This window comes from Lithobates pipiens, unplaced genomic scaffold (genome assembly GCF_037356315.1).
Source record: "Lithobates pipiens isolate NorthernLeopardFrog02 unplaced genomic scaffold, aLitPip1_a1.2 Scaffold_27, whole genome shotgun sequence".
Taxonomy (NCBI): domain Eukaryota; kingdom Metazoa; phylum Chordata; class Amphibia; order Anura; family Ranidae; genus Lithobates; species Lithobates pipiens.
In genome coordinates this window covers 186,948,132-187,092,310 of record NW_027507788.1, presented here as the reverse complement: position 1 = coordinate 187,092,310, position 144,179 = coordinate 186,948,132, and the positions used below count along the sequence as shown (strand labels likewise).

Below are 144,179 nucleotides of genomic sequence, written 5' to 3'. Positions count from 1 at the left end.
AGTTGCAGAAGGTGCGTTCAATTACTTTAAAGGATGCACCAGACTTGGTTGAGTGGCTCGCTCAGCCTTACTCTTCTGCACCCTCCTCATCCTCTCGATCTGCACCCTCTTCTTCACTCTCTGCTATGTGCACCCCCAAAGACACTACCACCAACAACACGACCACCACCACCACCACCACATACCTTCCGCTTGAGTCACTGGAATTATTTTCCGATCCATATCAAGAGGACATTTCTGATGCGCAGCCACTCTTGGTATTGGATCAGGAAGAGGAGGTAGCAACAAGCGCTACTCAGCAGTCTGACGCCAGTACCCAGATCAGCCCAAGGAGGAGGTTGGTCCCCGGTGTTGCTGCCTACTCTACTTATAGCGGTGGGGAAGGTGACGTTGATGATGACGTGTCTAGTGATGTCACGTGGGTGCCCACAAGAGAGGAAGAGGAGGGGAGTTCAGAGGGAGATATGGACCAGCAGATAGGGAGGAGAAGCAGCAATGACTTACATTGCACAGCAGGGACAAAGCAGACTGCAAATGTATCAGGAGCGAGTCATCGACCATGTACGGTCACATCTGGCGCTCCCAGGACACCGGCACATGGCTCCGCAGTGTGGGCTTTTTTTAACGTGTCCGCTGCTGACAATAGCGTTGCCATCTGCAATCTTTGCAGTCAACGCGTTAGTCGCGGTAAGCCCAATACTCACCTAGGGACGACCGCCTTAAGAAGGCACATGAGCAGCCATCACCGAGCCCAGTGGGAGCAACGGAACACACAAAGCCACACTGCAGGCTCTCACCGTCCAGCCTCGTCTTCTACTTCTCCTTCTCCTCTCTCCTCACAATTGTCCTCCACTCCACCTTCCATCACGCCAAGCTCACATTTTTCTGCAAAAAGGCAGGCTTCCGTGGGCCTAATGTTTGAGCGTAAAAAAATGATGACGCCGGATAACCCTCTTGCCCAACGGTTGGCGGCTGGCTTGTCAGAACTCATAGCCCGCCAACTACTGCCATATAAACTGGTGGACTCGGAGGCCTTTCGCAAATTTGTGGCCATTGGAACACCACAATGGAAGGTCCCAGGAAGGAAGTATTTCTCAGAGAAGGGCATCCCAGAGCTATATGGCCATGTTCAGCGGCAAGTGAATGTATCTCTGGCACACAGTGTCGGTGCCAAGATACATCTGACCACAGACACGTGGTCTAGCAAACACGGGCAGGGAAGGTATATCAGTTTTACTGCCCACTGGGTGAACCTTCTGACGGCCGTCAAGCATGTAACCCGTGGCACCCGTGTAGATTTGGTTTTACCGCCACGGATTGCATGCAGGCCTGACTCTTCTTCTCCTCCTCCTACTCCATCCTCCTCCCTCTCCTCCTCAGCTGCCTCCTCCTTTTCCGCTGCTAGCGTCTCTTCCACTGCACCGCCCAAGCTCCCCAGAACCTATTCCACATGCCAGGTGAGACGTTGCCATGCCGTGCTGCGTCTGTTGTGCCTGGAAGCAAAGAGCCACACTGGCCCGGCACTCCTTTCAGCTTTGCGTTCACAGGCAGATGAGTGGCTAACACCGCTCAATTTGACAGTTGGTAAAGTGGTGTGTGACAACGGTGCCAATCTGCTTAGCGCATTGAAACAGGGCAAAATCACGCACGTGCCGTGCATGGCACACGTCTTAAACTTGGTCGTGCAGCGATTCCTTGTCAAATACCCTGGGGTCCAGGACATCTTGCGGCAGGCAAGGAAAATCTCGGCCCATTTCAGAAGATCTTACACGGCCATGGCTCGCCTTGCTGACATTCAGCGGCGACACCATCTGCCGGTCAGACGTCTTATTTGCGATTGCCCGACGCGATGGAACTCAACCTTCTATATGCTTGATAGGCTGCTCCAGCAGAAACGTGCAGTTAACGTCTACCTGTATGAACTCTGCGAAAGAAACGGTTCTGGGGAGCTGGGTTTTTTTTCACCGCGCCAGTGGCTGCTCATGCGCGACACATGCAGACTTCTGCGGCCATTTGAGGAGATCACCAAACTGGTCAGTCGCAGCCATGGCGCCATCAGTGACATGGTACCTTATGCCTTCTTTCTGGAGCGTGCATTGCGTCGTGTCATTGATCAGGCTGTGGAGGAGCAGGAGCGGGAAGATGAGGAAGTCGCAATGCTGGATGAATTCCCAGGGGGGGCTACTCTATCTGAGACAAGTCAACAACAGGAGTCTGATGAGGAGTCAGAGGAGGATGGTGCCGGGGCGGATGAGCAGGAGCAAGAAGAGCATGCTTTAAACCTTTCTGGGATCCCTGTTGTGCGAGGATGGGGAGAGGAGAATGAAGAGGACGACATTATCCTGGATGATGAGCAGGAGCCAGGCCACCACACCGCTTCCACTTTAGTGCAAATGGGGGCCTTCATGCTCCAGTGTTTTAATAGGGACCCCCGTATAAAAAGCATGAGGGTCAAGGACCAGTACTGGGTGGCAACGTACTTAGACCCCCGGTACAAACACAAAATGGCGGAAATGTTACCGCCGTCGCAGAGGGCTGTCAGAATGCAGCACTTCCAGGCCTTGCTTCGAGAAATGCTGCATTCTGCTTTTGCGTGCGCTGGCAGAGGAGCAATTCCCACTCCCAGAGAAGGATTTGCGGGTACCAATCCAACAGCGCCTGCAAGAAGAGGCCGGTTTGAAGATGTGTTGGTGACTTCGGATATGAGGTCATTCTTTCAGCCGACCCATCGACAGGTGTCATCCGGATCCAGCATCAGGGAACGCCTAGACCGTCAGGTGTCCGACTACATTGGGTTAACGGCCGATGTGGACGCTCTGAGGAGTGATGAACCCCTAGACTACTGGGTGGGCAGGCTTGACCTCTGGCCAGAGCTTGCCCAATTTGCAATCGAACTGTTGGCTTGCCCCTCATCCAGTGTCCTGTCCGAAAGGACGTTCAGCGCAGCAGGGGGGATTGTGACCGATAAGCGTACTCGCCTAGCTCACCACAGTGTTAACTACCTCACATTTCTAAAAATGAATGAGGCATGGATCTCGGAGGAATTCAACACATGTGATCAGTAGACCATGTATATGTCTATAAACAATTTTTGGAATCAAGCACACAGACCTTCTTAATTCATTTGGCTCACTTCCCTGACCCAAAAAAGCACACCGTACTATATGCCCCTACCCTCCTCTTTGAAGAGGTTGAGCGGTGTCATATTTCTACTGGGGCTGCTTATTATGAGGGGTTCCCACCATCCCTGTGCTGTGCTGACTTCCTCCTGGGTGTTCTTATTATGAGGGGCTCCCACCATCCCTGTGCTGTGCTGACTTCCTCCTGGGGGTTCTTATTATGAGGGGATCACACCATCCCTGTGCTGTGCTGACTTCCTCCTGGGGCTGCTTACGGTGCTGCTGTCAGCGCTGTATGTCACGGAGCTGCTGTCAGCGCTGTATGTCACGGAGCTGCTGTCAGCGCTGTATGTCACGGAGCTGCTGTCAGCGCTGTATGTCACGGAGCTGCTGTCAGCGCTGTATGTCACGGAGCTGCTGTCAGCGCTGTATGTCACGGAGCTGCTGTCAGCGCTGTATGTCACGGAGCTGCTGTCAGCGCTGTATGTCACGGAGCTGCTGTCAGCGCTGTATGTCACGGAGCTGCTGTCAGCGCTGTATGTCACGGAGCTGCTGTCAGCGCTGTATGTCACGGAGCTGCTGTCAGCGCTGTATGTCACGGAGCTGCTGTCAGCGCTGTATGTCACGGTGCTGCTGTCAGCGCTGTATGTCACGGAGCTGCTGTCAGCGCTGTATGTCACGGAGCTGCTGTCAGTGCTGTATGTCACGGAGCTGCTGTCAGCGCTGTATGTCACGGAGCTGCTGTCAGCGCTGTATGTCACGGAGCTGCTGTCAGCGCTGTATGTCACGGTGCTGCTGTCAGCGCTGTATGTCACGGAGCTGCTGTCAGCGCTGTATGTCACGGAGCTGCTGTCAGCGCTGTATGTCACGGAGCTGCTGTCAGCGCTGTATGTCACGGAGCTGCTGTCAGCGCTGTATGTCACGGAGCTGCTGTCAGCGCTGTATGTCACGGTGCTGCTGTCAGCGCTGTATGTCACGGAGCTGCTGTCAGCGCTGTATGTCACGGAGCTGCTGTCAGTGCTGTATGTCACGGAGCTGCTGTCAGCGCTGTATGTCACGGAGCTGCTGTCAGCGCTGTATGTCACGGAGCTGCTGTCAGCGCTGTATGTCACGGTGCTGCTGTCAGCGCTGTATGTCACGGAGCTGCTGTCAGCGCTGTATGTCACGGAGCTGCTGTCAGCGCTGTATGTCACGGAGCTGCTGTCAGCGCTGTATGTCACGGAGCTGCTGTCAGCGCTGTATGTCACGGAGCTGCTGTCAGCGCTGTATGTCACGGTGCTGATGTCAGTGCTCTGTATTACGGTGCTGCTGTCAGTGCTCTGTATCTCCTGCACCCTCTTGTTTGCCTACCCTGGTCCCTGACCTTCCCTCTCCTCCATTGCCTTCATTAGCTCCATAGTCCTGAATTGTCAGAACAATTTCCCAAATAAAAAAAAAATGCTTGTAGTTATCGATCCCAAATTCACCTCATACATGTATTATGCTATTGTCCAGGTGGTGGGACTACGTGCTACCCCCTAATAATTACCCCGTGGCCGCAAATTCGACCTAAAGGTTTGCGAAATTCGCCTCCCATTGAAGTCAATGGAGCCCGCGGCGAACGGTCGTTTTCGCGAACGTTTGTGTCCGTTCGCGTTTCGCGTTCGCGAAACGTCCCGTCGGAAGTTCGTCCATCACTAATTGTGACTGCAACATTATGGCGGACACATCGGACATTTTTGACACATTTTTGGGACCATTGTCATTTATACATTAATTATACATTATTTATACATCAATCAGTGCTATTTAACCACTTGACCACTGGGCACTTAAACACCCTTAATAACCAGACCAATGCTCTCACATTTTGAATAACAATTACTCAGTCATGCAACACTGTACCCATATGAAATTTTTGTCCTTTTTTTTCACACAAATGGAGCTTTCTTTTGGTGGTATTTAATCACCTCTCAGTTTTTTATTTTTTGTGCTATAAAAGAAAAAAGACCAAAAGGTCTGTGAAAAAATGAATTTTTCTTCGTTTCTGTTATAAAATTTAGCAGATTAGTAATTTTTTCTTCATAAATTTTGGCCAGAATTTATACCACTACATATCTTTGGTAAAAATAAGTACAAATTGGTGGATATTATTTGGTCTTTGTGAAAGTTATAGAGTCCACAAGCTATGGGGCCAATATCTGAAAATTGATCACACCTGAAGTACTGACGGCCTATTTCAATTCTCGAGACCCTAACATGCCAGAAAAGTACAAATACCCCCCAAATGACCCCTTTTTGGAAAGAAGACATTCCAAGGTATTTAGTAAGAGGCATGATGAGTTTATTGAAGTTGTCATTTTTCCCCACAATTCTTTGCAAAATATAATTTTTTTTCCTTTTTTTTTTCCCACAAAATTGTCATATTATCAGGTTATTTCTCACACACAGCATATGCATACCACAAATTACACCCCAAAACACATTCTGCTATTACTCCCGAGTACGGCGATACCACATGTGTGAGATTTTTACACAGTGTGACCACATACAGAGGCGCAACATGCAGGGAGCACCATCAGACGTTCTGGAGCACCCAGGCCAATTCTGACATTTCTCTCCTACATGTAAAAATCATCATTTATTTGCTACAAAATTACATAGAATCCCAAAACATTATATATATATATATTTTTTTAGCAAAGACCCTGGAGAATACAATGGTGGCCGTTGCAAATTTTTATCTCACACGGTATTTGCGCAGCAATTTTTCAAACGCGTTTTTTTGGGGGAAAAAACTGTTTTGTGCTTAAAAAACAAAAAACAAAACAGTAAAGTTAGCCCAATTTTTGCATAAAGTGAAAGATGAAGTTATGCTGAGTAAATAGATATCGAACATGTCACTCTTTAAAATTGCACATGCCCGTGGAATGGCGCCAAAGGTTGCTACTAAAAAATCCCCATAGGCGACGCTTTAATTTTTTATACTGGTTACATGTTTTGAGTTACAGAGGAGGTCTAGGGCTAGAATTATTGCTCTCGCTCTAACGTTCACGGCGATACCTCACATGTGTGGTTTGAACACCGTTTTCATATGTGGGCGGGGCTTACGCATGCGTTCGCTTCTGCATGCGAGCATATGGGGACAGGGGCGCTTTAAATTTTTTTTTTTTTATTGTTCATTTTACTTTATTTTAGTTTGACATTTTTTTCCCCAAAAATAAATTTTTGATCACTTTTATTCCTATTACAAGGAATGTAAACATCCCTTGTAATAGGAATATGGGGTGACAGGTCCTCTTTACAGTGAAATCTGGGGGTCAATAAGACCCCACATCTCACCTCTAGGCTGGGAAGCCTGAAATAAAAAAATAAAAAAAGATTCTGGCTTTGATCGTATTGGCGAGTTGGTAGAAGCACCGGAGGGCGGTGAGGGGGCGTCTATGGCTGGGTATTGCAGGGTATCACCGAGTATGGCTGGGTTTGGCAATTTATGGCAGGGTATTGCAGAGTATTGGCGGGGTATTGGGGGGTATTGCAGAGTATTGGGGAGTATTGGGGGGTATTGCAGAGTATTGGCGGGTATTGGGGGGTATTGCAGAGTATTGGCGGGTATTGGGGGGTATTGCAGAGTATTGGCGGGTATTGCAGAGTATTGGGGGTATCGCAGAGTATTGGGGGGTATCGCAGAGTATTGGGGGGTATTGGGGGTATTGGCGAGTATTGGGGGGTTTTGCAGAGTAATGGCAGGGTACTGCAGAGTAATGGCAGGGTACTGCAGAGTAATGGCAGGGTACTGCAGAGTAATGGCAGGGTACTGCAGAGTAATGGCAGGGTACTGCAGAGTATTGGGGGGTACTGCAGAGTAATGGCAGGGTACTGCAGAGTATTGCAGGGTATTGCAGAGTAATGGCAGGGAATTGAGGGGTTAAATTTCGGCGAGCAGCGATGTGGGCACTGCAGATGCAGCCCACAGTGCTGCTGACACCGATCTCTTTCCCCTCCGCTGTACCGATCGGTACATAACATGACGCCGGTTTGTTTACAAGTGATCACTCCGTCATTTGACGGAGCGATCACGTGGTAAACGGCCGCGACGAGCGGCTGTTTACCGTGATCCGTGATGCGCCGGGTCCACTGGACCCGGCGGTCACGGATGCTCTCGTGTGCGCGCCCCAGGGGGTGCGCGTGAGCAGAATTCTGGGAGGCCGTTAATTAACGGCCTCTCAGAGTTAAACAACCGCCCTGAAGCCGTTAATCGGCTATGGGCGATTGTTAAGTGGTTAAATGCACTGATTCCTGTGTAAATGACACTGGGAGTGAAGGAGTTAACCACTAGGGGGCAGTGTAGGTGTTATGTATGACATTATGTTTTTTTTTTATTGTACGGGGAGTGGCCTGGCATGTGACGTCACTGATCATCCTTCCCTATAAAAGGGTAGAGACGATCGGTGACAGCCACACTAGGAAGCACGGGGAGAGGTTTGTTTACACAGACCTCTCCTCGTTCTTCAGCTCTGTGACCCGATCGCAGGACACCAGCGGCGATCGGGTCCGCTGGTCCCGCCGCCACGGAGCTCAGGACTGGGTCAGGAGCGAGCCACCGGTGGTACGCTCCCGACCCACGGCTGGGCACTTAAAGAATCCCATACCGGTACATGATTGTGCCCAGCCGTGCCATTCTGCTGACGTATATCGGCGTGAGGCGGTCCTTAAGCAGATAAAGTACACTACAAATAGTGAAGGCATATTATACACATACAAACAAAAAAAAAAAAAAAATTACATATAATATATATATATATATATATATATATATATATATATAAATATTATACAGTATCTCACAAAAGTGAGTACAGGCCTCTCACATTTTTGTAAATATTTTGAGTGTCCAGCTTGTATAACAATATAAATTTGCTGTCCCCTCAAAATAACTCAACACACAGCCATTAATGTCTAAACCGCTGGCAACAAAAGTGAGTACATTCCTAAGTGAAAATGTCCAAATTGGGCCCAAAGTGCCAATATTTTGTGTGGCCACCATTATTTTCCAGCACTGCCTTAACCCTCTTGGGCATGGAGTTCACCAGAGCTTCACAGGTTGCCACTGGAGTCCTCTTCCACTCCTCCATGACAACATCACAGAGCTGGTGGATGTTAGAGACCTTGTGCTCCTCCACCTTCCGTTTGAGGATATCCTACAGATGCTCAATAGGGTTTAGGTCTGGAGACATGCTTGGCCAGTCCATCACCGTCACCCTCAGCTTCTTTAGCAAGGCAGTGGTTGTCTTGGTTTGTTTGGGGTCGTTATGTTGGAATATTGCCCTGGGCGCAATAATATAATCTCCGAAGGGAGGGGGTCATGCTCTGCTTCAATATGTCACAGTACATGTTGGCATTCATGGTTCCCTCAATGAGCTGTAGCTCCCCAGTGGCGGCAGCACTCATGCAGCCCCAGACCACGACACTCCCACCACCATCCTTCACTGTAGGTAAGGCGCACTTGTCTTTGTACTCTTCACCTGGTTGCTGCCGCACACGCTTGACACCATCTGAACCAAATACGTTTCTCTTGGTCTCATCAGACCGCAGGAAATGGTTCCATTAATCCATGTCCTTAGTCTGACAGACTGACCCCCCAACCCCTTCAACCTCTACAGCAATGATACGTTTATTTCTCAAAGAAAACCTCTGGATATGACGCTGAGTATGTGCACTCAACTTCTTTGGTGGATGATGGCGAGGCCTGTTCTGAGTGGAACCTGTCCTGTTAAACCGCTGTATGGTCTTGGCCACCCTGCTGCAGCTCAATTTTAGGGTCTTGGCAATCTTCTTTTAGCCTAGGCCATCTTTATGTAGAGCAACAATTCTTTTTTTCAGATCCTCAGAGAATTCTTTGCCATGAGGTGCCATGAACTTCCAGTGACCAGTATGAGAGAGATAACACCAAATAATTGACCACATCTGCTCACCATTCACTCCTGAGACCTTGTAACACTAACGAGTCACATGACACCGGGGAGGGAAAATGGCTAATTGGGCCCAATTTGGACATTTTCACTTAGGGGTGTACTCACTTTTGTTTCCAGTGGTTTAGACATTAATGGCTGTGTGTTGAGTTATTTTGAGGGGACAGCAAATTTACACTGTTATACAAGCTGTACACTCACTACTTTACATTGTAGCAAAGAGTAATTTCTTCAGCGTTGTCACATGAAAAGATAGAATAAAATATTTACAAAAATGTGAGATACTGTGTGTGTGTGCGTATATAAAATGTATTTATTACACACACACACTTTTTTGAAAATGTTATTTACCTAAACTGTTAAGGGAAAACTGGGAAAACAGATAGCTGCCATACCTCGCTTTAGTTTGGAAAATTGTAAACCGTCTGATTTCAAAACTTCCGGCATATATCATGTAGTAGGTAGCAAGTGAAGTCATTACTGATCTGCATACTTGTTCCAGGCCACTGAACAAGGAAATAAATAGAAAGAAAAACATGACAATTAGGAAGTTTGTATTTTCGAGAAGCAGAGGATCCGCTGCATATTTTAGCAAACATTTCTTTCGATCCAGCATACCATTGGGGGTCCTACCTTCTCTTCTGTAAACCATCTCTAGCAGGTGCGAGAAATACATAAATATAGGAAACCTTGCATCCTTTTTTTCACCCTTCCAACATGAGTGGGTGGTATTTCTCCTTTCAACCAACAGATAATGGTGCTGGTCACAGTATATGAAGTAGGAGAAGTCCTTTAATAGAGAAGTGTATTTATTTTTTTTACATAGTATTTAGTTCCCAATGGGACAAAGGACAGTACTAAAACTCTACCTGTGATGTTGGACAAGGTGCCCCCTCAGTGCCCTGTAACAATAACTGTGATGTTGTATAGGGTGCTCCCCTTAAGAACATGGCTGCCCAACACCAGAGCTAGCATGGAGATTGCTGCTTTTCTAGCAAATGCCGGTCTCCGGCTCCCGGCACTCGCCTGAGGCAAACACCAGCACAAGGAACGCAGAGGGAGGTGTGGCATGTGAGCCAAGAGGAACCCTGGGGGAAACAATGTGTGTCAACCTCACATTCTTCTGCACTCCTTTGTGCCAGTGTTTTCCACAGGCAAATGCCGGAAGCCTCTAGACAGGCGCTTGCTAGCGAAGCAGAGATCTCCTTGCTATCTGTGGTGTCAAGCAACCATAGACAGAGAGGGAGCACCCTGTCTGACACTGCAGCTACGCTTGTAGGACATCTAGGAATGACTAAGCGCTAACAATTGCGTGAAACGCGTCTACCTTTTTGTCCCCTGCTCCATCTGTCAATAACTTGTCATTATAAAGCTTCAATAAAAGAATTAATTTCCTGATGTTTCACACAAGCAGGGATAGCATCTGACTAGTGTATGTGGAGATTAACCCAAGACTCACTCACTGGAGCAGCTTTTCTTATTTCATTGAGGACATCTAGGAAAATGGGGAAAGTACTACAGGTTCCTTTTCCCATTGGTAACTGGCTACTGTTAAAAAAAATATATACTTCTTTAAGGAAGTGGCTAAGGATATCATAGTTCACATAACTGCATTCTTTACTCTTATTCTAGGAGACAGCAGTTAGTTATATAATGAAAATGAATTACTGTGCTACCCATGACTAGTGTATAACATATATGCATTTGCTACCAACCTATACTCCCCATTATATGATAAATAAGACTCTACCACTTTTGGAGTAAAATAGGTCGTAGCAGCCATTACTTTATTAATCAAACTGTATAAATATCCAAAAATATATAACTCTTTAACCGCTTCCTGCCCGCCCTATAGCCGAATGCCGGCCTTAGGGCGGGCGGCTTCCCGTGCCTGGCCGTCCCTGGACGGCCTGGTGTTTACTTCCGCAATGCGCGCCGCCGCGGGCGCGCATCGCGGAAGTTCTGTGTTTGCCGTGTCCCCCGGGGACAGGCAAACACAGATCGCTGTAAACGGCCAATCACAGCGGCCGTTTACAGCGTGATCGGCGTGTCCAATGGGAGATGATCTCATATGTAAACATATGAGATCATCTCTCAGCGCCGCTCTCCCTCCTCACACAGACAGCGTGTGAGAGGGGAGAGAAGAACGGCTGCAGCAGCCGTCAGTGTAAAAAAGAAAAAAAAAAAAAAAAAAAGTAAAAAAAAAGTTTAATAAAAAGTGCCATCCTCCCCCAGAGCCATCCTCCCCCAGTGCCACCCCCCCCCCAGTGCCATGCCCCCCCCCAGTGCCATCCTGCCCCAGTGCCATCCTGCCCCAGTGCCATCCTGCCCCAGTGCCATCCTGCCCCAGTGCCATCCGCCCCAGTGCCATCCTGCCCCAGTGCCATCCGCCCCAGTGCCATCCGCCCCAGTGCCATCCACCCCAGTGCAATCCACCCCACCCCAGTGCCACCTGCCCGCAGTGCTATCTGTCCCCAGTGCCACCTGTTGTCAGTGCCATTTGTCCCCAGTGCCATCTGTCATCAGTGCCACGTATAAGTGGCATCTGTCATCAGTGCCACGTGTTATTAGTGCCACATAGTGCCATCTGTCATCAGTGCCACGTATTAGTGCCATCTGTCATCAGTGCCACGTATCAGTGCCATTTGTCATCAGTGCCACCTGTCAGTGTCACGTGCCATCTGTTGTCAGTGTCACGTGTCATCAATGCCACTTATCAGTGCCATCTGTCATCAGTGTCACGTGTCATTGGTGCCACGTATTAGTGCCATCTGTCACCGGTGGCACGTATTAGTGCCACGTATTAGTGCCACATGTCATCAGTGCCACGTATTAGTGCCACGTGTCATCAGTGCCACATATTAGTGCCACGTGTCATCAGTGCCACGTATTAGTGCCACGTGTCATCAGTGCCACGTATTAGTGCCACGTGTCATCAGTGCCACGTATTAGTGCCACGTGTCATCAGTGCCACATATTAGTGTCATCTGTCATCAGTGCCACGTGTCATCAGTGCCACGTATAAGTGTCATCATTGCCACGTATCAGTGCCATCTGTCATCAGTGTCACGTGTCATTGTCCTGGTATTTCAAAAGTGTAATAAGTAGTCAACAAGTTAGATGTGTAATTTATGCTCCTAGAACACGTGATGGCGCTCCCTGCATGTTGGGCCTCTCTATGTGGCCAGGCTGCGAAAAAGTCCCACACATGTGGTATTGTAATACTCAGGAGGAGTAGCAGAATTTTTTGGGGGGTGTCATTTGTGGTATACACATGCCACGTGAGAGAAATAACCTATTACAATGACAATTTTGTGGAGAAAAATAAAGAAAATGAAAAATCTTCATTTTGCAAAGAATTGTGGGAAAAAAATGACAACATCAAAAAGCTCACCATGCCTCTTACTAAATACCTTGGAATGTCTACTTTCCAAAAAGGGGTCATTTGGGGGGTATTTGTACTTTCCTGACTTGTTTGGGTCACAAGAAGCGAGATAGGCCACCAGTACATCAGATGTGATCAATTTTGTGCGATTCGCACCACAGCTTGTAGACTCTCTAACTTTCACAAAGACCAAATAATATCCACTAATTTGGGTTATTTTTACCAAAGATATGTAGCAGTATAAATTGTGGCCAAAATTTATGAAGAAAAATTAATAATTTGCATAATTCTGTCACAGAAACAAAGAAATATGCGTTTTTTTTCAAAATTTTCGGTCTTTTTTCATTTATAGCGCAAAAAATAAAAACCCCAGAGGTGATCAAATACCACCAAAAGAAAGCTCTATTTGTGGGAAAAAAAGGACACAAAATTCATTTGGGTACAGTGTTGCATGACTGAGTAATTGTCATTCAAAGTGTGAGAGCACCGAAAGCTGAAAATTGGTCTGGGCAGGAAGGGTGTTTAAGTGCCCAGTAAGCAAGTGGTTAAATAACGCAAATAATAAAAACGGTAACAAAAACAATAACAACATCAGTTATGACAAAACATCAGCTCCCCCTAGTGTTGGTCTTTGCAGATCCACCGATAACACTCAGTTATATCCAAAAATGATGACACTGCGGTCCCCCTGACGTGGGTTATTAGGCCTCATCCCGACAGGCTGACTCAGAGACACCCACCTACCGCAATGCCCCCATAACCAACTACCAGATAACCTCCGTTAACTGGGGTACCACCGTCAGGACCCTTGCCACAGACAGATCCTGACTCTTCATTCAGAACTTTCTTCCTCACCCACAAAGACCAAACGCCAGCCACTGCCACGACATTCCATGTTCTTGTCCTGAAAAGAAAATACACACACGCACACACACACACACAACACAACACAACACAGAAAAAATACCACTCGACATATACAACCCAATCTTAGGGAGGGAGGGTGGGAAACTTTCCTCTGTAATGCTGCCTCGTGGAGGTGGCAGGATCAGCTTCCCTGCACTGAAGAACCCGCTCCCTTCCCTCTTGGCCAATCACCTGCCCCCTATCACGCAGGGCTGACATGCACTGTTTACACAGTCATGCCAGCCCTCTGTCTATGGGTTTTTTGTTAACCCCTGTGGCGCCGGCTTTTCTTGACTAGTGTAGAACATATATGCATTTGCTACCAACCTATACTCCACTTACCCCCCATTATATAATAAATAAGACCATACCACTTTTGGAGTAAAATAGGCCATAGCAGCCATTACTTTATTAATCAAACTGTATAAATATCCAAAAATATATAAATTTAAATAAACGTAAACAATTATAAAAACAGTAACAAAAACTTTGGTCTTTGCAGGTCCACCAATAACACTCAGTTATATGACACTGCGGTCCCTCTGACGTGGGTTATTAGGCTTCAAGCCGACAGGCTGACTCAGACACCCACCTACTGCAATGCCCCCATAACCAATTACCAGATAGCCTCCGTTAACTTGGTTACCACCCTCAGGACCCGTACCACCAACAGATCCTGACTCTTCATTCAGAACTCTCTTCCTTCACCCACAAAGACCAAACACCAGCCACAGCTAACAAGGGTAACCCCTCACCCTTGGGAGCCCCTCCACACATGCAATGCTTGCTGCACAGATCAGTCCCCACATCATTGAGGTGCACTCCATCCTTCTTCCAGTATCGCCATGTCTCAACTTCCAATTACAGATGTCTTATCCCCAAACCTCCATTCTTTACCACAAACCTGCTGTTGTCCCTGTTTATTTTACGTCTGGCCCTGTTCACTCCCTCCACTGATCTGGCCATCCTCCAAGATTGACGAGCCACCATGTCGGACCACACTATGATAGTGTCCGGATAAGACATACACAGCCGCAGTATGTCGAACTTCATATCCTGTGTGATATCCAACATGGACCTGACTCCTAGGTCATTTCCCCTCACATGTAAAATCAAAACATCGGGAGGCCTGTCCCGCCGTGCAAAACGGTGAACCTCCGATACCATTCTGTTCCATAACATACCAGGAAACCCCAACCAACGGACACAGGCTTCTCGCTTGGAAAACCCCAGCTGTCGCCCGTTAGACCGGCCATCCGCCCTTCTGGCCCCCCAGTAAACATGTGAATGGCCCAACATCCAAATCAGGCACTGCACCGCACCTGGAATAAAAGAAAGACAAACGTGCCACCATGACCATTCAAAAACAACTTTAACCCCAACTCAACAGATCCTTATCCCCCAAAACCAACTGCCATCACAACATGAGGTTTAGACTATATGTCCGCCCTCACGATTCCCACCGCCCAATGCGTTTTACTGCTTCCTTGTCCAAACCCGACCTAGCCGATTTGGTTGCTGCCTCTATCCTGAACGAATGAGAAGAGAAACATTTGTCCTCCAAACCCAAACCCCCCCAGACCAGCTGAAGCTGATAAGACTGACACAGGCAAACAGATAATTGGCAGAAGTAAATACTATGAAATAAAACAAGTCAGCTATGAACAGGGAGGCAGGGTTGCCATAGAACGTTGGATTTAGAAGGAGGCTTGGTTAACAGTACAGGAAGAGTTTAATGTAAGGGCGGAAATACACTCCACTGTGGACTCAGAAAACAATAATTAAGATGGCGCTGCCTAACCGCTGGAAATACGTTTTTTCTAAAGTTTCTTTAAACAGTGAGTAATATGCGATGTAGGCTGGATTAGAGTGGCTATAGTTTGATAATTAGTTATTATAATGGACTAAATGAAAAGAATCATCAGCATGTTACTTCCTCTTGAACATCTATACAGTTTGATACTCATGATCAGTTTCTGCGTGTTTGGCAGCCCTGCCCAGCCTATAGCGATCCTTAGGAATTTCCTTTGTATCCTTAACCCCCTTCTACCAATTACGGGAGGTTTTCTTCATTGTATACCGCCGTCGATGGACATTTATCCAGTTCAATGACCGAGAACATGTCATAGATCAGAGGCCTTCTCCTCTGTTCCTGAGGTTCGGCCAACTTAAATTTTTCTTTTAATTTTTTGTTACTGCCGATAACTAATGTTCTACCTTTCAGGAACATTTGAGCATTGCATTTATAATGTGGACCGGTTTAATTATTCCATATTTCACTTATTGTAACTTTCTTTTATCCTACTGTATTTTGGAGCTATACTCCAAGTTATGTTGTGCACTCCAGATAACTGTCTCAGTCAGTTGGCTCTGTATGTCTTTACAATCTGTTAATAAAATCCTTTGTAAAAGAAAAATAAATGACTGTGGTGACTGTGTTTGCTAGATCTCAATTGCATATCCAAAATTTGGGAAGATCTCAGCAGGTAATATTATTATTAATTGCAATATCTTTGTGCATATACATACCTCCCAACTTTTTGAGATGGGAACGAGGGAAACCTATTAGCAAAGTATGTTGGCATAGGACACACCCCCTGTCCTGCCCCTTTAACCACTACCATACAGGGCACTTTCGCCCCCTTCATCCCCAGCCCAATTTTCAGATTTCATCGCTCTAGCGTTTTCAGTGACAATTGCGCGGTCATGCTACACTGTACCCAAATGAAATTTTTATCATTTTGTTCGCACAAATAGAGCTTTATTTTGGTGGTATTTATTCAGGACTCCGTTTTTTATTTTTTGCGATATAAGCGCAAAAAACGCTGAAATTTGGAAAAAAAACGATATTTTCTTTTTTCTATCTTAAAAGAAATCCAATAAAATCAAATTTTGTCATAAATTTAAGCCAAAATGTATTCTGCTACATGTTTTTGGTAAAAAAAATTCCGTTAAGTGTATAATAATTGGTTTGTGTGATCACGGACATATGTACGCAAATGATCATGTACATATGTGTGCAGGTGATCACGTACATATGTGTGCAGATAATCATTGGGACATGTGATTTTAGTGGGACATATGTGGGGGACATGTTTTTATTATTAGGGACAAGTGTTTTTATTATTTGGGGACATGTATGTTTTGGGTACATGTGTGTTTTGGGGACATTGTGTTTGTACTGTGTGTTGACACTAGACTGGTGATCAGTGAGTAAAAAGCTGTAAAAAAACAGCTCATACTCACTGATCACCAGCCGGCTGCAGCGATCTGCTCTTCTCTCCTCAGTGATGACTTCTGTGTGAGGAGAAGAGGAGCCGATTGCCTAGCAACCGGCTGTTTGTTTACATCACATGACGGCTGTGATTGGACACGGCCGTCACTGAAAATCACCACGTCCGTCATGTGATCAGGAGGGCCAATCACAGAGCCCTCCTGCCGATCTGAGATGTGCCGTGTCCAGGTGACACGAGCACATCGGGATCGCGCCGCTGCGTGGGCACGCGCGATCATGCTCCTTCTGAACGTCCTATCAGAAGTGGACGGCTCCCACCCGGTCGTATATGTGCATTGGCCGGGTGGGAAGTGGTTAAAGAAGAATTATACAAAATGATAACTATATAAAAATGGATTAGTTAAACCCACAAATGTTTTTTGTTTTACCAATACTATTAAGCCGGCTTTTGAAATTTACAGATACAGAAATTTAGAAATTGGATGAAAAGGTTTAGCACTGGGAAACACTTTTTGAAAGATAACGTTCATTTTATATACAACTGTATAGATCAGACTAAAACAAGGGACAGATGAGGAGGAGAGGAGAGACAGAGGGACTTTGTTCCAAATCAGGAACAGTTGGGAGCTATGCATATATACAGCATGACCATGCAAATCTTAAATGACCTCTCTTATTTATAAATATATATACAGTTGTGCTCATAAGTTTACATACCCTGACAGAATGAGATTTCTTGGCCATTTTTCAGTGAACATGAATGATAACACAAACTTTTCTTTCGCTCATGGTTAGTGTTTGGCTAAAACCATTTATTATCAGTCAACTGTGTTTACTCTTTTTAAATCATAATGACAACAGAAACTACCCAAATTACCCTGAAAGAGTTTACATACCCTGGTGATTTTGGCCTGATGACACACACAAGTTGACACAAAGGGGTTTGAATGGCTATTAAAGGTAACCATGCTCACCTGTGATCGGTTTGCTTGTAATTAGTGTGTGTATAAGGCCAGGTTCACACTAGTGTGACAAACGCTTCCACATTGGAAGCTCATGTCGCATGACGTATGAAAATCAATGTTTCCATATGGGAGCCGTCTTAACTGGTCTGACACAAGTCGGTCCCACTTTGCAAATGCTCCCTGCACTACTTTAGTCTGACTTTGATCCTACTTCAGCCCATTGAATATCAATTGAAGTTGGATCAAAGTCGGATCGCCGTCTTGCCTGATCTAACTTTGGCATTCGACTTGTGCTCTGATGATCTTGAGGGGAACTCCACGCCAAATTTTAAATAAAAAACTGGCATGGGTTCCCCCTCCAAAAGCATACCATCGGTCCGATAGGGATTTTAAGTGGAACCCCCTACTCTGAAAAAAATGGTGTGGAGGTCCCCCCAAGATCCATACCAGACCCTTATCCGAGCACACAGCCTGGCCAGTCAGGAAAGGGGGTGGGGACGAGCGAGCGCCCCCCTCCCTCCTGAACCGTACCAGGCCACATGCCCTCAACATGGGGGGGGGGGTGGGTGCTTTGGGGCGGGGGCCTTGCGGACCACCACCCCAAAGCACCTTTTGCCCATGTTGATGAGGACAAGTGCCTCATCCCGACAACCCTGGCCGTTGGTTGTAGGGTCTGCGGGCGGTGGGCTTATCGGAATCCGGGAGCCGCCTTTAATAAGGGGGTTCCAGATCCTGGCCCCCCCGCCCTATATGAATATGGAGTACATTGTACCCCTACCCATTCACCGGGGGGGGGGGAAGTGTCAATTAAAAAAAACACACTAGACAGGTTTTTAAAGTATTTTATTAGGCAGCTCTGGGGGTCTGGGCATCAATGAGTTTCTGGACTCCTGACAGACCCTTGCATTTTTCATCCAGTTTTGCACTGACGTTTCTGGATTCTGAGTCATGGGGAAAGCAAAAGAATTGTCAAATGATCTGTGGGAAAAGGTAGTTGAACTGTAGAAAAACAGGAAAGGGATATAAAAAGATATCCAAGGAATTGAGAATGGCAATCAGCAATGTTCAAACTCTAATCAAGAAGTGGAAAATGAGGGGTTCTATTGAAACCAAACCATGGTCAGGTAGACCAACTAAAATTTCAGCCACAACTGCCAGGAAAGTTGTTTGAAAACCCACATATAACTTCAGGTGAAATACAGGACTCTTTGAAAACATGTGGTGTAGCTGTTTCAAGATGCACCATAAGGAGGCACTTGAAGAAAGATGGCCTGCATGGTCAAGTTGCCAGAAGAAAGCCATTACTACAAAAATGCCACAAAGTATCCCGCTTACAATAGGCCAAACAGCACAGAGACAAGCCTCAAACCTTCTGGCACAAAGTCATTTGGAGTGATGAGACCAAAATTGAGCTTTTTGGCCACAACCATAAACACTTCTGTAGCCCTAACCCCCCAAGGAGCGGCTGGTTTTGCTGGGCTTACCGTTTACCTTCTGCACCTTGTTCTTGTCTAGGGGTTCCCGAGGTTGATGGCCCTATAACTGCAGAGACCGTAGCCACCATCTTCCACTGATTCTGTCCAGCAGGACTTGGAGGCCAAATCTGTAGGCCTCACAGCCAGAGCGTAGACTATAGACTCCTCGGAAGCCACGCCCGTGGCCCAGTCCATATAGTAGGCCTGAGGCAATTCTGTAGGCTGCTCCACCTTGAAAATGTAATCTTCACATCTCCGGCACCGGAAAAATGGCAGAGGACTTGGGATCAGTCCCTCACATCCTCCGCAAAGCATGCTGAGGGCCTCCATGTCCCCGGTGGTGTAGAGGATAAACCTCCCCTGTGGCAGAAGGCGGATCCCTGTGTCAGTCAATACGGTAACCAGGCATCTGCACACTCGTGGGACCCCTCACCGATGGCATCCTGGGTCCTGGAACAGATGATGTGCCCGGAACATGGAACATCTTTACTTCCAAAACTTTTTTCTCTCCACACAGCAAACACAACTGGCTTCACTCTCCTCCTACGACACACTCACGCGGTGCCTCGTTTAGGAAGACGAAACAGCTGCAGACTCCTCCCACTGGTTCCCCTGGAACTTTTTTCCAGGGCTCCTCCCATGCTTACACGCCAACAGTGAATGTCTTGTGCCTTTTCTCAAAATGGCGCAGTCCAAAAAAAACATCCACCCTCTATTCCATAAACTCACACGTACATTTATTTCCACTGCGAGAGGTAACGGTAAATCCTGCATGAGCCCCCACGTGTAGCACTAACCCCCGAAGGAGCAGCTGGTTTTGCTGGGCTTACCATTTACCTTCTGCACCTTGTTCTTGTCTAGGGGTTCCAGAGGTTGATGGGCCATTAACTGCAGAGACCGACACTTGAATCCGTTTTTAGGAATTTTTATTTGCATAAAATGTTGAACAGAACACAGTCTCTCAGTTAGGAATAGAGGGTATGGGTAGTAAAGCTCAGGTACTTTTTTGGAAACTGCTAACACTTGAAATGTCTCTCTCTAGATGATCCAGGGAATAGCCATTCACAACTGGATAAATCCCTATTTGTGAATTTAGCAGCCGACAGGTGATTTAAGATGAACAAAGCCTCTGCCACAGACTTGATTGTAGAACTTTAAGTTAGCACAGAAACTTAGATGTAACCGAAGGATGAAATTAGGAACTTTCTTACAGTACCAGTATCTTTCAGCCGGTCCGGCGATACCGTAAGAATGCGCATTTACTTGGTGTCCTTTCAGCTCAGCTTCCAGGCTCTTACCGAGCAGCCAGCCTCCTGTGTAGCCCTCTTCTGAAGAGTCCTTCCAGTTACTGTGCCTTGGATTTGCCAGTCCCGAGACTCGGAAACGGATGGACCTGAACCCCAGGCCATGAGGGCCTCTGGGGACTGGTCAGGAGGACCAGGACCCCTGGAGTCAGAACATACTTCTTGACCGGAACTCAGAACCACGTGACCTCCACTTTAAGTACCCTCTCCCGGAATACACAGGGAGACAACACACCCACTGTTTGGCTCCGAGAGAAAGATTGGTACCCAATGTGTCCAACCAGACTGCGTTCCAATACCTGTCAGAGATGACACATACACCTATGACCAGGCAGAACACAGTACAGTCCAGCCAAACTGATGCCAGAATCACAATTTACATACTTTAACCCTAAGACCCAACTATGGTCTTAGAAAAACTAAATTTACAAAACAGTGCGTGCTCTTCAAGATTACCGGTGCTACACTTCATTTGGAGAGGAGTCAACAAGACCTATGATGAGAGGTACGCCATTCCTACTATGAAACACAGAGGTGGATCACTGATGTTTTGGGGATGTGTGAGCTACAAAGGCACAGGAAATTTCTTCAAAGTTGATGGCAAGATGAATGCAGTACGTTATAAAAAAATACTGGAGGAATATTTGCATTCATCAGCCAGGAAGCTGCACATGGGACGTACTTGGACATTCCAACATGTTAATGATCCAAAACACAAGGCCGAGTCGACCTGTCATTGGCTACAGTAGAATAAAGTGAAGGTTCTGGAGTGGCCATCTCAGTCTCCTGACCTCAATATCATTGAGCCACTCAAACGTGCAGTTCGTGCAAGATGGGCCAAGAATTTACAGGAACTGGAGGAATTTTGCCAAGAGGAATGGGCAGCCTTACCATCTGAGAAGATAAAGAGCCTCATCCACAAATACCACAAAAGACTTCAAGCTGTCATTGATGTTAAAGGGGCAATACACGGTATTAAGAACTGGGGTATGTAAACTTTTGATCAGGGTAATTTGGGTAGTTTCTGTTATTATGATTCAAAAAGAGTAAACACAGTTGATTTATCATAAATGGCTCCAGCCAAGAGCTAATCATGAGTGAAAGAAACGTTTTTGTGTTATTCATATTCTCAGAAAAATGGTCAAGAAATCATAAATTCTGCCAGGGTATGTAAACTTATATACAAAACTGTATATGTGGTGGGAGATTAGCTCTGGGAATCACCTTTTCTGGAAATTAAATGTCAGCGTGCAGGCGGTTATTTTAAAATCTGGCGGGTTTCCAGCTTTATATAGAAGACAAAGAAGAAAAAGAAAAAGTCTGGGACATACACACAAAGTCGGTCTGTGAAGAGAGTAAGGATTTTTTATATGAGATTGGATCTACCCATCACCTTTGGTTTTTGCCGGAGTTGAGTTTTCCTTACATCCATTCCATCGGGACCTTGGAGAAATAAGAATCCTGTGGACGTCACGGATCATTCCTCCTTGGATTAAGAAGGTTTACAGTAACTTCAATGGCTGATAGCTCCGTGGAGATCCATTCATCTTTATATGCATGCTTAACCTTATGGTTCCGGTAAGAGTAACCGCCTTGTTTGCTTTTATTTAGAATCCACTGCTTTTGAATGTCTTCAAGATCACCTTCCAGCCTCCACATTTTGTGTATAATCACATCCTATGTCCTTTAAGGATTCGAAGGACTTCTTCTATTCACTTAATATTTGGACTTTGTTTCTTTATTTGTCACATATGTTTTTCACAGTATATTTTAGCGCTACATTATATTGTGTTAGGCTTATGTAGAAGAGGTTAGCAAAGTCATGAAAACAAACAAAAAATAGTAAATCCTTGCTGTCTGGCGCTAAGTAGACTGCTCTCTATACGATGTGGGGCTGGTCCCCGTCACCCACAAAACATGTGGTAAAGAAAACCTTCTTTTATAAATCCAAACAGAGCTCCTCTCTCTCAGATTCCCTTCTGAGTCTCAAGCCAGAGCTCTGCTGTGCTCTCTTCCTGCTCATTTAAAGTCCACCTGAGCATGGACTCAAAGTGGACCACAACATCAGGACCAGAACCAAGCCTGCCACAGAGGCTGGAAAAACCCAGGCCAGTTTCCGGTCCAGTCTCTTACAATCGAACGCATGCGAGGTGAAATATACCGATTATCCATTACCTCATATAGCATACCGTCACAATATGCGTTTGTATATATCATATATATATATATATATATATATATATATATATATATATATATATAACAAGTAATACAGAAATCAATCAATGCGAACTCTGAAAATTTCAGTATTAAAACAGCGCTCTAAATAAAGTCCAAGAAATAACCATATAAAGTTAAACAGGAAAAGTCCTTAATGTGCAGAAAAGGTGACTGTAGTGATTTATTCAACGTTGCAAGGTGATAACGGTGGTTGTTTCAAAGTGCTGTTAGTATCACTTCCACCAGATAATGGCAGGATTTCACCGCGCGTAACACGTCCCCCTTAGGGGGTTGAACTCACCAGACAAAGTTGAGCAAAAAGCCTTAAGGAGGTATTCCCTCTCTAGGTATCCAAAAATTCATACGTCATCCACTAGGGTCCAGCTTTCAATATTGCTCCACAAATATAATAAAACAAAGCAGAATTTGCACATAGCGTAATCCCGTTTATTTTAAAGTAAATTGCACAAGCTAGTAAGTAACCCCATATGATAATCTGCGTACATTGTTAAAATTAAAAAACAGCATTAAAAGTAGTGTGTTCACCATGTCTCCTAACGCCAGGGTCATCAGCATGTGTTCATCTGCAGACACTATGGGTGACTTCCTGGATCTTGGTTAGCGGTGGAACGCACTCGTCACTTCCGGGAACGTCGTGTAGGCCACGAGCTGACGCGTTTCGTCACTTCTGACTTCAACAGAGGGCATATATATATATATAAAAACACATTATTAGTGACTTTTTTACTCACTGTCACTGACACTTCTGTTTCTGACATTTCCAGAAGGCATGTTACATTTTTAGTTCTCCCTGTACAGAAAAGTATTACTGCGTCATTTTTTCAGATATATTCTCAAATGACCCGTCCAGACCACGGCCACAGTTCAAATTATCTAAAAAAGAGATGAAACAATTCTAAATGCATTCATCTGTGAAACCTGTGAACAATGATATGAATGTTCTCCTTGAGGTTATGATCAGTATTACTACCAAGGGATTAAATTCAGCACCAGGTATAATCAGATCGGCAGCAGAAAATAATATAATATTTAATTGGTGCCAATAAACACCTAAGGTACCAAAGCAGAGTTTACATGGCAAGCTTCTTGGGTAATACTGTTAATAAGCACAGTATAAGTGTCCTAAATTACATTTAAATCTGTTGTAACAATGTAACAGTGCCAAGTTAAGGTTTATGTGGTGTTTGCTACACTTGCAGAACTTGACACATGACCTTTGCTCTATATTCCTATTGCATTAGAGTCTTCCTGTGATGGTTTTCTTGTTGTGTAGTGCTGGAGGACTCTAATGCCTTGTACACACAGTCGGACATTCCGACCACAAAATCCATAGGATTTTTTCTGACGGATTTTGTCCTAAACTGGTGTTGCATACACACAGTCGGACAAAGTTGTCGGAAAATCCGATCGTTCTGAACGTGATGATGTTCATTACAACGGGACTACGTTGAGGCTAGTAGCCAATAGCTTTGGTCTCATAATTAGATCTGAGCATGCGTGGCACTTTGTCCGATCGGAATTCTCTACAAACCATCGGAAAAAGTCTGATCAGATTTTTTGTCGGAATATTTGAGATCCTGCTCTCAAATTTTTTCTGACGGAAAAAGTCCGATAGAGCCCACACACACGATCGGATTTTCCGTCAATATAATCCGATCGGACCTTTTCGGTTGGAATTTCCGGCCGTGTGTACAAGGCATAAGGCCAGGCTCGCAATGCTCCGACATGGAAGTCAGACAATTTCTGATCCGACTTTGCCCTACAACTTCATGTCCGATGTCAATGAACAAGATCCGACCATACCAAGCCCTTTGAGTCTGGTATGAATATTAAAGGGGAACCCCAATGCCCATCAAAAAAAATGGCATGAGGCCCCCAAAAAATCCATACCAGACCCTTATATGGGCATGCAGCCTCCTCCATACCAGGCCACATGCCCTCAACATGGAGGGGGGGGGGGTGCACAAAACTACAATCAGCTGGTTGACAAACTTTTAACAGCATACAAGACCATGAAGTGCAACATGTCACTGAAGATTTATGGATCCATGATCTACATTCACACTTCAACTTCTTACCCGAAAATCTAGGTGCAGTCAGTGATGAACACAGCAAAAGGAAAAACGGAAATCCATCAGAGCTGGCTGCCTATTGTTGGACACTGCGTTGAGTAATACCCGACTCTAGGTTCCAGGCCACATGCCCACAATGGGGGGGGCTTTGGGGCAGGGGGTGCTCTGCGCCCACCGAAGGGCCTGTTATAGTCTTGGGGGGGGGCCAAATGTCTTTTTTTTTTACTTTTTTTTTGGCGTGGGGTTCCAATTCAAGATTCTCAGAGCGCAAGTCGCAAGCCACAAGTTGGATTAGTTCAGATGCAACTTACTGTACATTAAAATTAATGTGCTGAAATTGTGCCCAAGTCGGACCAGACTAATGCACAAGTTGGACTAGTGAAGACGGCTCTCATAGGGAACCATTGATTTAGGATTAGGCTCTCTTTTTCCTTGTCCACCTTGCCCCTGTGACTGGAGGATATGAACATTTGCTTATGCTTAACGGACCTCATTGGAAATTGGCAATGGCACTGCCACTGAAGATTTGTCCTTCCATCACCACCTGATAAGAGAACTCTCTTTCAAATTGGGACTATATGCTTTAATCCATGTATGGTCTCCCATGGACCAAGATTGTCAATTTACATGCACAATCTGGATATCAAATTATGGTTTGGAACAGTGAGAGGGTGGTTACAGGACATTGCTTTGCAGTCAAATCTTAGGTGATCCATGCTGCACACATACTGTGACTGCATCTTTCAACTCCATATACAGTATCTCACAAACGTAAGTACACCCCTCACATTTTTGTAAATATTTTATTCTATCTTTTCATGTGACAACACTGAAGAAATGACACTTTGCTACAATGTAAAGTAGTGGGTGTACAGCTTGTATAAGGGTGTCAATTTTCTGTCCCCTCAAAATAACTCAACACACAGCCATTAAAGTGGTTGTAAACCCTTACAAACCACTTTGACCTACAGGTAATGCGTGGGAGTAACGTAATCGCTGCTCCGGTGCGGTGAGTGGCCGGAGCAGCGACACCCGGAAGAAGAGGGACGCTCCGAACTACAGGGGACAGCGGTGACATCGCTGGCTCCTGTGTCAGGTAAGTGACACATAATGGGTTACTATGCGATGCATAGTAGTCCATTATGCTTTACCTTTGCAGGGAGACAAAGAGGAAGTAAACCCATCAGGGTTGACTTCCTCTTTAATGTCTAAACCGCTGTTAACAAAAGTGAGTACACCCCTAAGTGAAAATTTCCTGCATATTTCCTTTCCTCTTTTATGTTATTGGAGTCAGTTGAGCCCAAGCAGGGATTTTATTATTAGTTTTTAACCAGTGATTTATGCACGTCATGAGACATGTGCTCCCAAAGTCGGAGCGTATATCACACCAGTGTGAGGGAGAGATTTAAGGGGAAGATTTGGGGTCCTTTCACACAGGCAGTCCACTAAGCTGAGCTCAGGGGGGGGATCGTTCCGCTGATCCCCACTGAGCAGGCGGATGACAGGTCCGTATCTGCACACTGTGTTGAGATGGACCTGTCAGAGTCCTACTCTCCTCTATGGGGAGATTGGATGAAAACAGACCGCCTGTCCGTTTTCATCCAATCCGATTCGCCCTACGGATGGAAAATAGGACCACCATCTGCATGAATTTGGTGGACGGACCGAATAGCAGCAGATGTCAGCAGACACGTCGCCGATGACATCTGCCGCTCTATATGGGTGAATGGACCGTCCAATCAGGTCCACCTGAAAAACTTACAGACGAATCTCATGGGACCACCCGTGTGAAAGGGGCCCTTGCTACAACTGGAGCACTCGGAATCTGGTGCAGCTGTGCATGGTAGCCAATCATCTTCTAAGCTCAGCTTGTTCAAGTAAGATTTGACAAAAAAACCTGGAAGCTGAATGGTTTCTTTGCAGAGCTGCACCAGATATTGCACTATCCAGTTTTTAGTAGATCTCCCACAATGAGTGTGGGGGTGCCGGGGAAACTCAGAGCGGTTCGGAGCCATTCGGAAATACAATGTTCCCGAGCCTTTCCAAGCAGAGGCGGCTCTAGGCTTTTTGAGGCCTTAAGCAAAACCTAGACATGAGGCCCCACTCATGCCCATAATGGGAAAAACAATTCAAGCGATAAAAAAAATGAACTGTATACATTACATATATTAAGAGGCACAGTGGTGTAGTGGGTATCTCTCTCACCTAGCAGTAAGAAGGGTTGCTGGTTCGAATCCCAACCACAACACTACCTGTCTGGAGTTTGCATGTTCTCCCTGTGCTTGTGTGGGTTTCCTCCGGGTACTCCGGTTTCCTCCCACAATCCAAAGATATGCAGGTAGGTTAATTGGCTTCTGTGCAAAAAAAAATGAATGGGAACCTTGGATTGTGGGCTCCTTGAGGGTAGGGACCTATGTGAGTGTGCAATGTACAGGGATAAGGACAATTGTAGACACTCACTCAGGTTGAACTGGATGGGCTGGTGTCTTTATTCAACCTTACAAACTATGAAACTATGAAGAGCATTAAAGTGCTGGTGTCAGTGCTCTCTATCTCACAGGCAATGTTAAACCGCTGCCTGTCTGAGCTTAATGCCGCAGTGACATTGTTGTCAGCAGAGGTGGCTCTTCAATTAGGCTGTCGCCTGTGAGGCCTTAGGCGACTGCCTTATTTGCCTAATTAGAGAGCCGCCTCTGTTTCCAAGGCTTTCCGAGTTCAGCCAAGCTGTCCCCTTATACTAACGAGGATCTCCGGTTCCCCCCACCTTTGGCCACATGCGGTATTGCATGTAATAGAAGTCAATGTGGAACAAATTATCGTTTCCATTGACTTCTATGGGGAAACTCGCTTTGATATACGAGTGCTTTGGATTACAAGCATTCTCCTGGAATGGATTATCCTCGTAATCCAAGGTTCCACTGAACCTATATAATGTAGGTATCTGGAGAAATATGAAATGAACTTTTAATGAACTAGGGGGTATTTATTGGCATAAGGCTTCCGTCAAGCTGCACAAGTTCAATGGGGGTAAACATGTTTTGCTGCTGATTTTTGTTTGTCCGTTACTACTCGATGCAGTGCCCGACAATAGGCAGCCAGCACTGATGGATTTCAGCTGCCCCAATACAGTTTTTCCGTTTCCTTTCACCATGTTCTTCACTGACTGCACCTAGATTTTTGGGGTAACAAGTGTGAATGCAGACAATGAATCTTCAGCGAGATGTTGCTCTTCACTGTCCTGTATGCTGTAAGAAGTTTGTCAACCAGCTGATTGTTGTTTGGTGTTCTATAGTTGCCCAAAAAATTCTCAGTGACATCCTTGAATGCTTTCCAGGCAATTTTTGATCTGTGGACCAACAAAACCGCTTTCCTTAATCTTGGCATCAATTATCCATGGAAGCATCTTTGTAGGGTCAACAAGTGGTTTATGTGCCATGTTCTTCTGTCCTGGAAGTTTTGGAGGGGCCATTTCTTTTTAATTGAATGTGACTCTCTTGCACGGCTGGGCCATTTACATATACACTCATTGGCCACTTTAAAAGGTACACCTGTTCAATTGCTTGGTAACACAATTTGCTAATCAGCCAATCACATGGCAGCAACTCAATGCATTTAGGTATCTATATGTGGTAAAGACAACTTTCTGAAGTTCAAACCGAGCATTAAAATGGGGAATAAAGAGGATTTGAGTGACTTTGAACGTGGCATGGTTGTTGGTTCCAGACGGGCTGGTCTGAGTACTTCAAAAACTGCTGATCTACTGGGCTTTTCACACAGAACCATCTCTCGGGTTTACAGAGAATGGCCTGAAAAATGGAATATATACAGTGAGCAGCATTTGCGTGGAGGAAAATGCCTTGTCGAGGTCAGAGGAGAATGGGCAGACTGGTTGGAGATGATAAAATGGCAACAGTAACTCAACTAAACCACTCGTTACAACCAAGCTATGCAGAATACCATTTCTGAAAACACAACACAGCAGATAGGCTACAGCAGCAGGAGACCACACAGGGTGCCACACCCGTCAGCTAAGAACAGGAAACTGAGGCTACAATTCACATGGGCTCACCAAAATTGAACAATAGAATATTGGAAAAGCACTGCCTGGTCCGATGAGTTTCGATTTCAGCTGCAACATTCAGATAGAAGAGTCAGAATTTGGTGTAAACAACATGAAAGCATGGATCCATCCTGCCTTGTATCAACGGTTCAGGCTGGTGCCGATGGTGTAATGGTGTGGGGGCTATTTTCTTGGCAAACTTTGGGCCCCTTAGTACCAATTGAGAATCGTTTAAAAAGCACGGCCTACCTGAGTATTGTTGCTGACCATGTCCATTCCTTTACGACTACAGTGTAGCCATCTTCTGATGGCTCCTTCCAGCAGGATGAATGAATGAAATACTTGTATAGCGCACAATGCGAACTGAATCGCCTCTAGGCGCTGTGGCGAGCTTTGATCATCTGCTAAAAGAGGAAGGTCTTGAGTTTTTTCCTAAAAGCCAGGTGATTTTCTTCCAGGCGGATGTTGATTGGTAGAGCATTCCATAGCCGAGGCCCTTGGACAGCGAATCTCCGATCCCCCTTGGATTTATACCGGGCTTTGGGCACGAGGAGGAGGTTTTTGTTGGCTAATCGAAGACTGCGGTTTGGTGTGTAATGATTTATTTTCTCCATTAGGTATTGCGGAGCTTCTCTATGCACGCATTTGTGGGTGAGGAAAAGGGTCTTGAATGTGATCCGATTTTTTACGGTTAGCCAATGTAAGCTCCTCAGCGAAGGAGAGATGGATTCCCAGGTTTTTTTTCCTGTTATCAGCCTTGCCGCCGTGTTTTGGATCAGTTGTAATCGCGCAAGTTGATATTGTGGTAATCCTATGTAAAGCGAGTTTGCGTAGTCCAGTCGTGAATTAATGATTGTTCCAACTACCACTGCTTTGTCATTCTTTGGGATAAAAGGGATGAGTCTGCGAAGCATGCGCAGCAGATGGTGCGATCCACTGACTACTGCTCCTATTTGCGAATCCATTGACATTTGTGCGTCTAAAATAACCCCGAGACTCTTCGCTTTGGTCTTTGGGGGGATAGTCTGCCCAAAGACGGTTGGTGGAGACCAGGAGGTTTTGGTTGCGGGCTTATGATTTGGGTGTAAGATAAGAAGCTCTGTCTTTGATTCGTTCAGCTGGAGGGAGTTGGTGGTCATCCAGTCCTCTATTGATTTGAGGCAGTTTTCAAGTTGTTGTTGGTGATCTTTTTTTCCATTGATCCAGAAATAAATTTGCGTGTCGTCAGCGTAAGAGTGGAAGCAGAGATCTGAGCATCTGATGATTTGAAGGAGTGGGCGAATGTAAATGTTGAAGAGAACGGGTGACAACGGAGAGCCTTGAGGGACTCCGCAGGTGACTGCCTGAGTTTCGGAGAGGAATTTTCCTAGTTTCACTGTCTGTGACCGATTTCCTAGGAAGGACGCGAACCATTGGAGATTTATGTCTTGGACTCCGGCTACTTCTGTGAGTCGGACGAGTAGAGTATTGTGATCTACTGTATCAAACGCTGCACTTAGGTCTAGCAGTACGAGGAGACACGGCTCTCCATCATCTGCTGCTTCGAGGGCATCATCCCAAATCTTAAGGAGAGCTGTTTCTGTTCCATGACCCGGGCGGAAGCCTGATTGCAGCGGGTCCAGGAGTTTGTGAGTATCCAGGTGAAGTTGTAGCTGATGTACTACAGCTTTCTCCATGATCTTAGAAATGATGTAGAGGCTTGTAATTGGCCTACGGTTGATTGGATCCTGAGGGTCCAGGTTTGGTTTCTTGAGTAGAGGTTTGACGATGCCTTGTTTGAGGATGCTGGGAACAATCCCTTCGTGGAATGATCGGTTTATGAGGTGGGTTATGGTTGGAGCCACGATGTCGGAGCATTCTTTCAGTAGTTTTGTAGGGATGATGTCAATAGGTGAGGTACTGTCACGCAGTTTATTAATGATGTTTTTTGCGGTGTCTACGGTAATTGGGGATAGTGAAAATTTCGGCGGTTGCGGTATGTTGGTGCAGACACCCTCTTTATGTATTTGCTGGCTGAGGTTGGATGTTTTCTTCTGACAAATTGTTTCCCTGATGGTTTTGACTTTATCGATGAAAAAATCCGACAGTTTGTGACAGTAATCCTGGGATTCGCTTTCTGGGGGTTTTAGGCACACCGGATTCATTGATTGATTAACCAGTTTAAACAGTTCCCGTGGTTGGTTTGCGGCCGTTGAGATTGTATATGAGAAGTGGTCCTTTTTGGCTTTGAAGATTGCTTTCCGATAATTCTCTGTGAGACATTTGTAGTTAAAGTGGTTTTCCTCTGTGGTATTTCTTCTCCATGTTCTTTCTGCTCTTCTGCGTTCTTGCTTTAGTACGGTGAGGGAGCTATTAAACCATCCAGAATTTTTCTTCCTGATGAGAGCCCTGCGTTTTGGTGCTACCGAGTCTGCTGATTGCAGCAATGCCCTGTTCAGGGATTTGAGTGTTTCCTCCGTAGAGTGGTTTAAGGTTATTCTAGTTATCTTGTTGGACAGAGTGGATTTGAAGGATTCGGAGTACAGTTTTTTATGCGATCTGGTGCAGTGCGTTGTTGTTACAGGTTTCCGTTTTTCGTTGGTGATGTTGGTAGCTATTTTGAATTTGATGGCGTGGTGCTCCGTCCATGGCAGAGTTATGTTGTCGCGTATGTTGACGTCAATGTTCTGTTTGAAAATGAGGTCCAGGGTGTGTCCTGACCCAAGCGTGGGAGTCTTTATCAGTTGCTGGAGACCCAGTTCTTCTAGTTGATTGATGCAGGCAGTCGCAATGGGGTCTTTAGGCTCATTTGCCCAAAAGGTTGAAATCTCCGAGTGCCAGGAAATTTTTGAATTTTAGGGTGTGCATTGCAAAGGATTCCGTGAGGGGTGAAAGAAGATTGGACTTTGGTCCCGGTGGTCTGTAGCACAGTAGAATATGAGTGGTGTCATGGGGTGTTGGTTGAAGATGTAGCATCAGGGTTTCCATAAAAGGCACTGGGTTCTGAGATGATGGTTTAGTGAGATCCAGGTGACCTTTAAAGATCACTGCTAGGCCTCCTCCTTTTTTCCCTATCCGGTGTTCGGTTAGGATCCTGTAGTTTTCCGGCACCAATTCGGTGAGGATGGTGTTGCAGTCAGAGGTTAACCAGCTTTCGGTGATGAAGCGGCAATCTACATTGTTCTCGATGATGAAGTCATGTACTTCCAGTCTATGTTTGACTGCAGACCTGGCGTTAATCAAGGCGCAATCTAATTGTAGTGGTCGAGTAGATGTCTTCCTGTGGTTGGGAGCTGCTTGTCGTCTGGTTTTTAATAGCTGTTCTCTTTGAAGTATTTTTTGTATGGAGGATAATGTCACAAAGCTCCAATCATCTCACTACTGGACAATGAGGTCACTGTACTCCAATGGCCTCAACACTCACCAGATCTCATCCAATAGAGCACCTTTGGGATGTGGTGGTGTGGGAGATTCACATCATGGATGTGCAGCCGACAAATCTGCAGCAACTGCGTCATGCCAACATGTCACTATGGACCAAAATCTATGAGGAATGTTTCCAACACCTTGCTGGATCTATGACACGCCCACGAAGAAGGATGGCAGTTCTGAAGGCAAAAGGGTGCCCAACCTGATACTAGCAAGGTGTACCTAATAAAGTGGCCGGTGAGTGTACAACTGTAGTACTTGGTTTATCCATTATGCATTCTAAACAGCAAAGCCACTACTTTTAGATCTCTGCAGATATTCCAGTTGAACCTTGGTGTACTGGATGCAGTTCAACAACAGCTCCATGTTGTCGTGTGTATAGCATAGCCAACAGGTATTGACGGAGTGTACATTGCCATTGTGCAAGAAGGCAGCTATGAGGCTTAATACTGATGAATCAGTAAATAGATGACTTTCTACTGGCTCAAGCTCACAACCCAAAGCTGCTCCTTGCAGTCTTAACCCCAGTTGTTCTGTTTTTGATTTTGACAAACATAAGTCCCTGACCAGGTAATTTAATTCTGACCAGGTGCAGGGCCGTCTTTAATATTGATTGGACCCCCCGCCCCCATGCAGTTTTGCTCTCCACCTGCTTTGAGACATACAATAAATAGCAGCTAAACTCAAAATCAGTTTACTGAATCAGATCAGGCAGCTATTGCGATTGGTTGCCAGATTACAGTATCATTACCGCTCACTGATTGGTTGCTAGAGGTTACAGCACACATTACGGCTCACTGATTAGTTGCTAGAGGTTATAGCACATGATTTCTGCTTGTTGATTGGTTGCTAGAGATTACTGTGGCTATGACCTCAGGAGGGCATGATATCCCCTATTTACATATGAATGCTGCCTCTATTTACATATACATGCCGGTAATTTACATGTAAACACAGGGTCTGCAGGTGAGTCATCTGTACACAACAATAGGGCAGAGCTGGGCAGCATTAGTAGCAGCGCTTCACACTGAGATATTGGGACACAGCACAGGACTAAAACCTCGAGGGACAAGGGAATTTAAACCAGGATAGTTGGCAAGAATGAGACATCTGCTTTGGGCCCCACAACAATGACAGGGCCCAGGGCAGCTGCCCCTTTTGCCTTGCCTTAAAAACGGCCCTGACCAGGTGTTATGAGATGAGGCTCACAAGACATACACAGTTGTCACTGTCCGTACCTGGTGGTGCACTAGAGCATCTTCAAATGTTTTGTCTAATCTCCATTTCTCTGGTGGCTTAGGTACCGGCAGATTGTCATCATGTGGCACTGGTCTCCTAGCTGAAGGCAGATTGGAGCATTCAACTGATTTCTTATTTTAAGCAGATAAACCAGCGACATTAGTCCGAGAGAAGCAACAGAATGTCATATGATCATTCTGTTATTGCCATATCATCAGGACCGCAAATTATTATTATTCTTCATGATTTCTATAGTGCCAGTAGTTTACGCAGCGCTTTACAACATGGGGGCAAGACAGTACAGTTACAATACAAATCAATACAGGAGGGATCAGAGGGCCCTGCTCGTTAGAGCTCACAATCTAGAAGATGGCATTGACTTTAAAGTTCCTCAGAGCCAAGCTTTAGCACAGCGTTGCCAACCAGCAGTATTTTTACTGGCAGTCAGTAAAAAACAGGCACTTTTTTCCTGCCAGTAAATGCCAGTGACAGGAAAAGATTAACAGTAAATAATATGGCTGGGACGCTCGGCTCGGAACTGCCCATGGGCAGTTCCGGCTTGGAGCCTGCCATGACAATCCAAGTACAGTGTGTTCGGGCAGCGCCAGCGGGAGGTGGGTCTGGCAAATGCAGAGCCTGAGCATGTTGTGTGATGTCATGGTGCAAGGGAGCTGAGTGGAGCATCCATAGCCTCATGTGCAGGTTTGCAGGACAGGAGCAAGGCAAGTCGGGAGTGGGACTGTCATTAATGTTTGGACTGGAGTGAACTGAAGGGACCACCTGGCGTGGAGAGAGACGGTCACTGTGACTCAAGAGGGAAGGTGTCATGTCGGTGAGGTGTCATCATCATCTGTGCTGCTGTCCACTGCTGTCAGTGTGAAAGTCAATTTTTATGCGTATGTGCCAATTCTAATTTCTTGACCTCCTGTGCCTGACCTACTTACTACAGCTTCAACTCTTCTGGGAAGGCTGTCCACAAGGTTTAGGAGTGTGTCTATGGGAATATTTGACCATTCTTTCAGAAACGCATTTGTGAGGTCAGGCACTGATGTGAAGGAGAAGGCCTGGCTCGCAGTCTCCGCTCTAATTCATCCCAAAGGTGTTCTATTATGTTGAGATCAGGACTCTGTGCAGGCCAGTCAAGTCCCCCCCCAATTCACTCATCCATGTCTTTATGGACCTTGCTTTGTGCACTGATCCAAATCATTTGGTGGAGGCGGGATTATGGCGTGGGGTTGTTTTTCAGGGGCTGGGCTTGGCCCCTTAGTTCCAGTGAAGGAAACTCCGAAGTTGTCAGCATTGCAAGACATTTTGGACAATTTCATGCTCCCAACTTTGTGGGAACAGTTTGGGGATGGCCCCTTCTAGTTCCAACATGACTGCGCACCAGTGCAAAAATGATCAAACATTCCCATAGACACACTCCTAAACCTTGTGGACAGCCTTCCCAGAAGAATTGAAGCTGTTATAGCTGCAAAGGGTGGGCCAACTCAATACTGAACCCTACACACAAAAAACGGCAATGCCATTAAAGTTCATGTGTGTGTAAAGGCCGGCATCCCAATAATTTTGGTAAAATAGTGTATTTGCCAAAAGCCATTACCTTAGGAAGCTGGGTTGGAGAAGGACCCCTTTCACCGATGAGTGTTTCAGGGAAGCTGGTTGGGAGCTGTCTCTGGACATTGTGAGTAGGATCTTGCCTAGAGTGCTAAGTATGGCTGTGCTTTGGGTGAGGCTTAATCACTAGAGGTTGCTAAAAGAACTGTGACTGCTCTTACAGAGTCTCAGACTATCTGGCTGTCCCCTTTACCTCCAGCAATACTAGAAGTGTAATTCTATGCATGAAGGTAAAAAAAAACTTTCTGTGTGCAACAGAACAACGATTACTTACCTGAGCCCCTTATTGATCCAGCGAGGTCCACAAGAGCTATGCCTCTCTAGGGACTCACTCTACTGGTTGGCTTTTGGCTGTCAATTACAGCCAGTGAGGCAATCAGGAGACAGAGTGGGAGGGGCCGAGCCACAGCTCTGTGTGGGCATTTACACACAGAGCAGAGGCTCGGCAGTGTACCTGCTTGGGTGCCCCCAGAAAGAGCTGCTTGCTGTGGGGAAGTGAGCACTACAGACACATGAAACATGCAGTCAAACTTACTTATTTTCATAGTAAACATAAGAGGGTAATGTGTGCTTCTTTATTTATAATAAAATGACATATACAGTATGACTACAATTAATGCCACAGATCACAGAACTGTCACTATCAAGCTATGGAGAAACGTAAACTCTCATATACCTTCATGGGCATCCACAGAACTTTTTTCGGGGGGGGGGGGGGGCAGACATCCTTTTAAGGTCACCCATGCTCTGCCCCTTTTTGACAATGTCATGAATGGGAGGGGCTTAGTCATTATCAAATAAAGCACAGGCATGCCAAGGTTCGAGAAACCTGATAGAAAAGCTTAATAATCAAGCTGCCATTGATTAACAATTTTTATTCAGTTTTTATGTTTACAGAGGTTTCCGCTATTGACTTTTCTTTCTGAAAGTGCCAGCACCATGGCTCTGTTTTTCCAATATTTATATTCATTAACAGTGGCAGCTGGTGGGTTCTTCTTTTGGGGGTGGGCGGCAAACAACACACCCTCGGCGGTGTGGACGGCACTGAAACAGCATCCCCACCCGCGAGAGGTCCGTCACTTGCCTCGTGTGGCGGGGCTGTGGTGTCCTCTCCTGGAGTGTGGGCAATGGCCCCTGGCAGCTCCTTCAGCTTCCTCCCGTGTCTTCTCTTCTGCAAAACGCTAGGCATCCAATAGGACCACCTGACGCTTTGGCCAATCAGGACACAGGTCTCAAAGACCTGCCTCCTGATTGGCGGGGAGGAATTTTAGCGTGATAATAATGAAAATTAATTTGCTATGGTCATACAACAGGGTGGCCTCGGAGTGCAATGCTCTGCGCTTCTAGGCCACCTGTTTTTGAAGCCTATTAGAGCCTCTGGCTCTAATCAGGTGCTTAAAAATAACCCACCCTGCATTGGAATCCATGGTTTGGTGCCACTGATATGTAGATTAAGGGGGTGGATGCATGGATAGGGGAGACAATGCCCGTGAGCCCTTTATGGATGGGCCGCCACTGTTCATTAACCCGGAGGAGGTATACAGATAATAATTTTTTACTTTCCTTAAAATTGTCTGATGTGCATACATGCTCTGGCTTAGAAAGCATTCAGACCCTCAGGTCAGCATTAGAGCCAGGTAAAGAGCATTTTTAGAAGGTGGGTGGAGCCAAAATTTGCCCGGTTTGAAGGAGGAAGTTGTTCCTCCTCCGTTTTGAATGCTGTGGCCTCACCTTGGCCTCATGACGTGACGTCACAGGTTGCTAGACATCGGGCGAGTCTAGCAACCAGTGCAGTGGGCAGCAGAGAGGCCAGCGGACAGTACAATAAGTCTAGGGAGTCTGGGGGGCGCTACTGCTGCTACTGAATGTAACAGTGACTGCCACAGCTTCAGCCCCCCCCACCCCACCTCTATGGCAGCTTGCTGGGTGTGTTGCACCCTGGGCAGCCACCCAGGATCCGCTCTGAGTGTCCGTGTGTGGACTCCTTGCTTTTAGGGGGAACCCCCCCCATGCAGATGCCCATGTACACCTTGCATTTAATTTTAAAATTAATGCCACTGAGCTCCTAAAGCAATGCTGCCAATGTGTACCTCTAGAAGCTTTCACAATTCAAATTCATATTACTGAAATTGTAGCAGTGGTTTCAAAGCAGAAGCCTGTTGGTACTCCTGGATCCAGCTGTAGAAAGAACACATTTATATGATGATATGACGATATGGAATGGATAAGAAGCAATGGCCTGATTTTTCCCCCCTGAACCTCTCAGGATTGGGATGGTGGTATAGGTTGATGTTGAAAGCTCAATGTCACTTCATGGTTTGACAGAGGTTTATCAGGTTCTCTAGTGTGACACGCTTTCTCATGGCTTTATTGACCGTTTTCGTATAGGTGTGTTCTGTTTTGCTGTCACTGTTGAAAAGTAAAATTATAGTAATAAATCATAGTAATATTATATAACCTAGACATCCATAAAATTGCTTAACAAAATTGAGCTACTTACCATCCGGAGGGGTGGAAATCACCACTGTGCTTTTTCGATTGGACTTTTTAGATTTCGGCTTGCGACTTGAATCCTTGGATTCTCCCCAGTTTCCCAATTTTGCTAAAGAAATTGAAATACATTATTTACTCATTACAATCAGAAGGGAAGCTCCGCTTGTCTGTCCCCCTCAACTGCCACATTTGAGGGGCAGCAGGTAGCTGATTTTGACAGGTCCCCGCTCCCACCTCTGGCTGAGTTCGGCCCCCCTTCTCCTTCCCCCGCAGCCAGACATTCAAAAAGGGATGTGCGCTTCGCACATGTGCAGTAGGGATACCGGCTGTGAAGCCGCAAAGCTTCACTGCCAGTTTCCTTTAGCCAAGATGGCAGCAGCAGGACACCACTGCATTCCAGGACAGGTAAGTGTCCTAATATTAAAAGTCAGAAGCTACAGTATTTGTACAGTATTTGTAGCTGTTGACTTTTTTCTGAAGGAGCCTGGTGCTCCGCTTTAAAGGGGTTGTAAAGGTAATTATTTTTTATCTTCCATCCACTGTGCAGCTCGTTTTGCCTGGTGTTCTGGGGTCCCTCTGCGGCTGTTTCAGCTCCTCCCCGCAAGCAATAACCACCTTCATGCGAGCTCTCTCGCATGGTGGTTAGTTCTTGTGGGCGCTCTCCCATGACACAGCCGCTGGCTATAGCTGCTCACTGTATTACTCGGCCCCGCCCCCGGCATCATTGGATGTGATTGACAGCAGCGCGAGCCAAAGGACTCAGGGGGCGAGCGCAGCAGGTAAACGAGCTCAGGTAAGTATAACGGGGGGGGGGGGGGGGGCAGTATTGTCGGATGTTTTTTCACCTTAATGCATAGAATGCATTAGGGTGAAAAAACGCAAACCTTTACAACCCCTTTAAGGCTAGAGCTATACAGACGATCTATAGTATTTTAATCATCTTACTAAAATAAAGTAAGTGAAGAAATGTAAAAAAAAAAAAGTTTAAAGCAAGTAAATATAATCAATTTTCCTATCTATTTACTAATGCTAGCAGCATAAGGATTAAAATACTCAATGTTGATTGAGAGAATAAAGTTCTGCTTCAACTCGGGCACAATAGAAATACAGGGCTACCAGTGCTTACCTACTCCTAAACATGCTTGTTGAGCGGTTATCCTGCTCCTCTGCTTTTATTTTCGAAGTCAATGACATAGAACATGAATGGAGGTCAGGAAAGACAGAAGTTCTAATCTCCATATTTTTTCAGTTATTTAGGGTACTGAGGTTAGCGGGTCAGCATGACAGTAAGGGCCCCCTGTTTGCAGCTAGCCTTTCAGAAGGAGGGTTCAGCAATGGCAGCCTATATGTTTCTGTTCCTACCATGACAAGGAGAAACTATTATGAATTTTCAGGGAATTCATATTTTGAGGTACCATAGTAAAATTACAAAATATTTTTTTTTTTTGTGCTCTATTCTCTTTATTAACCAAAAAAGCTTCTCCACTTTGCAAGAAGTAACTTGAATTTGGTGACCAAGGCCTACACCTTTTGTCCCTGGAGTAATGCTCTGCCAACTAAATAGATCCCCATTTGGTGCTTCAATGTTCAGTGAGGACCTTTGCATCAGAAACGTAATGTGTTATTAAAGAAGAAACTATTAAACACACTGTAGAAGCATCATTCCCCTACTTGATATGTTATTTTATCCTTAATTCCCACATTTCTGAAAAATTTGATGTATAGTTCGGCCTATAGGGTAACCTCTTGCCTTCCAGGGTCTTCTGGAGCCATTCTTTGCATTTGGACTAAAGCTATATGCATAGAGACGGTACAGATAGCACAAGCCTCTTCCCTCCTAGCTCAAATCCCCCCACCCCCCAATCATCCATACTATCACAATTACCTCCCTCAAAAAAAAATTCCCCTACCAGCACAAATTACCTCTCCACTCTACCATAGCTCTTCTTCTATGACACAAATCATGCCCCCCCAGCACAAAACCTCTTCCCCCATTCCCTTTCTCAACACAAATCACCCCTCCTAGCACCCTCCCATCAAATTTTCCCTCCTAGAATAATTCTTATCCCCTGCTGCTACCAAACTCCCGCTCCCAACACAAATCCCCTCCCAACACATGTCCCCCTTCCATTTCCTTGTGGTGCCCCTCCACCTCATATGATACCACAGTGCCCAGGGCAGCCGCCCCTTCTGCCCACGCCTTGTCCCGGCCCTGCCCACAAGTGTTACTCATAAACCATTGCGAAGCAGGAGGGGTTATCGACCATAGAAGACTAGATTACCACAGGACATTTAACAAGAGACAGTGATATATTACCAATAACAGGCCCAGTTCAGAGCCACTAGGTCACCAATACTACTGTATAAATAGCATATAAATAGCACACAGTGAGATATTACCAATAGGAGATACTCACAAATCACTGAAATACAGGAAGGATAATGACCTTGCATAGCAAGGTCACTTTAGGCTGTCCTACCAACAGGATCCAGTAAGAAATTACCCACAATTACCCACATCATCCCTCTTCAGAACAGAAAAGCTTAGTGGCCATGTGTGACTAGGTCACCATTAGAGATGTGAAGGCCCAGAAAAATTCGTAAAAAATACTTTTTTCCCCATTTTTTTCCTGAAGGATTTTTTGTTTTTTTTCCAAAAAATTTGAAAAATTGAAAAAAAATGTGGAATATTTTATTTTAACATGATGAATAAAATATTTTAAGACAGGGTTTTCAAATATTTTCTATATCATTTCTAAAAAAAAAAAAAAAAAATGTATGATATCAGATTATTCTAATTTCTGTGCACTGAGGACAAGCAAGTCCTAGGTAACAAACTGAACCCTCTAATGCAAGAACAGTATGCATTTCTTCCTTTAGGAGGTGCTCTGCTGCTATTATAACAAGAAAAAGGTTTCAGTTTTGCTTTTGCATGTTAGTGGGTTTGTTAGGTTTGTTCTGCCCTCTTCACTAGGCCTCAAAAGCATTGGAAGAAAATACAGAGCAACAAAAAGGACCTGAAAGTATATACTTAATTAAAAAAGGTAAGAGTTTACATTTATCTGATTCTGAATAGAGAAAAATAATCATTTAGCAACATTAGTTTATCTTTATAAACATTTGTGTAAATAATAATTTGATTACCAGTAACCTGGTTCTTCCCCCACCCCCCAAACACAACCATAGATTAGTATCTTCTTGCAAAGTATTAATTTTCTTTATTTTTTATTTCCTACTCCCCTCAGAAAAATGGTGAGACCAACATCTAGCATATGGAGGCATTTTCACATTACAAGTTCTTCTGAAAAGAAAAATGTGATTTGCAAATATTGTCAGATGAAATATGCATTTTCCAAATGCTACCAGGATGACAAAACACATTCTTGTATGTAACAAGTCCTGTAGATATTAAAAAATCCTTCATGTATCGAAGTAAGGAGGACAACAACGATGACAATGCACATAGTTTTTCTCAACATACTCGTAACAAAATGACTTTCAATCTTAAAAAGACAAAAAAGTGCTATTGTATCATTTTTTTCAATTTTTCAGAAAATTTCAATTTTTTTCTCCAAAAAAATGGAAAAACCCAGGGTTTTGGACCCTGCAGGTGGGGTGCAGTGCGCTGCAGCTGTAATAACATGGAAAAGTCCAAGTGCAATGAAAGAACTTGTATTGAAATAATGTAAAAGACAGTTTACAATAAACCCGGCGGGAACACAACCAGGGGCATTCACAGGTCCAACAGCGTGTAGAGAGAAGGTTTCAGCCAAACTAACAGTGCCTGTTAGGAGGGGTAGAATGCAGCCTGGCTGTCTTGTGCCCAAGCAATAGGATGCCAAGCCTGGGACCCAAGGCCTAAGCCTGACAGCCACTTACTGACCCAAGATGGCTGCTAGAGTCACATGGGACAGCAACATCCAATTGGATTGCTTCCCCAGTGACCCAGGAAACCATACAGGAACCATGTTCCCCTTGTTTGTTTTATACTCTTTTTTTATTGAATTTAGGAAAAAGAAAACATAACATGACAAGACAATGAAAAACACAGGTAGTATTCCATACAATATGTACAAGAAAAAAACAATCCAAATCCCCCACAATATACATATAATTATCAGCGCACAGTGTAAAGCGCAAAACCAGTCCCTTCTCTTCAGAAGGTATATTGCAAAAACCAAACCATTTCTTCAAAACATGGATACTTTTTCCCAACCTTCCTCCTCACTATGTTCAATAGACCACCCCCCCCCCCCCAAAAAAAAGTGCGCAAACAATTCATAATATTAAAGATGGGGGGTACCAGTAGGGCCCATGTATGGCTTCCTCCATGATTCTATCAGTCCCCATTCATCACCCTAGATCTCCAACCAGTGGCCTCACTGAGAATAAGAACACCCCAATAAAAGAACATGCTAACCATATCCCTCTTGACTTCCTCTCCAAATGCGATGCCACTGCGGAAAGCCCACCTACAGCAGAGAAAGTGCACTGCACCTGCCTACAGACTTGTATAGCACCTTGCATCTAACTTAAACATGATGCACTACATGCCAATGTGAGCACCCAACAGGATCCAGTGCCATTACAGACTGGGCAGTGTGGGCACACATCATTTTCCCAGAAGAATCCAGGTACAGTCACCCAAGGTTCAGCTGAGAAGTCAGCCGATACAGTAAGCTGCAGGAGGGAGCTGCAGTGACTATGGAGCTTAATAGAAAAAACGTGAAAAAAAAAATCTACCAAAAATTCAACGCAAATTTCTCTAAATAGACAGAAGATGATCATCACCTAAGTACACTATACAAAAATTGAGGCTAGCTGGGAGTGGTTGGGTTTATAGAGACAAAGTCCCTGCACCTTTTTTTTGCCAATGTCCAATGAGCTGAAGATAGCTGCCTATAACCCAGGGTTGAGACTAAGTCCTGTACTGTACGATTAAAGTAGTGTATGCCTAAACCCTGCAAAGCAACCTGCTTCTCAAAGCATCTGGAGTGATTGCAAGCTGCATCCAAACATGCAGTGAGATACATGGCCGTTACAGACATCTCGTCCTTCTGAAGGTCAGCAGACACAGCACCAAGCCCCAGGCCTGAGGCAGATGATCGCAGTGCTCAAACAAGAGTCAGATATTTTCTTCTCCTTGGCATCTGATGCCAATTATGCTGACAGGGATCGAGACATAAAACCATTCCTCAAGTCCTTACAGACCTAAACCAAACTAGGATTGTTCATTGGTGGGGTTGAACATGATTTACTGGATTGCTTTATATATTAGACCTATTTGCTTGAAACATTCTCACTACAGTCTTATTCTCAACCAGGGGGTCTCCAAACTTTCTAAACAAAGGGCCGGTTTACTGTCCTTCAGAATTGATGGGTGCCGGACTGTGGCCAGTGGGAACAAACAAACAATGCCCTATCATTGGTTTTAGTGGAAGGAACAGTGCCCTATTAATATTTTGGGAAGAATAGAAGCCCATCCTTGGTGTCAGGGGAGGAATAGTGCTCCATCCTTGGTGTTAAGGATCTAGACCTAAGATAATACCATAAGAACTTTATGTTCACCAAGTAAAAGAAACAAACACTGGCCAGAATCCAAGCCATTGACCCCATCCAAAATAATTCTCAGAGAGACACACTTTCTCATCTGTACCTAAATTACTTAAGCTGTCTGATATTTGAGAAACTCCCCATCTGGCAACTCAAAAGTAGAAACTACAAACAAATCACCTGTTTACACGAGGCCCACTTGTCTGACCCATATGGTTGATTTGTCTTTATTAAAGGACTAAACAATGGGCAATGATACCCCTTCACTACCCTATACGCCTTCAGCTTCCAACAGAATGAATGAATGAATTAAATACTTATATAGCGCACAATGCGAACTGAATCGCCTCTAGGCGCTGTGGTGAGCTTTGATCATCTGCTAAAAGAGGAAGGTCTTGAGTTTTTTCCTAAAAGCCAGGTGATTTTCTTCCAGGCGGATGTTGTTTGGTAGAGCATTCCATAGCCGAGGCCCTTGGACAGCGAATCTCCGATCCCCCTTGGATTTATACCGGGCTTTGGGCACGAGGAGGAGGTTTTTGTTGGCTGATCGAAGACTGCGGTTTGGTGTGTAATGATTTATTTTCTCCATTAGGTATTGCGGAGCAGACACTGCTTAACAAATTCAACGATTCAAATTGGGCAAGGCCATACTTTATACAGAAGAATTGTATAAGTTGAGCAGCTGGATCTTTTGGCCAGATTTTCGAAATGCCTATCATATTTGTATAAAAAAAAAAAACAGCTTTTAAATTCAGCAGTGGGATGCTGGAGCACTCACTGCCTAATGCCTATTATCCAGAAACTGGGAAGTATACAATGTGCATCCTTCAGGAAATGCTAAAAACTATTACTTATATTGATAAATAAGATTGTACCTTATATGCATTATTACAGGGTCATGCGTTTGTCTTCATGAGTATTTCATAATTTTAAGTGTTTTGTGGGTGTTGTTGGAAACCTTTTTTATTTTTATAGTTATAAAACATATATATCTTTTGTATAGTTGTATAATGACTTTATGAGATACACTATATATATATGCCAGTTTTAGGCGTGCCCTCCTGTTCTAAATTCTGAGACATGACGTACTTAAAGGTTGGTAGTGACACACCTAAAGAGGGATTATTTAAATTTGTGATTATACAATATATTTACACGTTTATTTATTTATTTATTTTATTGCGATTGTAAGCGGTTGTCTCAGGCTATAATTATTATTGAAGTTTGTAGTTGGTATACTATTGTAGCTATTATACAGTCATTTATATTTTCGGTTGATTGCAATAGCTGGGTTAGCTAAAATTCAGTCATTTATCGGCCTCCTGGATCAGTGTCACGCTTTCTGGATGACTTCTCTGCATGGCTACCTTACTTTCTCTCATCTGAAGTGCCTGCCATCATCCTAGGTGACTTTAACATTCCAATCAATGTTAAAGAGGAAGTAAACCCTGATGAGGAAGTAAACCCTCTTTGTCTCCCTGCAAAGGTAAAGCATAATGGGCTACTATGCATCCAGCGAGGTCACCGCTGTCCCCTGTAGCACGAAGCATCCATCTTCTTCCGAGTATCGCTACTCCGGCCACTCACAGCGCCGAAGCAGCAATGACGTCACTCCCACGCATGTGCATGGGAGCCTCCACTAATGACATATCGCCGTTAGCAGCAGCATGCTCAGTGCGCCTGCGTGCCGTAGACAGCGGTGCCTGTCTTTTCGTAAATACCTCCTAAACCATGTAGGTTTAGGAGATATTTCTTGGACCTACAGGTAAGCCTAGATTAAGGTCAAAGTCAAAGTGGTTTGGAAGGGTTTACAAACACTTTAATACTGCTACCACTTCTAAACTACTCAACATAACCTCCTCTTTTAACCTAACACAATGGACACAAACCACCACTCACCCCAACGGCAACACTCTTGACCTTGTATTCTCCCATCACTGCACTCCCTGCAATCTCTCTAATACACCCTTTCCTCTCTGATCACACCCTTATCCATTTCACTCTCTCCTAGTCTCCTACATCCCATGCTGCCAACCCACAAACCACTACCTGCAGAAACCTTCACAACCTCAACCCTTCCCTTCTTTACTCTGTTACTGATGGCCTTTATGACAAAATCGCACTCCTGTCCTGCCCAGACCTAACCACTTCCATCTACAACACCATGTTGTCATCCTCCCTAGACATACTTGCTCCCCTTTCTACAGGCAGAACCAGGCCCCATCTGCCACAACCCTGGCAAACAGACGACACCAGAAGTCTCAAGAGACACAGCCGGGCTCTTGAGCGTAAATCTAAATCCCTGTAAGACTTTACCCTCTACAAATCTGCCCTTTCTCAAATACAACTCCTGCCTCCACACTGCTACACAAACCTATTACAACACTCTCATCAAAACCCTCTCATCCAAACCTCGCCAACTCTTTTCTACCCTTAATTCCTAACTTCACCCCCCCGGCCCCCACCCACAAACTTGCTTACCGCTAAACAGATTGCCAACCATTTCAATAGCAAAATCGACAGAATTCGTAAGGAGATATCCAACATTCAAATTCCTCCCCTACCCAACACATCAGGCTCAACACCACACTCAATACTCTCCTCCTTTTGCCCAGTTACCACAGATGAAGTTGATAAACTCCTCTCCATGGCCCACCTCACTACCTGTCCCCTGGACCCTGTCCCCTCTTAATTACTGCAACCACCTTCCCACTCTATCCTAAACTCCCTAACCAACATCTTCAACCTCTCCTTCTCCTCCAGCACCTTTCCTTCCCTGCTCAAACATGCACTGGTTATCCCCATACTCAAAAAACCCTCACTAGACCCCACTTGTCTGAATGCTTTGTCCAAAATAAGTCGCTACCTCACAGACAGCAACCTTCTTGACCCCCTACAGTCTGGCTTCCACCCACAACATTCTACTGAAACTGCCCTACTAAAACTCACCAATGACCTACTAACGTCTAAAACCAATGGGCACTACTCCATACTCATACTTTTAGACCTCTCTGCTGTCTTTGACACAGTTGACTACCTGCTCCTTCTCAGCAACTTCACCATTAATATCAATAAAACCATTGGTCCCTCTACACATGCCAGGGTCCTGGTGTAATCCTTGACTCTGACCTCTCCTTCAGCCCCCATATCCAATCACTAGCTAAATCTCCAGAATTCGACCCTTCCTGACTAATGACACCACAAAGCAAACTTATTCACTCCTTGATTGTTTCCCTCCTTGACTACTGCAACTCTCTCCTTAATGGCCTACCCTTAAGCAGGCTATCCCCCTTCAGTCTATTATGAATTCTGCTGCTAGACTAATACTCCTCACTAACCAATCCATGACTGCTGCTCCTCTCTGCCAATCCCTGGCTCCCCCTACCCCACTGAGTAAAATTCAAAACCATAACATACAAGGCCATTCACAACATCACCCCCATCTACAGCATTAACCTCATCTGCAGATATCGCCCAAATCATCCCCTCCGCTCCTCCCAGGACCTCCTGCTCTCTAGCTCCCTTGTTACCTCCTCCCATGCTCACCTCCAGAGCCTCTCCCATCCTCTGGAGCTCCCTGCCCCAGAATATCCGATCAGCCCCTTTTGTACCACCCCCTCCCTTTAGAATGCAAGCTCTATGAGCAGGGCCCTCCTCTACCTTTGTATTGAACTGTACTGTAATTGTGTTGTCACCCCTATACATTGTAAAGCGCTGTGTAAACTGTTGGCGCTATATAAATAATAATAAAAATAAATATACACCGTTCAGCCATAACATTATGACCATCCACTTAATATTGAGTATGGCCCCCTATTTGCTAAAACAGCCCTGACCCATTGAGGCATGGACACCAAAGTAACATCCACATGAATGGCAGGACCCAAGGTTGCCCAGCAGAACATTGCCCAAAGCATCACACTGCCTCTGCCAACTTGCCTTCTTATACCACATTCTGGTACCAATTCTTCCCCAGGTAAGTGATGCACACACACCTGGCCATCCACACGATGTAAAAGAAAATGTGATTCATCAGAGCAGGCAACCTTCTTCCATTGCTCCATAGTCCAGTTCTGATGTTCATGTGACTATTGTAGAAGCTTTTGGCTGTGGATTTCAAATTGAGATGGGAACAGAATTTTGATGTAAAGAAAACAGAAACCTTGCTACTTCAAGAATCATGACTTTCAGTCTTTGGTCTTGGGTATATTTAGCAAAATTCCAGTAAACTGAAATTTGCTCATTTATATAGGCATGCACAGATAAAGAGACATAAAAAAAAAGAAAACTTGAACTTGTCAGGGCTGGGCCCAGCCCTTCCTTCTCTAAGCTGGCTGCTCAGCTGTCGGCTAATTGCCAGCTCCTTTCTCTCCACAGTGACTCACCGGTTAAGCTGTCCAGTCGATCTCTGCCTTCGCCTTTGTCACATCTCTAGAGACGATCTCCTGTGGTCCTGTTAAAGACTTACTTGGCTGACATTCCTTCTGGCTCCAGATCCTGCTTGCAGTGCTACTATGCTGTTCTCTGGCTCCCTGACGTTTTGGCTTGTCTGACTATCCGTTTCCGGTTCCTGAACTCTGGTTATGTTTTGACTACGTTTACTCTGGTTACCTTTTTTATTATAATTAAACAAGTGTGATTTAACTGTACTTCTGTCTCAATCTGATTCATGTTTCTGACAGAACTTGATTCATAAGCATCAAGGGTTTAAATAAAAGCAAGTAACATTTTATATTTGTAGTAACAGTGAACAGTGAATATTATGAAACTGAATTACAAAAAATACAAGTTTCAAAGTAAAATACAAAGTAATATTAAGACACATGTTGACACAGTGAATTGTTTGAACAAATGAAACAATCAACTTATTGGAATTATCGAGAATTTGAATAGAGAACTACTAAATAAAAAAAATAAAGGAATTTTAATGAAAGTGGGTCACTGCCAGGTGTTTTTTCACCTTAATGCATAATATGCATTAAGGTGAAAAAACGAGGGTTTACAACCCCTTTAACTGCCAACAGACTCACAAGAAAAAGTCAAGGGTTAAAAAAACTTAAAAACACACAGATAATAGCTTAAAACACCTTGTGGCTAAAGCTTGCATCCTGAACATCCAACTGCTAGGGGACCAGGTGGCGGTCTTGTAAATCTAGGAAGCAGAAGCTTGACGTTAAAAAGCCCAACCAACACCAACAGAGACACCAACAGCACTGGTAGAAAAGGATATGATAGGTAAAGAACTTTGTCCTTGTACAGAAAAGAGCTGCCGAGTCAGAAACATGCATAACAAATATAATGGCCACCAGTAAGGCAAGTGGGATCATCCAACTAAAAAAATTCTTATTGGTTCAAAGAGAGGTCTTTGAAGTACAGATTGAAATCCCAAGTTAATAAAGGAGGTTCAGTTGGGGGACTTGCATAAGCCATTGCCTGAAGAAAAGTCTTGATTAAGGATTGAAAGGCAAGCAGTTTCTGAAATAGAATAGATACAGCAGAACGCTGTCCTTTAAGGTAATCAGGGCAACGCACTGGTCAAGACCAGACTGAAGGAAGGCCAAGATATGAGTATAGAGTGTTCCCCAGGAGTTTTCTTCCTGTCCTTGTACCAGGCAAAGTAAGCCTTTCAACTGAGATAGTAATTCTTAGCCCCTGTACACACAGTCGGAGAATCTGTCGGAATGCGTCTTATCGGACCGTGTCGTCAGATAATCCGACTGTGTGTGGTATGCATCGGACTGATTCTGTCCGAATCTCCGTCCGACCCAATTTTCCAACATGTTGGAAATATTTCCCGACAAACTGGGCCGGTCGGACCTAATCCGATCATGTGTATAGCATTTTGATCGGACCAAGTGTCACGCATGCTCAGATCAAATTCCTACATCAAAGCTATTGGCTACTAGCCTGAATGTAGTCCCATCGTAACGAAATTATATCATCACGTTCTGAAAGATCTGATTTTTCGCCAACTTGTCCTGACCGTGTGTATGCAACAGTTTCGGACACAATCCGTCGGACTAAATCCAACGGATTTGGTTGGCAAAATCTCCGACCGTGTGTACAGGGGCTTACAGTAGTTGTATTCCTCCTATACAGACCCCTATACTTTTGGTACCTGGGTTTCAGCAGCCATGCCATTTAAGTGGTTGGAAACACCATGTCTAACAAATATGAAACATTCACATCTGCTTACAGTTTGTAGAATGAACATGACAAGTGCATTATATGTTCTTCAGTTTTTTCATGCCTTTGCCGGTTTTAGCATGCCAAATATCTCTCGATCAATTGGCATGTACATGGCCCAGAGCTCGGGAAACAGAGTTGTGACATCACTGGACTCCCCATCCAGCTGTGAATGCCTTAGACCTTCTCCCTAGCAATCCTCAGCAGCGTGAACAGCAGCTAGAATCCTTATTAAGCCTGTCACCCACAGGGAGGTGACGACACCTTTTTTCTATCAGATGTCAGATTTTTCTACTATTGAAAAGCGGGGAGGATTGCAGATGACAGGATTGTCTTTTCCTGGCCAAACTGAGGACAGTAGATGTCTGCTCCCTTGCGGACTTCAATACAATGTTCAGTTTAATTTAGATTGTTTAGTTTTATAACCACTTTAAAGCCACATAGAGTGCTCTGTTTTGAAGAGGCCAAGGCTCAGCTGTGAAAAGTCTGAGTATGGCTGTTTACCACATTCTCCTAGGTGTGTAGAGAATCACCAGATTCCTTGTGCAGCAGTCAAAGTTGAATATTCACCATTTTGAACTGGGTCCAAGGAATAACCAGAACATCTCCTGTGAAGGCTAGAGGATCCCTGGAACTTGCTCAGCTTGTTGAAGAACTTAAAGGCCAAATTGTCCACATCTGTTTTTTCCCACCTTTGACAGAGATTTCAGAAAATCTCTGGATGCAGTGATCACTCCCCCAGATTTAGGCATTGACCACTTAAGGAAGTCCGCCTGCCAATTGTCCACTCCAGGGATATGAATGGCTTAGAGAGCTGGAATGTACATTTTTACCCAAGACAGTATCAAATTTCTTTTAAAGCAGCATGAGTCCAGGTACACCCTTGATGGTTTATGTCTGACTGCACCCTGACTGGATGACCATACAGACAGGAGGTCCGGTGTTATAGCGATAACCTGATAGCTCTTGGTTCCAAAACCTTGATGGGATGTTTGACTCCTGTGGAGACCAAGTCCCTTGGACAGCTAGGGAGCTGTAAACTTCACCCAGGGCATGCGAGGAAAGGCTTTCCCAATTCCAGGGCAGGATTAGCGATCCACCAAATCAGGGAGAGCTTTGTCTAGCTGGGTATGAAGCAGTGGGCAATTCAATGACAGGATTTGCTTGTTGTACCTTGTGAGTATGTTGAATTGAAGAGGTCTGGAGTAAAACTGGGCAAAGAGAACTGTTTAGAAGCAGGTTACCATAAAGCCGACTGAGGGGTGCCGCTTTGAGCATCCTCATTTGGGATATTATAGAAGCAACCTTCTCTCAGAGAGGGAAAATCCTGGTTTGCCTGTGTCCAAAGTTAGACCCAGGTACTTCAGATGGTGTGAGGGCTGGAGAGTAGACTTTGGAAAATTGATCATGTGCGTGCACTTGAGTGTAAATCAAGAGGCACTGGTGCCAGTTGCTCTAATTAAAGCACAGCTGAGTTGCTGAGTGGTCGTCCACTCCTGTGACCTGATCTGCATTCAGATATCCTATATTTGACCCAGATTTTTGCCTGACTCTGCTGTATACAGATCTCCTGCTACTGACCTTGGCTTGTATCCTGACTTCACCTTCTGTCTTCCATCTTGGTACCTCTGCTATTTGTCCGATAACGACCTTGGTCTGGTCTCTGACCTTGCTCAGTCTTCTAAATTGGTACCTCTGCTGCCTGGCTGTTTCTGACTTTTGTTCATCCTGAGTAAAACTCTACTTCCTGCACCTGCAGTTACCAGCTATCTGCACTTGGGCAGATATGGTCTGAGCATTTCCAGCATCTAACCTTGTGATCATCCCCTTTGCTGCTCTTGGTCCCGTTACCAGCTGTTTTTTCTTTTTTAAATAACATACACGTCATACTTATGTGCTCTGTGCAATGATTTTGCAAACAGCAGCCCCAATCCTTCTCTTTTTGGGTCCCCTGCCAGCGCTCCACCCCCCTGCCAAGTGCCCATCACAGCAAGCTACGTGCTATGAGGGCACTCATGCGGGCTTGCTCCAAAGCCGTGCTCTGTGTGTCCATTGTCGCTCTTTACGAGGTAAATTTTACAAGTTTCAAGATGGTTCTGATTAATAGGAATAGATATAACTTAAATACAATGTGGAAACAAATATATGATTTTACATTTTTAGATACTCTTTAAATAAAGAAAAAAAAGAGAAGAGTACATTTCACATCCCTTTGTCCTTCAGGAGCCCTGCACTTGACTTCTCTTCACAAGCAACAGCAACTCACTTAGTACTTTAGGTATATGCATCCAATTGCAATTTCATGTGCAGACCAAAGATAGCTGTGCACATAGCTGTCTCTGCACACAGTCCTAGATGCATCCTGTACTGTGCATAAACATGTGTATCACAGCAAGGCATCTACGTATCTCACCCATGCACATGTTTTTCTATAATGGAAATAAACCCAAAGAGAAGCGAGTACAAATATATAAACCTTTACCACCTGATTGTGGCATTAGTCACCAGGATCCCACATTTCCTCCTCATCTGCCATGTTGAAACACTCCCACCAAGCTGCTCTCTGCTGGTTCTAGGTTGAAGAGTTTACAGCTTTACCGCTGCCAAGTACATACTGTAAGCCTGTTGTTAAAAATGTAGCTGTCTAATGATGTTACACTGTGTAAAATGTAACATCTACTATGAGTGCATGTTCATGACAGGCACAGAAATTTGGGAAATTGGTGGCTACAATATTAAATACAGCACCTAGTGTCATTCATATACATTGTTCTAACTTGCAGTAACTGTAGGAGGAATGGAGGCTGTTGTCATAGTGTGTGTGTGTGTGTGTGTGTGTGTGTGTGTGTGTGTGTGTGTGTGTGTGTGTGTGTGTGTGTGTGTGTGTGTGTATCTCCCCCATAATCTCGTGTTGTTAAAGTTAGTGACGGCTGGTGTGCAACGTTATTGAGGGGCCGCAAACAAACTGAAAAATACTGAAACAAAAACAAATGCAGCCACTGTGCCCATCAATTGCAGCCAACTGTACCCATCATATGCAGCCACTGTGCCCATCATATGCAGCCAACTATGCTCAGCAAACACAGCCAAATGTGCCCAGCAAATGCAGCCAACTGTACCCAGCAAATGCAGCCAACTGTGCCCAGCAAATGCAGCCAACTGTGCCCGTAATATGCAGCCAACTGTACCCATCATATGCAGCCAACTGTACTCATCATATGCAGCGAAATGTGCCCATCATATGCAGCCAACAGTGCCCAGCAAATGCAGCCACTGTGACACCCCCCGCCCACCAACCCGCCCGCTGTCTGACCGGCACTTACCCCATCGTGGTGGCGGGTCAGGCAGCGGGTGGTGGCGGCAAGCTGTATGACTGGTAGCGCAGGTCATGCGACGGCTCGTGTCCCCCATCTCTCTCTTCTTGCCTTCTGATAGGCGGACAATAGGATCGCCTGTGCCAGGTGATATTAGACCCGCACCCCCTGATTGGCGGAGGCTGTTCAGTGTTAAAAAAGCAAAAATTAATTTTCTTTTCTATCACACCTGGGTGGACTGCAAGCGCATTTATCTGTGCTGCAAGTCTACCTCTTTTGAAGCCTATTAGAGCCTAGGGCGCTAATCAGATGCTTAAAAAAAACACCCCCCCACTGTAATTCAGGCGCCTAGTGTCCTAAAAGGGTCTGGATGCCTAAATAGGGGGTGGCTACAGCGGCCATGGAAAGATTTATGCAATGCATGAATCTATCCATTCTACATAGAGAGGGGTGACAGAGGGGGCGGCACTCCTGCTCCCTTAATGGAGGGGTCGCCCCTGGTTAAGGTAGAGTAGAAAAGAAGGAAGCTGAATTACTGCTAATGAAAATGAAAGCAGCTTTTTATGGGTACATGACTCCATGTCACAGCCATATGAAAAAATAAATTCTACTAAGCAGAAAGCATTGACTTTTAAGGGCTCCACCTTGTTTCCTCTCTTTCATTAGAGTCAGAGATAACTGGTATTCTATTGCTATTATCTAGTGTTGACAGAGACCATATTATTAATGACACTAACTTGCTTTGGTTAGTCTGCTCATGAATAGCAGAAGAACACCCCCAAAAGGAGTTGGGTCTTAAAGCGGAGTTCCAGCTGGACCCATGTTTAAAGTTTATTAAACATTAGGGTGTGCACTGCACATGCGTGAGTCTCGCTACGCATTCTGAACGGTCAGGCAGTTTTCTGGGACCTGTGACATGTCCCAGAAGATTGCAGGGAGGGAGGGGAGAGGAGGAGTCACCTAGGCGGCGGGGGAGGAAGTGGGAGCTGGGTACCTGTCAAAACTAGGTCCCCCCCAAAAAAAATGACATGCCAAATTCCAAAAGGGGGTTCAGGGTACCTTAAAGTGGAAGTTCCACTTTTGGGTAAAAATATAAAGGAAGCAGAAGGAGTGCCACACGAATGATTCAGAGAGTTCAAATGGATGATTTCTTAAATAGTAAATTAAAGAAAGCCAATGCATTTTAGGTGTCTGGATACTTCCTCTTCATCCAGGCTCATGTGTTGTAGAATTGAAATGTTGCTGGACTTGAGAGAAATGCAACAATAGTTATATAAATTAATTTCTGACACTGCTAGAGGTCACAAAAAAACACAAATAGGGCACTCAGAGCGGTCCCCCCAGCAACAGATGTTAGAGGCATGCACCACATAATGTCCACCCTCCGCCATGAAGCCAGTTACAGCAGCAGCCTTCCCAGAGCACAGAAACCTTGTAATATTAGAAGAAAAATTATATCAATACAGATTGGAGATGAGAACAATATGCCTTTTCCAGGAGCAAGTTGTAAAGGACTTTAATTGCAGGCTGGCTGCGTAAATTGTCATCTGCCTCAAATCAAATGGACTAGATGAATTCACAAGGTCATTATCATCTGACCAGTAGGACTCCTGAGGCTATTCAACTGCCACCACACCTATCCAGCATGGTTCCTGAATGGTGAGGGTTTGGATGGGCATCCTGTGTGATCATCTGTTTAGTCCGTAGGGTTCAATATCAGTGGCGCCCCCCCTCCGAAAGCTACTCGTCGTAAAATAAATAAATAAATGAAAATAAAGACCCTTTAAGTGTGTGCAGGATGCTAGACACACAGGTGTGGGAAGCATGACATGCTGCAATCACTGAAAAAAATAAATAAATAAAAATTGCCCCTTTAAGTGTGTGGAGGGCGCCGGACACACAGCTGCCATGGGAAGCATGACGTGTTTGCAATCACATGATTGTAAACAAGAAGCTCTATTAGCTTCCTTTAGAAAGTCCTGGGAGCGCTGAGCTTTGCGCCCTGAACACTCCCTGCTGTGGTGTGTAATTGGCAGGTCCTGTGCCTTCACGTCCGGTTTCTCTGACTCATCCCAGGCAGTCCGAAGGTGTGATCTCTCAGGAAGGGGCTGGGATTCTGTGCAGCGCCATCAGCGCGGATTTTGCGGCGGGGGAGAGAGGAACTGAAAGGCAAATTAAGCTGCCCAAGGAGCTGACTGTCTGAGCCTGAGGCTGATGTGACTGACTCTAAGTGGAGTGGAACAGTCAGAGAGTAAGTTATGCCCAGTGTGTGCACTGTGGACTCTTGTCTTGTTCTTCTGACTGAGGGAGCACTGGAGCAGGGACAGTCACAAGACTCAGGGAGGGACTGGCCTGGGACTGGGGGTCAGTGAAGCAGCGGCCCCAGTGCTGGAGAAAAAGCACAGAGCCAAGAAGGAAACAAGGAAAAACATGTGCTGCTGGGCTGGGTACCTACCTAGGATGTCTTAGCATGTGTGATGATAATAATGCTTGCAACTGCAATCACTTTGAAGAAAGGATGTAAAACTGAACTGCTCTGTCAGCCCAGGTTTGCAGATTACCCCGAGTTGATAAATCCAATTTGATTTTACTTGAAACACTTTGAAAATCCCCACCTTGGAGGTTACTATGAACATTTATTAGGGCAAAGACTTGTAGACCATCTGATTGATATCTGTGTAGCTGTGCAAAATGTCTCCCAGATGGAGTTTGGATGTTGCCATTAGTAAAAGCATAAATAAGATTATATATTTGTTCTATTTTAATAAAATATATGTAGCACTAACCCCCGAAGGAGCTGCTAATTAGATTGGGCCTGCACTCTATCAAAGAACCCCACTTTCTTGACTCAATCCCCTTGGCACAGCTGTGGTGCAATGTAATACAGTACAATATAAAACAATGCAAAGTACCTGTATTATACCCTCAGGATCCACTGGCTTCACCTGGTGGGAAGAAACAGTACGCCACACAACTGGATGCTTAACTAGAAATATCTTTACTGCAAAATATTTACACAGGTGATTACAGGAATTGTGCTGTCATCCCAACATAGGACGACAGCACAATATATTTCAATATAACACAATACAAAATGTATATATATGTATAACCTGGGAGCTCCCTCTGCTTTAAATACTATATGTGAGGCCTCACTTAAAGTACTTTTAGCCGGGGTCTTCTTTTCTTCTCTAGCTAAAGTAACTCCTTTGTATTTGTAATCCAAAGTTCATGGAGTATTAAGCTGAAATGCTCCTGGTGTAACTCCAGTAACCTATTTACAAACGCTTGAGGCGCCAAGATAGATAGGCACCAAGCCTGCTCAGTGTCAGTTGCTCTGCTGTGCCTCCATGGAACTACAGGTTCCAGTGAGGCTTGTATGCGAGTCTAACTGTGTGCAAAAGTTAAACTGTGGGCCGCAACCCGCGCAACTGGATCAGAGTTCTGCTTGATCACTTTGGTCCGGCGACTGTAGCTTGCCTTTCCGTCAGCTGGGACAGACGCTCTGTATCGCTCCACTGAATCAATCCGGTTCTTCGATTCTCCACTGAGTGTCTTTGGACCTTCTCAATCCGGTCTTTCAGGCTCCATCAGGTCACCTCACAAACAGAATGGCACTCTGCGATGGCTGTCAGGCGCTGTCTCTGAGAAACCTCTCCACAGATCCGCACAGGCAGGCAGCGTGGTCCCAAGAGACCTAAAATGGCTGCTCGGGTCCCTTTTATTCCCTACCCAGCATGCAGTGCGTAAGAGTGTTCATGGGTAGGTCGCACGGACTCCTGGGTAACAAGGTCAACCTTCAAAATCCAAACAAACAGTCACTTCCTGTACAAGTCTTTAGGTTGTTCTGTGGTGATAATAAACAGGTGTGTTACCCATGTTTGGTTACTAGATGGCTCTGGTACGAAACCACAGTAATGTCCATAAACCTTACATTAAGCATACATAACCACATCAATAGGCAAGGATGTCAGCGCTACATATAGAATGCATGGCATTCACAATTAAGGAGCCCCACCCCAATTGTCTGCCAATTTTTAAACAGTGTCATCTCATATTTACAGTTATTAATTGAGTCACACTTTTCTGTATTTTAATACAGTTGCAGTATGAACAAGTCTTACACGTGATAATACCTCAAGGTAACAATTCACGTCTATTAAATAACTAACATATGTTAGTGTTTGTTACATATAGATGTCATTCTATTAGAGGTTATGCCAGGATAACTGTCAATAAAATACTTAATTAGCCTATATCATTAGTAAGAAAATACCAATATTTCAGCGTCATTTGTGCAATCCTATTAGCCCGATCGTCATACGGAGTGATCAAACACATTTAACAATTAAGGTGACAACCATCCTGGTTCACCAACAAATCTCTTGGATCACTTTCTGCACACTGATAATAATTTTTAATACATTTTTTACTATAACCCTGTTTGAGAAGCCTTACGTAAAGTTTTTTCTTGATCATACATCACGGGACACAGGAGCTTCATTACATAGTGGGTTATATAGGCACCTCTGGTGATTGGACACTGGTTGACCCCAATTAAGGAGAATTCCTCCCCTACATAACCCCTCCCATATGGGAGGCACCTCAGTTTTTTCGCCAGTGTCTATGGTGGTTGGTCACGTAAAACTTTAGCTCTGTGTAAGTCCCTGCGGGGGCCTAAGAGCTACAACAAACCGGATCCATACCTCGGGCCGATATTTGACTCCCAAGATGGTATGGAACCCGGGCCTCGTCAGCCGAAGAAACGAGGTTTGGCCTGTAAGTCCTCTCCTATTCGAAGACTGGGCTCTTAGAAAACCAGACTTGGTGTACTGTTTACACAGAGCGCACAAAAGTTTCTGGCAGAGTCTTTTACATGGTCCAGGTAGGAAGCTCTTCCGAGAAAGAGCCCCAGATAAACCTGAAGGTTGGCTAACACTGCCCTCCGTGATGGGTGAAGGCTGGAATTTGTCTGTTTCAGCAATTCCTGCGGCGAGAACAGGTAAGGGAAGTTAATCCTATATATAATTATATGATGGATTTCTTCGTTTTGAGTAGTTGTATGTCTTACCTGGTTTCCACCACTAGAGGGAGTAAGAGCAGCCTGATGCATACTTACATGCCTTTCAGTACACACGCTCAGTGAAGCCTGGTTCTCCAGCTGTCTCATGTCTCCACTGCAGTCCCTGCCACAACAAGGTAACACAGGGGTCCCATGTAGTCTGGGGGTCCCACGCAGCTCCGGTGGAGTTCTCCTTTCCCCCCCTGGACCCCGCGGTCCGTGTGCACGCACGCCGGGCGCGTTCCCGGCCTAATGGAGGAGGGGGGAGTGTGGTTGTGAGCCGTGCACGTCAGTGTGCACGGCGCTGTACTGCGCAGGCGCCAGGCGGCAGATTTAAAAAGCCCAGAGCTTTTTCAGGGGGCTGTAAGTGGAGACAGGAGCTGTGGGCAGTAAGCATCCGTGGGGATTGGATCCAGGAAAACCTTAGACACCTACTCAGCATCAGGTTGTGCAGTTTAAGCATATATATTTATTGTGAGACTTTAAGCACAACAGTGATTGCACTTTGTACTAGTACCTCTGCTTTGTAGCTTAGGACTATGTCTCCTTGTAAGAGGGTCTCAGGGGGAGGTAACAAGAGCACTGGTAAATCACCGCCTAGGTCTAGGGATTCTAAAAGTGCCTGTAAGTTACCCCCCCCCCCCCCCCCCCCCTGCAAGACTGGAGCCAGCCTCTCAGGACGAGTCAGTGCCCCTGTCAGGATTTGCAGCCTCTCCTAATGTCCCAACCCCGGTTTATGTCACTGAGGACTCCCTAAGAGCTACATTGGAGGGTTTTAAAGGGAGAATAATGAATTTTATTTATGCTTCCCTAAAAGATAGCAGCAAAAGGGGTAGATCCCCTCCCTCTGCTGAAATTCCTCTCTCAGATGATTCTTCTGACAATGAGGAGAGATCCCTATCTTGGGACAGGGATCAAGAGCAGTCGGATGAATCAGAGGAAGAGGAGAGAGTCCCATCCTCCCAGGCGCTCAGAAAACAGGTGCAGTATTATACTGAATTGGTGCATACCACATTCAGAATGCCTGCTGCTGAAGTCGCTACGTCCTCTGTTTCTTCCCTGGGAGTCGGGAAAGGACTGCCTATTCCTTCCCAATTCATCCCTTAATGGAGGAATTGTTGTATGAGGATTGGGGACATCCCGATAAACTGTTTGCTCCTCCTAAAAGGTTTTCTATGCATTATCCTCTGGAGGAGAGTTTCACCAAGAAGTGGGGGGTCCCATCTGTCGATGCGGCTGTTTCTTGCGTGAATAAAAACCTGACTTGTCCCTTGGATAATGTGCAGGTATTTAAGGATCCAACTGATAAGCTGGAAACCTTATTAAAAGCCTCCTTTTCCATGACTGGCGCTGTAGTGCAACCTACAGTCGCAGCCGTGGGGTTGTGCCAGTTCCTCAAGGAACAGGTTAAGCAGATGCTTGGCCTCCTTCCCAGCGAGGAAGTAGAGAAGTATGCAGAGATGCCTCATATTCTGTGTTTCATAATTGATGCGATTTTGGATTCTGTCCAACAAGCATCACGTTTGTCCCTCATGTTGGTACACATGCGAAGGGCTCTATGGCTAAAAAATTGGGCAGCTGAGCTATCATGCAAGAAGCATTTGATTGGGTTCCAAGGGGAATGTTTGTTTGGAGAAGAATTAGACAAGTTCGTCCAAAAAATTTCAGGAGGTAAATCTACTCTCCTTCCAGTCAAAAGGAGCAAGCGTCCTTCATTCAGGTGTGCTCTCTCTCCCGGTGCATCAAGCTCTAAGCAGTGGCGACGGCCTTCTCAACCCTCCTCTACGGGAAAGGCTTAGGGCCGAGCCCAGGGGCAGAAAAAGACTCGGGGGCGAAAGCCTGCCAAGCAGAGCCCAAAAGCTTCCTTGTGAAGGGGTGCCCCCGCTCGCCCGAGTGAGGGGGAAGGCTCCTGCAGTTTGCAGGAGCCTGGCGGGAAGAGATCCGGGACAAGTAGGTGATCTCTTGGGAATCTCTGGGCTACAGGCTAGAGTTTCAGGAGATTCCACCTTCTCGTTTTCTAAGGTCAAGGATCCCCAGGGATCCAGTAAAGCAAAAACCGCTATTTCTGGCCTTAGATCACTTACTATCCCAAGGGGTGATAGTAGAAGTGGACCCAAAAGAACAGGGTTCAGGGTTTTACTCAAATCTTTTCACCGTTCCGAAGCCAAATGGAAGTTTCAGACCTATCCTAGATCTGAAGGATCTGAACCGGTTTTTACGCATCCGGTCCTTCCGAATGCAGTCAATCCGCACTGTGGTCTCCTCCCTGCAAGGGGGAGAGTTTATAGCATCAATAGACATCAAAGATGCATATCTCCATGTGCCAAATTTTCCCGCACACCAAAAATTTCTAAGGTTCGCGGTAGAACGGCGCCATTTTCAATTTGTGGCCTTTCCGTTCGGGCTTGCTACGGACCCTCGAGTCTTCACAAAGATTCTGGACCCTCTCTTGGCAAACCTAAGAGCTCAGGGTATAGCCGTCATGGCTTATCTAGACGATTTGCTTCTCATGGAGAAAACAGTAGCGTTCCTGAACCACAGCATTGCCAGAACGCTAGAACACCTGGAACGCCTAGGTTGGATTATAAACCTAGAAAAGTCGTCCCTACAGCCTGCCACCAGGTTGGAATACATGGATATGATCATCGACACCGCTCAGGGCAAGGTGTTTCTTCCAAGGCCAAAGGCCTTGGCCATTGGGGATCTGGTGCGCCTAATTCTGGGCAGGAGATCATCCCCCATTCGATTGTGCATGAGACTGTTAGGGAAAATGGTCGCCTCCTTTGAGGCCATTCCATTCGCCCAGTTCCACTCAAGGCCTCTGCAAAGATGCATCCTCGCGGCTTGGAACAGGAAGCCCCAATCCTTGGATCTCCCTATGCGTCTATCCCCAGGGACACGCAAGAGTCTCGTCTGGTGGTTACAAACCAAGAATTTGCTGACGGGCAAAACCTTTCTTCCTCTTCCATGGAAGATTATCACGACAGATGCCAGCCTGACAGGCTGGGGAGCAGTGTTGGAGGAGACGTGCTCGCAGGGGAAATGGTCTGCGATCGAGAGGCTATTGCCCATAAATGTCTTGGAGATCCGGGCAGTTTATATGGCTCTCATAAAGTGGTCTTGCAGACTACGAGGTCTCCCTGTTCGCGTTCAGTCTGACAATGCCACAGCAGTGGCCTATATCAATCACCAGGGAGGTACCAGGAGTCTGGTTGCACAAAAAGAGGTGAATCGCATACTTGTCTGGGCAGAAAAGCATGTTCCGTGTCTTTCTGCAGTCTTCATTCCAGGAGTGGAAAATTGGCAGGCGGATTTTCTGAGCCGCCAGCAGTTGTGCCCAGGAGAATGGGCTCCGCACCCCGACGTGTTTCGGAAGATATGTCACAGGTGGGGTACTCCAGACGTAGATCTGTTTGCATCCAGGTTCAACAGGAAACTGGACAATTTTGTGTCAAGGACAAGAGATACACTTGCTCAGGGGTCAGATGCTCTGACAGTTCCCTGGGATCAGTACAATCTGATCTATGCCTTCCCCCTGAGTCCGCTTCTGTCGCGGTTCCTGGGAAGAGTCAAGAGGGAGACAAAATCAGTCCTTTTGGTAGCCCCGGCTTGGCCCAGGCGACCATGGTACGCAGAGATCATGAAGTTGGCAGTAGGCAGGCCATGGATCCTCCCTCTTCAGCCAGATCTGCTCTCACAGGGTCCAATTTACCATCCTGCTTTACACAGTCTAAATTTGACGGTTTGGTTGCTGAGACCCACATTCTGAGAGACCGTGGCCTTTCGGGGCCAGTCCTTTCTACTCTGGTCAATGCCAGAAATCCGGCCTACAGGCTTATTTATTACAAAATCTGGAGGGCATATGTTTCCTGGTGTGAACTCAGGAAATGGCATCCTAGAAAGTATGTCATTAGCAGGATCTTGGCCTTTCTCCAGTCAGGCCTAGAAATGAATTTGGCCATAAGCACTATCAAGGTGCAGATTTCGGCCTTGTCAGTATTTTTTCAGAAGCCACTTGCATCACATTCCCTGGTGCGGGCTTTCATCCAGGGGGCTATGCGGATAAGGCCACCAGTCAAACCTCCGGTATGCCCATGAGATCTGAATTTGGTTCTCTCAGCTTTGCAGGGGCAACCATTCGAACCTTTGCATCTGGCTTCATTAGTTCTCCTGACTAAAAAATTGGTTTTCTTGGTAGCCATATCCACGGCTAGAAGAGTATCAGAGCTAGCAGCTCTTTCCAGCAAGGAGCCGTATTTAATTATTCATAAGGACCGGGTGGTCATGCATCCCAACAGGTCCTTTCTACCTAAGGTGGTCTCGGGATTCCATTTGAATAAAGACGTAATCCTACCATCCTTTTTTCCGGACCCACAGTCCGCAGAAGAAGAATCTTTGCACACTTTGGATGTGGTTAGAGCAATCAGTATATATCTTCAAGCAACTGCTCAGATAAGGAAAACTGATTGCTTGTTTATTTTGCCGGAAGGCCCTAGGAAGGGCCAGGCAGCGTCAAAATCCACTCTCTCAAGGTGGATTAGACAGGTTATTTCTCAAGCCTATAGTGTTAAAGGGAAGATCCCTCCTTTTCGAGTGAAAGCGCACTCTACTAGGGCTGTAAGTGCTTCTTGGGCAGTGCATCACCAGGCTTCCCTGGCTCAGATCTGTAAGGCTGCAACTTGGTCATCAGTCCACACATTCACCAGATTCTATCAGGTGGATGTCAGAGGGCAAGAGGATATCGCCTTCGGGCGCAGTGTACTGCAGGCTGCAGTTTAGGTCCTCAGGTCCCTGGCAGTCTATAATTATGATCTGTGTCTCCCTCCCCTCAATCTGAGCATTGCTTTGGGACATCCCACTATGTAATGAAGCTCCTGTGTCCCGTGATGTATGATCAAGAAAATGGGATTTTTATATACAGTTTACCTGTAAAATCCTTTTCTTGAGAGTACATCACGGGACACAGAGCTCCCGCCCCTGTTGGGTTTTACGTGGTTTCTTATTGCTTTGCTACAAAACAACCCCTCCCATATGGGAGGCACCAATGTAGGGGAGGAATTCTCCTTAATTGGGGTCAACCAGTGTCCAATCACCAGAGGTGCCTATATAACCCACTATGTAATAAAGCTCCTGTGTCCCGTGATGTACTCTCAAGAAAAGGATTTTACAGGTAAGCTGTATATAAAAATCCCATTTTTTTTATCCGATTCCACTTCAAAATTGTTATCCTTTGTAAAACAAAGTTTGTTCTGTAGATTTTAACCAACCAGAATGCCTCAGATCAAGTAGGGAAGATGTGAACTCTCCACATGGAAGATTTTATTTCCTGCTGTACATTTTCTGTATAATTTATATAGCACCCCCTTAGGTCAGGTGCTGGAAGTGAGGCAAATTTCATTTTTGGCTCTGCACTTGGAGACGGAGACATGATTGTGTTTTGCCTACTCTGAGTTCTGCAGCTGCAAGCTTCCCTGTTTGCCCCTGTCTTTCCAGAACTTTATGGGAACATAGTAAGCAGGAGAGGGCAGGGTCTGAGCTGGTCCTGGATACAGCCACAGCCAGTCCCTGGTCAAGAAGAATGGCTAGCGGGGGGCTGAAAGGTGTATATAAGGCTGAGAGCAGAGAGTAGCAGGATTCCTTTGCCAGCAGGAGTGTGACCCAGCATGGAAATGCTGTCAAACCTTCCAAGGCTTAGGAGGAGACTTAAGAATACCTGGATGATTCCCGTTCACCAAGAAGCCAGAGGATTACCCCTAAAGGTTGCAGGAACACCCAAGGCAACACCCAGAGGGGATCGTCCTGGGAAACTTCATGCCAGTGTCAAACTGAAGCTGAGAGGAAGTGTCAGGAACTTACCAGCAATGGACAGGCACAGCTGCGTGCACACAGGCGTCGGCGCGTGTTTCCTGCGCGTTCGCGTACGTGTTCGCGTTCGTTTACGCGTTAGTGTGCACGTTCGTGCAAGCGTTCGTGCGCGCGCTCGTTTGCGCGGTCGTGAGTGGTGTGCGTGCGCTACTTGCCGCCACTGAACACTTAAAAGTTCCCCAAGTGCGCTGGTGCGGCGCTGTTTTGTCTCAGCTCCTGTGTACCTGAATACCTGATCCTGAACCTGATTACCTGCTACCGTTACCGACCCGGCTTCGCTTGACTTCTCTGCCTTCTCCAAACCCGACCCGGCCTGCCTGATTTCGCTACTTCTCCTGCCTGTGATTCCGTTGCCGACCTCTGCCAGTTTTACCGACACCTCTTTTGCCTACTGATTTCACCTGTCTGCTTGCCTGCTGACCCGGACCGTCTGACCCTGCTCCAGCCTGCTGCCTGTTCTGCCCTCGGCTTCTGAAGCTACTACTTGCATTTCTCAGCCTTCCAGCAACCTCCAGTCGCTCAGCTTCCCAGAGGAGTCTCCGCTCTGCTATCAGTCCCAGCGGCCCTATCCAGCAGGCACTCCTACCCACTGTGCTCTCGAGACCGCTGTTCCCATTCCAGCGGCTCCTGAACCAGCGTTGTAAGAGAGGTCTCCTCCTACAAGTCGGGCTTCAACACCAGGACCCTAACAGGAAGCCTTCAGATTTCCTGGATCACAGTGAGAAGGCCTTAGAGAATTCTCAAGAAAGAGACTGTTGCCTGTACACCCATTCTAGATAAAATTACCATTCCAGACCTGCTGCCAGGGCTGAGCATTAGAGGACGCCATCTGTGCTAAAAGCTGTTGCTACCTTTTGTAGAGAAGATTCTGGTTTACCTTGCCTAACAGCTTTAAGATATTGTCTTTTGGACAGAGTGAGGGGGAGGTAAAAAGAATATCAGTTTGATTTTTGCCATCTGTGATCCAGATTTCCCTTTACTTTCTGCCCCATAGCCAAAACAGGAAGGAAGAAGAAATCCCTACAGTGGGAGGGAATCCCGGCGTGTCACCAGAATTACTGTCCCCATTGGAAAATTCCCTCTCTATTCCTTTTCTAGTGTCAACCCAAAATTTGTGATTTTTTTTTTTTTTTTCGATAGCAAACAGGACAAATAGAGAGGTGAATATCCCTCAAAGGGGCACAGGCAGCAATAAAAAAAAAAAAAACTGTCAGGTGTTCATATCCCCCTCCATTTTATCCAAAACTAAACTTAAAAAAAGTAAAAAAAAAAGTTACACTTTCATTATGAATGTAGTACATTCTAACTTGGTAAAACAAAAATACCTTTTTGGAAAATAATATATGATCATGTTTACACTATTGTCAATGGCAATCTTCAGACCTTAGTGGTGGGACATTGTGTGAAGTTCCTCAGTTATCAAACAGATAATCTATCTTTTATAGCCTTAGATAAGGTTCATCCTACGGCCATATGGCCAGAAGTGGGGATTTCCTCCCCAAAAAAAGTGCATCAAGTAGAAACAAAATTAATTGGTTGACGTATGTCACTGCCATAGCATTGTCTGACTGAAATCAGTGTAGCGGCGGCTCCTGAAGAGCACGCGCTATGCATTTTTCTAAAATTAAAGTTGCCTAAACTGCAGTTTGGTTTGGGTTAATTTGTCTAAATTGGACCTCTGCATCAGTCTGACTGGACTGTGAGATGTTCAGCCTGGCCACAGGGGGAAATGTCTCTTTGACAGGCGTGGAACTATAGTCTGGTTAGGTGCTTAAGTTACTCTCCTTTGGAGCCAGGTCAGTGGGAGTGGGCCTCTCACTGTGCCCTCTGAGAGAGGGTATTTAAGATGCAGAGGTCACATGCTTCGGGGTTCCGGTCCAGTATGATGTGCTGATTATAAGGTCCTGGTCCTCCTGACCAGCCCCCAGGAAGGCTATGGCCTGGGGTGTGGATCCGCCCAACTTTAATGTCTTGGAGCTGGCTAGCCCAAAGCAAGGAAACTAAAAGGAGGATTCTGAGGTGGTTGGGTGCCGTCTCCGGTTCGGGGAGAGACCCAGTGTACTTCCAGCATTCCAGGGGAGGACTCTTTAGAAGAACACCACGTACGGGTTGGTTTTCTTAACAAGAGCCTGGAAGGGCTGAAGTAACCGAGAGAATCCGGTCTTGTGGATATCGCCAAGCAGGCTGAAAGATCCAGGTATCCTACAAGTGTTCTACAGCTTAGTTTCCTTACACGTTCTGCAACAACGTCGGTGACAAAGACTTTGTTCCCGAGTAAGCACTAAGTTGGCTGCTAGGCCTTGTGAGAGAGGGACTGCCCAACTCGAGTGATCATCCAGCTGTGAATGGCTATTCTCTGGATGCAGTCAAAGTAAGCAAGTTCTTCAACGTTTTTGGACTTTGACATTAAGAGTACCTGAACTTCCTTTTCCAACCCTTTGATCTCAAGTTGAAAGACTGTTCAATGGTTTGAGTTTTTGCAAATAAAATCCATTCAAGTGGATCTATTGTCAGTCTCAAGTTACTGGACCATCTACTACTGGACCATCTACCACGGGACATCCCCTAGACGTTCAACAAAGAGAACAGAAGGTAACGGTAAGCCCAAAAATTACCAGCAGCTCCTTCAGGGGTTAGGGCTACATCAGATTAGATGATTTTCCAGTAGGATGGCTCAACAGCCAAATCTCCAAAAGCTCCAGGATAATTGATCGGAAGTTTTGACTTCTCCACTACACTAACACGGAGTGCATGACTTCTTTTAAGCCCAACAGGCTTGAATTTGTTGTATTTGTTGTATTATCTTTTATTCCAAAAAGACAGGAACAAAAGACTTCCTCGATATGCACTAATTTTAAACTTTTCGTTGTTACAAACATTTTGGCGCCCGTCACTATAGGCCCCATTCCCCTTCCTCACCCGTTTGGTGGGGGAGGGTGAGACAGATGGAAATGGGGTGCTGGGGGGAGCACAGGTTCCCATCTTCACCTCGGCGATGGTTAATCTTGTCCTGGAACTGCTAGGAGGGGTTATTCTGTGCTGGCCCACAACCTTTTGTTTTCTAATCCTCCTGTATGCATAAGTATAACCCAAAGGTGAATGACTTCCTCTGTTCCCCAATTAAACATTTATTTTAGTGCAGAGGTTAAAAAATATGGAGAGAAGAAAAGACATCTGAATGAAATAAAATGATTGATTTTGAAAAGTCCACAGGACATGGCTAAATTTAAAAGGTCAATGAGACAAATCAGCTAGAAAAATGGAAGGACGGCAAATGTACAGTATATACAGTGGGTATAGAAAAGAATAGAAAAGAATCAGCCTCCTTTAAAATAATCACATTTTGTTGCTTTGCAGCCTGAAATGAAGACAGACACAGTTCTTGTTTTAGTCGGCTGTATTTACTCAGTGCAACTTATAACATCCAAGTGAAAGATATACCACCAACATGTCATAAAAAAAAAAAAAAAAAAATGTAAAACAGAATCACTGAGTTGGAAAAGGGATCAACCCCCTTATGTTAGTTAATTCTTTTCTATGCCCACTGTATTACCTGAAATTTGTATGATAAATAGCATTAGGTCTTCAAGTCCCACTCCAGCCAAAACAGTTTTTTTCCCCCATTTTCTGATAGATTGGGGAAGGGGTGGAACCTCTGTAAAGTGTTAAATGTTGTCCCTTTAGGAACAGCGCACCTCACTTCCTGTTCTCGCATCTACCACTTAGGCAGGAAGTAAGAGATTTTTTTCTAGTAGGGACAAAAAACATGAACTTGCAGATGCCAGAAGTGTCCTATATTACAGTACATTATATACAGCATACACCTTTTCTTCACATAGTCCTCTGTATTTTGGGGCTACACGGTGCTTGTTCCCCATTCTGTGTCCCTCCAGGTAATGTTACACATTGCAATCAGAATACATGCTGGTGGTATAAACAAGATTTTTGCAGCACTGGTACTTAAAACGGAGGTCCAGATGAAAGCCAATCTTGACTTAGGTCTCACGGGCCGATCTGGTCCCAGGAGGAGAGACAGGAAGACATTAGTGAATATAAATTTGCTAATGTCACACAACTGGGTGGGCTCTGCCCACCCTTTTTCAAGCCAATTAGAGCCTCAGGTTCTCAAATCGTGCTTCTAAAAAAAAAAACCCCCAAAAAAAAACATTGAAATCCAGGCTTCCGGGGCCGGGTGCATGGATTAGGGAGTGCTGCGTCCCTGCACCCTTTATGAGCGGCCGCCACTGATGGGTAGATAGTTACTCATCTGGAGGAAGTTTCAGTGAACAAGGATTCTGATCAGCACCCTGGTAGTTCATAAACCACTTCCGGCCCACCGCATGCCGATATACGTCCTAACTTTGAAGAGGAATATCGTTGTTATGGTAGCAGCTAGCTGCCATAACACTGGTATCCTCTTCTCCGGCCAAAGGTCCAGTTTCCAATAATGGTGGTCTCTGCGGCGCCATGAGATCACCTCCCGCCATGCTCTGGTGCTCTCCGCCGCTTACTGGAGCCATCGGCAGAGGCGGCGGTGATTAGATGCTCTTCCTTGCTGGGTATGGAGATGAGTGAGGGGAAGATGGCGTCCACCCATCTCCATGACGTTGTAGGGCAGAAGCAACGTCAAAACGCCACTTCCACCTGTAGCTCTTAAAGGGCCATTTTTTTTTTTTTTTAAATGACAAAATTATTATTATTATTATTATTTTTATTGCATTTCAGTGTAAATATGAGATGTGAGACCTTTTTGACCCCAGATCTCATATTTAAGAGGTCCTGTCATGCTTTTTTTCTATTACAAGGGATGTTTACATTCCTTATAATAGGAATAAAAGTGACATTTTTCTTTTAAAAGAACAGTGTAAAAATAAAAGGTAAAATAAATCCCGCCAAGATCGCGTGCAGAAGCGAATGCATACGTGAGTATGCCGCATATGAAAATAGTGTTCAAACCACACATGTGAGATATTGCATCGATCGGTAGAGTAAGAGGAGTAATTCTAGCCCTAGATATCCCCTTTAACTTAAAACATGCAACCTGTGGAATTTTTTAAACGTCGCCAATGGAGATTTTTAAGAATAAAAGTTTGTCGCCATTCCATGAGCGGGCACAATTTTGAAGCGTGACATGTTGGGTATCAATTTACTCGGAGTAACATTATCTTTCACAATTTTTAATTCAAAAAAGTGTATTTTTTCCAAAAGAAAGTGCGCTTGTAAGACAGCTGCGTAAATATGGTGTGACATAAAGTATTGCAACAACCGCCATTTTATTCTCTAGGGCAGTGGTGGCGAACCTTGGCACTCCAGATGTTTTGGAACTACATTTCCCATGATGCTCAACTACACTGCAGAGTGCATGAGCATCATGGGAAATGTAGTTCCAAAACATCTGGGGTGCCAAGGTTCGCCACCACTGCTCTAGGGTATTAGAAAAAAATATGTATAATGTTTGAGGGTTCTAAGTAATTTTCTAGTAAAAAAAAAGGTTTTTAACTTGTAAACAACAAATCTCAAAAAGAGGCTCGGTTCTTTGACTACTTCCCACCCGGCCAATGTACATATATGGCTGGGTGGGAGCTTTCTCCTTCTGAATAGACGTTCAGGAACGTCGCTCAGAAGGAGGGGGATGCTGCGCGTGCCCGCACAGTGGCGCAATCTCGAAGCGCTCATGTCATCCGGACACGGCACATCTCTGATCGGCAGGACTCTGATTGGCCCTCCTGATCACATGACAGCCGTGTCCAATCACAGCCGTCATGTGATGTAAACACAGAGCCGGTTTCTAGGCAATCGGCTCTCCTCACACAGAAGTTGACGGTGAGGAGACGGAGAGCGGATCGCTGCAGCCGGCTGGTGATCAGTGAGTATGAGCTGTTTTTTTACAGCTTTTTACTCACTGATCACCAACCTAGTGTCAACACACAATGTCCCCACACATGTCCCCAAATAATAAAAACACATGTCCCCCACATATGTCCCACTAAAATCACATGTCCCAATGATCACCTGCACACATCTTCATTTGCGTACATATGTCCATGATCACATAAACCAATTATTATACACTTAATGGATTTTTTTTTACCAAAAACATGTAGCAAAATACATTTTGGCTTAAAATTTATGACAAAATTCGATTTTTATTGGATTTCTTTTAAAATAGAAGGAAATATAATTTTTTCTTCCAAATTTCCGCTTTTTTTCGTTTATATCACAAAAAATAAAAAACGGAGTCCTGACTAAATACCACCAAAATTAAGCTCTATTTGTGCGAACAAAATGCTAAAAATTAAATTTCTGTACAGCGTAGCATGACCGCGCAATTGTCATTGAAATTGCGAGAGCGCTGAAAGCTGAAAAATGGTGTGGGAAGGAAGGGGGCGAAAGTGCCCTGTATTGATGTGGCATTGTCACTGTGAGCATCCGGCTGTGGCTTCATACCAGGCACCCACTGGGCATGCGTGAGCCGCGCTGCATGTGGTGACTAGCCGAGCAATCATCTGGGAGCTGTGACATGTCCGAGATGATTGCCAAGAGGGAGAGGTGGTGAACTTACTTCAAGCACTGTGGTGCTCTGGGAGGATGTTGGAGCTGAAACCCTATAAAAAAAATAAAAAAAAAGGGTTTCCGCTCCCCCCCCCCCCCCCCAAAAAAAAAACATTACATGCCAAATGTGGCATGTCAGGGGGTCACCTTGGAAGTTCAATTTTTGGATGGAACTCCACTTTAAGTGGTTGAGAACTACAAACCATCTGCTGCAGTGGAAGAAGGGACTTGTAGTGCATTCATTCATAGATCTCAATGAATGAACAGTACAGTTGTCTGGGCAGAGCCCTTATACAGCCGCGCCATTTTAAAAATGTGACAGTGCCTGCAGAAGAACCCCTGCTTGTTGTCACAGGGAAGGAAGGGTGAGGGCGGTGAGGTGGATTGTGCTGAACATGTTATTCCCTAAATATGGGTTTAACGTGTAACATGTTCAGAAGGTGAACATATCCTTTAAGCGCCATAATAGATGTAATATTGCATAGGGATGGAACAAAAATCTCAATAATGCATGGCATAAAACAGCTCCTGCTACAATCTAATTATGACATTTAGTATAAAGAAATGCAGTTTGTATCCTTTCACTGAAATGTTCAAGTCTTACCAAGAAATTTAGAGTTCACAATGTTGTCATCATTCAGTAAGGGTGTAAATATGACATCCAAGGAGTCCTGAAGCCCTGGGCATGGGGAAAAGATGATAAAATTGATGAGGCTGGAGTAGCCGGCAAGTGACCCAGACCTGTCCCATACATTATACTCCACTTACTTGTTACACCGAGCAGCACACAGGTTTCTCTCTCGCTGAGCACCTCATTGGCGTAGCGCTGCTGATTTTCCAGTAGATTTTTCACTTGTCCACTTTCATCCGCTAACTCCACATCACCTGCAAAATTCACATGTGAGACACAAAGGTGGCTTGTTATAGAGTCCTACCCACTGACCAGTGTGCCCCAAGGTCTCTCCTAAATAAAAGTATTACCTCAGGGTTATCAGAGTATTCATTTAACCTGTATGTCAAACATATTTCACCCTTTGTTGCAGTTGAAAAAAGGGTACATTGATCAGAGTAACATCAGCAGAGCACAAGGTACAATCTGCTACAACCAGGACTTTATTCATTTTTTACATTTTTTTATTAAGATCTTTTTATTGAGTTTTTTTTTTTTTTTAGAGAAACAAAAACCCACACAGGGGCCAAAACTTGCTAGACCACCTGCACACCCTTGTACTAAATTGTAGATCAAGCAGAAAATGTATCCCCAGTGAGCTGGCATGGCTTAGTCCAGTGATGGCGAACCCTGGCACCCCAAATGTTTTGAAACTACATTTCCCATGATGCTCAACTTCACTGTAGAGTGCATGAGCATCATGGGAAATGTAGTTTCAAAACATCTGGGGTACCAAGGTTCGCCATCACTGGCCTAGTCCACCCCCCCCCCCCCCCCCCCCCCACTAGTCAGAGATGTCACAGGCATAAAAAGAGAGGCCCAGAGCCAGCTCAAAAAGACATAGCAGAGTGCTGGGCATGACAGGGGTTAAACGGGCATAGGACGAGGAGGAGAAAGAGGAGCGCTGTGGGGGGACAGAGATGGGGCGGAGCCCTGGAAAGGGAGGTGACGGGGCACCAGGAGGAGGTGGCCTCAGTCGAACGGAGTGAGCGGGGCAGCTTCCCACCCTCCTGCCCTACATGTTGTGGTAATTTTTCATGTTGGGTGGACTGGAGCGTCCCCAAGAAAAAGTGTTGCACTTGGTGTGGTACAAGGTCCTTTTAGGTTATGTGGGCACTTAAAAGGTATGGTGTAGGAACCTGTCTGAGGTACGGCTCCCAATTGGTACAGGTATCTGCTAGTTGTCTCTGAGTCTGTGGTTCGCGTCTGGAGGCCTTAGAAGGGACTAGCAGGTATGATTCTGGCTTGTGCCATTGGGACCTTGGGCTCCATTATTGTCAATAAAGCTGATGTTATGTTTAAAAAGGTTATTGTTATGTTAATAATTGGATATTTATATATATTTGATTAATAAAACAACTGCTACAGCCAATTTACCCCAGCTATGTGTGGCGTGGTCACTACAGGTAAAGGGGGGTGGGCCATTGGCATAGCAGGGAACAAGCCATGGTTAATACCATAGTCAAGTTACCCCTTAATGAGTAACATCTGACATGTATGCCATAGTCATCTTTAAGCCCTTTATTCCAGACTTTGTTAAGTTTCTTTGTACGCCCTCTGTTATAGTTAATGTCCTTATAAATGGGCAGGGCTGAGTCGACCAGCTTCATCCAGGCTGAGACCGTTGGAGGCGTTGGGTTTTTTCCATGCAAGTGTTATTGTCTTCCTGACATACAATAGAAGCAGCCCCAGCAACATCCATTCTGCCACCATAGGGGCCAACTTCTCGACCAAACCCAGCAGGCAGACCTGCATAGAGGGGCAAAGGTCTCACCCAGAGACCTTGTGTAGAATACGACTCCCAGTATTGGGTGATTACAGGGTACGACCAGAAGATGTGAATGAAAACCCCCCTGGGGTGAGAGCATCTCCGACGTTCTGTAGGCGTGTTCGGGTCCATCTTATGTACTCTGTATGGCATATAGTAGGCTCCGTGCACTATTTTAAATTAGATAAGCCTGTCTCTAAGGGAGACAAGTTGTTTGAAAACAACCAGGACTTTATTTAAGCGGGAATGTGGGGGAATGCAGTTTGGGTGTGCTGGAGGGCCTATTGATGCTGGCTACTGGGGATCTAGTGTTGCTGTGGGGGGGGGGGGGTCATGTTGCTGGGAAGAATCTACTGTTGAGGGAGGGGTCTATTATTGCTGGGTCCTGGAGAGCCTATTAATGCTGTCTACTGAGAGATCTACTGTTGCTGGGGTGGTCTATTTTTGCTGAGGAGGTATTTAGTTATGGGGGGGAGGTTGAGGTCTATTGTTTGCGCTATTTTAGTTCTTTTTTTTGCTGTCACTAACAAATTCGAAACAAATTACTTAGCACCACAAAATGATACTTGGTTCTGTATTCTCTAAAAGGGCAGTATTGGGAGGTGGGTAGAGGGTGGAACCAAAGGGCGATGCTCAGGACGGGGTTAGGGGAGGAGATAAGAGGTGACTCAGAAGAGAGGAGAACCTGCACCTATTCTCTGAGACAAAATGCCCTGGCTAGAACCACAAGCCCATTCTGAGGAGACCCAATAGGCTCGGCAGGTTCGGCAAAGGCCATGTGATTACTTAAAAAAAAATCACACTACAGGTATGCCGTAACAGGACATTACCCAAAAGTCCTTTCTTCTAAAGAGCATTATTCCCAGATCATATACTGAAGAAACCAACAAACAAAAAAAAGTCCATCATTGTCTGCGAGACTTATTCCAGGCACAAAGAGCATTTTATCAGATGGCTGTGGATATGACTCTGGAATGGCATGGGTCTCGGCAGCTGAGAGGATGGTAAAATGAACCCTGTTTGTAGTTACACTCTGCCCCGGTTTTACCTTCACTGTCACAGTGGCAGCTGCTCTTGATACCTTCCAGCAGAAGTTGCACCTTGCAGTTAATATTAAACAGCATTTCTTCACTATCTGTAGAGAGAAATCCGTTTTAAAACTTGAAACGACAAAATGGCAGAAGTGTTTTATACAGCCAACCTTCACCAGTGAAATGTGTTTATATCAAAGCATCTTCAGGCAAACGGAGCCAAATATGAGAAGGGCTCTTATGTTTGCTGGAGCTGATAAGCTGCTGAACCACCTCATGAACATTGGTCATCCTGTGATCACCGCTGTCTCTCCAGAGGCCCTCTAGTAAGCAAAAGTTTGAAGTCTCTTTGATAACCTACACAGGATCTAGTCTTCCACATCCATACCATAATACCTTATATATACTCAAGATATGGCCCCCTGAAATGATTTAGAAATAATTCTGCTGCCTGAAGCACAGGTCTGTTTTAGCAGTGGGTGTCAAGACTCTTAATTACATCTGTGGAGTTCATATTTTTGGAGTTGAGGGAACTTGTTTATGATCAGTGACAAAGGCTCCATGCACACTGGTGCTCATAAACTGCAGTTTATTGGAGTTTGGGTGTTTTTTTTTTAAAAAAAAGCCCATAAACTCCACTCTATGTTAGCCTATGTGTCCATGCACACATGGACGTTTTTTTTTAGCTTTAATGAGCAGTGGAGTTTATGGGCTTTTTTCTGAACGCCAGAAATTCGTAATATATAATATAATATAAAGGAAGGAACTGCAAAGACCAGGTGGTGAGCCAGGTGTCGGAGTGGACTAGGTAGTACTGAGGGGATGGAGACCCACCTGCGAGTGTTACAACAGCACTAAGGAGTCACGGACAGCATACAAATCATTGACAATGCCTACATGGACTCCCACCACCTCACGGAGGTATGCCTGGGCCACTACATCATGTTTGTTAAATCAGGGAAATGACATTGTTTTTGCTGTATTATCATGCTGCATTAAAATAGTAAAATTATGTTAACCATTCTAAGCCTGGTCTGAAGTAATTCAAAGGGGTGTATGCTGCTTCTGACCCACAACTTGGCGTAGTCAGAAAGACCCGCTCACAAGCACTGTCAGGAAGGGGCCTAAATAATTATGGAACAATAATTAAAAGATCTCCTCGTCTGCACACTTGTACCAAAAAAGAAAAAGCCAGTGTATAGACATGACAGCTGGTCAGCAATGTTGGCCTTCATATTTTTAAAGAAGGCCCAGTTAATCTTGGTATATAACCGTATCTATCATCACAGTATGGCCACACAAGTGCTGAAAGATGATACATTTTCCACCTACCTCCATAGAGGACCCTTATAAACATCTCTGTCTTTTTCTTGAAGCTGTGGAGCACTTGAAATCACAGGCTCACCTCCTGGACAGAAGAGCTGATAACCGAGTTGGTTTATGAAGCAAACAGAAGCAATCACCAGGGAGAGAATGGAACAGCCACCCATTAGCAGTCACTGCATTAGTACTTATTTACCAAGCATCCTCTGATTGCTGAGTAAATAGATTATTAAATGAAAGGGCCAGCATACAGCCAGCTCAGCTTTGGCTTTACTAAGTTTTGTCTCCAAGGTGTTGTTAGGGATTGGTGCCAGGAAAGCATTAGATCTGTTCAGAATTCTTGTGTCTGCTCGAATTTATACCCCCTGAGATCAGACCGTTGTACCTCAAGGGACATGTCTCCTTCCTTCTCCTATATGACATCATGCTGCTTCCATAAAAACACACAGGGTAAAACAATGCAAAATACTGACAACACAGTCATCATACTACATTTACATATCATACACACAGTTAAAAAAAAAATTAAACATTAGAGCTCCTACACACATTTTATGAGGCTCCTAGAGTTCTATTCTAAAGACGAATGTTTTTTGTGACGAACGTGATGTCAGACCCCAAACACTTTCCCCTCACACAGCGCTGCCACCAATATGAGACACTCTCAGCCTCACCCAGCACAAAGGTTTTCCAGCACGTGGGACCACAATCTAGGTGCCAGCAAACTGAGAGCGATCCACACTGGGTCTGGTTACCTATGCAGTTATAACCTGTGTAAGGATTAAGGGGTGTCAAAACAAAATGGTTGACCGTATGTCTTACTAAATACATGTATTTTTCTATCCTTCTCTTTAAAATAAGGACTAGTCATCTTTAGTCACGTACTCATCAAGAAGAGGCCGCATCAGCCCTAAAAAGCAGTCTACGCCCAGAAGATTGTCTTATCAGCTGATAACACCCGGAGAATTGTCTTTTCTTTGAAAATGTTGTTTTTTTACATTTGCTGATGTTTGCCCTTTTCTGTCTATAAAAGATGTAATAAAGAAGCCTCAGAGCCAGAGTCAGTCAGAGACAGTCAGAGTTAACGACGGACTTCTGAGCAGAAATACTGAATAATATCTCCGTGTCTCTTTGCTTGGATAAGAACTCTAACTAACAATTGGGAAACGGTAACATAACCTGACAAATAGGTGACTTGTTGAGGTCACACCTAACATTTCTGGCGCCGCGAATAGGGACTCGCTGAAGAAACTACAAGAGGCGAACGAACATAAGGACGGAACAAAAAGGCCGGGCACATCAAGAACCACAGACAAATCCTGCGCAGGTAAGAAAAGCTTTATTTTCTTATAAACTCTGTGCTTCTTAGATTTGTGCCCACCTGATCTGTCTGAATTGTTCTTCAGGTAAACACCAACCTCTGTAGTAAGCGGGTCTTGAACTTAATATTTTGGCTTATGTTACCGTTGTTTCTTGTCTGTCTACTTGTCATCTGTCTGTTGTGACTGAGATAAGCCCTGTTTGTATGGTGTGAATTGAAACATATATCATCCCAATGGGTAACGGAATGCGCCCTTAACTCGTAAGAGTACTTTGGGGGTCCGACACTTAAGTTTGATATACGCTTTTTGATTCATGAGCCTAAAAACGGGTTGAAAGTATAAGTCCTGACTGCCTCGATAAAGCAGGAATAAGAAACGAATGCTGAGAGATTCCATGGTAATGGGACGGAAATAAGGTCTCCACAAAGCCCGGAGACCTAGTCATATGTGTTTGGCCACCAAAAGGGAATGCTTGTATATGTTGTAGCTGTCAGTCTGGTCATAATATTTGTCAGTTGGCTAGCATATAAAGTAATTCGATCTCATCCAGGAGAGGTTTTTAGTATTTTGGCACCCTAGGAGGAGAAGGCAACGAGACACTTAGTAAGTGATCCAAACGCCACCTAGGCAGGACTGTCAAAATGGGCCAGACACATGGTAAACCCCAGGAGGAATCTCAGAAATGTTATGCTGTTAAAGACATAATTACAATGTTGTATGGGAAGGATAAGGCACAGGGCACAAATAGGATTCTCAAGAAATTGGGGATGGATGGAGAAAATGGATTAAGTGTAGAAGGTTGGGAAGAAATAAAGAAAGACAGACAGGGAGAGATATTGCAGAACAGATGGGTATCACAAATACAATGTTTAATTAAGGTTTCCAACAGGGCTGAAGAGGAGGGATGGGAGTATTGTCAGGAAAAGGGTGGATGGGATATGAAGGTCCGACACAAAAGTCTTCCTTCTGCTCCCGGCGATAGGGTTAATACGGGAGATACTCCACCTCCTTATAACATCACCACACCAGGTAATGAAAGACCAAAACTTTATCCTTCCTTAAGAGGAAGAGGATGGGTATGCCGAGTATGCGGTACCTAGAACCCAGACTGGGCACAGGAATGTGTACATTGCGGCGCTCAAAGACCAGAGCCCGTAGCTCCAGTCCATAGTCGGACTAGGGTAATACAAGTAAATAATCCAAATGCGGGTCAAGCAGGACAGCCACCTACAGTGACCCGACAAGTCGTTCTGAGGACATGGACACCTTGGTCGGCTGACACTCTTATGGCATTAATACAGAATGCTCCTGATCCCGTAGCAAAACCTGCCGCATTCTGTAGATTCGTGACACAATTACTAGACACACATGAAGCAACTTGGCAAGATGGGGAAGATTTATGTAGACATAAAATGACACTAACGATGTTTAATCAATTTATGAATGAAATTGCTCCACATAGACCACAAGGGGATCCAGCGGCAGATCCGCCAGGAGTACACCCCCGTCATATAGACTCTAGACCCCTGTTTATTGCTCAGTTACGAGAATTTTGCCAAGGGAAACAGCAGGAAAGGGGTTCGACAGCGCCCATAAAACAGACCCCAGGTCAGACTGTTACAGAATTTTACCTCAACATGGAAAGCATGATGGCTGACGAAGGTCTAGATTTAGCCTTACCCGTCACCATTAGGGCTTTCAATCGACAGTTTATGGAAGGACTAGTACCCCAAATAGGCGACAAACTGAAGGCATGTACTCCCGAATGGAGAGCCATACGGGACAGAGGAACATTGTTGCAGAAAGCACAAGGCATAGAGGCTGATTTAGCAGAAACTAAACCCAGAAGGACACCGGGAGTTAACACTGTTGCCCGGGTCAATGAAGGAGGGAATTCCTCCCGTAAACCTCTTACCTGTTATTACTGCAACAAGGTGGGACATATAAAAAGAGACTGTAGGAAAAGGATAAAAGACGAACAGGAAGGAAGCACGGACAGAGACACGAGGGACTACAGACAGGGGCGTACCAATGATAGGGACGATCCGACCGCATGACTTGCCCCAGTCCTAGCTGAATCAGAGAACAAAATGCTCCACATGTTGATGAAGGTGGAAGGTAAACATATTCCTTGTTTGGTTGACACAGGAGCGTCACGCAGTCTGTTGTCTGATTCAGTAGTCCCTCCACACATGACGTCCCGTGACACCATACCCATAAGTGGTTATGACGGTCTTTTGTCCGATGCCCCACTGACTAAACCTTAAAAAGTAAAAATAGGGAGAATGGCTACCGCCTGACACTTGTGTATTGTTGCAATATGTAGATGACCTATTGTTATGTTGTCCGGATAACGATACTTGTTTAAAAAGCCACTCTCTCATTGTTACAATTCCTGGCTGAAAAAGGGTGCAAGGTGAATAGAACTAAGTTACAGGTATGTCAGAAAAAGGTTGTCTTTTTGGGCCACTGTATATCCCAGGGTACTCGACATCTCACTGAAGACCGAGTCCAGGCCATAAGACAAATGAATATCCCACGTAACTTTAAGCAACTTCGTATGTTTCTGGGAATGGTATCATATTGTAGACAATGGATACCACATGCCAGTTCTCTGATGCAGCCATTATATGATTGCTTGAAAATAGTACCCTATGTACTCACAGAAGCAGGTCATGAATCTTTTAGCACCTTAAAAAGGTTACTGATTTCGGCACCTGCGATCGGGATCCCTGACTATACCAAAACATTTCATTTGTACATTGCTGAAATCACGGGACACGCAACAGGGGTGTTGACACAACAACACATCAAACAAAGGCCGGTAGCATACTTCTCGGCGGCTCTCGATCCTGTCTCTAGAGGATCACCGTCCTGTGTACGAGCAGTTGCAGCAGTGTCAATTATCATTGACAAATCCTCAGAAATTGTCTTAGACAATCCTGTAGTGGTACATACCACACATGACATACACGCCATCTTGTCACAGGTCCAGCCAAAACACATATCAATGGCAAGGCAGCTGCGTCTACAATGCACTTTGCTCCTACCCCCCAATGTTACCTTTCAGCGATGCACTTCTTTTAACTTAGCACAGCTTTTACCATTACAGACAGATTTGACAGGGGGGAGTAATGATGATAATGGTGTAGATACAGCACAAGATACTCAGGATTCTGACACACTTTCATTTCAGGACATAACATCTGATGAACACGATTGTTTCCAACTTATGGAACAAGAAACCACGGGGTTCCCACATGTCACAGACATACCCATTGCAAATGCAGAACACACACTGTACATAGATGGTAGTAGATTTGCCGATGACAAAGGTAAATATCACACAGGTTATTCTGTGGTAACGGACACACAGGTAATTGAGGCAAAGTCACTACCAGCACACATGTCGGCACAAGAAGCGGAACTAACCGCTTTAGAGAAAGCCCTAGAACACTTGGAGGGACAAGAAGGGAACATTTACACTGATTCCGCATACGCCTACGGTGTTGCACATGATTATGGCCACATATGGAAAGCTAGAGGTTACCTTACAGCAGCAGGCACACCTGTTAAACATGGTGAAGGAATCAAAAGAGTCCTGAACAATCTTCAAAAGGTTATAAGAGTAGCCATCATGAAGATAGCGGCACACACGAGCGCAAAAACAACTGAGGCAAAAGGAAACGCATTTGCAGATTTAACTGCAAAGAAGGCAGCTCTAGGGGAAGTAAGCCCTGAGACCTTAGCCACGGTACAGGTGAGTATGCCCGAAACCACATGGCAGCAGCTAATCGAACTACAGGAACAAGCAGGGGCTATTGAGAAGGACCGTTGGGTTAAGGAGGGAGCTGCACCAGGCCTTGACAATGTATGGAGAGAAGGAGACAAAATATGTCTACCCGCTTCTCTATACCCCGCAATGGCAGCGGCTGTTCACTTACCCACTCATGTCAGCTCCAATTCTATGTATAGGATTGTAAGCCAAGGATGGCTAGCCCCTGGATTCAGTAGTACTGCAAGGAACTACTGTGCTGCATGCCAAATCTGTCTGATTAATAACCCAGGACAGAGAGTGAAAACCCCACGTAAACATCAGGTCCGGGCCCAATATCCCTTTCAGAGACTGCAGATTGACTACATACAAATGCCTAAGAGCGGCCCCTTTGAATTTGTTCTCGTGTGCATCTGCCTATTTTCAGGCTGGCCCGAAAGTTATCCTGTGAAATCAGCTACGGCAAAAGCCACCGCCAAGAAACTGATTACTGAGCTGATACCTAGGTTTGGTCTCCCAGAAACAATAGAATCAGATAGGGGGACACATTTCACGGGAGAAATAATGCAAAATGTGATGGCAATGTTAGGGGTTCAACAAAGTTTTCATACTCCTTACCACCCACAGAGTTCAGGATCAGTAGAAAGAGTAAATGGTACAATCAAGCTGAAAATACAAAAAGCCATGCAGGAGTTGAACAAACCATGGCCTGAGTGCCTAGCTTTAGCTTTGTTCTCCATAAGGTATAATCCAACAGGAAAAACAGGGTTATCCCCATATGAAATACTGTTTGGAAGTGCACCTAGATTAGGTTTATATTTTCCTCAAAGTATGCAATTACAATGTGATAGGTTAACTACGTATGTAATACAGTTGCAACAGCGTCTGACTAAAATCCACAAGAGTGTGTATTCTTCTCTTCCAGACCCTAATTCTGTCACAGGTACACACGATCTACAACCAGGAGACTATGTGTATGTAAAGAAACATACCAGAAAGACACTGGAACCAAGGTTTGAAGGTCCTTTCCAGGTGCTATTGATTACAGCAACCTCAGTGAAATTGGAAGGGAAACCTACCTGGATCCACGCTTCTCATTGTAAAAAGGAGCCAGTTGGCAAATGACAACATGTATCTTTTTATTGTTTCAGTAATCCTGGCTAATAGTTTGGTTACCTCACAGAGTAAAATACACAAGGATGAAGGATTTTCTAAAAAAATGTTATTACTGAAGTTTAAATATGCTTATGCTCAGAAGTCAGGATATGAGAAATGTTGGATTTGTAGCAAATTACACCCCAGCACAGCAAGTATACCACTGATGGCAGTTCCTATAAACTATACTGATCTTGCTAACAGTAGCATTAACATAATTAGAACAAATACCAATGAGACAGTAATGTTTAAGTCAAATGGTCTCGCCTTTTCCCCTGATTGGTGTTTCAGCTTAGGGAACACAACGGGAGGAAATGGAGAATGCCAAGACAGCAAGTTTAATTTGTCCATTGTCGTATTAAATGGAAGCTTCTATCCCAGTAATTCCAGCACACACCAGACATTATCTGACTTCCTCACTAACATTGTGGATAATAATGTTAGGTGGTTAGTATCCAACTTATCCCTCTATGGATACACCTCTCGTTATAGAAATGATATCAGTTCAAGATCAGTAGCTCTAGGAAACAATATATATATCTGTTGTGAGGATAAATGTTATACTTGGATACCTAGAAGAGCTCAGGGATGGTGCTACCTCACAAGTTTAGTACCAGTAATGGGAGTAGTAGGTGATGAACGAGGTGATCACCTATTAGAAGCTAGCATGCACCCTAGATATCCCCTCAGGTATCGTAGTAAAAGAGAAATATTCCTGAAGAAGGACATGGCATGGGCTTGGTTCCCGTCCTGGACAGGATGGGGTATAGACTTAATGAAAAGACTAAATAACTATACAGGAATTATTAATGATGTTTTGGAGAAAAACTCTGATGACATTACTAAGTTAAATCTGGAGACCAGAGCCATCAGACAACAATTAGAATTACATGAATTAGCAATTGAAAGTATGAGTGCAGCACTGACAGGACTCTGTGAAACTACTGAGGACTATGAGTGCTGTACTTGGATACATAACACCAGCATTGAGGTACCTGACTATTATGACATCATTGCACAACACCGTACGGAAGTAAAGAATTTACAAGAGAAGGCCCGAAATATTGGTCGCGACTGGGATCCGTTTGGTGGAACTTTTAGTTTCTCAGGGTTATTCTCTTGGGTTAAGAAGGCAGCAATGACGATTATAGTGGTGCTCTTATTCGTATTTTTCTTTTATGCATGCTTTAAACTGCTCATGTGCTTTTGCAAGAAAGCCAAGGTAAATGATGCGGAAAAGATGGAACTTTTGTGAAGATAGGTAGATTTAGTTTCTTGACATCACCCATCTGTCAGAAAAGCCACTCTTCCTGAATTTTAGATGTTGGTACTGTCCAGGGGGATGGGTGTATACCCCTCTGACAACTCGCGGTCAGGGAGAGTACTCTGGATATAGGCTGACTACAACTTGTTCAGGTGGACCCAGGGCAAGAGGGAGGGGTGATGTCAAAGGGGGAAATGTAAGGATTAAGGGGTGTCAAAACAAAATGGTTGACCGTATGTCTTACTAAATACATGTATTTTTCTATCCTTCTCTTTAAAATAAGGACTAGTCATCTTTAGTCACGTACTCATCAAGAAGAGGCCGCATCAGCCCTAAAAAGCAGTCTACGCCCAGAAGATTGTCTTATCAGCTGATAACACCCGGAGAATTGTCTTTTCTTTGAAAATGTTGTTTTTTTACATTTGCTGATGTTTGCCCTTTTCTGTCTATAAAAGATGTAATAAAGAAGCCTCAGAGCCAGAGTCAGTCAGAGACAGTCAGAGTTAACGACGGACTTCTGAGCAGAAATACTGAATAATATCTCCGTGTCTCTTTGCTTGGATAAGAACTCTAACTAACAATTGGGAAACGGTAACATAACCTGACAAATAGGTGACTTGTTGAGGTCACACCTAACACCTGTTATATGGCCACCAGATAGTCCTATAACCTATCAACCCTTCACAATAACAAACGTAACTTTTAATAACTGTCTAATACACACTGTCACGACAGACAGGACAATTCAGAGACTCTACCAGTAAAGTCAAAACTTAAAGCAGAGCTCCACCCAAGCTTGTCCACTGCCACATTTGGCACTTTTTTTTTGGGGGGGGGGGAGTATTTCTTGGGACAGGCTTTGGGGACGTGTCACCTTGAGTAGGGTTGTGTTCTGGGGGCCTGTCCTGGGGATTTGAATGATGGTGCAGATGGGGAGGGTATCACGGATGGTACTTGTTTTTCTACCAGACGGACATTCGCCCTTATCTGAAGCCAGCTTCTGGTATAAGAATTATTGGGGAAGCTCTTCGAGCTGCAGGTAGTTCACAGCCTTGCTGGTGTCATGGCATCAAGAGCCTATGGGCGTTTGTTTGCCTTTCCCACAGTGAGCTTGCTTTGTCCGACTTCGGTGAAGTACTCCTTCAATGCATCAAGATCAATGAGGCCACACTCAGCTATTAGTTAGCCAAAGTAGCTATACCTAGCTCCTTAGAAACCAGCAATGGTAGAAGGTTCCAGCGCACAATCACCTTGCGGTTCCTAAAGTTAATTCTAAGGTCCCACTACATGGTCGGGCTGCAACAACCGAAAGTAATTGCTTTATGTTCCTCCAGCAGCCTCTGAACATTGTGGTAACCTCATGTAGAGATGTCAGCCAAAATGACAGGCAGGGGAGCCAAACTGATACTATTATATTATATTATTTATCCTTTTTTTCAGGACTACTGATGGGCTTAGTAGTCTCCATTGCTCCTGTCTTTGGCAGGAAGCCAGTAGCTTACTCACTTTCTTATGATAGAATTTGCTGAAGCTTCCCACCCTGATAGTTAGTTATTGATTATCACATGTATGCTGCCATGGAGGCACGGGGAAAACAGAAAATTGTTTCCTACTTACCATAATTTTCTTTTCCTACGTTAGCATATTGAACCCACCCAGTTTGTTCATAGTGATGGACAGGAAATGGGCTGTTGTGTGGGTGTTAACTTTTTAGAACCATGCACTGGTCCTGTGGGCGGAAGTAGGTGGGACTACTGTCATACATATGCTGCCAAGGATAGGCACCAGGAAAAGAAAATTACGGTAAGTAGTATACAATTTTCTGTTTTCGTTTTTCAGTTGCATTATTGCTTCTTTTCTTATATAATGCCTTTTTTCTGTATTTATTTTGTTTGCACCTTTTTACTTGTTTACTTATAAAAAATATTAATATCTCAAACGCACCAAGCCAGAACTTAACGTAGAATTATAGGAAAAATTACCAGTTTTGTCTTTTTTTTTTTGTCATTTGTATCCCATTGGGGAGATTTCCCTTCACTTCCTGTCTCATAGCCACATAGAAAGTGAAAGAAAATCACGTAAAAATTAAAAGGAATCTTTTGGGGCTCCCCAGGTCACCAGAACTAGTGTCACCGTTGGAAAATTTCCCCTCTATTACATTTCTGGGGACAACCAAAAATTTGGGATTTTCTTTACTTTCAATGATGGACAAATAGAGAGGGTGAATGTCCCTAATGGGGACACAGTCAGCAATAAAAACGGATAGGTGTTATCCCTCTCCACTCTATCAAAAAAAAAAAAAAAAGGTTTTGCCTTTTGTTATACTGTACTTAAACTAAATCAACAAGCATTTCCTGTAGAGGGGAAGGGGAGAGTTTACATTATTGGTCGCTTGGCACCTCTCTCCCCTTCCCCTCTTCTGTTTCAGTGTGGGTTCCCTAACCCCAGAACAGACTGTCTGTTCCATTGGATACTACAGACATTTCTCATTGATTTTTTATCTTCCATTCCCATGCAGACGGAGTATATAAGAGACACTGGGGTTGATTTACTAAAGGCAAATAGGCTGTGCACTCTGAAAGTGCAGTTGCTCCAGAGCTTAGTACATTAGGTAAAGCTTCACATTGCAAAGAATACCCAATCACATACGAGGAAAATAACAAAAAATAAAAAGCATTTTTGCTTACACATGACTGGATGGAAGTCCGCAGAGCTTCTGCTCATTTACTAAGTTCTGGAGCAACTGCACTTTCAGAGTGCACAGACCATTTGCCTTTAGTAAATTAACTCCACTGTTTCATATATGCAGTATCTAACAAAACTGAGTACACCCCTCACATTTTTGTAAATGTTTTAATCTATCTTTTCATGTGACAACACTGAAGAAATGACACTTTGCTACAATGCAAAGTAGTGAGTGTACAGCTTGTATAACAGTGTAAATTTGCTGTCCCCTCAAAATAACTCAACACACAGCCATTAATGTCTAAATCGCTGGCAACAAAAGTGAGCACACCCATAAGTGAAAATGTCCAGATTGGGCCCAATTAGCCATTTTTCCTCCCAGTGTCATTTGACTCGTTAGTGTTACAAGGTCTCAAGTGTGAATGGGGTGCAGGTGTGTAAAATTTGGTGTTATTGCTCTCACTCTCATACTGGTCATTGGAAGTTCAACATGGCACCTCATGGCAAAGAACTCTCTGGGGATCTGCAAAAAAAAGAAAAGAATTGTTGCTCTACATAAAGATGGCCTAGTCTATAAGAAGATTGCCAAGACCCTGAAACTGAGCTGCAGCACGTGACCAAGACCATACAGTGGTTTAAAAGGACAGGTTCTACTCAAAACAGACCTCGACATGGTCGACCAAAGAAGTTAAGTTCACGTGCTCAGCATCATATCCAGAGGTTATCTTTGGGAAATAGATGTATTGGTGCTGCCAGCTTTGCTGCAGAGGTTGAAGGGGTGGGGGGTCAGTCTGTCAGTGCTCAGACCATACGCCACACACTGCATCAAATTGGTCTGTATGGCTGTCATCCCAGAAGGAAGTCTCTTCTAAAGATGATGCACAAGAAAGCCCGCAAACAGTTTACTGAAGACAAGCAGACTAAGGACAAGGATTACTGGAACCATGTCCTGTGGTCTGATAAGACCAAGATAAACTTATTTGGTTCACATGGTGACAAGCGTGTGTGGCAGCAACCAGGTGAGGAGTACAAAGACAAGTGTGTCTTGTCTACAGTCAAGCATGGAGGTGGGAGTGTCATGCTCTGGGGCTGCATAAGTGCTGCCAGCACTGGGGAGCTACAGTTCATTGAGGGAACCATGAATGCCAACATGTACTGTGACATATTGAAGTAGAGCATGATCTCCTCCCTTTGGGGACCTGGACCCCAAACACACCTCCAAGATGACCACTGCCTTGCTAACGAAGCTGAGGGTGAAGGTGATGGACTGGCCAAGCATGTCTCCAGACCTAAACCCTATTGAGCATCTGTGGGGCATCCTCAAACGGAAGGTGGAGGAGCGCAAGGTCTCTAACATCCACCAGCTCTGTGATGCCGTCATGGAGAAGTGGAAGAGGACTCCAGTGGCAACCTGTGAAGCTCTGGTGAACTCCATGCCCAAGAGGGTTAAGGCAGTGCTGGAAAATAAAGGTGGCCACACAAAATATTGACACTTTGTGCCCAATTTGGACATTTTCACTTAGGGGTGTACTTACTTTTGTTGTCAGCTGTTTAGACATTAATGGCTGGGTGTTGAGTTATTTTGAGGGGACAGAAAATTTACACTGTTATACAATGGGAAATTGAAAAGGTGGGAAATGTGGGGGCAGTTGCTGATGCTGACCCAAACAACAGGCCACCTAAAATGATTAATGGACTATCACAGTACTGATACAATGAGCCAGTAGCAATAGTAAAAAGAATCAAGCTTTAACATAATTAAAAAAAAAAAAGGAACCATCGTAGAAATAATGTTGAGGTGGAGTATCAGTTTGTCCTTTACCGGTTTCACAGTATGGACCACTTCTTCAGGAGGAAAAGTCTGGAGAACAGATAATACATTTAAACAAAGCATAAAGGCATTTTAATAACATTTAATAACATTTTACAATTAAAGTTCATTAAAGTTAACACAGAGAGACACGCTCCCCCATCTGGATGTAATCAATTGGCGACAGGACTCAACAAAAATTCCCCCCAAGGCGGACAAGGGGGATTACAAGTGACCATGTCTGGTAAAAAGTTGATGAAAAAGGGTTTAAAAATAATAAAGTTACGACAAGTGGTGGTGTGAAAGAATGGTGAGGAAACCCAAGCAACACCATTGTAAGGTCAGTAGAGGAAGGGGAAGAGGAGGAGAAAAGGGTGGGGGGAGGGGGAGGAGGAGAAAAGGGTGGGGGGAGGGGGAGGAGGAGAAAAGGGGTGGGGGGAGGGGGAGGAGGAGGAGAAAAGGGTGGGGGGAGGAGGAGGAGAAAAAGGTGGGGGGGAGAGGGTGAGAAAAGGGGAGGGGGAAGAGGAGAAGGGGGGAGGAGAGTTGGGGGAGGAAGGGAAAGGGGGGGGGGAAAGAAATGGGGAAGGGGAGAGGAGGAGGAAGGACGAGGGAGGGGTGGGGGGAAGGAAGAGGAGAAGAAGGGGAGGGGGAGAAGAAGGGGTGGGGGAGGGGTAGGGGAGGGTAAGGGAAGGGAAGGGAAAGGGAAGGGAAAGGGAAAGGGAAGGGAAAGGGAAGGGAAGGGAAAGGGGGGGGGGGAGAAGGGAGATAAGAGGAAGAAAGAAGGAAAACAAGGTGAGGAAAGTGAGGTGAGTGGGGGGGGGCTGTATACAAGCTGTACACTCACTACTTTACATTGTAGCAAAGTGTAATTTCTTCAGTGTTGTCACATGAAAAGATAGAAGAAAATATTTACAAAAAATGTGAGGGGTGTACTTACTTTTGTGAGATACCGTAGGTATAGAACTCTTTTCATTTCCACAATTCTGGACATTTCATTTACCATCTTTTGGACCTTTTATCAGACAAGCTAGAGCAGTGCTGGGAATTTCTGTTTGTTTCTTGTAGAAATATTTCTTACACAAAGTTAGCAATGAATCATTTTACAGTGAAACGTTACAAAGTTTCACAAACAAAACATCAATCAAGTTTTATTTCCAGTTTCCAATGTGTATTTGTGAAAACAATATAAAACAATAAAACCAGCCATTATTAAACCTGTCTGAGCAAGTTTTCTGTGTCGCCTATATACGAGGTTTGGTTGTACACTTGAGCAGGTCTCTGAGTTTAAAGCGGTATTAAACGCAAAACCCAAAATATAATTTATTGCGACTTACCAATCATTAAATGCGATGCCTGCATTTGTTTTTTTTTTCTTCTCGTTTTCAACTGGTGATCCAACCAGTAACACACACTCCTGTATTGGTGAGACACTCTGGATGAAGGAGCACAGCAGACCTGTCAATCTGGGGGAGTATTAGCTGTACTAGCAGATTTAAATACATTAACAAACTAAAGTCAAACTCCAGCTAACACTTTATAATCAGTTACAGCAACAACAAAAAAAGTTTCCTTTTGGGATAAAGGTTTTACATAATAGCTGATCACCCTGTAAGCACCCTTGTCAGTGTTAAATGGTTTGTCTCATCCCTGTAACAAATACATCTGCAAGAGAGCTTGGGTTTTTTGAAAAACCACAGACTTATTGGCAGGATCACCCGATGAAAATAAAACAAAGAATGCCTAAAAAAATGAAAATGAATGCCAATATCGCACCTGAGAATTGGTAAGCTGCCAGCGGCAGCTGCTCATGCAGGGCCCAAGGGAGCCCCCCCCCCAATTCATGAGTCTGCCCCTAATCTAAATGCAAGGCGCCGGACGCATGGATTCCAATGTTATATTTTTTATTTTTTGGAAGCACATGATTATAGCCAGGTCATTTGGTTGGTTGGCTGGGAAGGCTGGGGGGGGGGGGGGGGGGGTGGTTGGGTCCACCACTGTAGCCTGCACTATAATAAATGTTTGCTTTTGGGTTGAGTACCTGGGAGCAGCACTGGGCTTGTGCATGCCTCTCTTATCTGATGACTCTACACACATCCAGTTCCAGGAAACATTCATTATGCTGCAGTGTTTGTTATGTTGTGGATGGGGCCTTGCTGATGGCTGAGCTGAGAGGTGACCAGGTTCACCAGACATGCCGAGCAAACTCCAAGCATTATTGTTTTTCTCTGTGAAGGCACTGAAGGTGTACTCTCATTGGGCCCTTTAAACTTAACTGTGCCCTTTTGATTCTCCCCCCTCCACCGCTGGTCTGCACTCACATTGACTATTAAAGGAGAACTACAGCCAAAGTGCGTTTGGTCGTACTTCTCCTGTGGACCACAGGAGTGCAGTTTGTTCTGCACTCTTGTGACCCATTTTTCAGCTGACAGTGGGCTGAAGCCTGCTGTCGGCTGACATCACAGCGCCGATCCAGGGGCAAGATCGCAACTATAAGGTTGGGGATCCACTCACAGCCCTGGACCGGCACCCAACTCAGCCCCTCACCGAGCCGCTGAACATCTGAGCAGAGGGGGTGCAGAGCAGACAGCAGGGACTGACAGTCACCAGGTCTCTGCTCATTGAGCTCTGAAAACCGAGTAATCAGCAGTGTCTGATCACTTGGTTCCCAGTCTTAGACCCCATACACACTATTAGATTTTCTGCAGATTTTTGCCTTTAGATTTACCAAAACCATGTAGTGCAAGGGCCTGCCTGATTGCATACAAACTGAAACTCCTATTATATGGTTTTGGTAAATCTGAAGGAAAAAATCTTATAGAAAGTTGTATAGTGTGTATGCAGCTTTAGATGCAGCTTCCACTTAGGTAAGTATGATTTAAAAAAAAAAATCCCATATCTCTCTTTTAAGTAAGTGTTAGACCCTTAGACCCCCTTTCACACTGGGGCGGCGTGGATATTAGAAAGTAAAGCGCCGCTAGTTTTTGCGGCATTTTGCTGTTATAGCAGCGATTTTCAGCCGCTAGCGGGACAATCTTAACCCCCGCTAGCAGCCGAGTAAAGGGTTGATAGCGTCCATTTTGCAGTGCTGCTGAAGTGCTTTAGAGGCGCTTCATACACCGATCTCGCACTGCCCCAAAGATGCCGCTTGAAGGACTTTTTTTCCTGTCCTGCAAGGGCACCGCCCCAGTGTGAAAGCACTCAGGCTTCCACACTGGGGTGGCTTGAGAGGCACTTTTCAGGCATTTTTTTTTAGCTAAAACGCCTGAAAAGCGCCCCAGAGTAAAAGGGGTCTTACTGGGCACACTCACCTGCTAACCAGACCAGCGATCACACTTTCACTCCACAGTCCCCTATAATGACAACTGTGCTCAGGCACACAATACCAGATCACAGGTGAACTGTGCCAGGACTGGTTAAGAGTGCCATTACTAGCACTCTGAACTGGACCTGGGCTCAGTTCAGCCTCTTGGGCTGGTTTGTTTGTGTAGTGTGTGTGTTCCAAACCATGCTCGGGACTGGTTACTCAAACTGCATAGTTCACTTCTGGTCCAGGACAGGTTTAGGGTGGCCACATGTCCGGGATTCAACCGGACAGTCTGGGTTTTGAGTCATGTGTCCGGGTTTCAGTCCCCCCTGAAACCCGGACACATTGAAAGAGGAATGTGGTCCGGAACAGGGCTTGACAGGGGGGTAAGGGGCCACTATGTAAGTCGCATTACTATTTTCTTTGGAGCCCCCAAAGATGTCCCAGGTCTGTGATCCTATAGTGTAAACTAAAAATAAAAAGACAACAATTGCTGTGCGCCGTTAAAGTGTTCGGGTTTGGCTTGAAGAAAAAGTGGCAACCCTAGAAGGTTACTGCAGTGTGAGCGCAAACCATACAAGAGTACATGAAAGGCACTAATCTGGTTAGCAGGGGAGTGTGCCCAGTACCACTTACAATCCAAGGTGAGTGCAAACCAGCGGGGGAGAAGGTAGGGGTGACAATTGGACCCTTGCAAGGTTCACATAAAACAGTTGCAGTGTAAGTGCACCCTATGTATGTAACTTACTATTTGAATATGATCCCAGAAATGCTTTTAGTTATACTTTATCCTTTTGCTTTCATGTTTTTGAACAGTGGCTTGCAGCTATAAAAGGCACACCTCTCAGCAACCAGCTAAAATACACAACTAAAATATGATGATAATATGCTGATGATGATATGAACAACTTGAGACACTGCTGTGAATCACACACCTCTACCACACTGCACAGTCAGGGAAGTGAGATCCATATTTCTAGTTCAACATTGCAGCTTCCTGTGTCACGTCTCACGTGTGTCACCTGAGGACTACGCATTGGATAGTGAATTACCATCATTATGCTACAGATGCCCTGTCCATCAAGCAAGCAGATGGCACAAAAGAAGCTGTCTGTATAAGCCTGCACAGTCCTAAATCAAAAATAACCCCCTTTGGATTTATGATGGAAAAAAAGACCTTCGAACTCAGCGTAAACCTTCATACTTCGCAGTGTGGGCAGTTCTGGCTCCATTTGGCCTATCTGGCCATAATCTACAACATATAGCGCTATATATTGGTGTTTTTCTAGAAGTTGTATTGTACACGTAGATACGTGAAAAGACCGATGTGCCATTAAACACGTGTCTCCTAATGTCTGCTCACATACATCACAGCAGAGCACATTCTCTGTATCAGATCTCGGGGTGTGCAGGTTTGGGGTCTTCACATGAACCAGGTGAAGGTGAGGAGGACGTGGCGTTTGGTTCCTGGAGATAAAGGAGGCCAGATTCTGTAGAGCGGATCTTCTCCTCTGTGCAGCGTCTCTTTATCTCAAGCATGACTCCCATATGTGTCTTCTCTGACAGCCTGTGTAACTATAATAGACAAATCAATCGTTATATAGCAGTGGGCATAGTGAGCACATCAGAGCCAGTACCAAACACAAGCATTTGACTCATCTCCATTATCCTGAAGTAACTTTGGTCTAATAATCATTTCATATTGCAGCCTTTAGCTGCTTCCTGGTGTAGCCCTCTGCTTATAACCCAATGACCAGACTGACCCCACTCAGGAACCCATCAGTGGACCTTCTACTGATATGCATGCATTGGCTGGCCAATCACCCCTATCACAGCCTTGTTTTTTTACTTCTGAAAGTTAGGGTTCTTTTTTATTTGATTTATTTGATTTTTCCCTTTTATGACAGATGCAATTGGTCGAGAATCGGTCGGTCTGTATGTCCATCAGTCAAACCCGTTCGGTCGGTCAATTGGCAAACCCCGCACTTACCCCCTTTTAGGTAGCCCCCTCGGTGTCTCCTGCTCTGCGTCTCCTGCTCTGCGTCTCCTGCTCTGCGTCTCCTGCTCTGCGTCTCCTGCTCTGCGTCTCCTGCTCTGCGTCTCCTGCTCTGCGTCTCCTGCTCTGCGTCTCCTGCTCTGCGTCTCCTGCTCTGCGTCTCCTGCTCTGCGTCTCCTGCTCTGCGTCTCCTGCTCTGCGTCTCCTGCTCTGCGTCTCCTGCTCTGCGTCTCCTGCTCTGCGTCTCCTGCTCTGCGTCTCCTGCTCTGCGTCTCCTGCTCTGCGTCTCCTGCTCTGCGTCTCCTGCTCTGCGTCTCCTGCTCTGCGTCTCCACCTCTGCGTCTCCACCTCTGCGTCTCCACCCCTGCGTCTCCACCCCTGCGTCTCCACCCCTGCGTCTCCACCCCTGCGTCTCCACCCCTGCGTCTCCACCCCTGCGTCTCCACCCCTGCGTCTCCTGCTCTGCGTCTCCTGCTCTGCGTCTCCTGCTCTGCGTCTCCACTTCGGAGTCGTTTCCTGCTCTGCGTCTCCAGCTCCGTGTCTCCTCCTCAAAGTCTCCAGCTCCGTGTCTCCTCCTCAAAGTCTCCAGCTCCGTGTCTCCTCCTCAAAGTCTCCAGCTCCGTGTCTCCTCCTCAAAGTCTCCAGCTCCGTGTCTCCTCCTCAAAGTCTCCAGCTCCGTGTCTCCTCCTCAAAGTCTCCAGCTCCGTGTCTCCTCCTCAAAGTCTCCAGCTCCGTGTCTCCTCCTCAAAGTCTCCAGCTCCGTGTCTCCTCCTCAAAGTCTCCAGCTCCGTGTCTCCTCCTCAAAGTCTCCAGCTCCGTGTCTCCTCCTCAAAGTCTCCAGCTCCGTGTCTCCTCCTCAAAGTCTCCAGCTCCGTGTCTCCTCCTCAAAGTCTCCAGCTCCGTGTCTCCTCCTCAAAGTCTCCAGCTCCGTGTCTCCTCCTCAAAGTCTCCAGCTCCGTGTCTCCTCCTCAAAGTCTCCAGCTCCGTGTCTCCTCCTCAAAGTCTCCAGCTCCGTGTCTCCTCCTCAAAGTCTCCAGCTCCGTGTCTCCTCCTCAAAGTCTCCAGCTCCGTGTCTCCTCCTCAAAGTCTCCAGCTCCGTGTCTCCTCCTCAAAGTCTCCAGCTCCGTGTCTCCTCCTCAAAGTCTCCAGCTCCGTGTCTCCTCCTCGAAGTCTCCAGCTCCGTGTCTCCTCCTCGAAGTCTCCAGCTCCGTGTCTCCTCCTCGAAGTCTCCAGCTCCGTGTCTCCACCTCGGCGGTTTCCCCCGCGTCTCCACCTCGGCGGTTTCCCCCGCGTCTCCACCTCGGCGGTTTCCCCTGCGTCTCCACCTCGGCGGTTTCCCCTGCGTCTCCACCTCGGCGGTTTCCCCTGCGTCTCCACCTCGGCGGTTTCCCCTGCGTCTCCACCTCGGCGGTTTCCCCTGCGTCTCCACCTCGGCGGTTTCCCCTGCGTCTCCACCTCGGCGGTTTCCCCTGCGTCTCCACCTCGGCGGTTTCCCCTGCGTCTCCACCTCGGCGGTTTCCCCTGCGTCTCCACCTCGGCGGTTTCCCCTGCGTCTCCAACTCGGCGGTTTCCCCTGCGTCTCCAACTCGGCGGTTTCCCCTGCGTCTCCAACTCGGCGGTTTCCCCTGCGTCTCCAACTCGGCGGTTTCCCCTGCGTCTCCAACTCGGCGGTTTCCCCTGCGTCTCCAACTCGGCGGTTTCCCCTGCGTCTCCAACTCGGCGGTTTCCCCTGCGTCTCCAACTCGGCGGTTTCCCCTGCGTCTCCAACTCAGCGGTTTCCCCTGCGTCTCCAACTCGGCGGTTTCCCCTGCGTCTCCAACTCGGCGGTTTCCCCTGCGTCTCCAACTCGGCGGTTTCCCCTGCGTCTCCAACTCGGCGGTTTCCCCTGCGTCTCCAACTCTGCGGTTTCCCCTGCGTCTCCAACTCGGCGGTTTCCCCTGCGTCTCCACCTCGGCGGTTTCCCCTGCGTCTCCACCTCGGCGGTTTCCCCTGCGTCTCCACCTCGACAGGTTCACCTGCGTCTCCTCCTCGACGGCTTCCCCTGTGTCTCCTCCTCCTTGGTGGCTTCCCCTGCGTCTCCTCCTCCTCGGCGGCAAATACAACCGCTTCTCCTCTTGGCCAATCGGGTCCCGGGACCGGCTTCACGATTGGCCGGGAGGAGAATCAGGAAGACAATAGCGAATATTAGCCCGTTCCATCTACTGCTATTACTGAACAACTATTAATTATTTTAGGTATCTCCACTTTTTGACCCCTTTCACACTGTGTTAGCGCTAAATGCCAGCTTGTTTTAGTGGCGCTTTAGCGCCGTTTAAGCAGTGCTTTTCAGCTGCTAGCGGGACACTTTTAGCCCCCGCTAGTGGCTGAAGAAGGGGTTAAACCTGCCTGTGTTGCGGTGCTTCCAAATCGCTTTTCAAGCACTTCAGAAGCGCTACCTATTCATTGCAACGGGCAGTGACATTTTAGAAGCGCTGTATACAACGCTCCCAAACTGCCCCAAAGATGCTGCTTGCAGGACTTTTTCTAACATCCCGCAAGCGCACCCCCCGGGTGTGAAAGCACTTGGGCTTTAACATTCAGGCGGCATGGAAGGCAGTTTTCAGGCACTTTACAGGCGATATTTCTGGCGCTAAAACGCCTGAAAACTGCCTAGAAATAGCGTCTTTCATATAATTCATATGTTTTGTGCTATAACTTGAACAGTTTGCATAGGCTTGTTTTTAAATATGTGCCTTGTAATAATATAGTTTTTGTTACCTTTGGTTGCCCTAAAAGTCCCATTTAAAGAGATTTCTTGATAGTATAGCCAATATTAATTCGCTATAGTCACACACCTGGGTGGGCTCAGGTCGCAGTACCCTGCGCTCCTAGCCCACCCTTTTTTTTATACCAATTAGAGTCTCTGGCTCTAATCATGTGCCTCAAAAAAAAACCTCCATTGAAATCAATGCGTCTGTCGCTCTGCACGTAGTTTAGGGCCTGGGTGCATGGATTAGGGGGGCAGCACCCCTGTGGCCCATATAAATGGGCCGCTACTGCAGAGATGTATATTCAACCTTAAACAGTAACTCCACTTTTGTCCCCTCTGGGTGATCTATGTACATTGCAGGGTTTGTTGCAGCCTACCTTTTATTATTCTGAAGAGCTGTTTGTTTGTGTCCATGTAGCTCATTCCCGCAAATTGCTGTAGCTGTACGCTGGCCTTTAAATAGCTATAGCAGGTGCGCACTCGCTGCCCGATGACCACCGCCCATGCGCGATCGCGGGCACAAGAGCTAGAATGGGGAAGTGTGTGTGTGTGTAAACACACATATCCCTGTTCTTACAGGAGAGGAGACAGAGATCGTCTGTGCCTACTAATCAGGAACAGCAATATGTCTCCTTTTCTCATTCTCTCAGTCTCATCCCCTTACAGTTAGAAACACAAGAATATATTTAATCCCTTGATTGCCCCTAGTGTTAACCCCTTCCCTACCAGTGACATTTACACAGTAATCCGTGCATTTTTATAGCACTGATCTCTATATAAATGTCAATGGTCCCAAAAATGTGTCAAAAGCGTTCGATCTGTCCACCGTAATGTCACAGTCCCGCTAAAAATCGCAGATCGCCACCATTACTAGTAAAAATAATAATAATAAAAATGCCATAAATCTATTCTCTATTTTGTAGACGCTATAACTTTTGTGCAAACCAACTGAAGAAGAAATTATTTTACTTTTTATTTTTTAGGGGACATTTATTATAGCAACAAGTATAAAATATAGTTTTCAAAATTGACGCTCTTTTTTTGTTTATAGTGCAATAGATAAAAAATGCAGAGGTGATAAAATACCACCAAAAGAAAGCTCTATTTGTGGGGGGGAAGGACGTCAATTTTGTTTGGGTACAGCGTTGCACGACCGTGCAATTGTCAGTTAAAGTGAAGCAATGTCGTATCGCAAAACATGGCCTTGTCATTAAGTCCTTAAGTGGTTAATGAGTGAAATACGTATTTGATCCCCTATCACGCCGATATACGTCAGCAGAATGGCACGGCTGGGCACAATCATGTACGTACGTGGCTCTTTAAGTGCCCAGCCGTGGGTCGGGAGCGCGCCGCCGGCGGTGCGCTCCCGACCCGGTCCTGAGCTCCGTGACCATGGCCGTGGGACCAGTGGACCCGATCTCCACTGGTGTCACAGAGCTGAAGAACGAGGCGAGGTCTGTGTAAACAAACCTCTCCCCGTGCTTCCTAGTGTGGCTGTCACCGATCGTCTCTTCCCTTTTACAGGGAAAGATGATCAGTGATGTCACATGCCAGGCCACGCCCTCTACAATAAAAAAAAACACATAACGTCACACATAACCCCTACACTGCCCCCTAGTGGTTAACTCCTTCACTGCCAGTGTCATTTACACAGGAATCAGTGCATTTAAATAGTACAAATGACAATGGTCCCAAAAATGTGTTAAAAATGTCCGATGTGTCCGCCATAACGTCACAGTCACAATAAAAAATCGCTGATCGCTGCCATTACTAGTAAAAAAAGTTTTTGTTTACCAAAAATATGTAGAAGAATACGTATCGGCCTAAACTGAGAAAAAATTTATTTTTTATATATTTTTGGGGGATATTTATTATAGCAAAAAGTAAAAAATATTGTATTTTTTTCAAAATTGTTGCTCTATTTTTGTTTATAGCGCAAAAAATAAAAACCGCAGAGGTGATCAAATACCACCAAAAGAAAGCTCTATTTGTGGGAAAAAAGGACGCCAATTTTGTTTGGGAGCCACGTCGCACGACCGGGCATTTGTCAGTTAAAGCGACGCAGTGCCGAATCGCAAAAAGGGGCCTGGTCCTTTGGCTGCAAATTGGTCCGGGGCTTAAGTGGCTATATAGGTAATGAGCTGAGATTAGTAGCACTCTCTTAATAAGTGCTCCTAATCTCAGCTTGTTACCTGTATAAAATACAACTGTCCACAGAAGCAATCAGATTCCAATCTCTCCACCATGGCCAAGACCAAAGAGCTGTCCAAGGATGTCAGGGACAAGATTGTAGACCTACACAAGGCTGAAATGGGCTACAATATCCCTTCTCAAGCAGCTTGGTGAGAGGGTGACAGCAGTTTGTTTGATTATTCGCAAATGGAAGAGACACAAAATAACTGTAAATCTCCCTCGGTCTAGGGCTTCATGCAAGAGTTTCAATGATAATGGGAATGGTGAGGAATCAGCCCAGAACTACAAGGTAGAATTTTGTCAATGATCTCAAGGCAGCTGGGACCATAGTCACCAAGAAAAAAAATTGGTAACACACTACACCGTGAAGGACTGAAACCCTGCAGCACCACAAGGTCCCTCTGCTCAAAAAAGCACATGTACAGGTCTGTCTAAAGTGTGATTGTCAACAAGGGTTTTGCTACCAAGTACTAAGTCATGTTTTGCAAAGAGGTCAAATATTTATTTCACTCATTAAAATGCAAATCAATTTATAACTTTTTTGAAATGCGTTTGTTTTGGATTTTTTTGTTGTTATTCTGTCTCCAACTGTTGAAATAAACATATCGTTAAAATGATAGACTGATCATTTCTTTGTCAGTGGGCCAATGTACAAAATCAGCAGGGGATCAAATACTTTTTTCCCTCACTGTACTGTTTGAAGATTGGATGTTACAAGGCACCTCTCTAGCTGGAAGCCCGTGCTTGCAAGCTGTGGATGATTAAGGAGGTAGCAGCTCTGTTTCAACTGTCTTAACGTGTCTTTACTGGCAAAGAATTCTCAGCATTTAAAACAAATGCCAATCCACAGAAATCTAATTTACATTTTTCTAAAAGATCCTATTTAGATAAGGATAACATCCCATAAAGGCAATATCCTCTTGTACTCTAGTAAATATACAGACAACTATATATAAACAGGCCACAGTGTGTGTCTGATGACCCAGAAAACATTACGTTGCCCAAGAAGACACTTATATTTTAAATGATCTTCTTTACAGAACAAAGGTTTATGGTGAGAACTTCTTAGGCACAGCTGGACAGGGATGTCTTTTCTGGATTACAAACTATTTGTTTGCCTACAATGTAATTTCATACAACCTTATCCACCCATGAGTCCTAAACCAGAGTGCTGTAGACAGCATATCTACATTCAGAAAAGAAGTTGGTCCAAAAGACATGAGAGTTGGGTGGACTGTGCATGCACACTGGATCAATATTTAGAACCAGCTTAAAGAGGAAGTAAACCCATTATGTGTCACCTACCTGCCACAGGAGCCAGCGAAGTCACCGCTGTCCCCTGTAGTTCCGAGCGTCCATCTTCTTTGGTGGGTCTCGCTGCTCCGGTGCTGTGATTCGCCGGAGCAGCGATGACATCACTCCCGTGCGATGACGTCACTCCCGTGCGGCATATCAGCGTGATCTGCGGCTTACCCAGTGTGCCTGCGCGCCGCTGTCTACGGCGCATGCGCCATAGACAGCGGTGGCTGTCTTCAGGTAAATATCTCCTAAACCGTATAGGTTTAGGAGATATTTCTTGGACCTACAGGTAAGCCTTAATCTAGGCTTACCTGTAGGTCAAAGTGGTTTGTAACCACTTTAACGCACAGCAGATCTCCAGCATTGCCCTATAACCCAGTCTTTCTCAGCCCTTTCAACACAGAGGTAACCCCTACAAACTAAAAATTTAAAATCTACAACTCATGATAGCCAGTGGGAAGTATGGTTCTTACACTTGTGGTCATTGGGAAGAATTACTTCCTTACAGATAGCTAAAACAATCAATGGTGTCAGTGGGAACTTATCTGAGAGGCAGAAATTGCCCAACGCTGAAGGAACCCCTTTGGAGGAACCCTGGTTGAGAATCACTGCTCTAACCTGTCAATCAGTCCATATCATCCTTATACTGTATGAGTGGCAGCTTACCACAGATGGGTCTTTAGCAGACTGCAGTTTATCGGCCAGTTCCTTCTTCTCCTTCTTGTTTTGTAAAGCCTGAGTTACCAGCTGGAGGAATTCCTCATTGAGACCATCCAGAGTTTCCTCCTGCCATTCATCAGAATCAGTTTTTACTCAATGATTTATTTTTTTGGGTTACATTTTCATAAATGAAACTTTCAAGGAAAAAAAACACATACACATACCTTTATAACAAAGGAAGATTCATTTAAAGCCATTACTGAAGTGGTCTTAGACCTGCTTTACACAGGCTTGTATAAGAGTCGTAGGAACAGCAAACTGTTACAAAGCATTTGCAGAGCTTTCAGCAAGCTTTGTTGAATCTTTTAAATTACCATTCAGCACCAGTTTGTAAATGTTGAACACAGATATTAATGACAGTGCTGATTGCCACTTTAAGCAGGCTACTGGCAGGCATGGGCACTACTTGAAGCTTGCTGAAAGCCTGCTAGCAGCTTCTTTAAAGTGACAATCAGCATTACAATTGAGATCTGTGTTTAACATTTCTAAACAGGAATTAAATGGCACTTTAAACGCTTAGAGCAAACTGCTCAAAGCTTATTGAAAAAAGTTTGCAAAAGCTTGCTGAACGTTTCATAAAAGCTTGCTGTTCACACTGCTCCTATACAAGCTGAAGCCTCTGTGAAAAAGGTCTTAGGCACAAGGAAGCAATTGAGGAGACTTTCTCTTATATGGATGCCTCATACCTAGATGAGGAGAGGTTAATATTCTTCTTTGGAGGCAACCATCTTCTGAAACCTGGACCTGACACAGTGTACCTGACAGTCACAAACTGACTTATCCCCTCACTGCACCAAACTAGTATGCAGCCTTAGAGTCAGATAGTCGGATTTCCAGCTAAACATATTAACCCTCTACTTTAACATTTGAGTTCCTATTGTTGTATCCCACGTCTCCCACCCTAAAGCTACTAAAGAAATGTAGGATATGTAGTACTGGCTGGTGGCCCTTTAAACTCCCTGGCAGAACATTCTCCCTAGCCCGACAATTCATTTTCCCTGTCTGCCAGAGACAGAGCGCAGGAAAAGGGAAATGCACAAGAAGACATGGACTAAATGCTGCTGCAGCCAAGGAAGGATGCCCATCCCTAGCAATGGGGGATTCTGACTGGCTGCTGTGGCCAGGAATGAAACAGAGAAGACAGTGAGCCCCGGCCTGGAGGAAGCTGAGGACAGGACCTGGGGTTGTGGATATCTGCCAGGAGCCTGGAGAAAGGGCTGAGCAGTTGAATAGCCTGTGAGGACTGAGCTGTGTAATGCATTGGGCAGAGAGTATGCTGAAAGCCCAGGCAGAAGCTCCTGTGAGAGGGATATGTGCTGCAGACAGAAAGAGAGAGCACAGCACATAAGGCTGCTTTGTACTGTACTACTAAGCCAGTGCTGCAGGGGAAGAAGAGACTACAAGGCTGCTGCTGTGGACTGAGCTGCTGTGCTAGGAACCAAGCTTCATTAGCGCTTCAGTGGCAGAGCAATATAGGGCAGAGCCACAAGGATTACAAGAACGACAAAGAGGATTACCAAGGGCATGGGCACACCTCCCCACGGATTGGCTAGGCCCTACTAAATATTCCGGTTGGGAATTTGAAGCCTCCTGCCCTAAGCTCTAGAAGCTTATTCTAGAGGCAGGGGGAAGTAATCAAACACTCAGCCTGTGAAACCCCAAACAGGCCGGACTAAACAATCACTGCATTTGTGACTATAGGAGAAGTCAACAATACAATCTCCTCTTGGCAGAATTCCTCTCAGAGGTAAATAACTGCAAATAGCAGCCAATTAGACACAGAACATTGGCCAAGAGGAGATTGTATTGCTATTTTACCCTGCGGATTAGAAGAATTTTCTGTTGAGAGAGTGAGTACTCCACTAAGAGAAGTAAAGGGCCCCAATGCCAGCAGACTATAGCTAATTTTCCATTGGCTTAGCCAGCGACTAATTCCTGCAGATCAGTTGCTTTCTTCGAATCTGTTGTCTGCCATTGCCTTTTCCAGTAGGCTACTCTTATTTGTCTAACTTAACTTCCCTTATAGGGCCCTTGGCTGTTTTATAAAGCTCATTTCCAGAGATTCAGGCGTGTCAGTGTATCTACGGGAGGGGACCCGACCAATTCTAGCAGCTTCTTATGGGGTTAGCGCTACAGATTAGTGATGGACGAACGTTTCGCCCGGCGGTCGTTTCGCGGCGAATTTCCGACATTCGCGGTCCGCACGTTCGAACGCCTTTTTCCGTCGTTCGCCGCGGCGGACTTACGTGTTTAATGTATACAAGAACTTTAACCTTTGGTGACACGTTTATCATGTGATACAGGACAGCCAATTGAGACATGACAGCACATGGACACTTGGACATTCCCCCTAACCTATAAATACACCCGATCCGGTGGCCATTTTACATTCTTTCTTCTGTTACGATAGGGACAGGTTCCTGTGTGGAGTAGGGAGAGATAAACCACTAGCTATTTGGTACACAAAAGTTCTTTTCAGGACTGGTATAGGTGTTAGGTGTTGATAGGTTTGCTGTGCTGCTGATTCTTGCAGCAGCCTGAGTGTCTTTTGTTAGTTTAGAGAAAGGGAAAGGACGGTGTATGCTACAGGGACAGCCAGATTAGTCTTTCATCATCATCATCATCATCATCATCATTAGCTGTTACTATCAAGGTCCACAAAAGAGCTGTTCCAGTAACCACTAATCGTTCTCTTTTTTTGCCAATTTGTATAGGGACAGGAAGGAAGCAGTGTTGTCAGGCAGTGAGGGTAATTTTAAAGACTTGCTGTTATTATTAGTTCCACAAAGGTTCTTTTCAGGACTGGTATCAGTGGTACAGTAATAGGCTTGTACATGTATAATATTCTTTCTTCCAAATATAGAAAGGATATTATACTTGACTGCTGCCCTTCTGCTGCAGTCTGCTAAACATTCACAACTCACTTGTTCCACAAAAGTTCTTATAAGGACTGGTAACTTGGTATAGGGTGCTACGGTACATAGGCTTGAGTGCGGTACAGTCTGCTGTTCTGTAAGGACCGCTATCGGTCCACAATAGATAGGGTTGACGTGCACCACTGCTGACCGCTGCCCTATACTGCAGCAGTCCTTCAGCGGTATAGGGACTGACGTACAGTCTGCTAATCACTAACACACAACCTGCTTGTTCCACAAAAGTTCTTATAAGGACTGGTAACTTGGTATAGGGTGCTACGGTACATAGGCTTGAGTGCGGTACAGTCTGCTGTTCTGTAAGGACCGCTATCGGTCCACAATAGATAGGGTTGACGTGCACCACTGCTGACCGCTGCCCTATACTGCAGCAGTCCTTCAGCGGTATAGGGACTGACGTACAGTCTGCTAAACACTAATACACAACCTGCTTGGTCCACAAAAGTTCTTATAAGGACTGGTAACTTGGTATAGGGTGCTACGGTACATAGGCTTGAGTGCGGTACAGTCTGCTGTTCTGTAAGGACCGCTATCGGTCCACAATAGATAGGGTTGACGTGCACCACTGCTGACCGCTGCCCTATACTGCAGCAGTCCTTCAGCGGTATAGGGACTGACGTACAGTCTGCTAATCACTAACACACAACCTGCTTGTTCCACAAAAGTTCTTATAAGGACTGGTAACTTGGTATAGGGTGCTACGGTACATAGGCTTGAGTGCGGTACAGTCTGCTGTTCTGTAAGGACCGCTATCGGTCCACAATAGATAGGGTTGACGTGCACCACTGCTGACCGCTGCCCTATACTGCAGCAGTCCTTCAGCGGTATAGGGACTGACGTACAGTCTGCTAAACACTAATACACAACCTGCTTGGTCCACAAAAGTTCTTATAAGGACTGGTAACTTGGTATAGGGTGCTACGGTACATAGGCTTGAGTGCGGTACAGTCTGCTGTTCTGTAAGGACCGCTATCGGTCCACAATAGATAGGGTTGACGTGCACCACTGCTGACCGCTGCCCTATACTGCAGCAGTCCTTCAGCGGTATAGGGACTGACGTACAGTCTGCTAAACACTAATACACAACCTGCTTGGTCCACAAAAGTTCTTATAAGGACTGGTAACTTGGTATAGGGTGCTACGGTACATAGGCTTGAGTGCGGTACAGTCTGCTGTTCTGTAAGGACCGCTATCGGTCCACAATAGATAGGGTTGACGTGCACCACTGCTGACCGCTGCCCTATACTGCAGCAGTCCTTCAGCGGTATAGGGACTGACGTACAGTCTGCTAATCACTAACACACAACCTGCTTGTTCCACAAAAGTTCTTATAAGGACTGGTAACTTGGTATAGGGTGCTACGGTACATAGGCTTGAGTGCGGTACAGTCTGCTGTTCTGTAAGGACCGCTATCGGTCCACAATAGATAGGGTTGACGTGCACCACTGCTGACCGCTGCCCTATACTGCAGCAGTCCTTCAGCGGTATAGGGACTGACGTACAGTCTGCTAAACACTAATACACAACCTGCTTGGTCCACAAAAGTTCTTATAAGGACTGGTAACTTGGTATAGGGTGCTACGGTACATAGGCTTGAGTGCGGTACAGTCTGCTGTTCTGTAAGGACCGCTATCGGTCCACAATAGATAGGGTTGACGTGCACCACTGCTGACCGCTGCCCTATACTGCAGCAGTCCTTCAGCGGTATAGGGACTGACGTACAGTCTGCTAAACACTAATACACAACCTGCTTGGTCCACAAAAGTTCTTATAAGGACTGGTAACTTGGTATAGGGTGCTACGGTACATAGGCTTGAGTGCGGTACAGTCTGCTGTTCTGTAAGGACCGCTATCGGTCCACAATAGATAGGGTTGACGTGCACCACTGCTGACCGCTGCCCTATACTGCAGCAGTCCTTCAGCGGTATAGGGACTGACGTACAGTCTGCTAAACACTAATACACAACCTGCTTGGTCCACAAAAGTTCTTATAAGGACTGGTAACTTGGTATAGGGTGCTACGGTACATAGGCTTGAGTGCGGTACAGTCTGCTGTTCTGTAAGGACCGCTATCGGTCCACAATAGATAGGGTTGACGTGCACCACTGCTGACCGCTGCCCTATACTGCAGCAGTCCTTCAGCGGTATAGGGACTGACGTACAGTCTGCTAAACACTAATACACAACCTGCTTGGTCCACAAAAGTTCTTATAAGGACTGGTAACTTGGTATAGGGTGCTACGGTACATAGGCTTGAGTGCGGTACAGTCTGCTGTTCTGTAAGGACCGCTATCGGTCCACAATAGATAGGGTTGACGTGCACCACTGCTGACCGCTGCCCTATACTGCAGCAGTCCTTCAGCGGTATAGGGACTGACGTACAGTCTGCTAAACACTAATACACAACCTGCTTGGTCCACAAAAGTTCTTATAAGGACTGGTAACTTGGTATAGGGTGCTACGGTACATAGGCTTGAGTGCGGTACAGTCTGCTGTTCTGTAAGGACCGCTATCGGTCCACAATAGATAGGGTTGACGTGCACCACTGCTGACCGCTGCCCTATACTGCAGCAGTCCTTCAGCGGTATAGGGACTGACGTACAGTCTGCTAAACACTAATACACAACCTGCTTGGTCCACAAAAGTTCTTATAAGGACTGGTAACTTGGTATAGGGTGCTACGGTACATAGGCTTGAGTGCGGTACAGTCTGCTGTTCTGTAAGGACCGCTATCGGTCCACAATAGATAGGGTTGACGTGCACCACTGCTGACCGCTGCCCTATACTGCAGCAGTCCTTCAGCGGTATAGGGACTGACGTACAGTCTGCTAAACACTAATACACAACCTGCTTGGTCCACAAAAGTTCTTATAAGGACTGGTAACTTGGTATAGGGTGCTACGGTACATAGGCTTGAGTGCGGTACAGTCTGCTGTTCTGTAAGGACCGCTATCGGTCCACAATAGATAGGGTTGACGTGCACCACTGCTGACCGCTGCCCTATACTGCAGCAGTCCTTCAGCGGTATAGGGACTGACGTACAGTCTGCTAAACACTAATACACAACCTGCTTGGTCCACAAAAGTTCTTATAAGGACTGGTAACTTGGTATAGGGTGCTACGGTACATAGGCTTGAGTGCGGTACAGTCTGCTGTTCTGTAAGGACCGCTATCGGTCCACAATAGATAGGGTTGACGTGCACCACTGCTGACCGCTGCCCTATACTGCAGCAGTCCTTCAGCGGTATAGGGACTGACGTACAGTCTGCTAAACACTAATACACAACCTGCTTGGTCCACAAAAGTTCTTATAAGGACTGGTAACTTGGTATAGGGTGCTACGGTACATAGGCTTGAGTGCGGTACAGTCTGCTGTTCTGTAAGGACCGCTATAGGTCCACAATAGATAGGGTTGACGTGCACCACTGCTGACCGCTGCCCTATACTGCAGCAGTCCTTCAGCGGTATAGGGACTGACGTACAGTCTGCTCACTTCCTTGACCCAAAAAAGCACACCGTACTATATGCCCCTACCCTCCTCTTTGAAGAGGTTGAGCGGTGTCATATTTCTACTGGGGCTGCTTATGATATCCCTGTGCTGTGCTGACTTCCTCCTGGGGGTTCTTATTATGAAGGGATCACACTATCCCTGTGCTGTGCTGACTTCCTCCTGGGGGTTCTTATTATGAGGGGATCACACCATCCCTGTGCTGTGCTGACTTCCTCCTGGGGCTGCTTACGGTGCTGCTGTCAGTGCTGTATGTCACGGTGCTGCTGTCAGCGCTGTATGTCACGGTGCTGCTGTCAGCGCTGTATGTCACGGTGCTGCTGTCAGCGCTGTATGTCACGGTGCTGCTGTCAGCGCTGTATGTCACGGTGCTGCTGTCAGCGCTGTATGTCACGGTGCTGCTGTCAGCGCTGTATGTCACGGTGCTGCTGTCAGCGCTGTATGTCACGGTGCTGCTGTCAGTGCTCTGTATTACGGTGCTGCTGTCAGATGCCTCTATCACGGTGCATGTGTCATTCCGGTATGTCACGCTGCTGGTGATCATCTCCTGCACCCTCTTCTTTGCCTACCCTGGTCCCTGACCTTCCCTCTCCTCCATTGCCTTCATTAGCTCCATAGTCCTGAATTGTTAGAACAATTTCCCAAATAAAATAAAAATGCTTGTAGTTATCGATCCCAAATTCACCTCATACATGTATTATGTCATTGTCCAGATGGTGGGACTACGTTTTACCCCCTAATAATTACCACGTGGCCGCAAATTCGACATGAAGGTTTGCAAAGTTCGCCTCCCATTGAAGTCAATGGGGCCCGCGGCGAACGTTCGGTTTCGCGAACGTTTGGGTCCGTTCGCATTTCGCTTTCGCGAAACGTCCCGTCGGAAGTTCGTCCATCACTATTCTTGAGCATCATCTTTAGAAGAGACTTCCTTTGGGGGCGACAGCCATGCAGACCAATTTGATGTAGTGCGCAGCATATGGTCTGAACACTGATGGGCTGACCCCCCCCTTCAACCTCTGTGGTAATGCTGGCAGCACTCATATGTCTATTTCCCAAAGACAACCCCTGGATATGACACTGAGCATGTGTACTCAACTTCTTTTGTCGACCATGGTGAGGCCTGTTCTAAGTGGAACCTGTCCTGTTAAACCACTGTATGGTCTTGGTCACTAAGCTGCAGCTCAGTTTCGAGATCTTGGCAAGCTTCTTATAGCCTAAGCCATCTTTATGTATTTTTTCTGATTCTCAGAGAGTTCTTTTGCCATGAGGTGCCATGTTGAACTTCCAGTGACCAGTATGAGAGAGGGAGACCGATAACACCAAATTTAACACACCTGCTCCCCATTCACACCTGAGACCTTGTAACACTAATGCCACGTACACACGACTGGACTTTCTGACAGCAAAGGTCCGAAAGAACGAATCCGTCTGACAATTCGATCGTGTATGAGCTTCATCGGACCTTTGCTGTCCAAAAATCCGACAGACTTTAGAAATAGAACATGTTTTAAATTTTCCTGCCGGAACTCCACCGGACCCAGTTCCTAGCTGGAAACCCATTTGTTTGTGTGCTGATCGAAGAGGAATCGGAGAGCGAGAGAAGAAGGCCGGAGAGTAGGAGAAGAGGCTGGAGAGTGGGAGAAGATTATACTTATTCACATAGGGTGGGGGGCCTTATTAAAGGGGGCTCCCGGATTCCGATAAGCCTCCCACCCGCAGACCTCGACAACCAACAGCAGGGCGCCCCCCTTCCCCAAAGCATCCACCCCCATGTTGAGGGCATGCGGACTGGTACAGTTCGGGGGGGGGGGGCGCTAGCTCGTCCCCACCCCCTTTCCTGACCGGCCGGGCTGCGTGCTCAAATAAGGGTCTGGTATGGACTTTGGGGGGACCCCAATGCCATTTTCTGGCATAGGGGGCTCCCCTTAAAATCCATACCAGGCAGCGAGGCTTGCAAGGTGTCAATCTCGCCGATAAAAGTGGAGAGATTTACTGCCTTTTCTAGTCCCGTCGTAACTCATCACGTTCAAAATGAACAGACTTTAGTTTGTTCATTTGGAAGTCCAGTGTAACTCCGTCGAAAGTCCGTCGCGACCTAATCTGACAGAAAGTCCGGTCATGTATACGTGGCATAACAAGTCACATGACACTGGGGAGCGAAAATGGCCAATTGGGCTCAATTTGGACATTTACACTTAGGGGTGTACTCACTTTTGTTGCCAGCGGTTTAGACATTAATGACTGTGTGTTGAGTTATTTTGAGGGGACAGCAAATTGACACTGTTATACAAGCTGTACACTCACTACTTTACATTGTAAAAAGTGTAATTTCTTCAATGTTGTCACATGAAACAAAATAATAAAATATTTACAAAAATGTGAGGGGTGTACTCACTTTTGTGAGATACCGTATGTTGGTTATGGACATTAATGACAGCTGCACCTCTCCTAATTGTACATAGCCTAGGCTTGCATTGGCTCTATAGGCTACAATACCAGTTTCCCCAAAGCACATCTTTTGGAATGTTGGCCCAGGACAGAGGTCGCTGTGTGTTGGAAAGACCGAGGAGAACCCACCTGAAGAACAGTTCTGTCCGAATCATCTTCTCTCTGCTTCCCTCTCTCACAGTCTGTGTTCTTGCTAAGCGTGCTCCCAAATTCTTTCCACAGTTTGATTCCATTATGCAGATCACATCTGGTGAAATGGGAAAAGTAAATGATCACACATACATCTCGATATGTAAGAACAGGGCTTTTTTTCAGCGGGAACGTGGGGGAAAAACCCAAGCTTCTGCGTAAAAAAGCACGGACCAATGGGCCCGCAGGGTTCCTAGGTCCTTCTCCTTCACTAGGCAAAATAAAACTGATGCTGCTTGGCAGCATGGAGGGTTGTAGCCCAAGGGACCGCCCCCCTGGGCGGAACTAAGAGTTCTGAGTGTTGTGTTAAAACTATGCCTAGTATTCTACTAGTGATAAGGCTAACAACCCATTTGTTACAGAGAGGAGCTGTGTCGATCGGTGAATATAAGAGAAAAGACACTTGGTTATGTTTTCTCTAAAAGAGATTGTTCTGGGAGGCGGGTATGGGGTGGAAACAAGGGACGGTGCTTGGAGGTGGGTAGGGTAGTAGAGAAAAATGGTGACATGGGAGAGGGGAGTTCCTGCGCCTATTCTCTGAGAAAAAAAGCCCTGTGTAAGACTTTGGGGTTGATTTACTAAAAAGACCCTGTTCACTTAGGTTAGTGAATAAGATGAAGCTATGTTCATTTCAGCCATGTAAATAAATGCAAGCAAAAACCCAATTTTCTATTTCTTTCGCATGACTAGGCATATGAACACAGCTTCGCCATATTTACTAAGCTGGGGGAACAATAACCTTGCTTAGTGAAGAGTCTTTATAGAAAAGTAGTGATGTGCCTATTATATATAGAAAGCTTTCTGCACCTTAAGAAGGCTGTGTAATAAAATGTAAAGCTGCACTCCAGGCAAGAAAATCACCAGTTGTTCAACTTTTGTTATTGAATAGTGACAGTTTGTAAAAGAAAATGAGTTGGTCAATGGTCTATTGGCTCTATGTCTATTGGCTATGGATCTGCTAACTGCCTGCTGTCTATCACAGGGAGAGTGGACCTAATTGGTAACAATGGTCTCTGAATACCCAACAGGCTCCGCCCACCCAGCCAAAAAAGCCTCCCCACCCGCTGCACTGTGTGTGTGATGGATGAAGCAGCGGGCAGTGATCTCAGTTGCAGTGTGTATGGACACTCTGGCCTCTGTGTGCCTCTGCACTGCAAATGTCAACAGGAGGCACAGCAGAATTGGACAGAATTCTAAAAAGTGAAAAAGACACACAGATATTTAGTTCCCTGTTGAAAATATAACTTTTGCCCGTTTACTCTATGTATCAGTGTGCTCTGCACTGATAGGACGAGGAGTGCTCCGCTACCTTTTCGACAGGTGATAATGGTCCGGTGGTTTGTGTATGAACAGGAGGTCTTGAACCAGCGATCTCACTTCAGGGTCCCTTTCATGTTTATCCTGTAACATAAAGGTGAACTATTCTTTAATGAAGAGACTGAAAACTGAAGGCACTCCCAGGGGCGGACTGACAACTCATGGGGCCCCCGGGCAATAGGAGATTATGGGGACCCCAGGCAATAAGACATTATGGGGCCACACAGTATACACAAACACACACACACAGTATAAACAGACATGTTTCTATTGACTGAGAAGGTACTGGAGAGACAGATGTAAAAAAAACACAGATTTTTACATACTTTCAGTGGTTTTACTGAGGCTGGCAACCCTGATGGGGCCCCCTAGTGGCACGGGGCCCTCGGGCAGTGCCTGCGTGGCCCAATGGTCAGTCCGCCCCTGGGCACTCCATTCATTACAAACACATTCTCATGAGTTTGGGCCTCTTTCATGCCTGTTTTATTATGTGCTCTGCAACAAAGTACCCCGTAGGTAGTAGGTACTTTGTCGCAGTAAGTGAGCTTAAGCACCATATAGCAATATGTTGTGACTAAATCCCCATTTTTAAAAAATGTTTAGGTGTTTTAACCACTTCAATAGTGGGCATTTTCACCCCCTTCCTGCCCAGGCCAATTTTCAGCTTTCAGCGCGGTCACACTTTGAATGACAATTGCGCGGTCATGCAACGTCATACCCAAATTAAATTTTAATTGCTTTTTTCCCCCCACAAATAGAGCTTTCTTCTGGTGGTATTTGATGCATTTTTTTTTTTTTCTGCTATTAACAAAAAAAAAAAAAAAAAGCGAAAGTTTTGAAAAAAAAACGAACAAAAAAAAAAACACAATATTTATTACTTTTTGCAATAATAAACATGCCATTTTAAAAAACAAAAACAAAACTTTTCCCCCTCAGTTTGGGCCGAAATGTATTCAACATATTTTTGGTAAAAAAAAAAATCCCAAATAAGCGTATATTGATTGGCCTGCGCAAAAGTTATAGCGCCTACAAAATAGGGGATAGATTTGTAATTTCTATTATTATTATTATTTTTTTACTATTAATGGCAGCGATCTGCGATTTTTATCGTGATTGTGACAATGCGGCGGACAGATCGTACACATTTGACACTATTTTGGGACCATTCACATTTATAAAGCGATTGGTGCTATAAAAATGCACAGATAACTGTATAAATGTGACTGTCAGGGAAGGGGTTAACACTAGGGGGCGCTGCAGGGGTTAAATGTGTGTCCTAGGGAGTGATACTGTGGGTGGAGGGGACCGATGAGGGGAGGAGACCGAATGGTGTTCCTCTGTACAAGGAACATACCCCATCAGTTCTCCTCTCCCCTGACAGGAAATGGATCTGTGCTTTACACACACAGACCCACGTCCCGACTCTGTGGTGAGCAATTGCGGGTGCCCGGCGGACATAGTGGCTGCCGGGCACATGCATCAGGTGCCCAGTGATGCGGCGCGCGCTCTCCACAATGCCGGGGAGCACCGAGGACGTCATATGACGCTCTCCCAGAGGGAGGATTGGTTAAATAGCCTTGCAGGAGGTAAATGTCTTTTTTCCATGTGTGTGCTTTAATATTTTGTTCTGTTGTATGGTCTTATGGCTGCACCACGTGACCGCTGGGCACTTAAACCCCCTTAATAACCAGACCAATTTTCAGCTTTTGGTGCTCTCACATTTTGAATGACAATTACTCAGTCATAAAACACTGTACCCATTTGAAATTTCTGTCCCTTTTTTCACACAAATAGAGCTTTCTTTTGGTGGTATTTAATCACAGCTGAGTTTTTTTTATTTTTTGCACTATAAAAGAAAAAAGACTGAAAAATTCTGTAAAAATTTAATTTTTCTTCATTTCTGTTATAAAATTTTGCAAATTAGTAATTTTTCTTCATATATTTTGGCCAAATTGGTGTATATTATTTGGTCTTTGTGAAAGTTATAGCGTGCTATGGTGCCAATCTCTGAAAATTGATCACACCTGAAGTACTGATGACCTATCTCAGTTCTTGAGACCCTAACAAACCAGGAAAGTACAAATACCCCCCAAATGACCCCTTTTTGGAAAGTAGACATTCCAAGGTATTTAGTAAGAGGCATGGTGAGTTTTTTGAAGTTTTCGTTTTTTCCCCACAATTCTTTGCAATATCAAAATTTTCTTTTCTTTTTTTCACAAAATTGTTATATTAGCAGGTTATTTCTCACACACAGCATATGCATACCACAAATTACACCCCAAAACACATTCTACTACTGCTCCTGAGTATGGCGATACCACATGTGTGAGACTTTTACATAGCATGGCCACATACAGAGGCCCAACATGCAGGGAGCGCCATCAGGCATTCTTGGAGCATAAATTACACATAGAATTTTTTGACTACCTCTTACATTTTTGAAGGCCCTGGAGGACCAGAACAATGCAGACGCCCAAAAAATGACCCCATTTTGGAAAGAAAACAACCCAATGTATAATCTATGAGGCATATAGAGTCTTTTGAACATGTCATTTTTTTCTACAAGTTTTTGGAAAATGTGTAAAGAAAATGAGAACGCATTTTTTTTACACAACATTGTCCATTTACACAATATTTCTAACACATAACAGGCACATACCAAAAATTACACCCCAAAATAGATTCTCCTACTCCTCCTGAGTATGGCAATACCACATGTGTGAGACTTTTCCACAGCTTGGCCACATACAGAGGACCAATATGCAGGCAACTGCGTACGGCTGAGTATGGCTGGCTACGGCTGAGTATGGGTGGGTACAGCTAATTATGGATGGGGATGGATGGGATGGCTGAGCATGGATGGATGAATGGATTAGTATTGCTGAGGATGGATGAGTATGCTGAGTATGGATGAAGATGGATGGATGAGTATGCTGAGTACGGATGGGTGAGCATGGATGGGTATGCAGAGTATGGATGGATGGGTATGCAGAGTATGGATGGATGGGTATGCAGAGTATGGATGGATGGGTATGCAGAGTATGGATGGATGGGTATGCAGAGTATGGATGGATGGGTATGCAGAGTATGGATGGGTATGCAGAGTATGGATGGGTATGCAGAGTATGGATGGGTATGGATGGGTATGCAGAGTATGGATGGATGAGCATGGATGGATGGATCTGTCACTAAGCAGCGCTGTGGGCACTACACATGCAGCCCACAGTGCTGCTGCCACCGATCTCTCCCCTCTCCACTCACACTGGACGGAGAGGGGAGGGAGGAACCGGAAATCATGCTGGTTTGTTTACAGGTGATCGATCCGTCATTTGACGGATCGATCACGTGGTAAACGGCCGCGATCAGCAGCCGTTCACCGCGATGCGGTCACGGAAGTTCTCAGGTACGCGCCACAGGGGGGCGCGCAAGAGAGCGGAATTCCGGGAGGACGTCATATTACGTCCTCCCAGAGTTAAGCAACTGCCCTGTAGCCGTCATTCGGCTATGGGCCAGTTGCTAAGTGGTTAATGTATCTTTTAGGGTGTGCCCCAAAAATATCTTGTTTGCTTAAACTGATACTAAACACACACCGTTTCATTTACATTGTCCCTTCTATTTCTGTATGTGGATGATTGCGCTGTAATTATTTTAAATTAAAAAAACATCTAAGTACTTTTTTCCTAATCAATATACAGCTGTCACATGACTCATTCCCAGCCTGTCTGCAGGGAAACCTAAGCAAGAGGAACATCTAGTCCTCTGCTGCTGGTCACATAAAAATAAATAATATCAATAAACTGTTTTAAATTGTCATACAAATGTATTTTTTAAATTACATCTTTCTTATTTTTTGGCAATAACATGGTGTGGACGGATTTCTGCCAGTCACAGGCTGCGTCACGCTCCTCTAGCCTGTGTCTTACAAAAAAGAGGGAGGTGAAGCCTCCATCAATCCACATGTAATATCCCACCCCTATTGTGTTTAGCTGATGAGTGGGCATGGAGGAGGAGGAGGGAGGGGGCTGTTAATTACCATTGTGTATACGCCTACATGTATGACTCTATTGTCACATGGGCTACATTAAATCTAATGGAAAAAGCCAAAGAAAATTGTATAGTGCTTACCCAGCTTAAAACTACAATTAGTTACATAGTAGGTGAGGTTGAAAAAAGACACAAGTCCATCAACTCCAACCTATGTGTGTGATTATATGTCAGTATTACAATGTATATCCTGTATGTTGAGGTCGTTCAGGTGCTTATATAATAATTTTTTTAAACTATCGATGACCCCTGCTGAAACAAGGTGGAAGGGAATTCCACATCCTTGCCGCTCTTACAGTAAAGAACCTTCTACGTAGTTTAAGGTTAAATGAGTGGCCATGAGTCTTGTTAAACTCCCTTCTGCAAAAAAGTTTTATCCCTATTGTGGAGTCACCAGTATGGTATTTCTAAATTGAAATCATATCCCCTCTCAAGCGTCTCTTCTCCAGAGAGAATAAGTTCAGTGCTTGCAACCTTTCCTCATAATTAATATCCTCCAGACCCTTTATTAGCTTTGTTGCCCTTCTTTGTAATCGCCACATTTCCAGTACATCCTTCCTGAGGACTGGTGCCCAGAACTGGACAGCATACTCCAGGTGCGGCCGGACCAGAGTCTTGTAGAGCAGGAGAATTATTGTTTTATCTCTGGAGTTGATCCCCTCTTTAACGCCAATATTCTGTTTGCTTTGTTAGCAGCAGCTTGGCATTGCATGCCATTGCTGAGCCTATCATCTACTAGGACCCCCAGGTCCTTTTCCGTCCTAGATTCCCCCAGAGGCTCCTCCACTAGTGAGGGGGAGAACATTCATATTTTTGCCACCCAGATGCATTATTTAACATTTTTCCAAAATAAACCTCATTTGCCATGTAGTTGCCCACCCCATTAATTTTTTCAGATCTTCTTGCAACGTTTCTACATCCTGTGGAGAAGTTATTTTTCCCTGCTCTGCATAGTATCATCCACAAATACAGAGATTGAACTGTTTACCCCAACCTCCAGGTTGTTTATGAACAAATTAAATAGGATTGGTCCCAGGACAGAACCCTGGGGGGACCCCACTACCCACCCCTGACCATTCCGAGTACTCCCCATTTACCACTAGTGATAGTGATCATTAAATAAACACAGATATACAAAGATTACACATTCTGTAGGGTCATAGAGATCTTTGATGTAGCCTGGTGTAATGGAGGTCAACTCACGCTTAGGGCTCTCACCATAAATGTTGCGCTCTGTGTACCCCAACAGCGGAAGAACGTTTGGCATATCTCCATAACAGCTCTGTTCATACAATGTAGATAGTCCCAATTAACTGGCAATTGCTGCTGGCCTAGGACAAGGTAGACAGACTTGTATCATTCACTGTGCATACATATTCCACATACAGTACATGTGTTATAGGGGTCTAACATATATGCAGAAGATATGTATTTCTGGGGTTACACAGTAACTATTGCCAATTGCTCCATACCACTGCACAAGACCAACACCGGAAGAACATCTGTAAATGGGGTACATAATGTAGTGCACGGTTTGCAAAACTTTGGTCATTTATTTTCTACAATGGATCATCACAGTGTCTACAGACCACCTTTATTTACCATTAACCACTTAATACACTGAACTGTATCACCAAGATATTTCAAGCGTAGCACTGGAATTTTTGTCATGTAATGCTATTAATAGGACCATGTTAATAGATTGGTATTTGGCTCCCTCTACTGGTATACAATGGGAAAAAAGACTTGTTTTAACTTTCACATAACAGCTAAGCAGGAAGTGACTTAATTGTTTTTGTGAAAGGACTCATGTACCCACAATGCTCACTCACCTACCCATGAACACTGAGTGGCTGAACTGCATGCTGGGTAGGTAATAAAAGGCGGGAAGCGCAGTTGAGGCCTCCGGAGAGGCCTAGGACACAGCGTGCTGGAGCAGCAGTGTGATCCAATCGGAGGATCCAGCAAGCCTGAATAAGCCTGACTAGAACCATTGTTTATCTGACGGAGCCAAGCGAGGGTCCCGGTCATCTTACGGAGCGAAGCAGCATGACGGTGCTGGCTGGCAGCAAGACTGAGATAACCGGAGTGGAGGTTCTCAGCTTTCCAGACCTGGTGTGGTGAGAGGGCCGACACCCAGAAGTTTTTTAACACACCTGCCACACACTTAGACTCATCCTACAGAGTTGCTGAGACCTGTAGTGCCACACAGAGAGGTCTCATCCCTATAGACTGAGTTTAATCAGGCCTCAAGCCTATAATTTACTGATAGGTGACTGACGGTTAAGGGATACCTACACCGGAGACATTTATAAGTGCATTGCAGAGCAGGAATTGTTACCACTCTTCACTTTATATCACTTCAGTACTTGTTAAACCCTTGGATTACAAACACTGCAGGGGTCAGTGCTACACAGGTAAAAGTCGCATCAACTATTCTGAGACTGCATGTGGTCCTTCTTTGCCAGGTCATTGTTCAGTTGTCAGTGCTGGGAGTGTTTAACAACTATTCACTCAACACAGTACCCACATGAATTTCATATCATTTAAAAAACAAAAAAAACAAAAACATATAGAGCCTTTGGTGGTATTTAAAAGTCACTGGGTTTATTCTTTCTTTTACTATAAAAAGGCCAAACATTTTGAAAAAAAAAACCTCTTACTTTCTTTTATAAAATAGGGTGCCAGACCAGCAGTATCCCTTCCACGTGAATATAACATAGATCATGCTAACTTTGTACAGGAACTCTGTACTTTTATTACTATACAGAGTGACATGGCTCATCACTAAGTGAGGAACTGCCTTAAAGTGTATGTTCACCTTTACAGAAATATCTGTAAGGTGAATTTACACAAGACCCCCCCCCTCCCCCAGTCCCGCTGACCTGGATTGCGGTGATCTCCCGTTCTGAGCCCCAGCATAGCAACGTTAGGGGTACGGGGCTTAGAAATCCCGCAGCTGAATCTCCAAAATGTACCCCATCAGGATGAACGTTTCAAAGCATTCTAATTGATCGGCGCAGTCACATGGGCAGAAGATCAGAATGTACGTAGCTTGTCCCGTCAGCGGGGAAGAAGATGCGTTAATGCTGAGGGGATTTCTAAGCCCCGGACCCCCGACGCGGCTATACTGGGGTTCAGAACGGGAGATCACTGAGCAACAGGTCAGCGGGACAGGGGGGGGGGTGGGGTCTGAGGAGGGGGTCCTTTTTTAAAATCACCTTACAGATTTTTCTGTAAAGTTAAACTTAGACTTTTATGTTTGTCACATGACTGCAGTCTGCAGCTCATCCCAGGCATTGATGAGCGTGTGCACAACGAAAGATGCCTCCACATGTAGAGAAATTGTCTCAGCCCACAAGCTGGCATGGCTTCACAGACCCATGTGAAGGGAAATGAAGTGCAGCTGCTTTGCAAACAGAAGCAGGAAATGTTGTTCCTTCAACTATTGTATGTATGTGTAGTAGGCACAGAAACAAATCACAAGGCTCAGAAATGACTGAGTCTGTAGTTTGGTATCAGCACAAAACAACTGCATCTGTTAGGTACATCTAACCAGTGGTGGCCCGTGCATTGTGGGCGCACGGGTGCCACCCCCTATCCCTGCAGCCACCTCCCTATCCAATGTGCCCAGCCCCTTTCAGGATGCTGGACTCATGGATTCCTATGGCGGGGCGGGTGGGGTGTATTTTTTGAAGCCCTTGAATAGAGCCATAGGCTCTAATAGGCTTCAAAAAATTGCAGGCACAGAGTGTGAGCCGGTGTACCAGGAAGGACACTGGCAGTGTTTGATGGGCACAGTGGCAACATTTGATGGGCACAGCGGCAGCGTTTGGTGGGCACAGTGGCTGCAATTGATTTTTTTTTGTCCCCCCCCCCCCAAAAAAAAATTTGGAGCACCAACTGCCACTGCATCTGATAGGTCCATGCCCACCCTTACAACCAGTGCATGTGGTTACAACATACAGCAAAGTACCTGCTTTAATTTGTGCAACCGCATGTATGATGCACACTGCAAGCTCTCCTGCGTGTTCCAGTGATGTTTTGGGTACAAATAATATGTTATTTTCTGTGTCATAATAGGATTCTCCTAGTCGCAGAGCCTCCCTCCCCCACACAGAGCTCTGGACTCTGGGGATATCCTGAGCTACAAGAAGCAGAAGGGAACTCCGGGAGCAACTTTCACATGCAAAATGGAGGATCACTGAGCCAAACTGGTAAATAACCATCTGACGTGGAGAGAGCTGGCTTATGTTCATGGGAATGAGATCACCAGTGGTGGCTAAGTTAGCAGTTTTCTTCATTTCTTTCTCTGTAGAGTAGAAAGAAAACAGAATGGTGACATCTGAAGCCTTCTGCCCAAAGAAACCAAACATGAGGGTCATATGGCGGATCATACCTTGAGCCTGTGCTTTAAGGGCTTCCTTGATCTCCTCGAGGGTCTTGGTTAGGGGACTGGCTGATATCAGCCTCCTTAGATTATCTTCCCTGTACAGAGCTCTCATAAACTGCAATGGCTGCAAATGTAAACCTAAAAAACAAAATTCCCCTTTCAGATTTGTAACCATCAGCTGAATGCTGTTCTAGCGTGTGGTTCTGTAAACATACCTTCCATCGAGAGCATTGATAAGTTCCCATTTATGATGCCTTCATATTGGTTCTTCTTGGTCTGGTTCTAAAAGATCACATCCATAAAGAATGAAATAAGCAGCTTGAACATCACATTTTTTTAGGCAGAAAATTACTACTAGCAATGTTGTGCAGATTCACAATTGTGTTGAACAGCCAGGTCAATGGCACACTTGCCATGGTGACAAGTTGTGAAGAAGTGCAAAGAAAAAAACTTGCTTCCATGGTATTGCTTCCTTGCTAGCCAGATGTGTGTCACTCCCTAATGATGGAAACATTGCAGAATGTCACTCAGAGACAAGCAAGGGAGCAAAGCTTTGTCTATGGATATATCTAAAAACAAATACGGTATTTATTGGTGTATAACACACCACTTTTTTCCTCTTAAAAACAGGGGGAAATCGTGGGTGCGTGTTATACGCCAATTCCTGCTGTCTCTGAGGGAAGAGGAGCGAGCGCCGCTGAATTACATAGAGCTGCGATCTCCTGTGTACCCGGCGCTCCGTCACTCACAGCCACGCCTCCTGGCCCTGCATTGGGCCAATGATCCTTTCTATCTTATAAGCAGAGCCACGAGGCATGGCTGTGAGTGACGGAGCGCTGGGTACACAGGAGATCGCAGCTCTGGGACAGCAGGGATGATCCAACACTGGCAAGGCTGCAATGATGGGAAAGGTGAGGCTGCAGATGGGCACTGAACAGGCTGCGTTGGTCAATTTTACTGGCTGCAGATGGGCACTGAGCAGGGTGCATTGATGAGCTATGGCCCTAATTTTGCTTTAAAGTTCTTTATTTAAAATGTAAGTTTTTTTACTTAAACTTCCCTCCTAAAATTGGGGTGTGTGTTATATGCGTGTGCGTGTTACATGCCGATAAATATGGTAATTACTGCACTGGTAGATCAAACAAAAAAGGAGCTGGCAAAGGAACAATCAGATTGGATTGTAAACTGTATGTGTAACATTTTTTTGCTGCGCTAATATTCAATTAAATTCAATACAACTTCTTCCAGAAAAAGTCCAGTGCATAGAATTCAGAATGTGAGTGCCATTTGATAAGACAGTCTATGATATCACAATATAAAGATTCTGAGTATAAAAGTTCCAAATTCATTCAAACCCAGCGAATGTGTCCAATGTACTGTATAAATAAAAGTGACAATCCAAAAAGCTGAATCACCAAAGTGCCTCCACCATAGGGTAAATAAAATGGCTGCTTACCAGAAATCATGGACATTTTATTTAAAAAAAAAAGTGTAAAAAAAACACTGCATCAATAAAGTCTCATCTGAGATGGAAACCTATTACTCCTCTCCATCCTCTATTGTTAATGCAGGCTTCCAAGTAATGAAAAAGACTGCTCCATCATAACACGTGGGGGAAATTGGAAAAAACCCACATAGTGTAAAACTATATCACAGAATTATTGAAAAAAAAAAGAGGAATACTAATCACACACAATATAAGTCATAAAAACAAGCATGTAAGTAAAAGAATACCGATCCGACCAACTCATGGCTTTGGCGTGCGTGTTAAGCAGCCTTTTTTTACACTGAGGTGGGGGCGTACTTCAGCGATTCATCTTTTTGGATTGTCACTTTTACTTATACTGTACATTGGACACATTCGCTGTGTTTGAATGAATTTAGAACTTTTATACTCTGAATCTTTATATTGTTATTTCATAGACTGTCTTATAACATAGGACTCACTTTCTGAATGATATATAAAGTGGGGGATGTTACTGCACTAACTCAATATAGTGATGAAACACTATATGGTAAGGTTGGAGCTCAGACTGCCAAACTGGAAAGCCAGAAACTACCAACTTTTAAGTTGGTAGTTTCTGGCTTTCCAGTTTGGGGGTCTAACATCTGAGTTCCAACCTTATCATCATCGGGAAGATTTCCTGGATCCATCCTTGGAGTTCTCCCGATTTCCTGGATCGATTTGGGCATCTGTAGATTCGGTTATCCTTGCCTTGTTGACTTGTTGTCGCTGACATTTGAGTCTACCTGTTCTGGTAAGAGTATACATCCCTTACCTTGGGTGGAGGACATACTATCCCTCAAGTTTTTACATGCTTGCTGAGGCCACTTCTGAACAACCATTTTCTGTTATATATGTTGTGATATGGCTAAACTCCATCCAGTGACTCCATCTTTATAAGTTCATATAAGATTAACTTGGGTTAACCTGTGAGTGTAAACTCTGTATTTACAGACTGTAGCAGTTTTCCTAGACTTTTTCTGGAAGTTGTTATATTGAATCTATGGGTATGTAATCCAAATCATATGGCAGAGGACATTCGAGGTGTCATACCATTTATAAAGGGATCAGATGGATTTTCCGGGTGGCAGATGACACCTGGATCTTTTCCCGCTCACTTTTTAAAAATGTAGTAACTTTGGTTCCATGCTAACATTTGGTAATTCGGCCATTTATATTAAGTGGACCCAGCTAACCCCTGGATCCTTTCCAATTCACTTTTTATGAATGTAGTATCCCTTGCTCCATTCTAACATTTGGTAATTTGGGCATTCATATTAAGTAGACTGAAATAATATTTGTGAGAAGGCAAGCACGATTGGTGCCACCAAAGTGTTAAATGTATGTAGGAAATGAAGATATGAGAAGTTATCCAAACGTTCCTACCTGATCTTGGTGCCTGCCCACACTACGTTCGCTTGTGTCTATCATACCCTTCTGTTGCTGCTTCTTCTCTGTCCCCGTTTTCTTAACTGTGAGTTCTGTGCTAGTTTTCATTAGTGCGAGTTTTACGGCTTTCATAAGGGAAATGGCTTCTTGCAGAAATTCCCCTAGAATAAGAAATAACCATCTTGGCAATCAGAAAACATAACAACATTCCAATACTGAGTTTTATTATTGTCTAGTAAAATGTGACCAATATAAAATATGTAATTCTATATAGTTTTAAGGTTATAGTACCCCCCTATCCATAAGTAAGCCTATTAGTAGATTTTGTAAGGGTCAGGACTGCACTGTATGTGGACAGCACTATAAATTTTGACGGTCAAGAATTGAAGGTTGAGGGACATCTCTGCCACCATGAATAATTCACATAATTACAGGACCAGGGAATCTTCTTCTTAATTTGAGCATACATGTTTAAAGCTTTAAGTCTTCTTCATAGAACACGAAACAATAAGATATTGGTAGCAATCAGATTGTCCAGCATGACCATTTCTGTGCTGAAGAAGGTTTAACCAAAATTGCAATTGCCGGTCACTGCAGTGTTACACAACGTGACTGAGGCAGGCAATGCAGAGAATGTTTCCACTGCTTGTATTTCTTGGGCTAGGCATGGTCAGCCTTAGTTTTCATTACCGTGAATGCAAATGTGGTCACTTAGCTATCTGAAATGACCACAGGAAGCCATTAACTGTACTATAATACCTAAACTGTGACTGGAGTTCCGGAGATGTTCCTTGAAGTGTGAGCATGTGTTTATGTGATCGTTATAAATCCCAACATAAAACAAGCACATCAAATTTAAAGTTTAGGTCTGAAATATTACCTTCTGCACACTTACAATAGGAAGGAATATCAGTACTGAAATGTACCACCTGTATCCTCGAACACAATAATAACGGTGCCTGTAGTGCTGTCACTGGGATATACTGAACATTATGGACCTATTTTCCTATCCCATGTGTCGGTAAATGGAGAATCTCCTTACCTTGGATGTGATCTGTATTGAACTCTCGGGTCATAGTTCTCGCTGAGCCTTCACTCTGCTGTGACGTGATGTTTGTCCTCACACTCTCCAATTCTCCATCCAAGGGGACTTTTCTCCATTCAAAGTTTTTGCTGCTACTGAGCTCCAGGTTCTGTATCATCTCCTTCATATAAACAGACCTTGTTATATCATACTTAAAAAGGCAGATACAAATGTCAGCTGTTTTGACTAGCATTTTGAACACAAGGGTTCCCATCTTACATATAAACATGTCAGGATCCCTAAACTGATTTATGGCAGCAGCTACTGGAGATACTATAACTCATTTGAAATGTCCACCAATGTTTCTTCAGAGAAACCAGTCACAAGAGAAACATGGAGGCTGCTCTTAAAGGATAAGTTCACCTTTTGGAGCATATTACACTCATATTTAGGGTGTAACATTATTACATATCTCCCAACTGCCCCCGATTTCAAGGGACTGTCCCTGATTTGGAGCAATGTCCCTCTGTCTTTCTTTCCTCCTCATTTGTCCCTCATTTTGGTCTGATCTATATAGTTGTATATAAAAAACACTTTTTATCTTTCAAAAATTGTTTCCCAGTGCTAAACCTTTCATCCAAATTCTAAATTGCTGCATTTGAAATTTTCAAAAGCTAATATAAAGGAATAGTAGTGGTAAAACAAAAAACAAAAAAAAAACACTTGTGGGTTTAAGTAATCTTCTTTAGTGGCAGGGTGTGTGTCCTATACCTACATACGTTTGCTAATAGGTGTTCAAAAAGTTGGGTGGTATGTTATTATTATATTATTATAGATGTAGCCGAGAGCGGACTACGGTTTTCTGATACAGCAGACTTAGGCCGCGTACACACGGGCGGACTGTTCGCCCAACCTTGTCCGCTGAACAGTGTTTGGGCGGACAGTCCGCTCGTGTGTGGGCTTTCAGCGGACAGTTTCAGCGGACAGTTGGACGGACAAAGTCTTTCGGAAATTCCGAAAAACTGTCCGCTGAAACTGTGTTTGAGCGAACAGTCCGCCCGTGTGTGGGCCTGTCCGCTGTACTTTCGAAATGAGCGGACTGTTCCCGCTCGGAAAGTCCGCCCACTTCGAGCGCGTGTACAGGTAGGCGGGGCCCGCGAAGGATACGTCGCGGGCTCCGCCGCCTGGAATGGGCTTAAAGGGGAACCCCAACGCCGAAAAAAATCGGCGTGGGGGTTCCCCCCAAGTCCACACCAGACCCTTGTCCGAGCACGCTACCCGGCCGGCCAGGAAAGGGGGGCGAGCGAGCGCGCCCCCCCTCCTGAGCCGTACCAGGCCGCGTGCCCTCAACATGGGGGGGTGCCTTGGGGAAGGGGGGGCCGCGCGGCCCCCCCACCCCAAAGCACCTTGTCCCCATGTTGATGAGGACAAGGGCCTCTTCCCGACAACCCTGGCCGTTGGTTGTCGGGGTCTGCGGGCGGGGGGCTTATCGGAATCCGGGAGCCCCCTTTAAGAAGGGGGCCCCCGGATACCGGCCCCCCACCCTATGTGAATGAGTATGGGGTACAATGTACCCCTACCCATTCACCTGTGAAATAAAGTACAAATAAAAACACAACACAGGGGAAAAAAATATTTTATTGCACAGCCGGGGGTCTTCCGTCTTCGGGGGTCTTCTCGCCGGACTCCTCCGCTATGTGTGTGTAGCTCTTTTGCCAGCGGAGGAGTCCGGCTTTCTTCCTCCCCGCCGCCGGCCTCTTCTCCCGACTTCGGGGGTCTTGTCCCCCTCTTCGGTTCTTCTGCCGGGCCACCGCGCCTGGTCCGGTGGCCCGGTCTTCTGTCGCCGTCTTCCGTTCTTCTGTCGCCGCCTTCGGTTCTTCTGCCGGGCCACCGCGCCTTCTTGTAGCTCTTTTACAGGCGGTGGCCCGGTCTTCTGTCGCCGCTGTCGCCTTCCGTTCTTCTTCTTGTTCTTCTTGTTCTTCTCCAGGAGATGTTGACACGTCGCTCCCTCCGGCCGGAATGCCAGAGCCGCCCTGCGCTGTGACTTATATAGTGACAATGGGGCGGTGTCACATGGTATATGTCACATGGGTTGGTCACATGGTGACCCCGCCCCCTTACGATGTCATAGTCCCCATGTGACATCAACCCATGTGACCAACCCATGTGACATATACCATGTGACACCGCCCCATTGTCACTATATAAGTCACAGCGCAGGGCGGCTCTGGCATTCCGGCCGGAGGGAGCGACGTGTCAACATCTCCTGGGGAAGAACAAGAAGAACAAGAAGAAGAACGGAAGGCGACAGCGGCGACAGAAGACCGGGCCACCGCCTGTAAAAGAGCTACAAGAAGGCGCGGTGGCCCGGCAGAAGAACCGAAGGCGGCGACAGAAGAACGGAAGACGGCGACAGAAGACCGGGCCACCGGACCAGGCGCGGTGGCCCGGCAGAAGAACCGAAGAGGGGGACAAGACCCCCGAAGTCGGGAGAAGAGGCCGGCGGCGGGGAGGAAGAAAGCCGGACTCCTCCGCTGGCAAAAGAGCTACACACACATAGCGGAGGAGTCCGGCGAGAAGACCCCTGAAGACGGAAGACCCCCGGCTGTGCAATAAAATATTTTTTTCCCCTGTGTTGTGTTTTTATTTGTACTTTATTTCACAGGTGAATGGGTAGGGGTACATTGTACCCCATACTCATTCACATAGGGTGGGGGGCCGGTATCCGGGGGGCCCCCTTCTTAAAGGGAGCTCCCGGATTCCGATAAGCCCCCCGCCCGCAGACCCCGACAACCAACGGCCAGGGTTGTCGGGAAGAGGCCCTTGTCCTCATCAACATGGGGACAAGGTGCTTTGGGGTGGGGGGGGCCGCGCGGCCCCCCCTTCCCCAAGGCACCCCCCATGTTGAGGGCACGCGGCCTGGTACGGCTCGGCAGGGGGGGCGCGCTCGCTCGCCCCCTTTCCTGGCCGGCCGGGTAGCGTGCTCGGACAAGGGTCTGGTGTGGACTTGGGGGTAACCCCCACGCCGATTTTTTTCGGCGTTGGGGTTCCCCTTTAAGCCCATTCCAGGCGGCGGAGCCCGCGACGTCTCCTTCGCGGGCCCCGCCTACCTGTACACGCGCTTGAAATGGGCGGATTTGCCTCCTCCTTACGTGGGCGAGTCCGTTCATTTCAAAAGTTGAGCGAACTGTTTGCCCAACCTTGTTCGTCAAACAGTCCGCTCGTGTGTGGGCAAGTCCGCTCATGCAAATTTTGAGCGGACTGTTTGATGAAACTGTTTGCCGAACAAGGTTGGGCGAACAGTCCGCGCGTGTGTACGCGGCCTTAGGCTCGGTTCACACAGGGGCGACTTGTCCAGGCGACTTCGCCGCCTGACAAGTCGCGCTCCATTCTGTACTATGGAACCGTTCTAATAGGAGCGACTCAAGTCGCTCCGACTTAGAAAAAAGGTTCCTGTACTACTTTGGGGGCGACTTCAGGCGACTTGCATTGACTTCTATACAGAAGTCGTTTTGCAAGTCTCCGCTGATCGTGTGCAGGTCGCGGCGCTGCAAGTCATGCCGCCCCTGTGTGAACCGTGCCTTAATCTCCACTTCTACAGACTGCCCCTGTTTTCCTCTATTGCCAGGCTCAGGTTATCTGCATCACATTTCTGAGCCTACAGGAGAGCATTGAGGGAACTGTAGTCCCCCTGTGCAGTCATGACTGAGCCATTAAATTATTTACAGACTAAACCTCCCAGCAGGCCACTCTCTCCTGGGGGAGAATAATGGGAGAGGCTTTAAAAAGGTCTGTTCAGCAGGCCCTTGCACTTTTGCTTCCTGGGATCCATTAAGCGAGGACCGGCCCCACCACCCAGCCAGGGGGATTGTGGCCTACAGCAGCATTGAGTGTCCCGCTGTTCCTGACCACGAGAACTGGATACGCACCGCCACGCCAGAGGCTCCCTACACCAGCGCTGACAGCAGAGACACAAGCAGGTTGTTGAATCAACTGACTGAGTCATCACATCTGGCCTCCTGCTGGATGAGGATAAAACTTGCATCACTTCCAGAGTAACCGCCCATTGTCTTGTGCGGGCACAAGCCCAAATCCTTCCTCTACCTGACAATAGCATATTATACTTGGACACTGCATGCAGACAACGTAGCTTGGATTTCTAAGAGGATCGCCTTTAAAGGGAAGGAAAGCGTGACTGTTCCCTACACGGCTCAATCTCTCATTAGGATTAAAATCACTGTAGGCTGGCCCCTGTCCCTTTAGTAGTAGCGTAATTAGCTAATGTCCCTTTGAAAGTCTCACTGCTAAATGTCTGTTATTGCTTTGTTAACATGAGTGCCTTTCCCAGGATTTGGCTGACTAACTATCACTTTCGCTCTCTTCTTCTGAGTAAGTAAAACAGAGCAGGTTGAATTCAGTTTGCATTGTGTCTGTCTCATTTAAAGGGGTACACACTATGTCAGAACCTAGAGTGTCAGATGGGCTGGAAAGTTTGCAAGGCTGCACGGGAGAACAATACCAAGAGCCCCACAATACCAAGCACCAACAGTTTGTGCAGCGCTTTACTATATAAAGGGAAACAATATAGCAACAATACAATTCAATACAAGAGGGTTAGAAGGACCCTACTCCTGCAAGATTGCAGTCTACTAGGGAGGGGCTGGTGAAGTAAAAGGTAATAACTGTGAGGGATGAACTGATGAGGGAGGTAGAAGATTTGGTTGTTAGCTGAAGGCAGGATAGCCCTCCCTGAAGAGATTTTCAGGGATTGCCTAAAAGAAGACAGAGTAGGAGATAAACTAACAGTTTGGCGTAGTGAGTTCCAGAGGATGGGAGAAGTTTTGGAGAAGTCCTGGAGATGAGGAGACAAGGGAGCTAGAGAGCAGGAGGTCTTGGGATGAGCAGAGAAAACAGTTAAAGTGATATTTGGAGATAAAATTGGTACTGTGGCTTGGGGCAGAGTTGTGAATGGCTTTGTATGTTATTGTTAGTGTTTTGAATTTTACCTGTTGGGCAATGGGAAGATCCATGTCTGTGCATTTAAGATTTTTTTTTTATTAAAGGTGAAATAAACATTTAAATAATAATTCTATACATGGATAGGTCAGTGTACTGTTATCCATTTTTACCTAGCAGTGATTGCCAGTAACAAGCTGTGCGAGGACCTGACTATAGCAGGCATTCATGGACTGATCTGGAACAACAGGCATGGTTTATTGATATTGTCTGGATTGGAATAGAACTGGATTATGAACATTTGAATCTTACTCTTCCTATCATATTTCTTTTAAGGCATGCTGATGAATTATGACCCTTTGTATGCAGAGGATCATACTGAAACAATGTCACCTATGTGTACATTTCTAGCTCCCCAGCTCATGTCTTGGCCCTCACCTTAAGTATCTGAATCCTTTGAATGAAAGCCTTGTAGAAGGAGAGGGTCTCATTCCGATGTCTCCCAAGTTGAGATGTTAAGTGAAGAGTTTGGTCCTCCAGTTTGTCAAATAACGTTCTTACACTGAAATCCTCTAGGACTCGTATTATGTTCCTCTGATCTGCAGCATGTTACGAAAATGTGTTACCACTATACATAAATCTGTTGATAGAACCACCCAGGTAATAACTTACTGTACCTAATCCATAGGTGATTTCCTTCTTTCCAATATCAAACACCTCTCCAGAACTATGACAGCCCACCGTTTCATAAAACTGCAGACTGAGTGTGAAACAAAAAAGACGTTTAGGTAAATGAACCAAAGACTTTACACAAGGCTAACCAGACTTGAGAGAGATCAAAGCTCTCCACTGGAAAAGATCAGTCTGCAAAACAATTATACATTGCTAAACAATAAAAATCCAAACAATTATTTCAGTGTCTTAATTAGAAAAACAGATGTGGAAAAAGATTGTCAGACAACACAAAAGCCTGCAATTTCCCATGCTGGTCTAATGAATGGTGGTCTAATGTACGGGTCTCCAAACTTTCTAAGAAAATGGCCAATTTACTGTCCTTCAAGCTTTAGAGGGTGCAGACTTTGGCCAGTGGGAGTGGAAAATGCCCAGTGGGCATAAACAATGCCTCATTGTTGGTTAGAATGGGATGCCCCATTGTTGGTACCATTGGGATGAATAGTGCCTCTGATGATGTTAGTGGAAGAAATGGCGTCCCATCATTGGTGGCAATTGATGGAATAGTGGCCCAGGGGCCAGATAAAGGCAGGCAAAGGGCCACATCCAGGCCTTCAGGATGTAGTTTGGAGACCACTGGTCTAATGAATGGTGGTATAAGAAAGAGCCTTCAGCTCCTCATTGGGACACGATTCCTATGATCTTTCAAGACTAATGAACCTTTGGCTGTAGCTTTAGACCACCAACTAATGACTAAGGGTTAAAAAATGTTTCTAAAAAATAATAACGAAGGTAACAAAAAGAAAATGGGGAGCTGATATTTAAAGACGGAGAACTGTAGATGTTTCTCAACAGTTAATGTCCAGGATACAAAAAAAATAACCTTTCCTGGATTAATTGATAAGCCCCAGAATGTTGTGTGATAAGAAAGTAGTGAACATACCATATATATATATATATATATATATATATATATCAAATCACACAGCACACATAAGAAGAGAAGAGGACCTGTCTTGTGTCAGTACATATTCTGGAGGGATGTACGGTTCTCCCAGACTCCTCCATCTGGGCTTCCAGTTTTTCATGGGACTGGCTTTGTGTAATGAAGGTCTCAGCAGCAAAGTTATGATGAGCAGAACAATCATTACTATGAAGAGCAGCAACAAAACCCCTAAACAAATGCAAATAACAGAATACACAAGAGATGAATCTGCATCATGAAGATGTTTACATCATACAAATCTATTCTTTCTAGCATTTATATTTATTATCTTGACTAAAATAGACCCTTTTTGCTGTTTTGTTTATTAGTGTGCTTCTTGTTTTTTAGCTCTATAACTTCTCATATACTGTTGATGAGGGTGACTGTTTGAATTTTCTTCAAGCCGACAAAATGTATGGGTGTGCATAAACCCCTCTGGCATTGCACCAAGAACACAAAAAACAATGTAAAGTAACAGAAATTTACCAGGAGCGCAACATAATTTATACCACAAAATGCTCTAGACTTCAGTTATCTCGGTAAGTGGCTGGTTTATCGAACGCTGCCTCTAGGTTCTAAAATTTGCTGCAACTGTAAATCTTCTCTTAGAAGAGGTAAATCACGTTAAAGGGACAATGCCATTTTATATATTTAAATTCTATATTTAGTACATATATTAAAATGTGCCTAAATCAAAAGGCAAAGTTTTAATACATTGACGATTACCAATCATTAAATGCAGTGGCTGCATTTGTTTGTTTTTTTTCCCTTTATTTAAACCTGGTGATCCAGATAGTAAGTCTGTTATTTTTTCAACTTAAAGTGTATTTAAAAAAAAAAAAACAGCACAAGGGACATTACTAAACATCAGTGTGATGTGACCCTTGTGCAGTTTTTTCCTTTCAAAATCTTTCTCCTACGATCCCTAGTCGCTATTACCTGCAGTGCAGCGGGAGGTAATAGAACTGAGGGAGCTGTAACAGGCGCTAATCAAGATTGTTCAACTACGCTTACCCTTTCCACCCTCTTCCTCCATTCATACAGCCTGTACTTTCACTTCCATGAATGAAACCATCTATGAATGGAGAAGGCGGACCTTTAAATCATCCACCTGTGCTTCATTCATAGATAGCTATTTATTAATGGAAGCTAAAATATGGCCTCTATGAATGGAGGAGGTGGGCAGAAAAGGCGGGCATAGTCAGCCATTCTTGATGAGCACAAAATTAATAATAGTGTGCTTAAACCCAAATAACAAATAATGCATAGCACCTTGATAAACAATAATCCAACAATGTGCTATAAAATCACTTGCTAGTGCTCCTTCCTTCATATAAAAAGATAAATCCAAATACACACACTGCGAAGATAAAAATATGAAACTGAAATAAAAAAGGTCCCAGCAAAGATGAACCACCACCTAGAATCCTTCAGAAACGAAATGAATCAGACACAGAGTCAAAAAACGCTTTCCATAGCATTGCATTGGTCCATAGCATTGGTCATCATGCCGATGAGCTTATACATTTCCCTTGAGAAAGTCATGTGACCTGTGACGCAACGCGTTGGGAGGAGCCAGTGATGTCACCTTTGGTGTATTGTTACATCGGATTTGCAGTGAGGAGGAAGCTGCGTGCACCACCGATTGCTCAATAGCGTTTTTAAATCTAACCAAATGTGAGTGAAAAGCTTTTATCATTTGGGAGTCTTTGATAACATAGCAATCTTGCGCAATGATGTTTTTTTATCTAATGATTTTCGTGTAATTAGTATAGTATTTGTATGAAAAAAAAAAAAAAAAGACCACGCATGCTTGGAAAGGAAAGAGAACATTAAAACATGATACATTACATCATGTGTGAAGTTGTATTCTGTCATATGAGAATTTTCGTAACTTTAGTAACCTATTGGTTTTCCATAGATAAATAAAAAATAGACTATCATTCATCCGAAATTCTCATGTGTATAAAGCTTTAGGATTTAAAGCTAACTGCACCTCCCTTTCCATGCTACATACATGTGCCTGTGAGGTGGAGAGGGAACACCGAATGCAGATTCACGTTTCAGATTTACCTACAATAGCCCCCCAGTTGGGGGCCAGGTTCATTTTCTGTCGGGGAAGAAAGCCATTTTTGGTAAGTTGGTAGGGGGAAGAAGGCTGGATGTGGGAAGCTGCTGGGTCACAATGAACATTTCTGCCCTTCACAGTAATAAACAGAGAGCTTTCCCTAATCCCGTTATCTTGGAATACATATGTACCAGGGGTTGTAAACACATGAGCAAACCTGTAGGGGAAAAAAAAAAAATCACAACACTCAGTTCAGTGACTGGCTTTTCTGAATACTGTTAACCCCAACCACACAACACCTACCTAGAAATGTTCACGTTGGTCTCTCTGATAAGATAGTCCAGTCTCCGAAAGGCCCCGAAGTCCCAGTGTGGGTTGGAATTAAACAAATGATCTTTCTGATATATGGGATAATGGCTGGATGCCCGTTCTAAAAGATAAAATAATCATTCTAATAATTATTCTACTGGTAGAATAACCCGTCCTTTCTCCCAGAACTGTGCACTGCTGGTCTCTGCCACATACCAAATGCTCAATTCACAAAGCTTTACATGAGGATAAGGATCTCCATTTTAAGATGTAATTTTCTCATTGTTTTGGAATCAGCAAGAAATGTTACTTTTTGGAAAAGGATCCTTATCCTGGTATACTACTTTATGAGTTCAGTCATAAAGCTGGCCATACATGCTTTGAAAGTTGTCCAATGTCTCCTAAAACTGCTGAAATTCAAGCTGGGGTAGCCGTGTCAAAACCACCCAACTCAATGAACTTCAACTGAAGAGTTGGGTGGAAAATGCTGACAATATTGAGAAAATGGAAGATCTCTCTCCATTTCTATATTTTTTCCTCTCTCCCCATTTCTCTCTCTCTCTCTCGCCATTTATCTCTATCGCCATCTCATTCTCTCTCTCTCTCTCCCTCCATTTCTTTATTTCCCTCTCTCCATTTCTCTATCCATTTCTTTCTCTCTCTCTCAATTTCCTTCCCTCTCTATCCATTTCTTTATTTCCCTCTCTATCCATTTCTTTATTTCCTTCTCTCTCTCTCTCTCTCTCTCTCTCTCTCGCTCTCTCAATTTCCTTCGCTCTCGCTCTCTCAATTTCCTTCGCTCTCGCTCTCTCAATTTCCTTCGCTCTCTCCATTTCCTTCGCTCTCTCCATTTCCTTCGCTCTCTCCATTTCCTTCGCTCTCTCCATTTCCTTCGCTCTCTCCATTTCCTTCGCTCTCTCCATTTCCTTCTCTCTCTCCATTTCCTTCTCTCTCTCCATTTCCTTCTCTCTCTCCATTTCCTTCTCTCTCTCCATTTCCTTCTCTCTCTCCATTTCCTTCTCTCTCTCCATTTCCTTCTCTCTCTCCATTTCCTTCTCTCTCTCCATTTCCTTCTCTCTCTCCATTTCTTTCTTTCTCTCTCTCCATTCCTTTCTCTCAATCCATTCCTTTCTCTCTCTCCCCATTTCTTTCTCTCTCTCCCCATTTCTTTCTCTCTCTCCCCATTTCTTTCTCTCTCTCCCCATTTCTTTCTCTCTCCCTTGCTCTCTCTCCCCAGTTCTTTCTCCCCATTTCTTTCTCTCTCTCCATTTCGCTCTCTCACTCTCTCTCTTTCAATTTTTCTTTCTCTCGCTCTCCATTTTGTTTCTTCTTTTGCTCTCTCTACATTTCTTTATTTCTTTTTCTCTCTGTCCATTTCTTTATTTCTCTCTCCATTTCTCTTTCTTTCTCCATTTCATTCTTTCTTCCTCCATCGCTCTCTCTTTTTTTTCTCTCTCTTTTTCCCTCCATCCCTCTTTTTTCTACATCCTTCCTTCTATCTTACTTTCTCTCTTTATTTCTTACTTTCTCCATCTCTCTCTCTTCCTCCCTCTTGCTCCCTCTATCCCTATACAGACCAGGACCCCCCATTTTCATTCCAGTGCTCCTCTACCTATCGCTCATCTCCTCCCCACTCCCTCCTTTTACCCCGCTTCCTTCTCCCATGCCGCATAGTTCCCAGTCCCATCCCCACCTCCATTTTTTCGGGAGGCTAAAAAAGAACCCGAGGTGGAGCATCAGCAGCAGTAATAATGCGTTCCACCTTGGGGTTCTTCCTTAACCCCTGCAAAGGGCATGAGTGGGGCCTCATATCTAAATTTTGCCAAAACATGAATACACACTATTCAACTTTTGTTGTTTGATTTCCTTTAGATTTACCAAAACTATGTAATGCAAGGGCCGGCCTGATTGCATACAAATTGAAACTGTTAAGGTTTGACCTCATATTATATGGTTTTGGTAAATCTAAAGGAAAAAAAAAATCTAAAAAAAAAAAAAATAGTTGTTTTTTTTGCTGGAAGATTTTGGTGGTAAAAGGCATTCTTTACTAATTACTGTTTCTTCATACACTATGCAGGTAATTGAAAGTAACTCTTGAATTCAGTAAAAGATGGGATCATACATGGCTAGAATACTCTATGAGGTATATTTCCCGCATTATAAATCTCAGTTACTGTATTAGTAACACTTGTCATGGAAATTTCCTTGGGCTTTGTATGCGAATCCACACCGCGCCAAAATATGCACTTTCAGCGTCAAGATGCACATAAAGCACAAACCAATGCCTTTGTGCTTAAAAGCATATTTATATCAAGCTCTTTGGCAGAAGGAAATTTAAGTAATTCAGTAGCACCAGATAGAATCAGAAAAGATGCTGCTTCAAGCTGGAGTCTCGATGTGTCTGCCCTCATGAGCACAGGCACTTTGTTTTAATTCTCGGCTACAAAAGGAATGACAAAACAGGAAATCATGGCCCCAACAGCCAATCGCTTCCTCCATGCAAAATGACATCACAGGAAATGAGAGGGCATCCAAAAGAGTGTGGGGGGGGGGGGGGGGGGGTGTACATGTTCCATTCACTTGAGGCATGTACACTACCCCCTGCCCAGCCACATGCATGCCCATTCACCATCTTAGTCAGCATGGAACCCACTCAATACTGTTCAGAGTAACCAGTGTCTAGTCTAGTTGTTCTTACAGGCTTGAGAAGATCTGCGGGGAAAAGATACTGCTGTTGTCAATATACGGTATGAGTATACCAACAAGCCTGATATCAATGTCCTCTTATAAAAGCAGATATGTATCCAAAGGGATAGCGTAGCCACAACAGAGATATAAGGGGTTATTTATGAAAGGCAAATCCACTTTGCACTGGAAGTGCAGTCGCTACAAATCTAAGGGGTAGATCTGAAATGAGTGGAAGCTCTGCTAATTTTATCATTCAATCATATGCAAGCTAAAATGCTGTTTTTTATTTTCCTTGCATGTCCCCCTTGGATCTACAGCGACTTTACTTCCAAGTGCACTTGCAGTGCAATGTGGATTTTCCTTTAGTAAATAACCCCCATAATGTGTTTCTCTCGTTATGCAGACTTCGCTTCTCTAATGTGCATAGACATTTGAAGGCAAGAAGCCCAGCGCATTGCTCTTGACACTTACAAAACCGGCAAACGCCCACACACACACACACAGAGAACACGTCTCCAAGCCCATGAGAGGGTTTTTATACTGACAGTTTTACCGCTGGTCCCGATTCAACCCAAGTCTGCTCTGCTAGAGCACTGCTTGGTTAAATCAGACACAGGGAGCTAGATGACAATCTATAAAACACACATCCTAGAATAAAATGTCCACATGTGTCCATATAATAAAATTTCCACAGCACACTCATTATCCTAAATAAAGTCATAAAAAAAGTCCACTCTGTACATATAACTACCAAGCGATGGCAATTTTTACACAACCTCTGAATGATCCATGCCCTGCTGTTCAACAAAACTGAACAAGGAACATGAGTCATTGACATCAAAAGAAAGATTATATCATGTCACGCTTCCAGTAAAAATACATTCTTAGAACAAACACTATTTAGACTAGTTCAGTGTGCTAAGGTACAGCCCAAGTGCCAAAAGTAAAAGGCAGAAGTGACAGACTCGTTTTCCTAAAACGTAGTTAACCTAAGCAAGCCCATTGGCTTGTTTTTTTTAATGCCAGATTTTGTAATAAGGAGCAATATAGGATTGCTGCCTACAGAAAATTATCATGTTTTAAAAAAAGTTTTCAGAGCTGTACACAGAGAATCTAAATGGTACCTAATAAACAGTTTTGTTTCTATATTTATTGCCCTGGGATGCAGACCTTGGCTTACTCACCATTGGGTAAAATGCTTAGTTGGAATAGAACCAGGTCACCCTCATTGAAACACAAAATGGGGTTGGGTATTCTAGGAAGAGATCCCGTGTGCCCTGATGTCACAATCTGTTCCCGCTCTTTCGACTTCCTAGGTGTTGGCACTGACCAAGCGTCCCCTGAAATGTAGATGGGTTCGTTATAACAAGTTCACATAAAATTAAGAATTTTAAATTGGTGACAAACCACAAGCATTCATTCATTTAGAAGAATCCTGACAATTGGGCTTGTGTAGGGGTCACTGCAGTTTGCAGGGCCAAGAGATGCAATCTAATGCCCCACACACACAAACGGACTTTCCGGCAACAAAACTGTGGAATTTTGTTCGACGGTTGTTGGCTCCAACTTGTCTTGCATACACACGGTCACACAAATGTTGACCAACAATTACGAAAGTAGTGACATACAAGACATGCTGTGAGCCGATAGAAAGGAAGTTCAATAGTCATGCGCCACCCTTTGGGCTCCTTCTGCTTCATGCGTGGACTTTTGTGCAGCGGACTTGTGTACACATGATCAGAAAATCCGACAACAAAATTTGATGCCGGAAAATTTGAGAGCATGCTAGCCAACATTTTTTGCCAGAAAGTCTGACAATAAATGTTTGATGGAGCATAAACACATTCCGCCAACAAGCTCACATCCAATATTTGTTGTCGGAAAATCTAATCGTGTGTACGGGGCATTAGTTATCACATTGGGATGGAAGAAGTGATTGTACAGTTATTACAAATGTGTGTAAATACACTCAGTCCTGTTGCCCTGTCAACAGACAATTTGTGGTCAGCACACGACTAGACCAATCATATTTGATAGAATTGGTCATCACTGTGGGTGGCCAATTTGCTACAGATGAGATTGCCCACTGAAAAGCAGAAGCAGCAGGGGCATCACCAGGCCCAAGCACCAGTAGTATGTGCCTAGGTTTCCTGCCCAGAGTCAGCAAAACCCACCCAAGTGGTTTTGCATTTACACTACATGGGAGTACCAGCAAAGCCACAGGTCTTCTTACCCCAAGCTCTTCAGGGGCATAGGCATTGTGATTATCTTTCTTTGTAGACCTCACAATCAGAGTGGCACACACAGGTGATATATGTTTGTTCTTTTGTTTTTTTTAATCCCGCACTTCTCTCTTTAACTGACCTGTAAGAAATGCCTCAATGACCTGGGCACTGGAAACTATTACACCAAATATTCCGCTGGAGGCAAAGACTACAAGCTGCACTCGCTCACTGTTCCTGATGTGATCTGGACCCAGAACATTCAGCACCTCCTGGAAGATACAGAAAAAGATGTGCATGTTACTCTAGCATAATTTAATAAAAGTAGGTAACCTAATCTACAGTAACCAGATGTCTGAAGAGATGATTTCTGATTGGTTGCTGTGAGTTTTTAAACTATCCCACCATTGATGCTTTTTGCTCTCTATTTGTATTGCACACTGTATTGCGTTATCTAGTAATGCAACTCAGTTAGTGGGATTGTGTATGAGATGATACACACCTCATATAGCATCAGAACATATCATGGTGTCAGAAGATTTGGGGCAGAGGTCATAAAACACCAGAAATTGTTGTTCTATGATACTAGAGGTAAAGGTCCTACAACCTGAGAAACCATTACCAAAGAAACATCTGCCCAAGCTGTTAGGTGAGATCCCCGGCCACTATCTGCCATAGTGATTGTTAGGCTTAATGTACACGGGACGTTGTTTAACCTCTCCTGAACGATTTAACTTGGCGGCTAGAAACCGGCATCTAAAAACGTGCGTTTAGCCACGTTTACATGCCGCGTTTGCATCTAGAAGTGTTTGTAAAAGAAAAAAAACCCGAAAAATTAATAATTTGATACTTCTCCCGCTCTACAAGACTCTGGTCTGGCCACACCTGGAGTATGCTGTCCAGTTCTGGGCACCAGTCCTCAGGAAGGATGTACTGGAAATGGAGCGAGTACAAAGAAGGGCAACAAAGCTAATAAAGGGTCTGTTGGATATTAGTTAAAGGTTGCGAGCACTGAACTTATTCTCTCTGGAAAAAAGACGCTTGAGAGGGGATATGACTTCAATTTATAAATACTGTACTGGTGACCCCACAATAGGGATAAAACTTTTTTGCAGATGCACATGCGGTGGTCTCAGTGGGGAGCATCAATAATTTCAAAAAACTATTAGATAAGCACATGAACAACCACAACATACAGGGATATACAATGTAATACTGACATATAATCACACACATAGGTTGGACTTGATGGACGTTTTTCAACCTCACCTATTATGTAACAACGTCTGTAAACGAAATGCTGCTAAACGTGAGTTACCGCGTTTACTGTACAGATGTATGTATGCAATGTACACTACTAATACTTGTACATTTTGGTTTATTATGCAATGAGTTGTGAACTGACATGTAACCATTGACTTTGAATAAAGTTTATTTTGTGAAAAAAAAAAAAAAAGTAGTGTTTGGCGATTGAAATGCCTCTAAACTCAGCATCTGAACCCTTATTTTGCTTTCCAAAAAAGGCCTCTAAACTCAACTGCCTAGAAAAGACTAGAAAGACCCTGTGTACATGTACTGATAAGATAACATAGAGGAGAGTTCAGGGGCAGTTGGAAAAAATGCCCAACTGCTCCTAAACGTTTACCAGCAGCAGTGTACATGAAGCCTAAAAGTTATTTGCTTTTCCTTTAAAAACTGGTATTTGTACAAAACACACTCCGCTTGTCCTATTGTCCCAGTTCTGAAATGTTCAGTGATCACTCTGAGAAGTCTGTTGGGATTGCCCAACATTAGACCACATGAATGACAACTAGAGGAAAGGCAGAGAGACCGGTTCTCGTCTTTTTTAAGGACAGATTCAAAAATGAGAGCTTATGTATGTTGTTTTCTGGATGATTCTGCTGTCTGTAGGGCACATGTCATATACAAACTGCATGGTGTCTTTCTGGTGGCTGCTTTAGATTATTATATAAAGTGTGTTTGGGTACAAATGTCGTTTCTAGTCTTAATCGATATCCATTAACCTAATACAGAGATATTCATAGCTGTGTGAAGTTGGCACCCCATGTTTGTAAAACCTGAATAAAAATATACCATTCGTTTGTGCCGCGTTTGTGCTGATTTGTGCCGCAAAAATTAGCGTTTGTGCCGGTTCGGTTTCTGAGATATTAAACATTCAATTTAATGCAAGCCCCGCCCATTTTGCACCCCACGTTGCTGAATTTGAAAAACAAACACGCCATTCGTTTGTGCCGCGTTTGTGCTGGTTTGTGCTGCAAAAATAAACGTTTGTGCCGCTTTGGTTGCAGAGATATTGTGCGTTATATGTTGTGAAACCCCGCCCACTTTGCACCCCATGTTACCGAATTTGAAAAACAAACGCGCCATTCGTTTGTGCCGCGTTTGTGCTGGTTTGTGCTGCAAAAATAAACGTTTGTGCCGCTTTGGTTGCAGAGATATTGTGCGTTATATGTTGTGAAACCCCGCCCATTTTGCACCCCACGTTACCGAATTTGAAAAACAAACGCGCCATTCGTTTGTGCCGCGTTTGTGCTGGTTTGTGCTGCAAAAATAAACGTTTGTGCTGCTTTGGTTGCGGAGATATTGTGCGTTATATTTTGTGAAACCCCGCCCATTTTGCACCCCACGTTACCGAATTTGAAAAACAAACGCGCCATTCGTTTGTGCCGCGTTTGTGCTGGTTTGTGCTGCAAAAATAAACGTTTGTGCCGCTTTGGTTTCAGAGATATTGTGCGTTATATGTTGTGAAACCCCGCCCATTCTGCACCCCATGTTACCGAATTTTAAAAACAAATGCGCCATTCGTTTGTGCCGCGTTTGTGCTGGTTTGTGCTGCAAAAATAAACGTTTGTGCCGCTTTGGTTGCGGAGATATTGTGTGTTATATGTTGTGAAACCCCGCCCACTTTACACCCCACGTTACCGAATTTGAAAAACAAAAGCGCCATTCGTTTGTGCCGCGTTTGTGCTGGTTTGTGCTGCAAAAATAAACGTTTGTGCCGCTTTGGTTGCGAAGATATTGTGTGTTATATGTTGTGAAACCACACTGACTTTACACCTTGTTACTACATCTTACATACAGAACTTACAGAACCTATACTCAGCTTGGGTTTCCTTAATGTAAAGCTCTTCCCACTGTGCCGAGCACTGCACTTCATACTGTACCCTGGAAAAGGCAGCATTGGAGCTCGAACAACTTTTTGCTTGATGGTTTCATTCTAGCTCAGGGAATCCAGGGTAAATTTATTTTTAACATCTTTAATTTTACTTATTATTAATAATTATGCAATGTATTCAATTGCAGTGAAAATAATACATTTGGAATAGGTGATCGTGTGTTTGCTGTGTGTATACAAACTATTTTTTTTGCAATACTAGCACATCAACCTAATATAGTGGTCAGGTGGCAACACTAGTTGTGTTAATAACTGATGTCCCTATGTACTGTATACATCCTTTGTTCAGGGGTAGCCAGAATGTAAAATCATTGTAGTAACATACAGAAATGCTTTAAACTAGGGATGAGCCGAACACCCCCCCAGTTCGGTTCGCATCAGAACTTTCGAACGGACCGCAAATTCGTACGAACGTTAGAACCCCATTGAAGTCTATGGGACTCAAACGTTTGAAATAAAAAGTGCTAATTTTAATGGCTAATATGCAAGATACTGTCCTAAAAAGGGTTTGGGGACCTGGCTCCTGCCCCAGGGGACATAGGTCAATGCCTAAAATGTTTTTAAAAATGGCCGTTTTGGCGGGAGCACTGATTTTAATGACGATTAAAGTGAAAAAAAAGTGAAATATTCCTTTAAATATCGTGCCTGGGGGGTGTCTGTAGTATGCCTGTGAAGTGCCACGTGTTTCCCGTGTTTAGAACAGTCCCTGCACAAAATGACATTAAACGGAAATAACATCATTTAAAACTGCTTGCGGTTTTAATGTTATATCTGGTTCCGGCAATATGGATGAAAATCATTGAGAAAAATGGCATGGGTAGCCCCCCCGCCCATTACCAGCCCTTTGGATCTTGTACGGATATTAAGGGGAACCCTGTACCCATATTACAAAAAGGAAAGATGTGGGGACACCAGGCCCTATATACTCAGAACAGCAGTATACAGGCGATGCAAACAAGACAGGGATTGTGTAGGTTTGTTGTGTTAAGTAGAATCTGTTTGTAATTTTCAACTGGTACATTTTTAAAGTGTAGCTCCAGTCAAAAAATCTATTTTTAAGCTTTTTGGAAAACATAGGGAAGGGTTATCACCCCTGTATAATTTGTTTTGTCGTCCATCTTTTTTCATCTCACTTGCTGTTGTCTCCTTCCGTTTGCAAGTAGGAGATGTTTGTAAGTTGGATGTTTGAAAGTAGGGGCCTGCCCTATATGCTCTGCAGAAATGGCGGAACAAGGTGTTGGTGTTGTCACAACATTGTAAGCCCTCAAAGTGACTCTTGGTGGGTGCTGGAGCGCCCTGCTGTGAACGATTATATCAAGAATTGTAATTACATGCCATTGTTGAACAGTGGTAGAAAAATTGACCTTTGGTGGTTGTGGTGCTGGTGCCACAACACTATAAGTCCTCACCGTTACTCTGGGTGGGCACAGGAACGGGCCCTCCTGTGAACTATTATATCAAGAATTGTAATTACATGCCCCTGTTAAACAGGGGCTGAAAAATTGGGCCTTAGGCACTGGTGCTGGTGCCACGACACTGCAACCTCTCCCATGTACTCTAGTTGTGGTGCAGGAATGAGCCCTGCTGCAAAGCATTGCATCAAAAATTGTAATTAAACGCCCCTGTTAAACAGGGGCTGTAAAATTGGGCTGGTGACATCACCCAGAACCAAAAATGTTCTTCCAACATATCAGCGGAGGAGGAAGAGGATAGACAATCAACATAACAGGACAGTCACTCAGCATCAGCATAGGTAGTCTTGAAGGGATGTGATATTTCAAAAAAAATTATTCGGTTACATCAGCTTCAGGTGCTTGGTAGCTGTGGGTGATCCAAGACTGATTCATCTTGATGAAGGTCAGTCGATCAACTGAGTCGGTGGACAGGCGCACCCTGTGATCGGTAAAAAAGCCACCAGCAGCACTGAAGGTGCGTTCCGAAAGAACGCTGGATGCAGGACAGGCTAGTAGCTCAATTGCATACTGTGCAAGCTCTGGCCAGTGATCCATCTTCAAGACCCAGTAAGCCAGAGGATTTTCGGTGGGAAAGGTGTCCAAGTCTGACCTTGCCCCTAGGTATTCCTGCACCATGTAAATCAGACGCTGGCGATGGTTGCTGGAACCGATCATACCTTGGGGCTGCGGACTAAAAAATTGTCTGAACGCATCGGTCAGATGGCCACCTTCTCCACCGCTCCTTCTGACCGATGCCTCAGCAACACGTTGTCCAGGACCAGGAGTTTGTAACCTCCCAGTCTCTGGGAACGCGTTGCACAGACCTTTCTGCAAGGCCTCCCAGAGATGTCTCATCCTCTGCTCCCTCTGCGACGGCAAGATAAGGTCGGCAACCTTACCCTTGTACCGTGGATCAAGGAGAGTGGCCAGCCAGTAATGGTCCCTCTCCTTGATCCGAAGAATACAAGGATCCTTCCGCAGGCTTTGCAAGATCAGGGAGGCCATGCAGCATAGGGTAGCTGAGGCATTCGGTCCGGAGTCCTCTGGGTCACTAATGACAACATGATCTGCAGCTACCTCCTCCCAGCCACGTACAAGTCCACGGGTTTCTTGGGACTGTAAATCATCCCTACAAGACTGCTGCTGCTGCTGATGCTGAGTGCCAGCATCCACCTCCATGCTGACACAATCATCCTCCTCCTCCTCCTCCTCATCCTCTTCCTGTGTGATGGGTGGCACAGCAGGAACACTGTCCTGATAAAGGGGGCCATGAGAGGCAAGGAAGCCCTCCTCTCCCTGCCTCTGTTCTGCCTCAAGTGCCCTGTCCATTATTCCATGAAGCGTATGCTCCAAGAGGTGGACAAGAGGTACAGTGTCACTGATGCATGCACTGTCACTGCTCACCATCCTTGTGGCCTCCTAAAACGGTGACAGGACAGTGCATGCATCCCTTATGCCCCACTGGCGTGGTGAGAAAAAACCGAGCTACCCTGACCCTGTCCTGGTGCCATAGTCGCACAGGTACTCATTGATGGCCCTCTGCTGCGTGTGCAGCCACTGCAGCATGGCCAACGTTGAGTTCCACCTGGTGGGCATGTCACATGTAAGTCGGTTCTTGGGCAGGTTCAACTCCTTTTGGAGCTCAGCCAGCCGAGCACAGGCATTAAATGATCGGCGGAAATGCACACAGACTTTCCTGGCCTGCTTCAGGACATCCTGTAAGCCCGGGTACCTGCCCAAGAACCGCTGCACCACCAGGTTAAGGACGTGAGCCACACAGGGCACATGGGTCAGTTGTCCTTGTCGGAGGGCGGAGAGGAGGTTGGTGCCATTGTCGAAAACCACCATTCCTGGCTTAAGCTGGCGTGGCGTCAACCACCTCTCGGCCTGCCCCTGCAGAGCTGACAAAACATCTGCCCCAGTGTGGCTCCTGTCCCCCAAACAAACCAGCGCAAGCACGGCATGGCATCGTATTGCCTGCGTACTTGCGTAGCCCCTGGAATGCCTACGGAGCACCGCTGGTTCTGAGGACCGAGCACTGGAAGAGGCCATGGAGGAAGAAGAAGAGGAGGGGGTGGAGGAGAGAGGTGTGTCACAACCAGTAGTAGCATTTTGGAGGCGTGGTGGCCGAACAACCTCCAACACTACTGCACCTTGTCCTGCATCCTTCCCAGCTGCCAGAAGAGTGACCCAATGGGCCGTGAAAGACAGGTAACGTCCCTGTCCATGCCTGCTGGACCATGAGTCAGCGGTAATATGCACCTTACCGCTGACCGCCCTGTCTAGCGAGGCAAGGACATTGCCTTCCACATGCCGGTAGAGAGCCGGAATCGCCTTCCATGAGAAAAAGTGTCGTTTGGGGACCTGCCACTGAGGGACCGCACATTGTACAAACTCACGGAAGGGGGCAGAGTCTACCAACTGAAAAGGCAGCAGTTGAAGTGCTAGCGATTTGGCCAAGCTAGCATTCAACCGCTGGGCATGTGGATGGCTGGGAGTGAACTTCTTTCGACGGTCCAGCAGCTGGGGCAGGGACATTTGCCTGCTATAATCGGACGTGGGTGTACTGCTAGCAGAGTGCCCGGAAGCACTTGGCTGTGACACACCTAATTCTACACCTTAATTCCTCTCAGAGCAGGTTTCAGAGAGGACTGAAGGTCTAGTGGGGTTGGAGATGCCAGCTGATGAGGAGCAAGGAGAGGTCCGCTTTGTTCTTTGGTGTGGGTCTTTGAGGTACGCTTGCCAACGAGCTGCATGGCAGGTCAACATATGTCTGGTCAAGCATATGGTGCCCAAGCGGCTAATGTTTTGGCCACGCGAGATACGCTTGAGACATATGTTGCAAATAGCAGCGGTGCGATCTGATGCACTCGTCTCAAAAAAGGCCCACACCAAAGAACTTTTAGAATAACGCGCAGAGGCAGCGCCCTGCACAGGCAGAGCTCTGCGGTGTGATTCAGTCAGTGTGCTGCCCCTAAGCTGGCCCCTGGAGGGCATCCTGCCTCGTTGGACATGTGCCTCCTCCTCCTCCCTCCTATGAGGCACCCACGTGGAGTCAGTGCCCTCATCATCCCCTCCCTCTTCATCGCTGGAGCAAACCTGGCAGTATGCTGCAGCTTGTGGAACATGACTGCCAGATTGCAGCTGTGTGAAGTTGGCACCCCATGTTTGTAAAACCTGAATAAAAATATACCATTCGTTTGTGCCGCGTTTGTGCTGATTTGTGCCGCAAAAATTAGCGTTTGTGCCGGTTCGGTTTCTGAGATATTAAACATTCAATTTAATGCAAGCCCCGCCCATTTTGCACCCCACGTTGCTGAATTTGAAAAACAAACACGCCATTCGTTTGTGCCGCGTTTGTGCTGGTTTGTGCTGCAAAAATAAACGTTTGTGCCGCTTTGGTTGCAGAGATATTGTGCGTTATATGTTGTGAAACCCCGCCCACTTTGCACCCCATGTTACCGAATTTGAAAAACAAACGCGCCATTCGTTTGTGCCGCGTTTGTGCTGGTTTGTGCTGCAAAAATAAACGTTTGTGCCGCTTTGGTTGCAGAGATATTGTGCGTTATATGTTGTGAAACCCCGCCCATTTTGCACCCCACGTTACCGAATTTGAAAAACAAACGCGCCATTCGTTTGTGCCGCGTTTGTGCTGGTTTGTGCTGCAAAAATAAACGTTTGTGCTGCTTTGGTTGCGGAGATATTGTGCGTTATATTTTGTGAAACCCCGCCCATTTTGCACCCCACGTTACCGAATTTGAAAAACAAACGCGCCATTCGTTTGTGCCGCGTTTGTGCTGGTTTGTGCTGCAAA

At 45.2% G+C, this 144,179-nt stretch overlaps 2 protein-coding genes across 2 annotated transcripts; both read right to left on the bottom strand.

Annotated features, from left to right (window-relative positions):
- Nucleotides 1-35,538: 35,538 nt before the first annotated feature.
- LOC143934416 (uncharacterized protein CXorf65-like) lies at nucleotides 35,539-75,154 on the bottom strand. Its single transcript, XM_077458019.1, has 6 exons — nucleotides 74,804-75,154; nucleotides 73,489-73,575; nucleotides 70,771-70,887; nucleotides 70,607-70,681; nucleotides 37,478-37,579; nucleotides 35,539-37,386 (listed from the first exon to the last, which is right to left on the bottom strand). The coding sequence occupies exons 1-6, from the start codon at nucleotides 74,826-74,828 to the stop codon at nucleotides 37,337-37,339; spliced, it is 456 nt and encodes a 151-aa protein (XP_077314145.1). The 5' UTR covers nucleotides 74,829-75,154; the 3' UTR covers nucleotides 35,539-37,336.
- Nucleotides 75,155-88,793: 13,639 nt separating this feature from the next.
- LOC143933007 (uncharacterized) lies at nucleotides 88,794-135,128 on the bottom strand. The gene is made up of 16 exons (XM_077455924.1): nucleotides 135,122-135,128; nucleotides 134,678-134,833; nucleotides 130,800-130,926; nucleotides 130,506-130,713; nucleotides 127,449-127,575; nucleotides 127,210-127,370; nucleotides 121,834-121,996; nucleotides 120,789-120,952; nucleotides 118,114-118,180; nucleotides 117,905-118,036; nucleotides 117,482-117,817; nucleotides 114,724-114,836; nucleotides 109,454-109,545; nucleotides 108,085-108,202; nucleotides 99,013-99,132; nucleotides 88,794-91,684 (listed from the first exon to the last, which is right to left on the bottom strand). Exons 1-16 carry the CDS (start codon nucleotides 135,126-135,128, stop codon nucleotides 91,502-91,504), a joined length of 2,274 nt encoding a protein of 757 aa, XP_077312050.1. The 3' UTR covers nucleotides 88,794-91,501.
- Nucleotides 135,129-144,179: the final 9,051 nt, after the last annotated feature.

Bases quoted from the DNA above. Each gene is read 5' to 3' on its own strand.
- LOC143934416 (XM_077458019.1), bottom strand. From the start codon at position 74,828: ATGTTTATAAGGGTCCTCTATGGAG. The intron at 73,576-74,803 runs GTAGGTGGAAAA...TTCTCTCTACAG, and splicing joins TATAAGGGTCCTCTATGGAG to ATAGTGAAGAAATGCTGTTT. The intron at 70,682-70,770 runs GTAAGTGGAGTA...CCCCATGCCCAG, and splicing joins TGTGCTGCTCGGTGTAACAA to GGCTTCAGGACTCCTTGGAT.
- LOC143933007 (XM_077455924.1), bottom strand. The intron at 118,037-118,113 runs GTATGTTTACAG...TTTGTTTTTTAG, and splicing joins ATCAATGCTCTCGATGGAAG to GTTTACATTTGCAGCCATTG. The intron at 109,546-114,723 runs GTGAGAGCCCTA...TTTATGTTACAG, and splicing joins CACAGAGCGCAACATTTATG to GATAAACATGAAAGGGACCC.